Raw genomic sequence first — 144,179 nt, 5'->3', positions numbered from 1 at the left:
TCAGTCCTAGCTGCTGCCTTTGTCCCATGGGACAGAGAAGCGATGTGTTCAGAGCAACATTGCTGGGCTGTATTTCTGGATTCATCTGCATGCTAGGGATGATTTCCCCAGTGGTTTTCTTCTCCCATGCTGGTGAATCATTTTCCAGCTGAGATGATGTATCCCAATAGCTTCTAAACATGCTTTGAAAGAGCATATATTCTGTCTTTGGATTGTGCCAGATGGCATCAACTGATTAGTAGGTTTAATATAAGAAGCTTCCCAGGGGAAGAAACTCCTAGATTGCACTAAAAGTTCTTCACCACCCTTATGGTTCTTCCCCCTCAGATTTCAAATTACGGTAGCTGAGCCCCTGCTGCAGAACCGAGTCCTCTGCTACTCTATCAATACCCTTTGAACATTTTTCAGGAAGCAAGTGGAATGCATTTCCAGCAAATGCTTTTAATGTCACTTTGTTTGCCAAGAGATGCTGACTCCTGCTTTGGTTATCATTACATGAAAGCATCTTTGGTTAAACAGGAAAACAAGCGATGATTTTTCTCTGAGTCACTCATCTCTGTCTAAGCAGTTTCTGTGCTCCATGAGAAAGGGACACGGCTTGTGCTGAATGGAAGAAAATACTAGGAGCTCCCTTTTTAAAAAGCACCACTTCAGACAAAATCTGTTGTCAAACATTTGTCTCCCCTCTCTCATATGAGGTTGGATAGACTGTCTGATGGTATATTTTGGACTGTAATTCATGATAACATGCTGTGCTCCTTGCCTCTCTCTTGTGCCTAGATGCCACCCATGAACATATTATAGCCTCATATTTCAAGTGAGTAATTCTGGATATTTTTCAAGCAAGAGGTACTGAGGGAAAGTACAGCTCCCTACCTAAGTTTACAGCAGATAGTCAATAATCCTAGTACCTTTCAAAAAGAGGGTTCCATTGCCTCCAGGAGCAGTTTGAAAAGGTGATGTACTTCAGTTTCCCTTCAGTGTCCCATAGCCCGCTGCATTCTCACCTATGATACAAGGCACTACAGCATGATGGGTTTCTTCAGATTTTCTATTCCTGGCAGTTTTCTGAGCAGCTTTTTACTTCAGAGTAGTCTCTCCACTCAAGTAGCAGCTGCTCACACCTTTCAGTTTTTGTTACTCTTATCTTGAGGAAACATTTAAGCAAGGGCAAACACCTTTCTTGTAAAGGAGCAGAGTAAGGACCTCACCTGCATTAAGCAACATTGTCACGCCAAATGGCATTTCCCATAACGTTGACATTCAACAGCCATGTACCTTTTCCTCACTGGGGATTTTAGAGCTTGTGACAAATGAAAATTGTGACTTCTTCTGTTAAACAGAGTGATAGCACCATTCCTGTCTCTCTCACATTTTGTCTTTAGTGGTCAACTGCAAACTGCCTGAGTGGGCAGCCCATTCCCCCATATGGAACCCAGGAACAGAGATTCTGAACATTGCCATAACACAGAAGCCAAGTGATCACAAATTCAGATTTATGGTACATCTGCAGACACTTTCTCTTTTACTGCCACACTAGCAGCTCTTTACAGGTTGAGCCAATATCATTTAAGAAGATAGCAGTTCCTGCTGTTTGTTACAGCCCTTCATGGGAGAAGACTACCCTCATGTTGAGACCTAAAAACATTATCTAAGTATGCCTAAAGAGTTGTAGCCTTTTATGCTGTTCCAGCAAGGTCTGCCAAAGACATCTGTCTGTGCTTCCACTACTACTTCTGTCATGTGTAACTGGTGCCAATCAAGGATTTAATCATTGCAACACCTCACCTTTCCTTCCCTTGCCAAGCTACGATTCAAAATCTTCATGCAAGTGATTTGCCCTCTGCAGCATAAATGGAGAATGTGGCATCTAAAATGGCTTCCAAAATGCCCATCACACTGAGCAAAGACAAAAAATGAACATTGTATATAATAACATTGAAGGACAGAAGATCATCTCTGAAATAAAATGATCCTGAAGACACAGACCATAATCTATATACTGAAAGACAGAACAAGGATATATGCTCTACAACTTCTCCTTTCACATATCTCTATGTCATTTAAGCATCTACACTAGTCTGAACATACCATGACACTGTACATCTAAACATCACATGTCTGCTTAGTCAAGGAGCCATGAGGACGCCACAAAGAGGAGCGTGGGCTCATGCAGTGGGAAGGGGGACAGCACATAACAGGGAAAAGGGGTATGTGTCATATCCCTTTTTGAGAAGTTCAAGAGGGAGAAAACACAGAGGTGTGAATGCTGAGCGCAGTCCCTGGTGTGCATGCCATTGAGGTCACTCCTCCTTGTCCCAGAGAAACACTGTATCTGCCTTTAACTATGCTTGTTCGTTGTACCCTCTCTGCCTTCCAGAGTGTAGCTTCTCTAAACAGAGTTTCAATCTCTAAAAATCAAGGTGGTCGTACTTCCCAAACACTGAATCCTGTGTAACAGCCGCATTTTCTACAGGACAATATCCTGACAGCAATATCACAGGGAAGATCATGTACTAACATAACAGCTCTTGTGTAAAACATATTTGTTAATACTGCACATCACTTTTGACTTAAAACTGAATCTTGTCTGTGTTTGTGCAGCCTCCCTTTATGTGGTCACCTTTTTCAGAGCAAGCTGTTGTTCTCATTGCCACTTTGCTCCTGTTCTCTCTTTTCCCCTGCTGCTTCCTCAAAACAGGTTTGTACCAAGTCCAGTGACAAACATGCATAATGGGGTGTATTCTTCATCACCCGGAACTACAGTGGTTCTCCAGGGTTGGGAATTAGCTGAAGAAACACTGAGCCTCTTAACTTATCACTCAGGATGCCTCTCTTTTTGCTTCATCTTTTATGGCTCTTCCTCCTCCTTGCACTCAACTCTTTCATCTCTGCCTAAGGAAAAGTAATCCACTCTGCAATGCTACTTAATCACAATTCCAGTCAAAACATACATGAAGTTAAGTCCTGGCCTGAGGGCAGATGCATGACTGAGGCTGGGACTAGATCTTAAGGCCTTTGCTCTTATTTTTACTGTTTGGTAAAAGCCGTAGCAGTACAAAAATATTATTGCTGAGTGTCATGGCCAAACTGGTCCCCAGTGACTTTCTTAGTCCTTATCTCTATTCCAAACTTTCCTTCTTCCCTGACCAACTTTCTTGATGTTACCTGTAACTATCTTCTCTCACACCTGGCTCTTAATCACCCACGCTTTTGTGCTTACCCTCCTTTTCCCCACTGCTTTCATGTCTCACATAGGTGCACTGTGCAACCACTTCACCTCTCACCAACCTACTTCCAGCCTGCTATGGAGACTAGCAGACATCAGACACAGGCCATGTTCTGTGAGTACCTACAGAGGGAAAGATGTGAGAATGTCCCTCCTATTCAGGTGGCATCACTGTTCAGGCAGGTGGTACTCTGCACTTTGCCTAAGCCATCAGACTGTGGGTATTTGCTTGTATCCTAGGGTATCTACTGGCATATGGGTGGCTTCAGAACTAATAAAAATTCAATAACATATGGATTTTAGCAGCTGCAAGAGCTGGACAGCAGCTGTGACCACATGGGAAAGTGACTACATCCCAAATATAAGACCAGAACTTCACATTAGTCCTGTTCAGACATCAGACAATGTTGGCTATAACACGTCTCTGAATAGCTCACTGAAGAAAGCTGTCTCCCCTGACTCTAAAACGAGCCAAACCCCTGACACAGAAAGATGTTTGTAGGATTCAGCCTGACACTTTACAGCCTCACATCCATTGGCACATATTTGCCCTATCTCTGCCACTGGCTGATGATGCCTCTCCAGCCAGGCAGATGCGTATCAGCCTTTATAGGATGCCTGTAGTAAGTAGGCTTGGAGTCAGTTCCCTACAGCTGGGCAGCCAGCAGTGTTTGCTCAACATATCTGGCAAAGGAGAGTTACTGAGATCTCAGCTGCTTTGTCTTTTCCTTCAGGTCTCATCCATGAGGTATCCACACTCTATGCACTGGCACCAGGAATCAGCTCATTGGCAGGAATCTGCTACCTTGTGCCCTCTGTGGTATCCTACTTCAGTCCAAGTAACTGCCTGGAGAACAAGGCTCTTATCTCAGTGCTTTGCAGCTTGATTAAGGTGAAATTTGATCTGCTGTTCTGAGGCCAAGAGATGCCAGGATGGCAGATGGCAGGGAAGAAAGTTGAGCAGAGTTCTTTGCTGGCATCCAATATCATGGGAGAAACCAAACTGCTCCTGTAGGGGTCAATTACCAGGGAGAGTAAAGACAAAAGGTTGTCAAGAACTGTTGCAATTTTGTTAGAAAAGTCAACAGTGAAATATTATAGTGAGATTAAAACACAATATAATTTCTGAATTTATTGAGAATTAATGTCATGGTCCCTCATTGACATGGAAGAACCAGAGCGAGGTGAAATTGTTAAGCAAAATTGCCCCCAGCCTGAGCTGAAGCTGTCCTCCTTCCTTTGAGACTTTCACAGCTCAGAGGGACATGAGCCACACAGCAGAGACGGACACCAGTGAACACAAAGGCATCTCTGCTGGTGAGTGGGTGTGCGAGGGAGGTTGGGCAGGGCTCTGCTTGAGAACCTGACCTTCTTTCCCAATGCCCACCACTCCTCTAGGCAGCAATAACAGCTGTAGAGTTTAGTGTTTCTCCTATGTTTACACACATAGATCTCCAAGCATTTCACAGGAGAGGGAATTATTGTTGTCTCACTTCATCCAATGAGAAAGGCTTCAAAAGCAACTGAGACCACCCAGCAGTTTAAGGAGACAGACAATCATAGTCACAGAATGCCATTAGCTCAGTGCTACCTCCTTCCCTAGATTGCCTCTCTTTTGGTAAAAAAAAAGGGCAAATATGAAGCCTTACAGCTCATCAAAAGCCCAGAGATGAATGGGAACCAATATGAAATACCAGCACCTGTACAGATTCAGAGAAGAGCAGTAAACATGATTAAAGGGCTGGGGAAATTGATTCCTAGGGAGGGAAAGAGAGCTAAATATGTATAGCTGCCTACCTATACCCGGAGGAGAACACTTAACCTGCTACAAGTATTTGATGGAAGAATAATTGTCCTGGGAGGAATAAAGGTCTTACAGCTATGAAGAATAGGGTGAAATTAAAAGGGTGGAGATTTAGCCTCTGATGGGCACACTCGATAATGGAGATGCTGGCCTGTCTCCCTGAGGAAAGCCTGTTGCTTCGCTCATGCAGAGTTGTCTGGGAGACAATCATTCTCTGGCACAGCTGCGGACTCTGGAGGCTTTCCCAACCCTATTTACCTGGTTTCTGTGAACCAACAGAGGTTTCCTGTCTTGGTAGCCTGTCACTAGGGGTCAGGTGGGTCTTTGCTTTATAAATTCTGATGACAGCTAAGGGATTCCTGGCAAATCTGTATCACTGGAGAGTCGAACCAAACAGCCACCTCCAAAAACACAAAGCTCCGGTAATAATATACAGTGCCTCCAGCCCTCTGCGTTGGAGGAAGAAACATTGTTATTCTTGTCAGAAAACTGATGGTCTGAAATCTAGCATTTCTTGTCATTAAGAGAATATTGCAGATGGGTGTTTGCTGTTAAATGTCATGATGGCAGAGCTCAGAACAATGCCAACTGAAAGCAGGAGAAAATATAGCTGCTGTGAGAAGAGGGCACTGCAGTATATAAAAGAAGCTTCACTACCCAGAGCAGGTGTGCATAGGTTTTAGCCCACTACAGTGGGTCAAACCAAGAGTACTTTCTGCAAACACTGTCAAGGGCTGTCATGATAACCTTCTGTCTCCTCTGAAGTGCTCACTCTCTCCTATTGGAATAGTTACTTTTCCACCCATATCTAACCCTCAGTCTCCTCTGTTTAGCACCAAGGCAAAGGAACACAATAGTTTAAGGAGAGACCTGTCCGTTTTCTACACCTACTTTCCTCTCGTTTGGGTCTTGTTCTCATACTGAGAGGAAATCTACCCTAAGGCCATATCTGTTATTTATTTGCTTTATGTACAGCTTCCTGACACAGAGTGCACACTGCTTGTCAAGGCTGACTTCACTGTATGTGTGGAGCTCCACATTCATTAATCTTCAAGCATTTTTAGGGAATAGTGGTACAAGATTCTGCTTTGCTCTGCTCTGTACTCCTTGGCCTAATACATACTGAGTTTCACACCAGACACACAAGAAATATGGGGCTGGAGCAGAGATTGAACTGACAAACTTCCAGTTCTCATCTCCTATGACAACATGAATGTTTCCAGCACTATTTTTGAAATATTGTCTGATAAAATAAAGGCCATGCAGATAGGTGATGCCATTAGAAAACACAAAATAAGGCTGTGATGGCATGTAAGTATGAGAAACCATGAAGTGAGAAAATTTGGATTTAGGTTTTCCTTAGGCTTTCAATATGTAGTAGTATGAGTGAGAAACAAGAAATTCCATTTATTTACTTTGGCTAGACACTTACTGGGATCATATTTTCTTGGCAGAGCACTGCTTCTCAGCTGAAATAATCATGACTAAAGCAGTAAGATGGCCTCTACAGGGCCTGGATGACCAGCCCTATTTCTTCAGGAAGCAAGTGGAAATTTCCCTTCAGAGCTCCCTGTGGGAAGAAGGACAACATGTCTCACCTAGGCTGTTGATAGCTTTGCACAGAAGATGTTTGCAGACCGTGTAGAGACAGGCTAATGATTCTCTATCCTTATTTTCTGTCCCTCACGTATCAGGCAAAATATTGGACACATTTACAACAATATAAAGACTCACAACTCTTTTTGCCTGGGTTTGGTGACACACTGTCACAAATATCAGGGCTGGATGCGATGGCCTCTTCCAGCTGCAGCCAAGAAGACATTATTGCTTGGTCAGATCTCCTGACTGAGATGCTCCTGAAACCAATCCCTTCCCCATTTCAAGCAGAAGGACCTGGCTTAGCTTTAATAACAGGCCATTGCTAACCTTGGTCAGGTGGCTAGAACAATTTGATGGGCCCTGACAACAAAAACACCTCAGGAGGTAGGTATCAAAAGAACCTTACCCCAGGCAGGGGCACAATGCCAGAAAGCTGAAGTCAGTGAGCTCTTCACCTGGTACAGCAGCAGTCAGGAAAGCATGTGTGTTTGTGCTTTAGAGCGAGAAGCTCTGGAAATCAAGGCTCATGATTTCAGGAACATTGGGAACAGAGGCTGATCTGCTGTAACAAGCTTCCACAAACTACTTGATTTCTTCCTTCCTTTTTTCTTCCTTCTCTCCTTTAAAATTCTTCCTTCAAGTGCAGAAAAGCCAGCCCACCTGGTTTACAGAGACTGTCACCAGGTCTTTAAACTGGAGGAACAAGCATTTCCTTGTCGAATGTCAGCAGCACATGTTTCTGGGAGACTGAAGGGCAGGTGGTACTGCCTTATAAATCATCTAAACATGCCTGGTGTGATAAATGCCTGCTGTATTTTGCATAACATCTGGGACAGCACAGGAGAGACCTTGGGGGTTGGGAAGGAGCAGAAAGTGAATGTTTTCTGAGCATTATGAATTGACAAAGACAGAGATGGTGTCACCATATGGTCAAAGAAACAGTCAGAGATGTCCAGTCCTCCTCCTCTGAGGGGAAAGGCAACGACTGGGGCATGAACACACAGCAACCAAAGAGTATTCATTCTGCTTGGTTTTGTCAGGATTTGACAGCATTAAGAATAGTGGGGTCTCTGTGGGGCAGGCTGAAAAGATAGAAGAAGAGTGAAAGAGGAGGAGGAACTGTGCAGCATTCAGATGGACTGGTTGTTTAATTCCTCTGGGGTTAAAAGGAGAAAGATCAGGAACAGCATAAACCAGCATGGGCAAAAGAACTTCCAGAAATTGCTAAAACAATAACAGAGGGCAGGACAAAGAAGGTTTAAAGAAAAAATCTGAAAAGCAGTTTGAAGCCCAAGTGTGATTTTAACACCTTAGTTTGACCAACTATCTTGAACCATTTCCATTTACTCTTGAAAAATAAATGTGATAAGACATCTCTTGTCACAGAGGACATGTCTTGTTTCAACTGTTCACGATTCCAGACCTCCCCCTAGCATCGAGCTCCTACTGCAACTGGAAGAGAACCCACTGGAGTGTATTTTCAACAGGCATTTGAGAATATCACTTAGCACAGCCTAAGGGAGCACTGAATCAATCTTCTTAGCACACTCTGTGTGAGTGGATCTTTCTTCTTGCCTTTGATAGCAGTGCTCCAACCCACATCCGGAGCTGATTGAATCCCAGGCAAATCTGGAACAACAAATTAAAAAAGTATGGAGGAATCTCATGAAACTATCTAGTTTATTCCTTGCCATGAAGTAAGATGAGAACTAGAACTAAAGCACATATGGTAAATGGCCACTTAATCTGCTCTTAAAAAGCTTTCTAGTGATGGAATCTTTAGACTCTACCCATGCAATGTTTCGGGTTTTCACTGTCATGGCCATTTTATTTCTACCCTGAATCTTCCTTGCTGTGATTTAGGCCCATTATTTCTTGTCCTATCCACCATGGATGAGAAGAACAGTTTATTGCCTTTTTCCTTGCAGCAGCCTTTTATAGACTACTACCTCCTTCCCCTTCCAGCTTTCTTTTCTGTAGGCTAATTTCCCAAAATTCACTCAACATTTTTCATATGTCATACTTGTCAGAACACTGATTACTCTCACTACTGCACTCTGAACTGTCTGTCCAGGCTCCTGCTTTCTTTAAGGAATAGTACTGGGGGAAAAATAAAAAATAGCCATGCCCACATATTTCTGTAAATGGGCCTTCGAGTTCACTACATTTCTGTGGATCCTAAGTCAGCACCATGTTTTCACTGAATTATTCTCTCTCGATTTCTCTTCTATTACTCTTTTGTCCCTTCCCAAAGAGGTTCACAGTAATTCTTGTCTCTTTACAATGCAATAGCCCCTACTGTAGGAGCCTACCAAGGCCCTGCCCTGTGTAACAAAGATGAACTTACTTATGACTTTACAGTGCCACACACAGGGCAGTGGGTGAATGAAGGGTTTGTCAGCCCAAGCTTATATAAAGGCAAAGCAGCCCAAAAAGATTGTAGTGTCTGAATGTGTGTCTTGTTATTGAGAAATTTGCTTGATTACCAGGTAGGATTTAAGGATAAAAAAATTCATTCACTTAAAAACATTGATTTGCAATAATGAAAGGGAGTTGTAAGAAGGTAGAACAGTGTTATTAAGATCATTCTTAACTTAAGAATCCTCCATTATGGCTTCAGATTAGTTTTATCCATTCCCTGTTCCTCTAGATGAGTCAGAATTGAAAGAAAGTGTTTTGCAAGATGGACACTTCCAGGAAAGTTGCTTTGCTATGCATTGTTTGTACCAAAATAGAGTACTATCATTGCTGTAAGTTCTCTTTTTTGACATCTGAATCATGCTATGAAATTAATAGACTTCAACAGTAATTGTACTAGAGTCAAATGCCTTGTAATTCTTTAAAACCTTCATGCATTTGGAAATGTCTTCAGTCAAATCTGGGCCATTTATTTCCTGAACCATGAACATTACTAAAAGCAAAGAAGAGCAAGAGTATGAGCCAGTGTACATTTGCTTTCACTGTCTCTGTTTCTATTTCTATTGCTGTCATAAACAAGCCTGCTGGATTAGTTAACCCCTGCATGAAGCCAGTATCTGTAGCAGGCCAGGAAGGAAATAGGGCAACTGAGACACAGAGGGTAGATGAAGGGGTAGAAGAGGGAGCAGGGAGCACCAATGGAACTGGGACACAGAGCAACTACAGCCAGTGATTGTAAGGGAAGCAAGGGTGAGATCCATCTTTGATAATACTGTGAGAAACAGAGGAGCAGCACAAATCATCCATACATGCAGTTTGTTTCCTGCAGACACTTGTAATTAAATGGCACACCATATTTGTTATTAATCACCAACGGAATCACATTGCTGCCCCTGTAATTTTGCTTCACACGATGTCTGCGCCTCATGTATCTCCTCCCAGGCAGACTCACTTTAGAAGCTTTCAGAGCATTTAGGGAAAAAGAACAGAAGTAGGACGGACTTAGCAAAAAGCTGTTCATTGCACCACTTGAAAGTACTTGCAGAAGTGCTGTCCAGATTTCCAGCACAAAATGGGAACATTTTTGGTTTTGTCCTTGGTCAACATGTTCTGAGTTACTTTGGATTCATTGTTAGAAAAATTTCAAAAGTCAGCTGGACTTCTAGATTTGCCAAAGTGAAACCAGTTTCTGCTTCTGCAAAGGAGTGGTGTGGAGCAGATTCTGTTGCCTGTGTCATATAGAAGCACTGAGCTGCTCCCACTCCATACTACTCTCCAGGGAAATCAGGCACTGAAGGTTGCTAGTAAGCATTTGGATATGTGGATAGGAGCCAGTCAGAAGGGCCCTGCAGTAGGAGAGGTCATGCACAGTAGGACCAAGCTGGTCTCAAAATGGGGCAAAACATCATCTGGAGGACCAGCAGAAACAGGACAGTTAGGAATACCTCCACAGGAACCTGAAAGCATATTCATTCAAGGTGTAGTTACTGTTTTCCCAGCAGGACTCGTTAGTATTTGCATCATGTAAATGCAATGGAATAAAGGCATAAAGTAATGCTGTACCTAGCTGCAAGGAACTTACAGGCAGATGAACATTTAGTACCTTGAATTTTTAAATATCCTTGTTATATAACAATGTTTGAGTTATGTTTCTTACAGCTTTAGAGAAAAAAATCAATCACAGCTCACTCTCAGTGAATATCATTGCAGAAGCAAAATTACTTTCTTATATGGCTGCCATGCATAAGCCCTTCACCCCTTTTGTTCTTAGTTACATCAATCAGCAAGAATGGCTGACTTTAAGCTTTAACTTCTGCTCTGAGGAGACCAGGGATGCTGCTGGAATCCAGCTCCCGTTTTCCAAGCACGAGCCTTTTTCCAGGCTCCCTCTGCAGCAGGTGACATTAACAATTTTCAATATATTTGTTCTGAAGGGAATGTTTTTTTCACAGACTATTCATTGACATATAGCTCCCACAGCTAATCCTAAGGTGCTTTCTAATACCATAAACTATACATGTTACAGAGATTAGAGCTGCACAAAAATTTCACTATAAATCATTTATTCAATGTTTCATATTTTCTTAAATTTATTTGTGAATTGTCTTCAAAGTGCAATCCAAATTTCCAAATTCATTCATTAGTCAAAATTGCCCATGAATTTCTCCTGTAGATAGTTTTTGCCCTGCAGGCCACTCATGGACAGTTTGTTATGAATAGCCTCAATTCAATGCTTGGTTAGTTTAGCTGCAGCAGTCATGTGGATGCATGTCTGTTCTGAATGAAAATTCACTTTCAAATATGAACCAATATTCACAGTGAATTTCTCCCTCTGTTCACTCAGCTCTAGGAGGAATCAGCTTAGTCAATACGACAGGTTGGGTTGAGCTGTCCACATCAGCACAGTGGACCAGGAAAGGAGCAGAGTGATGTCCAGTTGAAACAGTTCTGCATAAAGTCAGGATGGGAATACTTCACTGGACAGTTGTGAAGTGTCAGAAATAATATCCTCACTCTTTCCTAAGGGGTGACCACCAGACATAATTAGGAAGATGTCTACATCTACAGCGCAGCATCTCCTTGTGTAGCACAAGGATGTATGTTCAACTGTTGTTCAAGAAAGGTGGATGCTTTCTCCTTACTCAGCATTCTCATAATGAAGTAACATGGGTGAGTTCTGAGTTATAGTCAGACTTAGTTTCCTCTTGTCAATATGCTTTCCTGGGGGTTAATGCATATAGCATGTTTCCAGGGTGTTTGTAAGCATCCTTCACTGCTCTGGAGAAGAAGGTAATGTGCTGCAAACACTAGGTTGAAGTTTGAGTTACCATTCAAGAAGTCTGCAGGCCTCTCTTGTCCTGTTATTTCTCTCCAGCAGATGTTCTTCTCATCAAATCACCATGTTGCAGAGTGCTGCTGCCAGTACCGACAAATTCAGCTACTACTCACACAGAGGCTCTAAACAGCCACCCACCTACACCTGCTGGTCCTGCTTCTTCATCATCCGCATGCCACGACAGTGACACCCTAAAAATCTCAGACAGCTAACAGGGTTTATGTGTGTCTCTCAGTACCATGGTTGTGCCTTTCAGAAGAATTTCACAGACTGGTACAACATTGTGAGTCTTCTTTTCTTATTTCTGAGTTTTGAATTGCTCCATGTAGCTATTTTCATAATGGACAAGCAAATCCAAAAGCCTTCTTAGTTGAGATTTCAGATAAATACATCCACAGTTAGCAGAGAATAGCAAAAGTCTCCAGCTGGAGAAAATGTTGACTTTATGTTGAGAAACTCAAAGGCAGAAGAAATTAAACAAGGCGATGGGGAGAATGGAAAAAAAATAGCCAAACCCAGTGAACAAATGCAAAACCTGAAAGCTTTTCATTTTATGAAGCAAAATGTTTGTATTCTTTTCCAAAAAAAAGCATACATTTGCTGTGAAAATATTGCATGAAAATATGATCTTTTTACCATCTTTCTTTTTTTGCCAAACAGTTTCAAAGTAGGTCTGCTACAGGCTGAAGATGTTTAAATATTTTCAAGCTGTCTTTTTTAAGACATCTGCATTCATTGCACTAGAAAATCCCCGATAAAAACCCCTCAGAAAGTATACAGTATAACATAAGCATGTCTAGATCTGTATTACCTTGAGCTTTGACCATTAAACACACTTAGCCCCAAACTATCCAAGGTACTGCTGCCATTATCCTCTCCAACATCTTTTGCTCAAAATGCCTCCAAACCCATCCTTCACCAGTTCCCCTTTCCAGTCCATTTGAAGCATTTTGCCCTTGCCTTTACAACCCATCTTCCACCCACGTTTACATCTGTGTCTTCACTCAGCTTTCTATTAGTACCTTTGCCAAAGCCCTTTGAGTAGATGGTCTCTCACCTATTCCAAAAGGGTCCTGTGACTAAAGATGCATTCCTGATTCTTTCTGTGAAGCCATCCTTGCCATTCTACAAGTCTCTCCCTTGACGAGATTTGATGTTCCAAGGCCTTTCCTCAGACACCTTCTCTCAGACACCTGCGAGCATTCCTTTGCTCTTCTAAACACACAGACGTTACTGGATAGGAAACTACAAAGGCACACATGAAATGTGCCCTCTCATTCTTCTTCCTGTCAGTCTTCTTGCATCCTTCAGAAAAGCAGACTCTAAACTCCTTGGAACAGCTGCCATGGCCTTTTTCTACCTTTAAAAGTTCCTACCACTTTTATCATGATAAGAAACAAACAAAAAAATCCAACAAACAAAACAAAAATAACCACTTCACCTAGAATGAAAATTAAACACCCCTTTGGATTGCAGTAGCAGCTGTTAAACAGTGAACAGCAAAGCTGCATCTCAGCAGGGAAGAATGAGAGGGAAAAGCCTGTAGCTGGTTAAAATTACTTTGGTGGGAATTTATGGAAGTAAAATATTTTGCATTTCTAACTGTAAAATTTAATCAAATTTATGGGCTTTACTTGCTGGGACAGCATGATACTCACCATGGACATAGCTGTGAGTCTTGTAAAAAACAAACAAAACTAGTCTGCAACCAAACACATGGCATTTTTTAATAACTTGGAAGAAATTGTGTATTCCTCCAAATCCCACTGCTTCCTTTTTTGTAGTGCCTGATGCCACTCCAGTCTTGGAGCAGCTCAGCACAGCCTTCACCTAGGCAGGCCCTTCTCCCTACCAAAGCAGGAGTGATGTATCCCAGTTGGAAGTGCACCTGCTACTCAGACTCCTTCACCGTTTCCCAGGAAATCTAGAGGACTTTTTCTCTCTGACACTGGCCTTGGAAGAAAGGAAGGTTGCACCCAAGGGTGCCAGGCCTTCCTACGCAGCCAGTGAATGATTACAAAGCTAATGTACTAGAAGGGGAAGGGGGGAAAGTGCATTGCCGGCACATCCCTTATTTGATTTTATTTTTCCCCTCCAACCCTTTCCTTTGGAGCTATGTGAAACGGTAAGACTAGGGAGAGATTTCGCTTAAATTAGGTTTACAAATAACCCAGTGCATAGGGAAATGAGATGCATATGCTGTATGTTAAAGTGTCACCGCCACGCAGCCCGATGCGACCGGAGTTTGGAACGCAGCCGGGGCCGCGGAGATCAGGTGCAGCTCCCTGTCAATCAAGAGGACGCCGGAAGGTTTCCGAGCAGGGCTGCGAAGCGCTGGGTGCTGCTGCCCCCCGACGGTCCCTCCCCGCAAGCGGCGCCCGGTCCCGGCTCCGGCGGCTCAGACCGGGCTGGGAGCGACTCCTCTGCCTCCAGCGCCGGGGCCGAGGGGCACCGCGGCCAGGCCAGGGGAACCACCACGGTGCAGAGGCGACCCCCAGAAAAATTGTCATTTCCAATCGTTCCAAGTCCAGTCATGGTCTATTAAAAATGACAGGTCGATGCTCTGCATTTATTCCCTGTCACTGAGATTTATTTTCTGTCCAAAGATTTTATTTTCTTCTTTCCTCCCAGACTTCATCTCGCAGCTGAGCATCAAGTTCTGGTTTTGATACCTTGCAATAAGAATATGTGTTGATAGTTGAAGCTGCTATCTTGGCAGCCCCAGAGACCAAAGCTCTCTGTCCACAAGGTACCCACATAGTATAGGCTATCCACAGAGTATCATGGCTAGCTTCTTCCAAACACTGGCTCCTGCCCACTCAGTCCACACTCCAAGTAGCAACAAGACTATACCAGCTCACAAGGACAACTAGTCTACACATCCTGCCTGGTCTCCTCGCTAAGTCTGCTGACAGGGGAGGTCACAAACTGGGCTAGATGTTTTCATTTCTCCTTTTATTACTGTCCTTGATGAACTACAGGTGACAAGAAGGCTATGTATATCTCATGCGCATCCCTTCAAAGGAGGGGATATTTGGCTGTGGATATCATCCTTTGTGACTTGTTATCAGTGTTTGGTCAAGAGATGTGATTCTGCCTCTCTACTCTGCTCTTGTGAGGCCCCACCTGGACTAGTGCACCCAGCTCTGGGACCTCCAACATGGGAAGGATGTGGACCTGTTGCATGAATCCAGAGGAAAACCACAAAGATGATCAGAGGGCTGGTGCACCTCTGCTATGAAGGCAGGCTGAAAGAATTGGCATTGTTCAGCCTGGAGAAGAGAAAGCTCCAGGGAGATTTTACAGCAGCCTTCCAGTACTTAAAGGGGACCTACAGGAAAGATGGAGAGGGTCTGTTTTCAAGTGAATGATAGGATGAGAGGGAATGGCTATAAACTGGAGAAGGGTAGAATTAGATTATATATTAGAAGGAAATTCTTCACTATGAGTGTGGTGAGACACTAAAACAGATTGCCCAGAGAAATTGTGAATGCCCCATCTCTGGCAGTGTTCAAGCCAGGCTGGATAGGGCTTTGAGCAACCTGGTCTAGTAGAAGGTGTCCCTGTCCATAGTAGAGGATTTTGAACTAGATCATCTTTAAGGTCTCTTCCAACCCAAACCATTCTATGATTCTGTGATTCATACAGAAGCTCTGCACCTTGGAGGTAGGGCAAACCCCAAGAGATAAGACTCTTGCATGGACACCACTTTCACTATAAGGGGTGCTGCCATCACAATTCAGTTACAGAGGTGTGGACAAGACTAAGTTGTCCTCTTAAGAGATGGTAGCACAAGGCCATTGAGTTCTGGTGAAATTACTGGGCTCACCATCCTTATAACCGGACAGACAGCCACCTCAGTTCCCTCAAAAACTCACACTGGGGCTAACTGGTCCTCAACATGAAAGTGGGAAAACTGGGAGAGATGGAGATAATTGATAGGAGACAGATGGTGGATGAACATAGGAAGGATGGGTGACGTAAAGCCCACAGAACTGAAAGTCAGAGTGATGAAAAGGAAACTGGACAAGAGGCTTCTTGGACTAGAAGGGACAGGGCTAAAGATGGTGAGGGAAGGGGAGAAAAAAAAGGAAGACTCCACAAAGAGGGAACATGCTTGTCAGCAGTAGGAGAGGCAAAGCAGAGATGGGGGATAAGATAAAGGTCCTCTCTTAGGCAAACATCAAGAGAGGAAATAGCTCAGAGAGGATAAATAGATGGAAGAAGGGAAGAGATGGAGGAAAGGCAGAGAGGCCTGAGAGCAGGAGGATAAGGGAGTAGGACACTGTGCCTTTGGGACCTGACTTGAAAAAAACAGCTGTCTTGGGAATGAAGCATATGAGGAAGGACAGCACACAGGAAGCTGCAGCTGCCCCTGTTTGTGCTGTGGCTGTCACTGTGCAAAGGAACTGTATTCACTGTGAAGGCTCTCAATAGCTGTTTTCAGCAGCTCACTTCTGAACACACGCCGTAAGTGAAAGTAACCCACATGATGGGAAGCTGTTTGTGCAGCAGCCACCCTGTAAGGAGCAGGCCAGGCAAGAGGGCTGATGCTTCTACCTGGTATCCTGAAAGAAAGCTGAACCACCAGTGCAGCATTGACAGTCTTGACATCAGTTTAGAGAGAAGGCTGGTTTTTGTGCTATTCCATAGAGCAGCAATGGTTCTTCACTCAGTGGGGCAAGTCTTAAAACCCACATGCTGCTCCTTAAACCCATTTGATGATCCGTATTTCAGGGTCATGTAACATGGCAACCAAAGCTCTTTATTTTCTACAGGGAGCACCGGAAACACGAAACTCAAAGCTCCTCTTTTTCTCCAATTGTCAAAAAAAGTTTTGTCTTTCCATTCTGCCTTGAGGAGCACTCTGGGGTTAGCTGGGAGCCCATAGCTCCCGGCTATACCTGGGAGTGATAAGACTCCTAGACAGGTGTACACTAACCACAGCTCTGACTGTGGAGGTAATACACAGCTCTCCTGTGCTTAGGTAACACACCTGGGACAGAGCTGGCTTGATGATAAACAAAACCAGCCTCCCATGGCTTTCCTGTCCCCTGGAAGAAGCCAACAGGTTTGCAAGGGTTATTGGAACTGAATTAAATCCCTTCTCATTTTTCATAAGAGCAACTTTGAATGTGGCTGGTCTCCTACTTTGAAGAGCTGCAATGCCAACAGACAGGAAGTGAACAAACTAGTTCAGTTCCTTGAAAATATAGGCTAGGACTAAGGAAAATCCTAGTCTCTGGTTAATAGTCAATGAAAAGTATAGAGTTCTGTATATTCCTAGCATACCCTCTCTGCAGCATCTGGCAAAGTTAACACTCAGGACTGGCAATGTGCATATGAAGAAATATGTAGAATAGTCTTAAAATATAAAATTCTTACAAGGCAATCAGTCAAATCCAACGTTGGAAGCATTCAATTTTATCCCTGTGCCTAGTAAGACTGTGGACTCTGAGAGCAAAGATCTTTAAGAGCCAGCTAATAATCTTTCAGTAAGGGATTAAATATAGTTGGACCTCTTAGGTCAGACCTGTGGGGGTTGTGTGTACACATGTGCATGTGCATGTGCATGTGCCTGTAGATTAGATGAGGGTTTTTTTAAGTCATCCTCAAACCTGCTCTTTATGATTACATCAGTTTTCCAGGTAGGAAGCAGAAGTCTCAGTGAGACTAAAGCTAATATTTTCACTCTCAGGCTCCTACGTTCAGATTAACCACCAAATCTGTCTCTGACATGCACTCCAAGCATCCAGCTGTGGCCCCCCAGGATGAGTGTCTGCATCCCTACTTACCTTAGGTAATGCAGCAAGTCAATGACAAGCTGAGAGTGAAACCCAGGTCTGACTAGGACCCCAGCAGCACATTTGCTGGATCACAAGCACCTGATGTATTTGTCTTCATTCAGTGTGCTATTTTTTCTATCCTCTTGAGTAATTTCCCTCCCTTAAAGGATATAAATCACATACCTACAAAGTAAAGAATTATTTAAAGAACATTTATATTTAGTTTCAAAAAGGCATTTCGATTTAACTCCCTAGTGGCTGAGATGTGACTGGCTGGTGAATATAACTTGGCTTCACTATATGAAGATGTTTTATGGCTTCAATACCAGCTGGCCTGCATACCAGTGTTCCATACACTGGGGTGCTACTGTGGGTGAATATCCTTGCTGCAAGTTAACTTAATACTGCCTTCATTCATTTCCCCTAAATCAAGCTCTGCTGCTCTCAGCCCCAAATGTGCACACATGCACATGTCAGGCTTTTCCCCAAGTTAACTCAATCAGTTAAACAGCTCCATTTCATTGTGTGCCACACTCAGGTGAAGACAAGGTAACAGAGGTTACTTTTTACTTCTCTAAGTCACACCACAATGTAGTTTTGTCCCTGATCTTATTGCTGATAAAGACTAGGGGGAAGAAATGCAGGAGTGGAGCCATTCCCAATGGAAGAGCATTGACTTCAAAAGTATTGACAGTAGCAAGTGTTAAAGGTAATCTGTAAGTGTGAAAAGGAATACTCTTCCTGCTTATTAAGTAGAGCTTAGCAGCAGAAACACCACCAGAAGCTTTAAATGAATACTGAAAAGGACATGAAAGAAATTAATACATTGGGAAGAATCATAGCGACCATGTTCTAAACAACTTAGCAACTATTTTCTCGCACTACTACCTTGTGCAGCAGTTGCATTTGTGTGAGGGCTATTCCCTTTCTTCTGTGCTTCACTCTAACAGGCAACAGATTTTCTCTGAATAATACAAGTCTAATGTTGAGACTTCAGTTTATGAGAACTGAAATATGATGCAAAGATGCATGGGCATTATATCTACAAGACAGACAGTCACTGATAACATACAAAACCCTTTGGAAAAGAAAAGAAAACGTAAATCTACAGCCCAAAAATCCTTTGTGGCTAACAAAAATAATTTAAAACTGGAAGAGCCTGATTTGATCAATTTTAATGCAGACCTCGAACTCCAAGCTCAGAAATATGATGCAGACGTCAGGCACTGCAGCTCCCTCCCAGCCAGAGGACAAGGAACTTCACATCACTTGAAAGAAAGGTTAGACATACTGTGTATTTGGTGTGTGCTGGAGAGAGATGGGGGCACAATGTTTATAATAAAACTCAACTGAGAGGCTACCAGAAAAGCCCCATGGGCTGTATGTTCTTGATTTGACTGACAAGAATAGAAATGAGGGCATGACATAGAAATTCTGATTATGAGCTGCATTTCAAAGGAAAACAGTATTTGCTGAGTAGCTGAACTTTGAACTATGGTTTGGGCCATTTCATACATCATCTTTAGTAAACACAAATCTGGAACCAAGCTCTTACTTCTAATATCCCAGGAGTCCACTTCCTGGGGCTGGAGATGGCTCTTTGAAAAGTGAAAAGCTTTGGAGTCTTAGTGACATCCAAAATCTATTAGGGTCATGTTTCCTACTTCCCATCAACATGTAGCTGAAAAGAAAATCAAACTTGGGAGGTTTGCATGTAGTCACCTTGCCTTTTGAACTAAAACCTTGCCAGACTTGCGTGAGCAAGTACTTTGCTCTCGTATCTGACCCCAAACTCTGGATGTCCATGGAGTTGCAACAAATCTGGGCCCATTAATGAGCATGGACATGGTTGCTGGTCTCACAAGGTCAGTGCAGCCTTGAATCCCCAGAGCTGTCTGGCAGGCACATAAGAGTTAGTTTGCAGTGGCTCTTGTGTTGGGTGCTATTCTAAGCTATGAAGCATTGCCCCAGTGTGGAGAAGCTAGAAAAATCACCCAGGCAGCTCCTCTCAGGCTCCTCAGGGCAGTAGAACAAATTTAAATCAGTTGTGAGCCCAGGAGAAACCAGTTCCACTGGTGGATTCAGTTAAATAAGGAGGCAGCAGCTCTTTACGCTATTTTTGTCCCATCTGTTCCCCAGCATTGCCCATGTACCAGCCCATTCCCCAAGCCTTTGAACCACAGACCATCATAACAAGAGGAGGAGCAGGGAAGCTAAAGGCAGGTTCTTTTGGGACACAGACAAAGTACTCAAGCCCCTTCACCACAGCATAGCAGATACCACAGTACTGAGGGCAAATCCTAAGTAACAATCGTAGAATGAAAAAAAGGAAGAGGTGTTCATACCCGAGGATCAGAGCACTTCATTCTTTGCAGGACCACAAGGGAAGAAACCAATCTATGAACTAGTAAGAAGGTGCAGCCTGGTGCAGCCAAACTGAGCAAGTGAACGGGAGTCGCTGTAGTTCTTCATCCCTCCAGAGGATGTCATCATAGAGCTACCAAAAGAGGCGATCTTTGTGACCCAAATCTGGCGTGAGAGCGAATGAATGACTATCGTGCAGCCGCTCTTCGGACAATAGCTTCAAACCTCCCTGCTTACTTTCCCAGAAGTAACCAATTTTCTCTAGCCAGTCTGCATCTGGCGGAAGGACATGAGGAGCGGCGAAACCCACCGTAATTCGGGAGATAATGCAACAGGTTCGCTGGAAAACAAACGGCATGCTTACTCCACGTGACTGGGCTGAGCAAAGGCGTGGGGCTTTCACACGCTTCACAGTCTTGCTTTCAGCCTGCTTCGGTGTCCCCGAGCACGGCTGGGCATGTGGAGGATGCATTCACAGACAAGGAAGGTGAGCAAACCAAACCAGGGACATGGAGACTGTGTTCACAGATAGCAGGGACACACCTCATTCTGCAGCCATGGAGCAAGTGCACCCAAGAAAGCACTGGTGGGAGATCTATGCACTTTGTCACCTTGTTCATCCATTCCTGTTATTTGTGTCACAGAAAGTTAGCATTTGATTTTGTACATATTTGGCCCAACAGCAAACCATAGCCAAAAGAAAGAGGTACTGATGACGTTCATGCCACATTTCTGTAATAGTTTTGGTCCCTATTTATTATATGTTTTAACTTGAAAGTCTAAAATCACACTGGCTTTTCTACTGAGCTAATTCTAGCACCTGCTGCCTTTAGCCCTTTGTGTAGGGCACAGGGGCATACCTGCCTTTGCCACAAGCCTCAGTCTAAGCAAAGAGGAGAGGACACCAAATGGAAAGGCTGTACCAATGATGCCAAGTACTAAAGAAAAGTCTCTAGGCTACTGTGCAACCTTAGAAACTGCCACAATTTAACTGCTGCTACAATCCAAATCACACACCTTTTCTTCATCTCAGATGTCCACACAGACAACAGCCTGGTGATTGCTTGCCAAAGGGTCTTGAGATGCTTCAAGAAAAATAGCTACCTGAGAGAAATTCTGCAGATGTTGAGATTATCCAGGAGGGCAGACTGTGCATATCAGCCCCAATAACAAACATACTGTATTTAAATACAAGCAAGGTAAACTACAGTGCCTCTGATCTTTACTATATCAGGTCAATGTTTCTCTTCATGCATCGACCACATGTTTTCCTATTAAAGTGTATCGGCTGGATGCAAGTCATCATCCCTTCCCAAGTATGATTTAATAAGTCTAAATCCAGAACCTGACCCAGACTGCATCCAGTCCTAAAGAATCACTTGCCAGCCAGCCATGCATGCTGCATCCTAATCTCTCTTCTTTGCTACTATTTGTTTCAGGGGAGTGGGTTTTTTCGCTTGTTTTTTATACAAATAGATTAAATTTCCTGCCAACCCACTTTCTCATTCAAACATGTTACAGAGGAAGTGGGAGGAAGGAGGAAATCAGGAACAAACAACAACCAGAAAATGGCATTAGGAGGCTTAGGGAGGGGTCTGATCCTTAGCCATGTGCACTGCCCCATTCCTGCACATCAGCAGGGAGAAGAAAAATGCTTTTTTAGCTGTCACTGTCTATGGAAACACATCAAAGGAAATATGTCAGAGCCCTGGAGTCAGTAAGTCTCAAGACTACCACGTTTCTCCTTCTAAAAAACTACATTCACAATCCATGCCAGAAGCTCTTGCCACATATTATCTCTCACTCCCTTGCCGTGGCTGTGCAGGTGACCTAAGGAAACCTTTCTCTCCCTGCCCACCAACTGACAAAAACTCAGAGCTAGTGCCAAAGCTCAGGAAATGCCTGGCATGTGCTCTCCCTTGCTTAGGAGGTCGTAGACCTGGTAATTCTCAGTAACATCCTCCAGGCACCTGCATTGCACAGAGACAGACACGGAAGAAAGCAATGTGAAAAAAGAGCCTTTCACTTTCCTGGCTTTCAAGACTTGCTTTGTCCATGAGGTTCACCTACTCCCCAGCCAAGGAGAGACAGCTCAGTTAGCTCAGTGACATGGCATTCTCTTTGTCAACACCCATACTCATAATCCTCTTCAGCACATCTTGCCTTTCTTGTAGCAAGAGCAGAACTGTAACAAGGGCAAGGTGAGGAAACCTCAGCTTTGCTGGCATCAGGAGAACAAGCTGCAGGCAGGATGGCCAGCAGCACTTGTAAAAAGCACAGGGAGATCAAGATACTTGACAGATATCTTATACTTGCTCTGGGCCTCCCTTTAAGTTATGAGTTAATGTGAGGGCCTTCTGGATTTGCTCAGAAATGAATTTGTAAAAGACATGTGCATCCTTAGGTTTCCTCGTCTTGTAAATGTTCAAGACCCTCATATGAGAATCTGCTGAACCATTTTGGATTCACTTGGTATTGGCAGACACACAAACAGGCTCATCCACTTGCTCACAAACCAGCAGTGCCACGGCTGGGAAGATCCTGGTTGGAGAGCAGACACAGAAAGGTGATTGCATGCCTGCAGCAGATGGGGCTGGAACACAAAATGTTGCTTCTAAGAAAAATACAGTAACCTGCAGAAATCTACCAATATACTTGACGAAAACGTGATTATCATGAATATTTCTCCAATATAAAAACCATTTTTTTCAGTTTCCTCTGCCCAGTACCAAATTGATCACCCAGTTATCTCTGTACCAGGTGTCATCTCAGGCTACTCTTCACAAGGGCCTAAACCATGATGTAAGGAGGACTGACCTCCTGATCATCCCTCATCCTCATGGAGAAACCAGGCAGTCTTGGACAGGACACGATCTGTTAGGCTGTCTTCCGTTGGAAACTCATCTGTGTACCAGCAAGACTCCGTTGAAGTGCATGCATCTGAGTAATTTTATTTTTTTTAGTTCAGATGAATCAGCAGATATAAGTCCAAAAGCTGTGTAAATTAAAAAAACTTCTGGCAGCCTACAGACCACATTTCCCAAACATTTTAAATTGATCTTTCATCTACAACAACTTCTACAAAGATGTCCTCTTCTAAAGTGTGAAGCATCCTCTCATGGTTATTTCTGTCTCAGCACTCAAATGTGCAGTTAACCTTTGGGTTAGAACAAGTTCCCCTCTGATCTTCTTTGGTGGAAGCTGATATAACCAACAGGTACCAACATATAAAGTAACATCCATGGCACCCACTGTGGTGGACAATTTCTTCTACACAGCTGGGGTTGAAGACTGACAGCAAATTCAAGCATTTCAGCAGTGACTTCCACTTACAGCTGTAAGAGCTTGAACCTTTGTTTGATTTTTAATGATAAATTAATACTCTGGAGCACTAACAAGTTATCTAACTTGTGTTATTTTTTTGCTAGATAATTGTATTGCAGCAATGCCTCACTAGGTACAATTTACAGATCAAAAGTCCAGCATATCCGGTGCTGCACTATCCTGCATCTTAGGAAATTCTGCTTTAGATCAACAGAGACATGCAGAAGAAAGATGTAAGGGGCAAAACAATGGCAAGGAATGGATAGTATAGCAAACTACTGACAGGGCTATCATGGGAATAAAATATAAATATGCTATTAGTGTAACATCAAGATTGCACAATCAAAGGATGAACAATGGAAACACTAAGATTCCTCTGACAACTTTCAGAAAATGGCAATGCATTCATCTTATTTCCAGTAAGGTCTAGAGCTGAAAACACATTTACAAGAGTATTTCAAAGCAGCTGTTAAAAAATACCAAGGAATGAGAACATGATGCCTGTGCAGCAGGGCTGAATTACCAGTGCTGTTGGATCTGAAGGTTTCTTACTTTAATAATCACACTCTGAATACCTGGGGGATTTTAGAGAAGCAGGGAAATGATACACAGACAGAAAAATGCTAAATCTTGGGCAAAACATCAGGTTGCTCTAACTAATAATAACCTTCTGGTAGCAGCTGTTGATAGAGACTAAGAAATGTGTGCTTCCCAGTCCCCTTATGCCCTGGAAGTGTGAATGCTCAGACACTGAAACCTCCCATGCTCTGTCTATGGAGATTAGCACTTCTGTTAAACTCCTGGCAGTTCCTCCCAACAAACTCATTCAAAAGCCCAAGAAAGTCAGGAAATGCCTTAGATTTTGAATCTGGGATGGACATGCTGTGTTTTAGATTGGAAAACCAATATATGAGCAGAATTAGGCAATTTTAAAAAACAATTTCCAACATCACTCAAAGCAGTGAAGGTTCTCCCCTGCCAAATGACAGAAAATAAAACTCACCTTTGTCTAGAGAAGTAGAGACATTCTGAGCCTGGGAAATTTTACCTTCAAGGGCAATGTGTCAGACTGTTATGAATGAGAAAATGAAGTCCATAGTGCCAAGGCTCACTACCAAACTAGCTGGCCCAATAACATGCAGCTCTTGGTTGCATGGTCACTTCTTATTGCCAGTTAAATCAAGATGAGTATCAACAGCCATATTCATTGTAGTTATGGAATTAGGTAGGGGGAGGGAAAAAGCAGCAGCAGGCAGTCAGAAATCCTTTTTTTTATATGAATAAAGTTTTATTGAATTTTATACAATTAGAAAGAACAAAGAAAGAGGAGCAAACAGTCTCATGGAGGGTAGGAACCAGGAGAGCTTTCCCAGTAGAGGAGGGCACCTGCTGAGGGCAGTGTTCCTGTAAATGTCACACAGGGGTTGTTACAAAAGCAGAGAGAATGTGTCTGAGCTTTTCTCTGATTTTTTTTTAGGGTTTCTAAAGCCACTCTTCCCCCATCAGTCCTACCACCCAGCCACTAAATGAGCAGATAGGCAGAAAAGAGGACTGCTCCAGTGAAATGTATGCACACACACAGAGCAACTGCCTGCCTGTCCCACCATGAGGGTTTGCACCCATTCTGGATGGAGTTCTGTAGAGGGGGAAGGAAGGGAAGTTGGATTTTTTTTCTTTTCTTTTTTTTTTTTTTTTAAGCAAAGAAGGCACAAAATCTCAGCCAAGTTTCAAACCTAGTGCTGCTTGGGAGCTCCCAATCTCCCAAAAAGTTAGTGTGTCCATGTGGGAACCCAGCCCTCACCTCTCCCTCTTCTTCCTCAGAGTCTGTGCTTTCATTTGAAAGGTACTGCTCAGGTAGAAGGCCCTGCCCAAGGTTTGTGCACTGCTAGGGAAAGTAAAGCCGTGCTGAGACAAGGAAAGTAGGTATAAGGAAGAATCTGTTGGCTTAAACAGACCCTTTTTCCAATGTGAGAACTATCAAAAGTCACCTGTGACTCCCCACATTGTTTGTCCAAGAGCAGATCTGTGAGGGCTATGGTGCTTTTGGAGGTGATCACTGCATTTGCCTGTGCAAGGGTTGGTGTTATGCAGGAGGGTCAAGACATCCACCCAAACCTGGCCTCTTTGAGCCAATGCTCTCTAGGAGGGGAAATGGAAACCCCAGTCCTCAGCCCTCCAAATGGCATCAGATTCCGTCAGAGGTTTCAACTCTTGGCTTTGATTAAGGCTATTTAGTTGCAATAGAAAAAAGTAGAGGTGCCAGCCACAACCACCTGCCCAACTTCAAGGAGATGGCAGAGCCACTGGCAGATGCCACCAGTACCCAGTCCCAGGATGCTGAGGGAAGAAGGGGAGGCAGAGATAGAGCATGTGGGCCTCCATTAAGCCTCTGGTTTCTCAAGAAAGGTATTTGGAAACTATTCCTGCCAACCTGTCTGTGCACATGGGAGAGCAGAAATGAAAACTCTGATGCCTCTGTGTGAAGACCCCAAGGTCGACATGTGCCCTGCCATGCTCGTTAGCCCTAGATACCCTGATGAGCAAAACTCACCCATCAAAGCTTTGGGGTTTGAAGTCCCTTGCTTTAAAGGAGAGCAGCCCAGGGAAGCAGATGCCTCATGAACCTGCCTGGTGCTTTACTACACCACCCTGCTCATCTCTGCCTCCTGAATAACCCCAGCAACACCCCAAGAAAAGAAAAAAAAGGAGATGCGAGCCCTACAGCAGCAGCAGCAGCAGCAATGCATAGAGTGTCTCCAGGAAAGATGCTCAGATGGCTTCATCCTCCATAGCTGTAAACAGGGCTCTGGTGGCACCCCAACATAGTGCAGGAAAAACACCCAGTCTGAAAAGGAGCTGCATGTATCTGTGTGTGTGTGTGTGTGTCCGTGTGTGTCTGTGTGTATGCTGAGGTGGAAGAAGAACTGCAAAAAGGAAAGACAAATTCTCCTCAATCCACTCTCTCACCCAGCCACCCCCCTGGCCAGGCTGATGGGCTCTGCCTTCATCTCACCCGTCCAGCCAGTCCGTTGTCCCCTCAAATCTGACCCCAGTGCACTGTTCTTCCTCATCTGACAAGCAGAGCCAGGGCCATGGAGAGGAAGTTGGGACTGCTCTGCCTTCCCTGCCGCAATGCAGGTTGTTGTCCTCTTGGAAACAAAATAGCAACAACAACAGAAAAAAATTAATATATATATGTCTCCCCAAACCTACCTGAAAGACCCAAATGGATGAAATGTCCCCAACAAAACCAACAGGAAATAAAAGCAAAAGTTCCCCCCAAGGTCAGTACCAGGTGCATGTCCCAGCTGGGGTCCAGCAGCCAGGGAGCATGTCCCGACCTCCCTGGTCCTCTGGCCTTGGCACATCTGTGGTGTCCATAAGCACAAGGAACTCCAACAGTTGTGGGGAAAGCGGCTTGGACAGGACTGTCCCACCAGCTGGCAGCGGCCTCGAGAGGGGACCATGGGATAGAGAGGTAAGTGTGTGTCCCCCTGCTGCCTCACTGCCTTTCAGGAAGGAGTAGGGTCTCTTCGCCCCACCAGGTATGAGAGGCTTCTTGCTCAGGTCTCAGCTGCTGACACGGTCCTACACAAGGGAGCCAGCCCGGCTCTGGGCGGGCACCATGACAGGAACAGCCCCAATCCGCTCCAGTGTGGCCTGACTGACTGCATAGGAACGGGTGTGCGGCAGCCGTGGCTTCCTGCTGACTGAACCATTGCTCCGGATCACCTCCTGAGGGGATGGCGCCGTACTGGCCGTCACCACCAGTGTCTTAGGGGGAGCCGGGGATGGGTGGCCACCATTGGCATAGACAGGGCGGGCACTCGTGCTCCCTGAGCGGGAGAAGGGGGGCTGGTGAGCATCGTTGCTGTTGCTGAAGCGGGTGAAGGAGTCTGTGGCATGGTTGGCTTTGGGATCATTCCAGTAACGGCTGTTGTAGGTGTTGGAGGAGGTGAGGGTGTCATTCTCTGATGAGGATGCATCAGCATGGAACGTCTTTGCAGCAGAGGAGCATTTGGGCGGTAGGTCGTCCTCCCTGGGAAGGAGAATGTGTGAGAGCACATGGAGGATGCTGTCTTGCTTGCCTAACACCTCCAACACCACCACCACCATGCTGGGCGGAAGGATAGCACCAGTGAGAAACAGCATTGCTCCTTGGCCTGTTCACTCATCCCTGTTTGCAGGACCCACCTCTATCCACATTAATTGCTGCTCCATGTGCCTGTCACTGAGGTAAATGACCCATGATTTTGTTCCCCAGACACATGATCATGTCACAGCCACTGGTACTTTTCAGGCATGCAGTATGACTGTAAAATCAATGAAGCTGTTCTTCAAGGGAGTGACAGGAAGCTACCAGAAGGAAACCCTGTGACTGTAACACCAGAGAATATCACAGCTGTATCTTCAGAGCTTTTCAGCTATCACTGTCTGGTGTTGTGGGTCAGGATTTCAACCATGTCACTCTCCTATGGAGCTAACAACATCAAGTCCTCTCCCTCTTGCTGGCAGAGGGTTTAGAATTAGATGATTTTTAAGGTCCCTTCCAACACAAAACATTCTGTGATTCTATGAAGCCAAAGCTCTCATTAAAGGCAATACTGGAAACAAAATCTGTTGTTATCGTTCTTTATTTTCTCCCTGAATTATCTGGACATATATGGACATTTTCTCCTGACCCAAGGGAACATGCCCAGAATTAGCAAGAGTGAGATTTCAAATTCCCGTCCTGTCAGACGCAGCTTTTGCTGCATGATCAGAGGTCTTTCACCACCAGATTTCCCTGACCCTTACCTTATCTCATTGGGAATTTCCTCCTCTTCTTCTTCTTTGTGTTTATTTTTCCAGTAGAACAGTGCCACGGCCACTAACACAACACAAACAACGAGCACAACGGCACCTGTGGCCACCACTCCTGCAATCAGGCCGATACTCCGTGGGTGGGCTGTGGAGATGATTGAACAGAGCATGGAGAAGGAATCAGGGAGGGGCTGTGGCCATCTATGAATATTTGAAGCTATTGTGGCTTGGGAGGGGAAAAGGCAAGGTTCCCATTCCAGGGCACAATTATCTTCTGATAGAGAGGCACGTGGTGGCTCACAGCAAACATGGTTACACGCTTTACTGTCACAAGACAAAAGCTGGTAGCCAAGCCTCCCCTGGCACAATACTTACGTGCAATGACTTGCAGGTCCAGAAGGCAAGTGCTGGTTCCAATGGCATTTGAAGCCACACATTGGTAAAGACCTGAGGACATAGTGCTGATATTTCGCAGAGTGACAGTGCCCTGGACTTGGTCTAGTCAGAGAGAAAAGAAGGATTTAAATCCCTCCCCCCTTGAGGAAAACCATGAAAAGGCAAAGCCAGCAAATAGAGAATTTTGGTGTGAGACTCTTAAGAGAGAAATAAATTAGGAAATAACTTTGAGATGGAAGCATTGTGCGTGCAGAGACACACACAGAGACAAGATTAGGTCTTAAGGAGCTTACACTAGATGTTTCTTTTTCTTTTTGTAGATGAATTTCTGAGTGTGAAACTTGGGACTCTCAGTATTGTGTAAGAATAGGGAAGAAGGAGATGTGAAATATACATATATATATATACACCCAGATCTACCTCCTTAATCCAGTCTTGCTCTGCAGAACCCCTGCTCTCCCATCCCTAGTTTCCCCACCTGCTGCTCTGCTAATTTTTCTAATTCCTGAATTACATAAAATTGAAAGCTTGCAAGTTCTTGAAATACAGCAAAATCAAGGGCAAAAGTACAGCTATCACTTTACCAGGATACCTAGGCTAAGAAATTTTATGGGTGGGACTTGAGGCTGGGAAATACTAGTTTGATCAGAGCCTTGCTTTTACACACACCTGAAAAGCAGCTCTAGCAGTAATTTATTGGAGAAGAGTGACCTCAGTGTAAGAAGCTGGTAGTATTTTCCTGGGATGATTCTCCCTCTCTATTTGCACTCTATGAATCTTTCAGTTGTTTTAAAATGCAGGTGGGTTGGCAGCTGAAATCTCCAACCACATCCCAACATCTAGCAACCACTTTCTCTCTCTCCCATTCAACCCAGTCTTTGTTCTTCAATGGGGAACATGTTTCTGTACAAAAACCCCCCTATGATTGTTTAAATGGCGTTTGAAGGTTACCTAGTCCACCATGGGCTTTAGGAATCTTCATTCCATTAAAAAGACCGTGCAAATGATGGCACACACTCAATGAGCCATGCCACCTCTGTCAGCAAAGACAAAGGAAAGCCCAGGGCTGTCACCTGGGAAACAAGAGGATAATCAACAGAATGAGCACCTTGTGTGGCAGTTGGGGGCAACTTGGGAACATTGTCCAGTTTCTCCCAGAGGTATGTTGGCCGGGGAATGCCTTCTTCTGAGCTGCAGGTCAGTGTGATATCGCTGCCCACGTCCAGGGACCCCTGGATTCTGCAAAGTGGGGCAGAAGGAGGAACTGCGAGAGAAGAGGGGAAGGTGATAGCGTATCAGGAAATGAGACCAAACAGTGGAGTGCAGGCTTGCTCTGGACACATGCTGCTGGGGAAAGCAAGGACACTGGCATGAGCTGACAAGGGACAAGACTGAGGCAGCAGACAAGAATTCATTAAGGTTTGGGGGGTGACAATTCATACAAAGATTCCTGATCCACCAGCCCATCAAGGTTACAGACCGCTGACTTTCATAGGACCCAGCTTTCTTAGGTCTCTCCCTTGAGAAAAAGGTGAACATTCAGTCTCTGAGACAACAAGGATGATGAGAGCTCACAGAGCTTTAGACAAAATTTACTGTGGTTGGGTTTTGCCTTCATGTCCCTAAAAAGGCACACACTTTGGGATACTTAAAATCAAAGGAAGCATCCAGAATTAACTGCTTTCATGGAAAGGAAGCAAAGATCTAAAGTAATCCTCTTCTCCTGTTGCTATGCACAAAACTCTTACAGTCCCCTCAGCTACCCTCGTTCATTAGTCATGCTCCTTTGCAACTCCATATTACAATACCACCACAAAAACTTTCTCTCCACTATATTTTAAAACTTTATTATATGCTGCCTTCATATTAAGTCTATCTGCCCTACAAAGTCCCAAAGTACCCACAAGGCAGCCTGTTCCTCAATACAGTGTGGGCTCCAATGCATACACTACCATATTGCTCTCCTATGATGGACTATCATGCACAGAGGATCCCCTTGTTCCTGTTCCTCCCCTCTCCCCCATAATACCAATAAACACACCCAGGACAGTAAGTCCAATGACTCCAATATTCCTGACGCCTCGGTCGGGAAGATTGTTGACCAAACACTGGTATGTGCCAGTATCCGATAGCTGAGTGTTGTTGATGAAGATGGAGGCACTGGTGGTTGGCATTGTCACAGCAAACCCCACTCGCCCATAGAACTGAGGTGCACCACCAAAGATCTGACCCCCTTGGTAGAGAATAACCTGGAAAAGAAAGGAAGGCTCAAACAACACTCTGTAGGAGCTGAGCAAGGAGGAAGAACAGTGTTTTCTCCAAAACAGGAACACACTCTGTAGCCCATTTTATGTCAATAAAAATGTTTGCAAAGGTAACAACAGACCAGAAAGATACTCAAATCTTCTGATATATCTGGATTGGTAATACCAGCCTACTTCATATAATATAGTCACTACCCATCTGGTCAGGATTAATGTGCAGAAACAGAGACTCTGCAGGTCAGTGAGTACTTTGCTGAAAAGCATCTGCACAGTGAACAGTATCATTTTGAGCCTCAGTCAGTAAGATCCTGCCATGATTTGACATTGCTTACTGAAGATCTTTGGGATGAACTGAATGACAGGCATCGCAACCTTTGAACCTGCACAGCCTCTACAAGTCAGACTGTACTCAGACCAAATCCCTGAGGAGCAAGTACTCTTCAATGCAGGTTCTCGCACTGAATACAAAATGTAATGAGGGCAGTGTGACTCAAGACAGATGTATTTCAAAGCATTTGCATTCTTCTGTTGTCAGAGTATGTAGGCAAAAAACAGGCCAGCAGATCTCAGGTTATGATTCTTGTGCCCACCATGATATACTCTCATTGCTGATGTTCATAAGAATGGACTTGCATAAGCAACAGAGTGAAAAAAATAAGAAGGGAAGTAAAGGGATGATGAGTCTAGGAGAGGTTATGTGTTATGGGACATTCTACACAGATTTCATAGGATTAAGCTGCAGCTGTTCTCAGCCCCTCCAAAAATCTGCATAACATCTCCTGTGCCATTTTGAAGACACAAAGTAGGAGTCCAGGGCAGAAATACAGTATCACATGCACCTGTCCCAGTTGCACAGCCAGCCAAGGCAGCCAAGGACACAATGTGCATCTGTTAACAAAGCATTGAAGAAATCAGATTCATGTTAAGATCCACAGGGCATGTTCAGCAATGAAGGGATAATGAAGTTCTGGGACAACCAGAGACACGGCATTGTAAAGGGTCTACATCAAGAAAAGGGTAGGGAACAGGAAAGCCCCAAAGAAACACATGCTTCAGTAAGTAAGGACCTACCTGTTGAGGTTGGTTGGCATTAGAAAGGGGAATGACCATCCAGATGACATTAAGGTTAGTGAGAGCAGCGTTAGTGGTGAAGGTGCAGGGCAATACTGCTGTCTGGCCTCGGGCAACCTGGATACTCCCTGAACTGACTGACACCTCCAGAGGACACACCAGACCTGGAAAGAAAAAGACACACAGTTCAAAGCACTGCAGGTGGCCCCATACACTTGTAGGTCATGATATCAGCATTCTGTTCATACACAACTGTACCTTACCGCCTACTTTAGACTAAGAATATTTACATTCCTTTCTCACAGATCAGGCTGCTCTCATGCAGACTTTTTTCACAGGCAAATGCAGATAAGTGACCCTTTTAAGGGACAGCACTCTAGTTTCAAAGTATCTGAAAACAACTCGGTTTGTTTTGGCGACAGGGAAAGAGCCAGAAGAGCAGCCAAGCTGTGTCTAAGAGATAATGAAATATATTTTCAAACCCATCAGCATCAGTGAAACACAAAAGGAAACTGCAATCTTCACCAAGGGGTAAGAAGAAACACAGTTCTGCCCCCAGTTCTATGCCTCCTGAAGTCCAGCAAGACCAGAAACATTTTATATTATTTTCAATGTAAAGGGTTAAAAGCCAAAATACTTTTCAGTCCAGGCATTTCTATTTAGCTGGTGAAAAATGACTACTGATCATGGAGGTTCTCATCAAATCCCATTTATTTTCCAACATTTCCACCATTCTTGGCTTTCCACAAAATCTGGACAGAGCTCAAAACCTGACAAAACCCAGCTTCCCAGTACAACAGCTCAAGGCTGCAGTTTTAAGACTGCAAGATACAGAAGGAAGTATCTCTGTTCCTACCACCAAAATCTTCTCAAATGAAACTAACCAAGGAGTTTCCACCACCATTTTGGGTAGCACTAAAATTCTTTAAACCATTTTTCCCCACAAAATCAAAATGTTGACTACAAAAATGATGTCTCTATCTGACAGGTCACCATCTTCTTGTTCAAAGCATGTGAGAGGTTACCAGAGGAGATGGCAAGGGGTTTTCAAGCTCTGAGGCAATAACAGAGTACTGCTATCACCCAGGTGCAGTCTGTGGACCACCCTATTCTTGCTGACTCCAGGAAGGACTGCCAGCAAAGTTTCTATTTTCTGCAAAGAGACACTAGTTTGCTGAAGGTGAAATGCTTCATGAGAATAGTGTTCTGTCTGAACTAGAAAGAAATCAAGCAGGCTAATGTCTGAAAAAAAGGTGAGTGGTGTCCCACATGCTTGTCTGCTGAGATCCTTCCCACACTCCCTAATAAAGAGATGGGGTGCTGAGACTGAAAGTACTGACCTTCAGATGCTACAAATACAAATCTAGCACCTGAACAGCTTATAATGTATTCCAGGGTTTAAACTGACTGCTCTGGAGCTGCAATACCCCAGGACTTTGCAAATACTCCACCACCTCCTCTGAACTCCTATTCATTCTTCCATATCTATCACCTCCAAAGCCCCGGGTAGTTCAGGAAGGCTGAAAAAGGCTTCAGAACAGAGACAGAAAAAATTTCACTGAAATCTCTCCAAGTAAAGTTCACAAGTTATTTACTTTGTGGAAAAAAACCCAACTAAATCTGACTTTCCTCACAGTCTTGGGACATATTTAACAATATGGAACATTCTGAAAATTCCTAAGGAAACAGTTCATCGCCAGTACCAACATCTCAGAATTAGGTGACTGGATGAGGAACTGTTGGTGAAAGCTTAATCCATGAATCTCCTGAGCAAGGCTCTCAGCAACAAGTGGAAGTAAATAACTTGAAGAGCCAGTAATAAGCATCCCCTTTACTACAAAGCACCTACTTTGCAGTTGCATCTGTGGGCAACATTCTGGGAATTAATTTGGTCTCCTCATTTTCTTATGGCTGGCCAGGCAGTGGCAGTAGCCGAAAGCCCAGAAGGGATCCATGCCAACTTTGTAGATGTGTCTTATTGAATATGACCTTGACAAGGAATTGTCTTTGGCAGACCTGAATTTGAAGGATGTACAGTCATGACTACACCATCCATGTGCTAAACAGTGTGTAGGGATTCACAACATTTTGAACAATTATTGGATTCACCTCTCTCTCCAACATGATGCAGCAAGTTCTTCTGCCATAGATTTAATGAGATGCTCTTCACGAGAGGAAAACAAACTACTCATCTGATTTGGAACAGCAATATGTGTTCTTCAGCCCCATCCCTTATCCCTTCCACTTTCCCCTCCAAGAAAAACCCACACATTCAAATTCTTGTCATTCAGAGAAAGTAATACTCAAATCAGAATATTCACTAGGGAGAAATTTACTGGAAAAGTTAGACTTCACAGTTTGATTTGCAGGGTTAGTTACATCAATCACTCAATCATCTAGATGATGAGATTTTCATACCTAATCATCCTCTTGCTACTCCTAATATTTATTATTAGTTGATTGTAAACATCCTGCAGAATAATAAAAACACTAAAATAGAACATGCATCATTTATTCTCTGTAAAAATAATTTTCAATATGTTTGAGAACTTCCCAGTCTACTTATGAAAAATTAAATTTAAAAAAAAAAAGAAAGGAAAACACATATTCCCTTGGCTCTGCCAGTCTCCCACTCTCATCCTGCAATACCCTATAGCCCCAAAATCTCCTCCTCCTTTCCAGACACCACAGCATCCCTTTTAGTTTTAATGCAATGTAGCAAGGAAGCATTAAGGAAGAGCTGAGGTCTCTGTTCATTTCTCTTGCTAAAGGGAACTGCTTTGAACCTGGCTTGCAAGATGATCACACCCCCCCCCCCACACACACACACACACACACCGTGCTGTCCTGCCTCTGTCTTGTTAAACCACCAGGCAAGCCAGCTCCTCACACTTACCTTTGCCTCATGCATCCCAAGGCCTGTCAGCTGCTCTTTGGTTTGGGATGTATAGAAGGCAGGCAGCACTTAGAGACAAGGACTCATTTTGTTAAGCTAAGTGGCACCTGCAAGGCTACAGCTGGGAAAAATACGCACAACCACTTCTGACAAGCTTAGACAAGGTGACGGGAGAGTCAAGAGACCAAATGTAGACAAAGTCTTCTTCCACCAGCATAAACAGGGAGGTAGGTTGGTGCATTAACCACACTGGATGCGGGGGGTACAGTGCTGCAACATGACTCCTCTCCCAGGGAGACAACTGAATCCGTGAAGATCAAATCCTCTTCAGAACCTACAGCATCTCAAATGTAACACCTTTACTCGTGCACTTGTCCATCTATCCACTAGGTATCTATGTGACTGCATCCTTCCACACCAATACTCATGGCCCAAAACACAGACGGATGCACACAAAGTCATATACATTTATAGACCTGTATGCCTGGGGAGACACCTAGTAGAAGACCTCAATCAAATGATACATGTTTAAACATTTCAAAATTAGGAGTTGCAAGAATGTGGTTTTGCATTAATGCAAGAGGAGTGAAGCAGGGCAGAGAAGGAGGAAGATATTTCAAATTTAGCATATCTATTGGGATAAGGATTTTTCAATGCAGCCTAAGGAATGAGGACTTGAATTCCCTTGAGTAGATATAAATGCAAATATAGATATATGCACACATTCGGCCCAGTCTACTGAGTCAGATTACACATAAGAGGTCAGAAAAAATCAAGCAATGAATGTTGTAAAGGGTTTCCTTTTGCAACGTTATGCAATCCAGATATTTTTTAAGCATTCAGAAGTTTAATGACTTCTGAGAGACAAGGAATCGATCACCACCAAATCGTCTCTCAGCATTGGATTACAATGGCCATTACACCCTCTCTTGTATATGCAGTCTCCTTCTTAGTTAGTAATTAAGCATCCCTGTAAGCATCATGCCTGGAGGAAGAGCAGAGTACACCACTGTCAGCAGAAAGAGGAATGGGCCCATCCTGTAGGTAGGACACTTTGATCTTAGCTTGATTCAGCAAATGGTTTTCTCCTTTGATCCTGAGGCAGCAAGCTCCCATCACTAATTAGAATGGATGCTCCATTTTTCTGTCCCCTATCAGAGAACCAGTCAGCAGAACAATGTTTTGGCTACAGAGGCTCTTTCAGAAGCTCTTCATATTCCCAGAATTGAGTAATTATTTGGGCAACAGGTCACTCTGATTTCATTTTTGATGGTTCACTTCTGCTTTTCTTTTTTCACACTCAGCTCCCTCCCCTACATCCATGAAGGGGTCCCTGTAGATAATGCATACAGCATGACACAAGCACGTAGGACACAGTCACACAACAAGCATGCTGGGTTTAAGAAGTCAGATGCTGCCACATGTTTGTTAGCTGTCCTACAAGGGTTGCAAGCCTCAGAATCTTCAGAATATACCAGATACAGTAAAGCTAAAAGACATGGGCACATCTTAGTACTTTGACTCATTCTAAGTTGGCTGAAAATAGTCCCAGCTCCCACTCAGTGCCACATCTGTCTGACAGAGATCACCAGCAAGACCAGTAAATTACCTTGGCTGGCAGCCCCATGAGTGAAATGAGGACTTCCATTGCCATCCCTTCACATCACTAGGCCAGACTCTAACATGAACAGCCGATGTACAATCACCAGTCTGTATCACCATGATGTTAGAGGGTCACAGATCACAAGGTCCACAAGGCTGAGACTGTGCCTTCAGGAATCACTGTGGCTACTTTACCCTGTTGAACATGTGCTAAGGGCAAATCCTCCTCTACTGTTGGATCACACCAAGCACCTAGTTTTCAGAGGCAACCATGCTCAGCAAGCTATCTGAGAATCACTGGCTGAGTTGCTGTGTAGTGCACAGAGATTGTCTTAATCCACTGTATTTATCTTCAAAGTGTTCATCTCCCAGGACCTCAGAAAAAACAGAAGGTGTTTTGGAGGATCATTCATATCATGAAAGTCAAGTTCCTGCCTTGCCTCATCTTCTGGAGGACACTCTCTACTTTGCAAGTACCTGCAAGGATTGTTGGTAAGTCAGCAGCTTTTGGCACCTGACAGCAGCAAACTCCTTACACTGAAAGGCAGAGTCCAGGGCACGGGTTCATTCTGCAGTGCTGGCAAGCCAGGGAAGCAAATGTCCAGAGGAACAAGGCAGGAAGAAGGTGTGAAAGGGATGAAAAAACCCATCAGCTATGTTCATTCTGCCTCTCCAGACCTCAAGGGGAAATATGCAGAAATGTGTGTGGATGTGGGAAAAATGAGAATAAAGCTTTAAGCTCTATCAGTTTGCATCTGAAACCCAGGGAATGACTGGAATGGCTCTCCCCCATCCCAGTGCAATTAGCAATCCTGTTGCCACATGCTGGGGAAGATACCTTTGGCAGTATGACATTTTAGGTCCCTCATTAGAGAGGCAAAGATGAGGTTACACAAAGTTTCAAGAAAAGGGTAGAAACACAATGTTCCATCTGGCAACCGCGGGCAATAGAAGAAGAAGCTGCAGAGCAGTCTTTTTTCCTGAGATGAAAAGAAAACACAAGTAGCTGTGCCTTTGGCCTGCCTCACATCTTTGAGTCTGGGACCAAAGATACCTCCTGTGTTAAAGAAGAGGAGTATGCCCCCCACAAATGAGTTGAGGGACATTGCCAACTCAACACACTGAGCAGCAGCAAAACCTCCAGCCCAGAAAGGAGAGGTGCACAGCTGGAGAAAACAGTAAGAGATGCAGGCAGTACTACTGTCACAGGACCTGCTTGTGCAGCAACTATTCCAAAGACCACAAAGAGCCTGGCTTGCAGTTGCAAGCACTGATAACATTGAAGTTACCCAGCATGATATGACAGCATCCAAGCTGGCTGCTCAACAAGCTGCTTGAATACTGGTCTTACCCATTCTCACCAGGGACTGAGCATACTTCTTCAGTCCAGATGTGCTACACTTCCCAGTTCAATGCAGTGTTTACTCAGTCTAGTATTTGGAGGCAGCTTGCAGTAGACTCTACCCTGCTTGTGGTACAGGCATCACCAAGCACTCCAATGAAGCACAGATCTGAGTTTATGCCCAGCTAGGCTGATTTTTTTCCAGTTCACTAAGGGAATTCTACCATGGAAAAACTGCCAGCATCCAAAGTCATTCTGCAGGGCAGGTACCTGGGACAGAGGCACACTATCATAACAGACTGCATCCTGGGGACAATGTAACATACCACTAAATTTCCTGGAAAGGATGCTTGATTGAAACCTCCTTAGAACAATTGTAATGGAAGCCATGAGGATAGGAAGAAAGGGCTGCAGCACACTATAGTCTATAGTCCTCCTGCCACATCACAGCAAGGAGAAGGCAAACTCTGGTACAAAGACATTTGTAGGGTGATTGCTTCCATGTCCCATTTTAAGGGCATAGGTTACACAGGTAGCTCACCACTCTAGCAGTAGGATATTAACCTATGGGATCAATGAAACAGTGTATAAGGCAAAAAAAAATTTCCTGCTCTTTTCTTTCTATCTTTGCTGGCTCTTTAGGACAGACTGGAACAAACGGCAGGAAAACTATCACATCTAAAATGGCTTTGGCAGCCAGGTCTCTCTACCACAGGTGTTAAAACTGTACCGACACTAACTTTTCTTCTGAGGTGTATGCAGTGTTAGTACCCCTGTTAAATGCAGGTCAAAAGCCAAGTTAACCTCTAAGCACCTTTATCCCTGGAGAAACCACCAGACACAAGTGCTAATATCTAGTCATTCCTCCAGCTTGGAGCCTCCCACGTGAATACATCCATTTTATCACAGTAAGAGCAATCTCAGGATTGCTGCCCAACCTGCAGGATACACAGAATAACAAACATTAATCCAGGAAGAAAACACAATGCCAGGGTCTTGAACTTCAGCCTGCAGCATTTCTTGCCAAAAACTAGACTGACTGATCAGGGACACGGGCTATATGTAAAACTGTGCTGTTAACACTGAACCTTCTTCCTTGCCATTTATAACTTCATCTGAAATAGACAGAAAACTAGCAGGGAAACTTCCTGCTGACCACTCCACTTTGACCTCAGCTGTTGACCTGGTGAGCAGCAGTCACTACCATCCCCACCATCCTCCCTTTTAGAAATAGGTCTTTCTCTGCAGGCCAGCTGAGAGGAGGATTTCAAACAACTGACTGACTGAGATGACATCGACCATATCTCCCTGTGCTGACCTCCCCAATCTGCAGCCATAAGCAGGAGGAAAATTGTATTTTCAGGCCAAAAAAAAGGCAGGAAATCTTTCAGTTGTACATAATTTAAGAATGGTGTCAGTTCCCTTCCATGTCCTTGTCAGACAAGCTGGACTAGCTCTCGCAGGGGTAGAAAATGGGCTGCCATGACACATTGAGGAATTTGATTCCTTTCCCATTTCTGGCACAGGCTGACTGGGTGCTGCTGAACAAGCCAATCAGCTTCAGGTATGCTCAGAGGGTCCCTATTAGTGGGAGATCCTCATGTGCTCAGGTTTAGACCTCAAGAGTTTGATTTGCTTGAACTGCTGAGCATTCAAACCTGCTAGAGAGATCGAGAGAGCTTGTGCTCTACAGGTAGCAGAGATCACATGATGTTAAGCTCTCTGAGCACCTGAATGGTGCTTTTCCAACGGATCTTAATGCTTCTGGTTAATTAGTCACAGTCTTTAAATGCAAAAGAATTTTTGGAAATGTGAGAAGAACATAGTGTTAGAGCAGCTTGCTAATAGGTGCTAAGTGGGAACAAGAACCTAAAGCTGGTTTATAGATGTAGTGTCAGGGAGCCAATGACCCAAATGATCCTTTCCAGTTCTGGACTCCTGCTGTGCTCCCAGTACAGGCTTCTCTTGTGTGTTTCTATCAAGCCTTGCTGAAGCTGCCAGCAGAGCTGCCTTCTTCATAGCTCCTGCTTGCTGAGATGGATGCCTTGGATCTTTGCTGCCCTGAATGCAGTATGTATGCAAGTTAGAGACAGAAAAACAATTGCATTGTATTATAGCAAGATTATAAAACTACAAAGGGACATTGATAGTAACAAAAATAGCATTTACAATGACATTAGCTAGGATAAAATTAATCAATCTCTGTGCTCTGGGCATGCGTTAATCCCCTTTCCATGGTTTAGTGTTGCACAATTAAGTACATTATGGTAAGTTTAACACTTCCTTCCGATGCATGCGGCACTGGCTGGAAACAGAAACTGCTGTGATCTGAGCTGGCAGTCCTTGAATTCACAGCATTTGCAGAGCAGCTCTCAAGGAGCTGCTGCACTACTGAGAGTTAGGGATTTTTTTGCTTTAGTAGATGAGCAAGGCCAGAGGGGACCCAAGGGGGAACAGGAATTCAAGGATTCACTTATTGCCTCTCTGAATTGAGAGTGGAGGGATGGGTAAGCCTAATTCAGCCCACTCTGTGGGACCATTTGGTGTCAATTTTGTCTCTTTCTGGCTGTGCCTAGAATCAGAGTCATCAATGACTCATACACCTGGGACTCAGGTAGGCAAATCAGGAGCATGCAATCTGTCTACAGAAGATGGCTGAAGGCTACAATGAGGCAGCATACCTAAGGTACAAACAGAATGGTGCATCCTTGCAACAGGGTACCAATCATTTCCTTCCCTACTCAGGTCCTCCAGAGAAGACTGAAGCAGCATTTTTCACATCACAGTCACAGACAAGGGGAAAAGCAAATGTTTAGCTGGGCACAGAAAAGTATCTTCCTATTCTTCATCTTCTAAAAAAGCTGAGACTGGCAAACACAGTTCCTTCTCCTTCTCTCCTAGTCCTGTCATAGATCACTTCTGAGCAATCCTGATGAGGTAACCTAAGATGTTTTCATCCTCTGCTGTTTGCCTTGTTGCTCAGCACAAGGTTATTTTGCCCCAAAGCCAGCAAAACCAGAAAGGAAGCTGTGCCTCCATCTCATAGTCAGGCATGAAGTAACATAACCTGCTGAGGAAGGGAAGGTGTAGAGACAGGATAACTTACTTTGCTGTATAAGGGAAAGCTGCATTGCAGACATGCTGTCCTGTTCTGCTCACTGCTATAATGGAGGCATCATCCAACAGTAATGAATGCCGAGGGATAGAAGCATTTTAAATGACCATAGGCAGTTACTTTAGCTGAAGTAACTTGGGGATGAAAGCTTATCAAATGTTCATATAAGCACATTTAAGGTGAGAAGCTCAGCTTGAGTTTGCAAAAAGCCTGCAGCAACAGCTCAGAGCTACAGACTTTATCATTCATCTAGCTCAAATGCCAACATAAACCTCCCACATCCCTCCTCTTAATTATCTTACTGCTTGTCACAGCATACCAGAAAGGAAAATGGACCTTTTACACAAAGATTTGTACCTATGTTTTCTAAAAGAGGGAAAACGCTCAGAATTGACTCAGAGCAGCAAAGGCACACATTGGTTTCATTTTCCTGAAGCAGGTTACAAAACCTCACAAGAGCCAGCTCTTAACATTTGGAAAGCACCTTCATGGCCAGTCATTGTCTCTGAAAGCATCCTCAAGCATACCCATAGGTATCTTGCAACCACACCTGAGGCCAGCTGAGCCCCATACATGAAAAGTACAGCATGAGGATGCATGGGATGAATTAAGAGCCGCATGTAACTTGCTTACCCTAAAGTAGGAGCCTAATTAGAGCTCTTCTCAGGTTCTAAAAGCAAAAATAGGCTCGAATTCCCCCCTCCCTGATCCCATTTCTTTGCTAGCATTCTCCCAGCACAGCACAGTCAGCAGAGATGTGTCACGCTGCGGATCAGTGCCAAGTGCTGGCAACAGCACGTGACATGGCTGACACAGCAAAGTTATCTCCTTTGGGAGAAGGTATCCACTGGTGCCTCTGCAAGAGAAATGTATCTGCTCCCAAGACTGGGGAACAGAGTCAGGGTTAGGAAGCTGAAATTAAAACAGGTCGGCAAAGCTCTACTAACACACTCACTTCTATTTTCTATTTGTCAAGACATAAAAAATACATTAACAGCCCAGCAGCTTTGTAAATGATTTATGGTCAAAAGAATAAATTTCTTCCTTTTCTCCTAGCTAAAAAAAAAAAAATATTGTAACAGTGATAAACTGCTTAATAAGGGAAAACAACTCAAGGTTTAAGTATGTTCAATGGTGTATTGCATGGGAAGGACAGAGCCCATAAGGAATAAGATTAAAGTCCAGAGAGGGGAGCTGGCACAGGGGAAGGCAGGATGAATGGGTGGGCAGGCTGGAGTATGCAACATTTGCATCCATTTTAATAACAAAACTCCTGTGGCCCACTGGTAGGAGAGAGAGCTTTTAAGTGAGTATGCAAAATCACAGTGAAACTTCCCTATGTCATACATGATGTTCCAAACAAGACCGAAAAAGCAATCCAAGTGTCCAGAAGCAGTCAAAGTGAAACTAGGTTTCATGGGCATATTCAAAGATATTAGACTTCCATATCTTAAACTTCATTAATCCCAAACTACTTTGGACTTAAAATTATTAAAATTATTAAAAACAAGCAAATAGAAAGGAAACAAAAGAGAAGGCAAGACCTTTTTTCATTTAAATTGTAAAGAAACAAAAACCCAAATTTGTCTTTTGCTCTGGCAAATGTCAGGTCAGTAATTGAATGTTTGAGATTATGAGTTGAGTTGTCTGAAAGAGGCTGTAAAAGGACAATTTTCCACTGGGAAAAGAAGAGTTTTCATTAAAATCAAAATAGGTTGTGAGAATATCAACTTTGATGACATTTTCAGTGAGTGAAGACAAAATGAATTGCTTTGACTTCCCCATTTAATTATGGTAATATTGGCACACTTCAGTTCAATAAGGTAAAACCACTTTATTTCAATCCATTTAAACTTTTGCCATGTATTTAGACACTACATAAATTCCAACTTTCCATAATTTTATGCAGTAACAGTACAGTGTATACACACAGGCATACTTAATACGCTTAGACCTTTCAGCATATTGTGAATAGCATCTTCTCCTGGAGGAAATTTTCCCTGATTTTTGGTCCTTCCATTACAAGGTGTGGACTCTCACTGTGATGTGAAACAAAACAGGTACAATACATTAGGACTTCTCTGGAATACATGTCCAGTTCCTTACCAGCTTTACTCTCTCACAATCTTCTCATGGGAACTTCCAGAGTTCTGGAGCTGTAGATGTTTCCATGTGAAATTTGGTCCTTATGTTGCTCAAGTGGCCAGTGTCAAGCGCAGAGACTTCCACACATAAGCCACAGGAACACATCTATTTAAGCACTTTGCAGTCCTTTCCCAGAATGAGATTTACTCCATGCTCCCTGTCCTCTGGAAGTGCCATCTTCCCACCTCCCTATTCCAAAACCCAAAGCTTTGGTGCAAGTGTTGCTGACTATAAATCAGGTCCCAATTCTTCAGCCATTTGTGATATTCATTCCCACATTGTACGGTGGAAGCAGGACAAATAGATGAAATGTACACAGTCAGATTAATACAAATCTGCTGTCCATCTGCTGTGTGTCCTTTTGGCATGTGGGTAAGTGTCAGCACAGGGCACAAAAGGAAACAAATACCAAAGCTGGGCAGCCCTTGCTGCTCACAGTGTACCCAGGCTTGAAGCATCTACAGCTCTAAGCATCCAAGCTAAGATCACTGAGCCTGACTTTTCACTAATGCCATGCATTTTCACCTCCAGCCAGGGCCAGCCCTCCAGCACTCCAGTTGGGTACCCGGCATCATGCTGAAAAAACACAAGTGCAGAAAGTTGCACTGGTAGCTCTAAAATATGTCAGGAGGTAAGGCACTGGAGCAATGCAGAGTATCCATCTTGCAATGAGGAAAACCAAGATGAAGAGAGGGTATAACTCACCTAAACACCATGCAGCAGGTCAATGGTGAGACAGGAACAGGACTTCAGCATCTGATTCATAGGCCCTGCTCTGCCTATTAATCACTCTTTCTACCAAGTATTAGTATTGATTTCAAATTAACACACACACATCTTATCAAGGAGAAAACAACCAAGAAGTTTCACTATGTTCAGCTTTATTGGAGACCAACATGATTCTAGGAGCAAACATTTTCTGCAAGCAACCCTGCCCCAAAGCTCTCCAGGCTGGGAGGCATAAAGCAGACATCCTCAAGGAAATGTTAAATGCTTATCCAAACTTCTTAAGTAGCTTTTCAAAAAATATAGAGTACCCTCACAACATGCTTGAAATGCAGAAAAGAGACTCTGCAAATACAGATACTACTGTTGCTGTGCAGGACAATGTGCCTCCCTCCTTACTACCTTATTTTCTGGTGCCAGGACCTGAGAGTTAACCTCAGGTGACCAAGTCTCACAATGCTGTCTGATTTTATGCTTGCCCTTGCTTCTTCCCTTCCCATGATGTCCTAAATTCCCTTTTACAACAGCTGCTAATTTTTGCAAACATAAAACTGCTACAAGCTTCCCTTGTCTTTTAGAGTTAAAGTCTCAGGAAAACACCTTGCAAATTTTCTCTAAGTAACAGATGCAAGAAGTTGCTTATGCCCAAGTAGCAAAGTACACAACTGCTCTGAACTAACATTTTTTTTCTGCACAGCTGGCTCAGTTTTTCACACAGATGTTGTTTCTATTGCCAAGTCTGAGAGCACACAGAACAGCATTAATATGAAAGAGCCCACTTGGACATTGGTTTAACAAGTTGAAAATTCCCCAAGCACAACCTGTATGTTGGATTTTTCACTTTCCTTTGGGTTTTTTTGTTTGTTTTTCATGGGGTTTTGGGTTTTGTTTTGTTTTGGTTTGGGGTTTTTTTGGGTGGGGTGGTGGTTTTGCCTGATTTGGGTTTTTTTGGTTGGTTGGTTGGTTGGTTGGTTTTGTTTTGCTTTTATGCATACAGGGGGTGGTTAAAAAAAAAGAAAAAGGTAAAATAGAACAAAACAAATGAAAGCCACTGAAGGAAACCTTATCCTTTTGGGGGTAAATTCCCTTTCTGAAATTTGAAACACACATGTTAATCTTCAATGTTAAACCACGGATTAAAAATTAATTCGAAAATCTCACAGTTTGGAACACTTACAAGTCCACTGCATTATTAAAAGCTCAGATCAGTGCTACTCTGCATAAAAAAGTCTCCCCAAACTCTTTGTTTTCTCTTGAAGCCCAGAGCAGGTACTCACTGCTCTCCCCATGTATCCATAAAGCTCATAGAAACCTTGCTGTTGTTCCCAACAGCTGGGAAAGGTTCATGCTGGGCACTTTTGGGTCCCTTTTCAGAGTACTACCACTCCATCTGTGGTCCTGGGGAGCAAACCCAGAGCCAGTGGGAACAAGTGGGAAAATTACAAACAGCATTTCCTTATCTAGCAGGGCTTAACAGTGGGGTAGAGTCACAGCTTGGCTTAACTTGATTTAGTATCTTTTTGAAACCAAATCCTATCCATAAGCATCAAAAGTATCACTGGCCTCAACCTTCATCCAAATGTCTTGGCAATGCTAGCAAAGTCTGACACCAAATCTGCAGGTCACCCCCATTGTTGAGCTCGTTTGTGCCTGCAAACACCCCCACTTTTAACAGTGATGTGGGATGCACAGCCCCAAGGAAAGAATAGTCTGTGTTTGACATGGTCTAGGCTGCCACAATTCACTGTAGGAGGGCAACTATTTCATAGGACTTACCAAAATATTTTGCATCATGGAAGGAAAATTTTTTACCACATTGCCAAGTGCCACCTTGCTACAAAGGTTCTCATTTAGAAATACAGAGCATGTGACTGAGCCCTTAATTTTTTGTGCTCCCTTTTTGTTTGCCTGGAGGGGGAACCAAGGGACCAGGCAGCATTTGCAGAGGTGTTGCAGTTTTTACAAGTATTTTTGGAACCATTTGTTCTCTTGCCAGCTGTTGTCTTAGAGCTCTGCAGTAGGCTGAGCAGGAGGTTTCTGTCTCTAGAGTCTGTGGTACCATGTTGTTTATCATAAAGGGTAAAACCTTCTTTTTGAGCATCACTGTTTTTAACAGCTGCCTCAGTATAGTTACGTTAGCAGTTACCATCACAAAGCAGCCTCTCTCCTGCCCCCTTTTCTGCACTCTCAGGCTCATTTCCTTCCAAATTCTCCACCTGAGACTATCCTCAGGAGGTTGCCTTCACCTGCAGCCAGCTGGGTCCATGCCAGATGAACTATTGTGCCAGCCGAGGTGAGTGCTGCCCACGCACCTCCTGGGTGAGAAGGATGCATGGGCAGCCAGCACAGCTCTTGAAGGAGGTGTCCCCCTCAGGGAGATGCTGATGCATCTCTGACCCTCTAGATGCCGTCAGAGGAGAAGGCATCTCACCCGCAGTCAAGACTGCTACCTGCCGTGTGATACATACCCTGTGAGAATGAATATGCTGTGCTGCCCCACACAGTGGGGCAACTCTGGCATTACCAGAATCTGGGCCAAAATGAAGCAATCTGTCCCTGGCTTTAAAGCAATACTTGTATTCAGGGTGAAAAATAAATAAAAAGGAAAAAAGTGCACAGCAGAGTTTAAACATGTACAAATCACAGTTATCTCTCCCTTGTTTATCATAACTTTTTCTGCCGTATCTACTAATGGAAATAATAATAATCATTGTACTAGAATCACAATTTGTTTTTTTCCCCAGATTCTCTTCTTGTTCACCAAGCAGTGAAGTCATTGTATCGCAAAAACTTCACAGAGACCTGGTTTTGCAGGAGAAGCATCACCAAGAAAGGGTTTGACAGCTTCTAAAGGAAGCTGAGAAAACAGAAGACGTATGGAGGAGAGCCCTTGAACTGGGGACAGGGCAGTGACAGGCAGAAGGATAAAAAGGTGGCAAATCTCCACTATATTTCCAAGAATGGAAAGCAAAGAAAACAACAATTATGAATGAACATGGAATTCAGCACACAAACAGTCCTGCTCAGGAGGCAGATGTGTTCTGCCATCAGGATCTGATCACCCCTGGGACCCAAGAGAGGCAAAGAGCAATAAATCCTGGTGACTTGCCCACGCTTGTGCAGAACCAGACGTGAACCCTCACTCTTCAGAGCCCAGCTTGATAGTTCATCTCCCAAATCATCTCTCCTTCCATAAATTCAGTTTTCTACTTTTAAACTCATGTGCCCATCAAGTCAGATTACAATTGAGACTCTGCAAATATGGCAAAATATATTCATGAACATCTGTTTGAATAATAAATCTGAATTTGCTTCGACAGTATTCATCCAACCCAGTTTCCTTGCCTTCTGCAAGTGCTCACACCAGCTCTCCCCTGTTCAAAAATGACGACATGAGGGAGAAGCTGCTGCATCCACTTACATAAACATGAAGATGGTTTTGCCTGGTGAAGGAGGGGTTTCCAGCCTCTGAGGCAACCTTTCAAGGATTGCCGGTTGCTTCTCAGACCAGCTAAGATAAACCAACCTAAAGTGAGAAAGCTAAAACTTACTCCATCAAAGTCTAGTCTGCCTCCGAAAAATCTGTATGTGGGTTTGAATCCTGGGCTCTGCAGTTTGGACCTGCTGGGAGAAGAGGGGTATTAGCTTATGCTGAGGCCATACCTGCTCCTGTGGCTGGTTATGCCCAGCGGTAAAGGTAAGCATCTCTCCCACTCCTCATCCCACTGTCTCTCCATCAGACCTGCCAGCATAACTGCTGGAGTAATAGCTCTCCCACACAGCTCTGGCAAAAAGATCCTTGTTTGTGGGTAAGAGGAAATTTTTTTATACTGTAGGTCACACTGAGAGAATCAGGCTAAAGGGCAAGAAGCCAGGTGGCCATGCTGACAACCTGAACTTCTAACCTCTGGCAGGGAAAGGGGAGCAGGGACAATCTGACCTCTCCAACCACATCAGCGACAGTCCGGGCAGTACATCTACTGCCACCTTACTCCTTGCCTTCATTTTCCTGGCTGGGAACTGGGGCAGTGCCCCTCACTCCATGATTACTTTGTGCTGCTTGGGCATGCAGTATCAAGGGAAAGCAGGTGAACAAGCCAAGAGACCAATGGAAGGAACAGAAACCATACCCTGAGCTCTAGATGCCATTTGAAAGCAATAAATACTCAAAGCAATAGATTGTAAACTAGAATATGACTCTGGGGAAAATATCTCTTGAAAAGCAGAGAGCAATAAATGCAACAATGTACACTTGATGGCTACTCAGAGAGAGATTGTGGAGTTGAATCAGCATGGCTTAAAACACACACCCCATAGAGAGAGGTGGAAAGGCTGCCCACTGGATGCCTCTGCTAGAGCCCCAAATGTTCACAGCTAATTTGGTTATCCCTAAACAGGATGTGGAATGGCTAAAGGACAATACAGCAGGACAAGAGTAGTCTCTGAGTAGGAGGAGCCAAGAGTTAGAGAAAGACCAACACTAAACTGGATAAATCCTAGAACCACAGGAGCTCAGAATGAATTGTATTTTGATGATGCCACAGAGATGCTAGATATGTTCACAGTAAACACAGTCCACAGGGAAGGAATTCAGCTCTAATGACAAGGTGGTACTGTGGGAAGCTGTGCCGTACTGAGACTGGCACAAGGTTGCTGCCCACCAAGGGATGACTTTCATCAAAGGAACAGCTTTTTAGAATGGTTTGCCCAGCTCTCATTATAGTAGGAACTACTGATATGTATTTCTGTACTCATGACACAAAACATTAAAGTCTTTTCAAGGCTCTAGGAAGCAATGCAACAATGGAGTAAAGCATTTCTGTTTGGCTAGAAGACAGCATTTCTTCAGATAGTACATGCAGCAAGGATCCATAACCACAGAGGACAGATGAAGATAATACAGCTACCTTTGAAAAGTGGAAATCTATCAAAGGAAACCAAGATTCTATTAGCTTTTTGGCAAGAATATCCCTTGCTTTACATAATTAAATGGGTTTGGTTCATAGTTTTTCTTTTAATCAATCCAAAGGAATAGTGGTGCTCTTTCCACATCCCCATTACATCTAAAATTAGACACCAAATGCAGAGGTGTGGGATCAGGGGTGGCAGCATGCAAGCTTCCGGCTATGACAGTACCTTCCTCCCCAGTGCAATGGAGTCAGGGTGCTCACGGGAGCTGACAGGGCCATGCAGCACCAATTTGGTGGTTTGCATCCTCTGAGAAGTGAAAAACAGGAGGTGGCAGAGTGGTTTTTCACCTGCTTTCTGGATCCTTGGGTTTCTGACAGATTTCTCTGCAAAGGGCTACCCAAAAGCTCCATGGAGCTGGAGTGTCAAATGTGAACACTCAGCTCTTAATTTGTGGTGCAAATCCTGTCAAACCCAATTGCATCTCTTTGCCCCTCCAAGGCATCCCAGGCTCTCTCCAGTTCTGCAGGGGGATGAGGCTTTAAGGAATGACCAACTGCTAAAGCGAGCCTGCAAACCGGCAGGATGCACAGCGTATGCTCCAGAGCCAGGCATGCCCTCTCCTCCCCTCTGCCAGCTCCATACACATACACAGAGTGGGCAGCAGGGAATACACCCCAGGAGGCCTAATTAATGAACATATTTGAAAGCTCCAGGCATTGCCACGCTAGAAGAAATGAGTGATAACATTAGCATCTGCGCACAAGATTTTTGGGTTAAGAGAGGAAGGAGATGAGGCTGGAGGCACTGGTTGGGAAGCATCCCAAAAGCAGAAGATGCTCTGCAGGGTTCTGTCATACTCATCTGTATCAGACACAGAGGTACAAGAAGGAAAGGAGCCTTCTAACAATGGGAGATCAGGTAGGATTAAGTAGGAACCCGGAAAGCACAGCAGTCGCTTCTTTCTGCTCCCTGTGAAAGGAGAAAGGGATCATCGTGGAAGAAGGAATGTAGGAAATGAGACAGAGATAGGGAGATACGTCAAAGGGACAGAAAAGAAACAGAAGAAAAATAGATGGAAAAAGCTAGAAGATAAATGTAGTACGCTTTTAATTTGCATGAGAAAAATAGTTCTCTTTTCCCCACCAATCATCTTTATTAGCAGCAAAATTTGCAGTGTGGTCTCAGACTAGCTATCTAGCTGTGACAGCAACAAAGCTCTGAAACAAAGTGCTCCAGGAGCAGCTTTTAAATGCAGGGCATAGAGCTTACTGAGACTGAACCAGGTACTTTGTCTGAGCAGCACACAGACCAGATTGGTGGTGCCTGAACTCTTGGCCACACAATCAACTCTGCGATGTTTGGAGAGTAGTTTCGTGAAATCACTGATTTTTCAAAGTTGCTATTTAATAATACAATTTACTTACATGCTGCTCACCTCAGTCTCTCAGATGCGGTCCATGTATCACTGGCCTAAAAGATGCCCCAAGAACTCAAGCTTCTGCAGCAATATGTGATTCAACTGCAGGGACAGACTCCAGGAGATGTGAAGGAGGTCACAGGATAAAGACAGTTGTGCAGGAAGCCCATTGCCCTACAAGGACCTACAACTTCCTCAGGTATAGTGCATCTGCTGTATGTAGTCATGCCAGGAGAGGCAATCTCCCCAGTGCTTCCAAACCCCTTTCTCAGTCCAACAACAGACTGTCCATTATCCACACCAACATACAACACTGAGCCTGAAACGGAGTATATCAGGCTGTGAACTGTGTCTTTCAGGTCTTGGCTAGGAGCAAGGAAGCCAGTGGCAACATCTTGGGCAGGGGAAGAGGCTGTTAGGAAGCAGCTCTTCTTTCATACCTCCTTCCTGACACTCCAGGGAGAAGGTACATGGGAAAAGAAGCCTCCTTGAAGGTCTTCTTTATCTGAAAATATGTTGCAATACAAATTCTAACCAGTAGCCCAATTATGGGGCCTGGGAAAAAGCCACTGCTATTAAAAGGATGGAAAAAGTAGTGGCTGACCTCAGACAGAGAACAAGCATGGCTAAGAAAGCACCTGCTAAGTAAAAACATGGATCAGCTCCACACAACAGGGTAGCCCCAAAGCCACAGGTATCTGTCTTCAGCAAAATTCAGCACATGTGTCTATACTAGGTTTAATCCAGCTAGCAGAAACATCATGCTGGAAAGGACATTGTGTACTTCCCTGATAGCAGCTCACAGCAAGGCCTGTGCTACCATATCATACCTCTGACTCTTACTCATGCTGAATACAATGGAAGCAGCAATGCTATCACACCCGCCTTTGCCCAGACAGACAAAATCCCTGAATACACTGATTCAGTGCTATAATCTCAACCAGCAGGTATCAAAGCCCCAGCTCCCAGTCTGGAGCAATAGAGCAGTTCATGTGTATGGGGCTGCTGTCAAAGACACATGTCTCTAAGAGGTTTATTGACTCCCTATCTCCCACTTGCTGGGAGGAAGCCAAGACACAGGAATTTGTGAAGGTGTTAACTCAGCATTTCTGCCTTGCTGGCCCAAGGTCTGGACACAAACTTCAGGAAAGTCTTATGACCCCTTCTTTTTTGTAAGCCCAACACTCAAACACAGATCTTGTGAAGATGTAGCTCCAGAGTATCAAGGGTTCGCCCCATAGTGCAGGTAATGAGTTCTGCACTACAAATAATTCCTTAGGACAAAAAGGCCTCTGAAGGAGTTGCAGGGCACAGCCAGCAGACACCACCACTCACCCTGACAGCCACACTTAGAGAGCAGCCAGCTGGGTCACAGTGCATCTCAGTGGGTGGGGGAATACAGGAGGCAGGCCAAGCAGAGATGGGGTGCACCAACTTTAAAGGTGCCCACATGTCCTCAAATAGCTGTGTGCATCTGCTCTAGTGTATGCATAAACAGGAGAATGGCACTGTTTCCTGTGGATCTTCCTCTAAAGCAGATTGAGGACAACTAGAGGTAGGCTCTCCCTTTTTATTCAGTGCAGTGTTCCAGCATAAAGGAACCTGGGACAAGCAGGGAAACTGGCACAAGGACATATCATCCCATGAAGGGATGAAGGACTGAGAACTCTCTGGCTAAAGCACTCTGTTGTTCTCATTTGGGGTAAGTACTGCTCCACACTTAGGCAGTGGCCTTGTGTTCTCCTCTTGTCTCCTGATCTCTCAAAAAAAAACCCCTGTAATTCTCTTGTAAAAACTTTTACCACCTCAGTTTCTTTCTTAAATAGCCTTTGCTTCACTCAAGAAAGCAAAAAAAGAAATTGAGCTTTGCTATACCACTGCATCCTTCCCTTTGTTCTCATCCCTCCCTCCGCACAATTTAAAGAGCAATGACCTGAACCAACCCCAGCTTAAGACAATGGGTGTCTGTGTACTGACTTCAATGGAATTTGGATTAACATGGGATTGCAAAATCTCCAAAATTAATGCAACTGTAATGCTGTTAAAACAGTGGCTCAAAGGTCAGGAGATCCCCAAACTTAAAGGTTTTCCCTGAAATTAAGGAAGCTACACCACATATCCTGCATTGTCTATGATCATACCTTCATACAGAGAATGAAACAGAATGCTGCACATCTAAGAACAAAACCCAGGAATATTAAAGACCATGTCTGCAAAGCAAATATTAAGAGTAGATAGCCATAGCTCTCTACCTCTTTCTTTATCCCCCAGTTGGTACTGATAGCTTGTTCACTGCAATGCTTTTTGTTCTTGTGCTTTTCTTGAAAAATTCATAAAACAAAAATGTTAGAAGACAGTGCATGTTAAACAAAAGCTCCTCTGACAACAGCTATTCTACAACAACAGAGGTCAGAGAGCAGCAAACTCAGGCTCAACCTTGACTCCATGTAGCGCCAGGATTCCACCTTTGAGCTTCCTTTCCAATTCACCAGAGGCCAGGCAGCAAAGTGATAAGATGTTGATGAATGTGCCATTAACAGTGACACCTTCTTTCAGAGCTTCTCTCCCCACACAGGTGATGTCTTTATGTATATTATTATGCCAACTGCCCAAAAGAGAAACTGAACTGCCTGGCTCCAGTTTCAATCCCAGCACCCACTAAATTTTTGACTGCTGACAATTATGGATGCCCACCTTTAGACAAGAGATGATAGCAAGAAGCTGAGTACCTGCAGTTCCTGAAGGCAACGAGGGTTTGCAGTTTGGAGTAATCCTTTCTCCAGCCACTGTGAAAATGCCATGATAATGTCATATCTCAGTGTGCCCCCACAGCTTCTCCTGCACACTCCAGTGGAAGTGGGGGTAGGTAGATGGAGTCACAGGGGAAAGCAGACAGACACTATTTCCACTAGTTGCTCATCTTTTGGGACTTGACTATTTTCCCCAGAACTTTCCAGGGAAATTCTGCCTGCATTTATTTTGGCTGGGGTACAAGGCTATTTTTAGAGAAAAAAATAAACAGCTGAAGATCCATTTTTAATTTTCATTTAGATCTAGGATTTATATTTTATTTGTTAATTTTGCTTTAATCTCCTTGTCCTTCATTACTCCCTGGCTTTCACAGCAGGGGAGAGAAAAGACAGAGGGAGGAGGGTGCAGAGTAGGACCCAGTCAGAGCACTGATGAGGAAGGTACTAAAAGCGGGAAGAGAGTGAGGGGAAAGAGTATTGTTGACAGCATCTGATCCTCCGATTAATGTATTTCTAAGCAGATTAACCAAATCCCAACTGCTCTGTGCCAGGTTTCGTCTTTAAGCTTCTCTCTCCCCCACATAAACAAAAAGACATTTCCTCTGGACAAACAACCAACATACTGAACAGAACTCCAGCAGAATCCCTGTCCTCATGTAGCCCAACACTATGGGGCACAGAAAGGGTAAAGTTTGGGTCTATGGATGCGACCTCTATTTTCAAACTTATTTTGTGTGTGGCTTTTTTTTTTCACTTCTTCTGCTTAACTCCTGACTTGTCCGTCCTCAAGAAGTGTGTGAAGGATGCCAGAAATGAATGTGGGAAGATAAAGACCCAATGGCTTCTGGTCCCAGAGTCACATGAGAACTCATGATCTTGTTATGTTTTGCTTATCCATAGCTGCTCTCCCTGGCACCCACACAGGGAGGAAGGAAGGGAGAAAGGTGGGTAAGAGATGGTGGGAACCACTAAGTACAACCCACTTCTTCCTGCCCCACACCACCAAAACCTTCACTCTGACTCCCTTGCAAGAAGAAAACATTTCCATTTTAACTCAGTTTCTTGTAGCATTTCACAGTCAGGAGTTGGCCAAATTCCTGCAACACAGTATCATTGTCCTTACTTTATAGATGGGGAAACTGTACACAGAAGAAACTTCTCAGAGGTTATAAGGCAAGTCAGTGGCACAGTCCCATTCACATGAGCTGAGTACAGGCATTTTTCCAGGCCATATGATCAGCTTTGACTGAATGGTTTTTCTCTAATGAGCCTCTAAATTTAGCCTCCAGGTTTATTTTTTTCCAGACCTTGTGAAGCAACTCCTCCACCAGACATTCTCCAGCCTTGCTCCCTAAGGGCAGGATTACCATCTCTGGCAGCAACAACCACAGTGGTCATGGGACATTTCTGCTTGCCTAACATGCTGATGGAGCTCAGAGACCCTACCTGTCTTCATGCATGGTTCTGTTGCCAACCTGTCTTAAAGCAGAGCCGTTCTCCCCTCTTACAAGCCACTCAGTGGTGCAGTCTGGGTTTCCTCTTGGCTCTCTGCCTTCTCCAGAGCAACAAGTGGCTGCAACACTCAAGGATCCCCACTGTCCCCTTTGGGCTAGAAAAACTCCCCTTAGAATGTTTTTCATATCTCCTACTAGGAAAGGAGCAGCTCTTAAATGTACAGTCAACACAGCACAGTGGATGAAACTACTCAGAAAGCACAGGAATTCCCATTTGCTCAGCTGACTGCTCAAGACATGGTGAGAGCTTTAAAAATTAAGCAAAAGATGTTCTAAAACTAAAACACTGGTTTTGCTATGCAGTCACTGTTCCTAACATCAACTGATCCCGAGAAAGCTCCACAACACATAACTTTTAAATTAAACATTTCAGATCTTATAGTAATGTACAGCATGGTGTTGTCCTACTGGTGCCTTTTCATTAAGAAAATCACAAGAAAAGTCCTGTGCTGCAAATGAAAGTGGAGATTGTGACTAAACAAGAGTATACAGAGTCAGTTAAGGATGTAGAGAAAAGATAAGGGCAAGGGGAAAAAAAAGCAAATGAATTTATGTTGCCTAAGGCACTGAAGGGAATAAGAAGGGATTTACAAATTCATCAGGAAGAAAAGCAGCACCAGAAAAAAGGTGGGTTCATTAATAAATGAGGATGAGGATGAAATTAATAGTTCAGAAATGGCTGAACAGCATTTTAAAATCTGTTTCTTGCCAGAAAAATAAAGACAGGAAGTTTGGACTAGAAATGAGGGAAAAAAGCAAGTTTAAAAAAAGGCAGAAGCAAAAGAATTGAAGAATTATATGTCCACAAATGAAATAAAGCAAGCAACATCCTAGAACTTAATTCAGAAAAGACAGAGGCATTTTTTAAAAGTATTTTTCACTTCAACAAAACTAATACAGGGCTAAACGTTAAGCAATCTATACATATAAATACCTGCATAAATGTATGCAGGATCAGGAGCCTAATTTGTTATAGTGAGGCATTGACAAACGTATTATCTCAGTGACAAATAATCTGGGAATTTACATTGAACTAGGGAGGTTCCAAAAAACCAACCCAAAAGCAAACATAATAAAGATTTTCAATAAGGAATAGAGCTGGCAATATTTAATTCTGAGTCAATATCTATGTCTACTGAAATAATGAAACAGATATGAAGGGTCATTAAGAATCTAAAGAATAAAATCACATGAAATACACAAATGAAAGTCTTTTGCTTTTTAATACACATGAACAGTTAACACGCAGAGGAAAGGTAGCAAAGGGAATTTGAAGCTTTAGGAATTTGAAGGATTTGACATTGCCCCACTGCATCAGTTTGACTAGAACCAACAGCCCATGGATCAAAAAACTGTCCAGAGGTACCAAAAGAAAATGTGTTTTGTTGGACTGGGAAATGACAAATGATGTGCCAAAGAGTTTGCATCAATATTGGCCTTATTAAACCAGTGTCACAGGAAAATAACACTAACTGTCTATGAAATTTGCTTCTGCCACCCTACAGAGAAATTGCAAATATAATGGAAGACAGAGGCCCTTGACAAACACAGAGCTCCTTAAAAGTAAGCATGCAAGGGCAATGGCCTGAAAGTTAAAGCAGAGACTAGCATGAGTGGGACAGGGGAAGATTGAATCTAGACTCATCAGAGCCACTAGCTGAACTCAACAACACAGGAAAAAAACAGGTAGTGTCCCTGAAGAGCAATAATCCAAAAGATGGATACTCAGCAAGAGGGAGATGGCAGAGAAACTGTTTTGTTCTTTGAGACTTGAGGTTGCATAAAAAAAGCAAATAAAAATTCGTGATGTGCTGTATTAGCAAAACAGGCCTTCACAATTTGGGGTGATGAACAGAGGGGCACCTCAACACAGCAAAGGGGAGGAGGAAGGGAAGAGTTTCTGCACCATTTCAATGCAAAAAGTTCAAGGATTAAATTTTATTAATTCCATCAGTTTTAACTCATCAGCAATAGATGAACAGCAAACTAGAAAAAATCAGAGATAGTTGATAAACAGTCATGGGAGAATATATAAAGAAAATCAAGAAGGGTTAAATGTATACAGCTTATTAAGGAACAAACCTAAGGAAGTAAACTCTAAAATATATTTGATGCATGTGAACACTACAGAGTGATAGGAGGTAATAACTAGGAGTTATGAGATTAAACTAAAAGGAAAAATAAAAATAGACCTTATACCAGGAAATGAGGGGAAGCAGAGGGGAAAGTACGAATCTCTTTACTCTAGTGACCAGTGACATGACTGGAGGAAGCAGCATGAAAGTGGACTGGGAGAGGTTTAGGTTGGATATTAGGAAAAAGTTCTTCACCTCGAGAGTGGTTGAGCACTGGAATAGGCTGCCCAGGAAGTGGTCACAGCACCAAGCTTGTCCAAGTTCAAGAAGCATTTGGACAATGCTCTCAGAGATATGGTGTGATTCTTGAGGTGTCCTGCACAGGGTCAGGAGCTGGACTTGATGATCCAGTTGAAGCCTTTCAAACTCAGATGTTCTATGATTCTATGAAATAAGTTGGCCTGGTTCTGCTTCTAGATGAGTGAAAATTAGAAGAAACTCAACAAACATGAAAGAAAGGACACAGAAAACAGGTATTACAAGCACATCCAGAGAGAGCATTTTGGAGATCCTTTCCCTGTCTTAGATCCCAGCTCCCAAGCTCCTGCAGCACTCTTGGTTGCATTAATTTGCTCCTTCCATTAAGGAAAACAAGACACTTTACCCAGTACACAAGCACTGGGCAGAATTTCAACCACTGCTGAGGGAAAACAGTATTGCTGGGTGTTTCAGCATCTCTGGTTACTTTAATGCCCTTTAGCAACGTGTGGCTACGTAAAAGAGATACTAAGGCTCTAAGTCCACTACTCATCACCATTATCAATACAGTGACATACAAATACATAGCAAAGACCTCCTGCCCCTAGGGAGTTCATGTTCCCAGATGCCTGCTGACCATAAGAAGGGCAAGGAGGGGGAACAGTTCCTGAATTTCTCTAAGCACTAACATGCTACATAAATAGACCTAACCTCTTCTCCTAGACAGTGACAAAAATGAACATTTTTATCTCTCATAGAAATTTAAGTCAGCTCAAACTGCAGGTATGCCCACAGCACACTAAATCCAGGGAGAAACATCCTTGGGTCATACATATTTTCAAAAAGACAAATCAAACCCCCATGTCAGGAGATGTCCATACTTAAGAGCAAATAAAGGTGAAAAAAAGAATAATAGTGTTCCTTCATCTAAGTTGCTGTGAAAGGTCTGCACTGCTGGAGGCACAGAGAAGGACAGAGCACACTGGAGAGAAACGTGCTACCTGGTGGCCACTTGTGACAAATTTGACCACCCATTACACCCATTACTACAGGATGGAGTGCTATGATAGAGACTTTGGGAGTCTGTCCACTTACTCTAATAAATAGGCATTGCCTGCCTGAGGGGCATTTTCTGGAGGTTAATACACTCAACATCCTTATTAAATTTATTCCTCATTTTCTGATGGTTAAATCCTGGCTTGCCCTGCCTTCATATTCTGTAGTGTGAAGCAGATGGGATGCACACGTGCATTTGCCACCATGTATTTTGGATAGGGCCAGCATAACACTGCTTCCAGGTCACACAGTGGTAATTGCACCCCATAGCCCCAGAGAAGCAAATTCAGCTGTTGGGAGGCTAGGACTGTAGACCTGCCTTCCCCTTAATGCCTGGCAGAAGCACTTCAGGAACTGCAATGCTTTTATTCAGCTAGCAGAAAAACTTCTATTCAGCTCACTTGCCCCACCCAGAGGCATTTTGCTCAGTGTCCTGCAACTACCAACGTTCTGCAGCCTACAAGTTCCAGAACAGAGGGGGTAGGTAACAGCCATATCACTGAATTAAACCCAAGCAGCAGCAATGACAGTAGTGAGGGACTCCTACAGGTCTTGACAATTACCAAATTCAGGCCCTCTGGAGCCTTCTTTCAGTCTTTCAGACTTGTGGAATTGATCTGGAAACCACTTTAATAATGTTCTTTCTTTTCCTCCCCTTCTCCCCAAGCAGCATCATCATTTATTAATTTATGATTAAATGAATTATTGATTCTCACTGCACCTGCAGTATTCGGTATTGTCCTTCTTCCCCTGAGACATCTTTGACTGACGTGAGAATGGCAAGATGTCAGAGAGACAAAAAAGGGGAAGAAACTCAGTGTTTGGGGAGACCCCAGACAAGCATGTTCCCCACTGCAGTGCCGAGGTGCAGAGGATGAACACAACACCTCAGGGCCCAGAGATGGTGCCACCTTCTCAGACAGTAGTGCAAAAATCCAGAAAGCGCAAAGCCAAATCACTTCTGATAAGGAGGGAATGAGTAGCTGAGCTATTCATAGGCATTCAGCATGTGGAGAGGTATTAAAAAAAGAAAAAAAAAGGTCTGACCCAAAGCAGAAGCTTTTGTTTTTATTCACAAAAGTCAAGCTGTAGTTCTTTGAATACATCATTGAAAAACCCTTCCAGGCTTTTGGCTTTTGCCTTGCAATTACAATCAACAGATGGTGATTATTTCACAGGCTGGGGCATCTGGTCAGCTCCCAGCCAAACATAAATAAAAGACCTTTGCGTGATTGCATCGGCCATTCTAGTTCAGAAATAAAATCAAGATTGGGAACAAAAGAAAAAAAGGTGAAACAGAACAGGTATTTAAAGTTTCTTGAATTTGGATATATCTTCTTTCCAAGAAAAAGACATGGGAGGGAAACAAATACAGATTTTTTGCAGAAATGTGCCCCTTACTTGGATGACCAGAGTTCAGCAATCCTGAGACCAATGGTAATTTCTAAGACAGAATTTCTTTGTCATGAATTAAACCTAAGTCTTGATCCTTTATCTGTGCTCTGCAGGCCAGATAAAGGTGTTTTATAGTATCTTTTACACAAACATTGCAATGTGCCTCCCCCTAAATAGCCAGGCAAGTTTTACGCCATCTGAGAATGGGAGGAATGCATCAAGGTACAGTTTCTGCTTTTCCTCAGGGAAAAAGGACAACAAAGCTACCATAGGAAAACATCCTTTCCCCACACATCTTTCCTGGATAAAAGAGCTGCAGTATTGTCCTGAAATAACCGCACAGAGAACATGTATCCCAATTTTCGTCCTTCCTGCAGCATTCACCTCCATGAGGATTGCTGCTGACCCAACACCAAGCGGTGCAGGCTGGCTTTGCATGCTTGCCCACTGCACAACAAGAGGGTGAACCCACAACAGCAGGGAAAACCTAATTGCAGCCAATTACCCCCTTAGGTGGGAGGTGCAGGGCTATGTTTTGGTGAAACAAATTCCAGGATGACAGAGGTATTGTGCATGGATGTGTGGAAACACCCCCAGAAGAAATGCAATTACCACATCTGTTGTTCCCACACCCCGATTTTGTTGCTCTGTTAGCCCATGACTCTGCTTCATCCTAAGCAGACATGAAAGAATGGCAGGTTTTATCCCTAAGCAGTAGGAACTACAAACTTCAGGGAAGGAAGAGATTGCTTATTACCTAAATCTCACCCTGCACCCTGACAGTCTCTCACTGTTTTGCTGCATATGAAAGCAGCTTTTTGCTACCTCCCTGCTATCACCTTTGCTCTTGGTGGCACTGCAGGCCTGCCTCACCTGATCTGCAGAGCAGCTTTAGACCACTTATAGTTATTTTGAACTGCAGAATGATGGCTGAAAATCTGAAAGGCACACAGTCAGAGCGCAATTTTGTCAGGAGAACAAGGCAAACACTTTCTGTTCCTGCCTTACACATGCCTCTGGGTTACTCAGCCATTATCTGCTAAATTAAGGTTGGCCGTGCCAGCCAGAGCCTGTCCTGTACCAAAGCCATGGCCAACCATGACTTCCTAGTCATCACTGTGGGGCACAGGAGGCTGTTTTGAACTCAGGCAGCTTGTGCAGAATCCTCGCCCATCACTGGTGAACATGTAAGCCCTGCTCTCACAGGCAGCGCAAAGAAAGAGGTGAGGATTCCCTCCATGTTCCTGGTCACACAGTTTGCATCAGGACATACCACTGAACTCCCTCCCAGGGAGAATCTGCAGAATTTCGCCACTTCATTACATGCTCAGCAGGACTACAAGCAAGAGTAGAATTAGATATCTGCTCTCTGGCTGAGGAGGAATGAGAGGGACATATTCCAGTGCAATTTATACAGCAGCATCAGAAGGCAATGGCAAAACTGGCCCAAGGTGGGGCAGGGGGCACGGATGGGTAATAGAGGAAAGAAATCTCTGCAGAGAACATACATACATCATGGGATGAAGGAAGAAAATTACATTACACCCTATATGTGCAGAGAAGAAGCTTGGGTCTGAACGAAAAGAGTAGCATGCCACCCCACCTCCTCCTATTAAATTGATGGACTACATGGCTGTGCCTAGGGCTTCTTAAGATAAAAACATTCATTTCCTTAGAGAAGAAGGTTTTGATCTTCAAGACCTTACTGGGCCTGTGCACATTTACCCATTTTAATTTCAGATTAGCATCTCTCATTTTCAGTACCTAGAGGATTACTGTTTTTGCCTGTGCAGCAACTGCAGTTCATAAAAGTATCGGTTACCCTCCCGCTTGTTCAGAAAATCAAGTCAGATCTGACCAGATGGCACATGCTCCTGCGCTCTGTGTCAGGCTGCATTAATTCAGGGGAAATGAATTCTACTCCAAAACTATATTTATTTCAGACACCGTGATGCCCAGTTGCTGGGCTGTCCTCAGGAAAACCTAGAGCCAGCTATTTTCCATGAGCTTAGCAGAGGGAAAAGCACAGCAAAGGCCTTGCTAGAAGTCCCAGATGCCAGGAAGAAGGAATACTCACAGGCTTCCAGGCAGTTGGAAGTATTTCACTGGCCTGCCCTCTCCAGGCTTTGAAGCAGTAGTTGCTTCCCTAATACTCAAAACATCATAAAGCAGAAGGTGCTTCCACACCTCACTGGACCAGCCCAGTAACATCTTAAAACTGGAACAGCTCAGCCTTTTTGGGAAGGTCGCTTTACACTTGCTTGGATCAGGAATGAGATTTATCTGAGCAACAGGGAAAAGTGAAAGCTGTTCTGGTATGGTGGATGGAGAGCAACTTGAGTTACTATCTAGATCTATCTCTTTGAAAAGCCCACTCCTGCGGTGTGTAAACAAGGCATTTCACCTATTTATAGCTCTGCCCATGCTGCCTGTTGATGCCCCATTTCCTCCACCTTCTGCCAGAATAATTCTGCCCATTGCTGGAGACAATATAGCATGAGTGCTGGAAAGAGAGTCTGACTGGGCGAGAAACACCCTTTGGTCCTCTCTGTGAAATGTTATTTACCTTCTTATATAGCACATATAACAACACCTAAGTGCTATACTATAATTAGTAAAATCATGCAGAGAAACTGTTCATGTGGATAATGATACTTTTCATCCTCCCATGTGGGTAGTTTAAGGTTGAATTAATTCATGTTTGCCCAGCTTTGCAAGATCTATGGAAGAAGGGCGGTTGTTATGCAAATAATTATTAATAATGACTGCTCCTGTGTTGCTCCCCATTAAATGTGCTCAATTAAGTCAAAGGGTGTTTTTCTTCTTGCTTCAAGACTAACTGGGGTCCACAAAAGGAAATGTTCATGTCAATGTACTTGTTAATGGAGGATAACTAAAATTATGCTGGTTTTTTGAGATTAAAGGCTGATCCTCTGGTTCCTGCTTTGTATGCTACAAGCAATAAGTGTGACCCTGGAAGTCACCTGGAAGGGCACTCACACTGCCTACCCAAGGCCACAAACGCAGGCACAGTTCAGAGTATCTCAATGCAGAGGCGAGCCCATGCAGAGTGAAATCCAGATTACCATATAATACTGCATAATTTGCCCAGAGGTGAATAATCTTCATTTCACAGACTGAAGGACAAAGAGTTTGGACAATAAAGCATCTCTTAGGGATGCAGTGAGTATAAATGCACCATACATATAATACTCAAATACTACACTAAATAAGAAGAGGTGTCTAACAAAGGCAATTTTTAAGAATGCTGGTTTCTCCATACAATTCAAGCAGGAGAAGTTTGATATCCCAACCATAGTTACTTGAAACAGACATATAAAAGCTCCACAGTAGCTGCTGAAGCGCTTGAGAATTCTCCCACTGTGGAGATTAAGTCAGGACCACACAGAGTCTGTAGATAGGGAATTTCATATTGAATAAGGATTTTCTGAATTTCCAGAATATATCATAAGCCACACATGGATCACACCAACACAATACCCATAGGGCTGCTGCATGATCAGGTGTCTCTCAACAAATTATTTTTTCTTTTAATCTAGAAAAACTGGGAAGGCAGAAAAGGAGAAATTTCTCTATTACCACAGTCTTTTTAGAGCTTCATCAGCCCTGTGCAGACATAGTCTGATGATGTACAAAAAAGAACAATTTTGTCCACAGCCTATGCAAGGCTGCTTGCAGCTACGACACATCAGTTTTACTGTGCTATTTCCACACAGAAAACAGCCATCAACACAGCCCATGTGATACACCCCAAGCCCTCACAGACTCTTACTTTGGTGAGATACTACTCACACAGAAACAAGGAGAAGGAAGAATTAAGTTACACCTTTGGTTCCCAAGGCAGTAGCTTGTGGGCACAGGGTTTCTGGTAGGATGGGCTCTGACAGAGGTTAATGGGACTCCCCCAAAGTCATCACCCTCCACCACTGACAAACATTTTGCAGGGTTCCCACTGCAACAAAGTTAGCAGATGCCTTAGGTAAGACACAAAGTAGTAAGATTTGAGATGGATGCCTTCCTGCATCTTCAGCAGCTGTAGACACTAGACAATCTGCAGTCAAAACTTAGCTCAAGGAGCATTTGGGGACCACAAGAGACAGAAATTATGTCTTCTCATCTCCCTGTAATTTTGCAGATGCAGTCCAGCTAAGCATCAAGGAAAACTGATTTGTGCCACATGAATGAGCAAGTATGAGGTAAAGGCACTCCTGGAACTGATGTGGTAGAAAGAAGGTCCTTCTCCATTTTATTTAACTGCTACCCTGCTTTCACAGTAGCTGTGATAAACAGATACCAATCATTTCCACAGACAGTCCAGTGTTCAGATGTGTGCCCTTCCCTGAGGCTCCTGGAAGAGTGCATGCTCTTTGCATGAGAAGCACAGCCAACCCCACTGCTTGCATAGGCCCTGAAGATTTGCTTGTTCAGTCATCAGTCCAAGGCATGAACACTTTCAGTGCACTCACAGTGACCAAAAATCTTCAAGAAACAGACCAAGATATTGCAGTGTATGGATGCTGGTGTAACTGCCACAAAGAAAAGTGTGTGCTTTGCAGAATAGTCTGTCAGAGATCTGATGCTTGAGGAATTCCCTAGTGATTTCTGCAAGCTGATAAAAACATCCTAGAACAATTCTTTTTTGAGCTGTAGTGAATTTAACCTATGAGATCTCATACTTGTTGTCTTGTTTTCAGTTGATAGCAAGTCAGATCTCAGGGTGAGGTTTCCAGCCACCAGCAGTGATGAGTTCATGAGCTGACACACATGAATCCCTTCAATATTGACACCAGAAGCACCAGTAAGCAGGGTGGGCAGTGAGGACATCTATTGTTGACATTTTACATTGGCCTCAGTAGTTCAATCACATATGGATTTTTATTCCAGCCTGAACAGCTTTTTCTTAGGCTATTTCCCACAAACAAGTTTGCATCACTGGGGTTTGCTGTAGTAGCCCACTTTGGCTAGGATAAGACATCTCAGATTGTGGAGGATTTCTATAAATGAACTGCTCTAAGGACTGACATCAGTCTTTTAAACATCACACCTGGTCTATCCCACAGAAAGTAAAGATTCTAGGGCACTTTCTGTTGGCAAACCAGTGTCCTATGACTGGATGAGGAATCCAACTAAAAACTTTTAGAAATCCAAACTTGTTCTACATGTGAGAAAAGTGTTCTGTTACTTACACAGACAGGAATCTTTCTAGCCACGTAGCCAGAACCTTGTATCTCTCAGAGGCTTTAGCATGTCTTTAGGCCTATTTTTGAGAAGAAAACATGGGACTAGCACATGAGAGAACACAAGGGTGATAAACCCAAGCAGGTCACAAAAATAAGAATTTACTTTTTTTTTCCCCTCTCTTAGACACACTTGTCTAAAGCAGCAAAGAGAATATTTATGGGCAAGAAATGCACTTAACTTTTTGAAGTGACAGAAAAGATGCCAAAACTCAGGTGCAATTATCCTACAGATAAAGCTCAAGGTTTTCAGAGTACCATTCCAAATAAGGGTGCTACTAAATGATCATGCATTCTGCTGGTAAAGCACAGAAACCATGCAATTGCAAGGTTCACAACAGGACAGCTACTTTCTGAATGCTCTGGTTAAACTTATTCCTTCAAAGATTAACCAAAAGCTTCTTGAGCAGAATATGTGAAGCCTGATTTCCTATGACTGTCTGATACGAGGTTTCCCACATGTTCAGGAATCCATCAGAGTTTCCACTGCAGCCATTGCAGAACTGAGTAATCCCTTCCTACCCATCTCCAATAACCACAAGCTCCCTGCCCTTCTTCAACAACTTATTCATAAATGACTGATCCTCAGTGACTTTTTGTGTAGCTCTTGCTCCTCCTGGAGAAAGTATCTCTTCTGCAGAGGCTTGTTTTGCCACTAGAACATATTTGCTACCCAGAGACTGTAGGTTTCACAGGTAGGAAAGAGATGTGCATGTGTGGCTTCCACCGAAGCACAGTTCCGAACAGAAGCATTCAAGAAACAGAGCAGCAGGCTCTTTCTTGGACACGGTTAGCTCTCTGATTGCTGTCTTGTAACACTGGCCCTGGGGGACAGTTGTGACATATGACTGCAGTGCAAACATTGCAGGTATTCCCTAAGCTGGGAGTTACTCAGGATCTAGCACAACTTCCATGTTACTGGTAATATATGAGCAGCATCAGAAGAAGAAACACTAATTAGATGAATTATGATCCCTGAAAAGACCAGGAAGAAGTGAAAGAAGACTGTTTTTCAGCCATGAAGACCAATCACTGACAAGTGAACTGACATCCACCTTGGCAGTTGTGTCTGTCAGCTTCACACGATGCAGCTTAAGATTGACAATGAACCACTTCATGTAACAGACACCTCCAGAACATATGAAGGCCAAAAATTGCCCATTACCAAGTCTGCCAGGCCATGAGAAATGCCAACACTTTGTGCTGTAGCAGAGGCACAGCCAAGAAGAGGAAATCAGTTTCCAAATTTTACAGTTCAGTGAACCCTTAGACCTGCTGAGGCAGAACATCTCTGCTCTTGCAAGTTTTTATGGAAAAGAGGAAAGACGTAAAATATCCTCTGTTAGTCCATCTGTGGAGGAGATCCCACCACAGCCTGGTTACAGCACAGATCAGAAAGGCAGGACTTAAATGTATGGCAAGATGCTTTTCCAGGGAAGAAATATGCCATTTCATTTATTTACAGCAAAGCTCCACACTCTTTTCCTCCTCTCCTGGCAGCTTGAAAGATGCACAGCCAGCATGAGACAGCTGTTCCGGGACCGGCCTTTGTCGCAGAAAAGATGCTATGAATAAATCATGGTGTCATGTACATTACTCTGGCCAATAGGATATCCCAGTATAATTAACCGCCCCCATTTTATAGACTGTTAAATTGAGACACAAAGCATTGACTTGACCTGCCATGATCCCACAGGCCATGAACAACCAAGGCAGGACAGCAGCCCTTCCTAGCCTCCAAAGAAGGTACATGGACAAGCAGGAATGAAGAAGGCACATTTGCTTTTTTTGCTGCTCTGTATCATCTTTCTGAAATCCCTCCTTCTGACTGCAGTCTTGCAATGCACTCTTGGCACTTGTGTCAGCCCTCCACATAGAAAATTGATCATGGACCAGGCTTCAATGAATGCTTCTTGCTTGTTTATTTTCCAATTCATATAATTTTTAAAAACTAAGATATGTGGGGAGGAAGGATGAGGGAACCCAGAGTGAAAGCTGCCACTGTGCTCAGTCTCTATGGAAATAATCCACAATGCTAATACGTCCTAAAATGGTAATAAAGCCTGTGTTCTCTTATGTAATCCCATAGTAAGAAAGAGCTCTGTCAGCTTGCCTGACAAATGATATCTCTGTAACCTTGGAGGGGATTATTACTAAAAAACACAGGGTGGAAAAACAAAGCAACACACACAGAGGCACGCAAATCCATCGGATTCAGAAAAACGACAAACAGCTCCAGCTGGGTTTCTGTGCATTGGCCCTGTAATATTATGTGTCTGCCATCAAATGGGTAAAGGACCTCCTGGCGAAGAAGCAGCCCTGCCCTGGCTCCTCCTCTGCTCAAGCCTTCACTCCCTCCCCAGGCACCTCAACACCAGAAGCAGGCAGAGGGCAGGTTTTCCGCTTTTCTGTCCTCCTTCCCTCCCTCCCTCCCTTCCCCAAAATGAACATTCAAAGCTCCGGCAGCTGGCCAAATCCAGTTTGCCTGCGTCACCAATGCACGTGGATTCACATCTGTCCTGCCCAGCGGTGATGGAGCCAGGGCTACGTGCATCCCCGAATAGGATTCATGCCCCCAAATCCATTAAGTTGTGTGTCAGCAAGGGTGGGGACTGCACTGTTTTCTGGACACAGTTGAACGACACAGTAAGGTCTCAGACCTACAGGGACAAGGGAACTTTGGAGGCAGGAATATGCTCATTTTAGTGTTGTCTCTAAATTTGGCTGGTGAACCATAAACCAAAGCCAGGAAGTTCTTTGCTCTTGTGCCTCAGGTGCAGAACAGAAATAGGGCAGTGCCAGATTAAAGCCATGCTTCACAAGGTGAACCACAGAGCACAGGTAGCTCTCTCACTGTCTCCCTCTACTCCTCTTTTCCTCTGGAGGCTGTGCTCCTCTGTGAACACCAGGCCACCCTGAAAACTATCAGAAGTGCAGGTCTAACGCAGTAATTGCTTGAGCAGGCACTCCAGTCATCATGTGAACCAGCCAGCCCCAAGCTCTGTCCTCCAGGACATGGCAACCAGACAGTCAGGAGGCTGACCCCAGAAGAAAACTCATGCAACAATATGCACAGCAAGCTCTTATCTCAGTGCCAGCAAAAGATGGTGACTACTCTAGTATCTCTTTCCCACAGATCAAAGCATGGGAACACTTAGTGGAATGCCAGAAACTTTCTTGGGAACAAGAGATGACATCAGGCGAGTTTCCATGCCTGATTGAACATTTACCCTTTCATGATGGGCTGCATTTAAGAGAACTTCTACGTTTTCTCAGACAGCAGAAGTTGCATGAATAGGGAATCTCAATCCACAGAAGATTCCTGATGGCTGAAGAAAGACAATTCTGAAGCAAAAAATATCAGTCCTAATAATTAAAATTACATTATTTTGACATTTAAAAGACATATTTAATGGAGCACAGCCTTTACCAGTCAGTGCATGTAGAGAGCTCTAATTCATACTAGATATATGCAATGTGACTATCTGGAAAACAGAGGGTTACAATCATTATTCACAGCAGTCACATTTTTTTAATTAATAACCTTGTAATTGGTATCGACTTAAACCAACTGATGACAGTCTTATGATGAGCCATTCCTGGCCAAGCTTCATACCCAATTGCCCTCAGGTCAGGAAAACAGTGAACTCCACTATTGGCAGGAGCTTTCTGCCCCACACCAGTCTCCCTGGGCCACAAAGAGGTCATCCCAAGCATGAGACACAGCAGCTACTCACCTCCTCAGCCTTCCTCCAGCACTTCCTTACTGGCACCACGGCTGCATTGAGCCTCTACTGTGCTGCAGCCTGGTTTCCACAGGCCAGCACCTAAAACATCAGTACATTAATTTCCCTATGGGGATCTGTGATTAAGAAAGGTGAACCCACTGTCAGGGCCACTCGAGCCCCTTTCCAAAGGCAACCTGGCAAAAAAAGTAAAGGCTGACCCACCTCCAGGCATTCACTTCTAGGAGGGAGAAGGAGCAAATCTTACTCCTCTCTTAAGACACTGGCTCGTGGGATGAAAATTCCCCCCCACAAGATCTGCAAGGTATGGTAATTTTGGACATCTCTGATATAACTGCAATGCGCAGCTTGGAAGCACAGGGAAAAGAAAAAGGGCAGCGCTGACAAAGGGCAGAATTGTCTCCACAGCAGCTCAAGCCACAACCCCACCTAAGATAGGTCACAGCTAAAAATAAAGCCCTGGGGCAACATTTCTGACCTGAAGCTCATTTACAGCGACCTGTGGAAGTTTACCTACAAAAAGAAACGCCCAAGTCAAGTGAGTACAGAAGGCACCATAGCAGCTCCTCTGTAAGGCTGGAGCACCTGTAGCGCTGTAGCACCAGGCACACCAAGGGATGGAAAGGCAAAACTGCGGGTCTAACATCTATGTTGGGCTCGCGGCGTCCTCCCCGAACATGCCCCACTTCTCGCCCTCCTCAACGGGACCAGAAAAAAACACTTTTCTCCCCTAAGCCTCGACAGGGCGCCGCGGGGCTTCCTTCAGCTTGCACCCTTCGGAGGGCTTCCCTCCTCCACTACCAAGGAGCAGCATTAGAGGGCAGTGCGCTGCCTTGGAAGCGGGATGCGTGTGTGTCCCCCACCTCCGGGCCAAGGCCACGCGCACCCCCTCGGGCAGGGTGTCTCCCCGGCAGTCCCTCATCATCGTCGCCGAAGGAGAAAGCCAACTGTAATGCCCGGGACAGCTTCCCCCGAGCACTGCCCGCCGCATTCCACTCCCCCCACCACAGGCGGCAAGCAGGAAATTCTGCAGGGGCTGCGTTTTAATTAGAAAATGCCAGAGTTTAATTAAATAAATGTGAAGCTGAATAACACAATCAAGAGAATTGCCTGTGTGCTTTTATTTTGCAATTCAATTTATTTTGTGCTGTCCCCACACTTTTAGTTTTCTTATGCCAAAGTCTTTTGCATTGATCACTGGGAGCTGCATTGCAGAGTTTGCCAGGGACAAAGCTGGAAGCGCTGGCTGTTGAATAAAGGGTAGCTGGAACTTTTCACAGCTGGGGATGCATTGGAGGCAGCCTGTGTCTGCAGCAGAGGAACGGATTCTTCCAGATTTTTGAGCACCAAAGTGCCTACTGACTGTTGCTCCCAAAAATCAGGTGCAAAAGAAGAGAACAAGCACATCATCCCATCTATAACCAAGAAGGGTAAGCAAGTAAGCATGTACTCACACAAGCATGCAAGCAAGCACATAAACCAACAAGGTATCTTTGTTCTGCAACCCTGCAAACACTTCACTGATTTCCTGAGCATGCAATTGTTCATGTTAAGGCTCCAGAAACCAAAATTACAAAATAAAAGCAACGGTTTTGCTTTCAAAAAGCCAGTTCTGGTTGCTAAGTGACTACAACATACTTCTCTATCACATCATTTGAAAAACCCACGCACTAAGAGCAAGGAAATTGCTAAGTTAGGACATTAGGAATGTGCGCTAGCAAGTTGATGAATTTTAAATATGTCTGTGCTACAGTAGTACTTAAGGACCCCATGAAACCATTGTCTTTGGCAACATTAAGAGTATAATATGACTCCATGAAGGTTTTAAGCTAAAATGGGGCACAACAAATTAGTGTAAGACACTGGAGCACAGACCTGGAAAAAAGAGGAGGGCAAGAAAACAGCTCTATTAAGACTGAAAAGAAAACCCACTGTGAACAGAAGAAACTGTAAAGGGAGATATCTGCAGGGAGAACTAGTGACTGAGGCTGTAATAAAAGACTTGGGGGAAAGAACACAAAAAAGTAAAAACATGAATGAGGGTTTAAGTAGCCAAGCTTTAAAACCCAGGATAGAAGTTTGAGACAACAGGGAACAGCAGAGTAGCATCAGAAAAAAAAAAAAAAGTGATCACAGTGAGGGCACACATATAAAGTTATAGGTGAAAATCTGGAGGAAAAAATATGAAAGTTTGATAGATTGCAGGCAAACATGCAGTAAAAGCTGAACCCATCAGTTGAAACAGCACAAGCAATAGCTTCAAGACAGCAGGCACTAGTTCTGGTTACTGTGGCGATATATGCAAAAAATGCTCAGACTAAGAGAATACGATTCCTTGTGCTTTATCAAGCATCACATAATGAAAAGTATGAAGCAACTTTACTTCCCTTCCCTAATAGCTCTGGAATTCTTAAAAAGGACTATTGATTTTATTTCCTAAATACTATTTTCCAGAGTGCTTGTCCATAAAAATCAGTGTTAGTCAATAAATTAATCAGCCGACTATGCCTGTGAATAGTCTTTCTGCTTTCTGATTCTTAGGAATGCTGGCATCCCTGTCTCGTGTAAAGTCTGCATGTAGCCATAACAAACCCCGTTGTTTTGTAAATACCCCTTTATTCATGCAGCAATGCTGTGCTTTCCCGTAGGGGTCTCCTACATCCCTCTCAAATGGGAATTTCACATGCAGTGCCAAGCAGGGAACAAAGACCAACAGGCTCATATATTTTGCCATGGGCTTCAGAGGGCTATATGTCTGGGAAATGGGTAGGGAGCTGGCCCACTGGGACTCTAGTTATGTAAAGATATGATGTCTGGGGTCTTCAAGCCAGAGGATCACAGCAGCACTGAGACCTGGACTCTGGTCCAAGCACAACTGCCTACTAAATATCCACCATGGAGAAGCTCAGAAAAGACCGAGAGAGTTTGCACAGATAATTCAGAAGGAAAAATGACAAAACTTGATTGGTAATGAAATTAGAGATGTGGACTTGGTTTTAAGCCAAAGAGCTATGATTACTGTCTATATATACAACACTTATGTCATTTTTTGAGATCACACCATGAGTCTGCATGGGTGTACGTCAGTATTTTGTCACCCACGCAGTTTTCAAACCTGCTGGTCAGAAAATTTAACAAAGCAGTAGACACCTCCAAGTTGTAAGTTCCTGTAATTTTTGTGACATTGAGGAGATGGGTAAATTTCTGTTGTGACAAACTCTCGTAACAACTCAACAGACAGCTGTCCAATTTCTCCTGCCAGGCAGTCAATCACCACACGTAGATCCCAAAGTCAAGTATTTAGCAGGCCAATACCTGGTCAAGTAAATAGGAAGGAGAGGATAAAGTAAAGGATATTTCCAAAGGTCAAAAGAGATGTAGGAAGATGCTCAGTGTTATCAGTTTGGGCCAGGGCTGCGGGTAGTGGTGTGGAAAGCTTTGGCAGGGCATGAAGTGCCTGAAGATGTGTGGACTCTCCGCAAATGTTGAGGTGCTTGATCCTGGGGACATCAGCAGCAGACGATTGCTTTGCAGGAGTGTGGCGATGTAGACAGGAACCTGCAGTCAGCAAAGTTTCCCAAATGAGCTTCTCTTTTTGTATCAGGAGGTGAAAATACCATTTTCTTTAGTGGTCTGTAAAAGAGGGGCAAATACCAAGTACCAGGTGGGTACAGATGCAAATCAGTGTAAGCAAGCTCCTTCTAGGCATGACCACACACTGCACAGTGACATCAGCTACACATCTATGTGCAGCATTGTCCTCATTCACCCATATGTCACCAGCAAGCACAGAGAAATCAGAGCAAGCCAAGCTGAGTAAACTTACTCATCACATCTCTGACTCATGCCCTGCTCCTAAGTCTTTGTCTCTATTTCCAAACTGAGCTTCTGTAACTCAGGGACTTATAAAATATGCTGAACAGCACTTTACATGTGAGTGATACCTAATCACTATCTGTGGATATTCAGAAAAACTTTATATCTATAATCAGTCTCTGCAATGCTCATTACCATCTAACAGATAAGTTACAGATCTACCAGGCCATCTGTGACCCTGGCTTTGGTCATCCCTCCACATAGCTCCCTTCACCATGGCTATTCATGCAAAAACCAGACCTGTATCCTCTTCCCCATTGCTAAGAAGGCACAGTAGTGGGGAGTTCAAGAGGAGCAATAATTTAAGGTTAATAAATTAACTTCTCTATGCTCTTTCAGTGCCACCAGTTCCTGCTCTCTGACACATTTTATCTCTGCAATTATCTGGGTAAAAAGACCTAGATCATGAAGTCTTGAAGGTCCTTGGCCATCTTCTCCTACTCCCATCTCGCAGCTCCTGCCCCCCTGCCCCAGTACCACACAGCTCCTTGCCAGCGATACTCAAGCATCTCTGGCATGCCAAGAGTTCGTAGTGGTAACCAAACACGGCTCCTCAGAATAGACACACTCCCTCCATGGCTCCCACCCACCTGCATCTTCAGTAACCCTACCCCAACAGGGCAGGAGCTGAAGATAGGAAACCAGGCAGGCTAGCAAAACAGGAGATGCTCAAGACTTGAGAGATTAACTCCATCCACCAGATGCAACTGCAGCCTAACTCCTTATCCCCCCCTATCCCTGAATTGTTGTAACAGGTGGAGAAGGAGGGGGTGGCAACCACCCTCGCAAGAATCTCCACATGAATGCCTAAGGGATAGATATAACCAGGTACAGCCAGAGTCATGCTGGCAGAGGGACAGAGACGGCGAGCCAAATAAAGACATGGAATTCAGCACTGAAGTGGAGATAAAAATACATGGACTTCACCCCTGCTCTGAGCAGAAGAAAGGGCCAGGAAAGCCTGTTGCCAAACCCAACAGATTTTATTCTGCCCTCCCAGAAAGATAAAAAACACAGGAAATACAGACTCAACTACTACATGCAAGTAAAGCCAAGCATGCCAGGAGCCCTTTAGCAGTGCTGGTGGGCACTGCTCACATGTGTTGCCTGTTGTGTGCTCATGGGGTGGGCAGCCTGGATCTGTCATAGGGGCTCCAGGCCAGCAAAGTCAGCATTACTCCTGGAACACAGCTCACAAAGAGTAGGGCTGGTGCCACATCACAGGTAAAGTGAAGCTCTGCCATGTTCACACGGACTCAGTGGCTGGATATGTTCACGGCACCCAAGGAACCGCTGCTGGGAGGGAAGAGTTGTTCAGGGTTCATGGAGAGTGAGGAGGCAAGGGCCAGGAGGCCCAGGCAGATGAACATGACAAAGACTGGGAGATAGCCAGTCTTCTTGGACAAGAATGGCTGAAAAATGAGCCACTGTCCTCAAGCATGCTGCCCCAGACACTGGGCAAGGATACATGACCAAGAGAACAGTGTGTCTGTATGTAAGCCCAAGGAGCAGCATGGAGAAAAGTGGTGGAAGAAGTGCAGGAGCAAGTGTAAGACTCCCTGTGCATGGATTGGAGTAAGAGGAATTGGGAGACTGGGGTGAACACAGGGAAAGAATGAGTCTCAGAGAAGACTAAAAACAAGCAACAGCCACTAGACAGAAAACACAGAGTCCATTTTTCTGCACCACTGAACTGAGTCACTTAGTATTTTATGAGACCAATGATGTACTAGAAAAAACCAAAAATCTTCCCTCTGCCTGAGCAGATGAGGCATTTCTAGAGCAGAGCACAAAAGAACAGGTTAGAGGGCTAGTCCACCTGTGCAGCTCTTGCAGCATGGCACAGCACCATGGTGAGCAAGGCACACAGCACAGGCATGATGGTAGAACAGGGTGCAAGGCAGTGGGACTGCAGAGGTGATGAGACCTAACAGATCCAGCACACTGGGAAGGGCTGGTGAAGGGCCCAGTTTGGTGATCTGGGGCCCTCAGTCGAGGAGCCTTGGGGGTGGGTCAGCCTCAGGTCTGGGCTTTGGTTCTTCACCTTTCATGGGTAGCTCTGATGACAGCACAATACTCCATCGTCATTCAGACCAGAATCCCATGTTACATTTGCTCTCCAAGAAACAGAGCCACCTGTGGTTGCAGCCCTTTTCAGACAGCTGCTCTGCATTACTTTGGGAGAGACCACTGATACAGAAAAACCTGATAAGACCATGAACAGGAAACGCTCCCAGCTTAAAAAAAAAAAAAAAAAAAAAAAAACAAACACCAAAAAACCCCAAAAAACCAAAAAGATACAAAACTCTAAGGAGGTAAGTCTAAATATAATTTGTGTGTGATGTACCAGACTCAGCAGAGAAGTGGATCTGCTCCACTACCCAGTGGCTGGTGCAAGTCTAATATAACAGAATGCACTTTCACATATGTAACAGAGCAATCAAGAAATATGGTGGAATAGGAGAAGGGGAAAGCCTGCCAATAATCTGGAAGAGCACAATCAAGGTGTCACTTGTGCAACGCATCTCAGAGAATAAGACATGCATCACTTGGTAGAAGGTGGTGTACACTTAGGTAGAGCTATTCAGGAAAAAAACAACCAACCTTTGCCAATGTGGCAATAAGTGCAATCAATACAGATTGCTGGAGAAATCAAATTGTCCAGATAAACAAATACCTGTAGATATTACAATCAATAATGCAGGATTCTCTAAACACCTCAAGAACAAGAAATTTTAGTGCCTAGACTTAGCATCCTGGTTTGCTGGCACTACCTTACTTTGGAGAAATACTGTCCTTTTCTTAGACAGGTTTACAGGAAGCAGGATTTTGTCTAGATTTCACCAGACACTCTCCACAGACAGCTTTCCTTCCAAAGCAGCTTCAAAGCTTCGCCAGTCTCATAGCTTAGAGATACCAAACCAGCTCAGGTAGATCCAGTGTACTCTCCAGCAAGTGAGAGCCATGAGAGCATCCTAACATGGGCAGCAGTCATGCTACTTAAATGCAAGTTTTAAGCAAATGGAATGCAGTGTGAATAGCACACTCAGTGATGCAGTATCTATGTTAACTGCTTTTATATAAAATGTGCTTTAATTTGGCTTCTTCCTGTATTCTTCCCACACACACTGTGACTATGAATGACTTTACAAGAAGTCTCTGAAGCAGAGGAGCTGTCAGGATGCTGTAGCAGCAGAGCATGAGACAAGAGGGCTCTTCACACTTCTGCAATATGTTAGAGGCAGTTAATACTTGTGGTATTCACATATTTGCTGGATATCATCAATCAGTGATTAAGGCGTTAACTCCATCAGCAGTTACATTTTGAGGTTTAGGTCACCCCTGTCTGGACTAACTAGTCTTTGTGCCATTCTGGCAGTAATCATTGCAAACACCTTTAGCAATTAATTGCAGAAAATTTGCTGCAAACTTGGAGCCCCTACCACATCTTCAACCATACAGCTCTGTCTCTGAGGTGTACTTTTGCCTCCTCTGTCTCCTGTGACATGCAGGCAAGTGAGCTGGCAGTGGGGTCTTCCTACAAAGTATGGGGCATTAAGCCATTTGCTTGCAGCAGGATGTCCAATGCTTTCACATAAAGGAGCACAAGCCCTTGCTTCTACCTAGTTCTACCCATGAACTCCACCAGGACAGGAGACAATCATCCCTTTTTCTTAGGAATGAATACTGATAACCTTTGTGCAAAGCAGAAGGCCTGAGGATATCAATTCAAGAGGCTGAAGTGCAAGGAAGAAACTCTGTAAAAGAACAGCAGCACAGAGTAAGAGGCTGTTACAAATACCAACATGGAGGGCTGCATGTTGGACTGCTCGGCGTCAGTGCCTCAGACTCAGTAACACAGCTGCTTAGGAGAGCCCAGAGCTCCTTACTTCACTCCCAGGCAAGTGTGTTCACTGCAGGATTATCCTTAACTCTTCCATGACTGTTGCTCCAACTCACACCCATTTTGGACCTGGTATGTGAGCCCAGCCATTGCCAGAGGCTGAGGTTAAACCCCACATGCTGATTTCTCTTCTGCAGACAACCCTACATATTCAGCAGTGTGGGTAAGGGATCCTCCTGAGCCTGCCCATAACTCTACTGACATGACAACTTCCTGCCTTGTCTATACACTCCCGTCACACCCATTATCCCCTCCAAGTCTGTCTTCCCCAGACCTGCCTCAAAGACCACATTTTGCAATGCTGATCCCTGCATTAACACTTCACTTCCAGAGCAGCAGGCAAAGGAAGCTGATGGGAAACCATTCTCTTCCTCTGCCACCATCTTACCATGTGAAGGAGCCAGGGACATGCTGGACACCCAGCCTATGGCCAGAAGGGTCTTGGTTCAGAGATTTGCACTTGAATCTGCCACTGTATGATGGCCTTATGCAAGCCAGGTTTCCAGGAAAATTTCAGGCCAGGAAAAATTCAAAGCCCTTAGGCTATGTATCAAAAAGATGAAAGACCCTATCCTTCATCCTCAGCGTTTACAAAAACTTGTAGCACACTCAGCAGCAACTTCCAGCTGAGAGACTGACCGATGACCTGCAATGATGACAAAGGCACCTGAGAAATCACCCAGAGCACAAGTCACAACAGGCAGCTATCTCTCAACTGCTGCTGATCCAGGAAAACCATCATTTAGGGTATGTAAGCCTCACTTAAGTAAACTCTCCTGTACTATGGGAAATCTCCACAGCAGGATCCCAGCAGGTACTGATTTATACAAGTTTTCACTGATGTTTTTTTGCAGTGAAATCCCAGTCTGCCATTCAGATCAACTGTCTATAAGGCTCTTCAGGGGTGTGTACATTGCACTGAGTGTATAGTATGCACTGTGTGTAGACAGGAGCTGTAAATGTAACCTCTTTTATTGTTCATACTTCTCCCAAGACAACACACAGCCTCCATGCTGCCCATGATGCTGACAGACACTGGCAAAACCAGCTGGCTAGTGGTCCTCCAAGTCCAAGCATCTCTATACTCTGCAGCACAGAATATAAGAAGTGTTGCACTGAAGGACAGGTTGTGAGGTCACCAAGCACAGCTGGAAAAAGGCATACATCCCATTGCAAAGGAGCAGCAAGCTGCAAGGTATGGACAAGGCAAGAACTGCGCTTCTGAGGCTCAGCCTCTATCAGAGCCCCAGTCCCTGCAGCACATGGCCACTGGGTTCGAGTTGTACAGGTGTTTTCCTCTGGCAATGGCTTTGAAGACTGCCCATTCATCTGATTTGTGAGTTATGTAATCACCACATGAAAATAGGTTTTGTTTGTTTGCTTTTTGCTTTAATAGAAGTCATGTAATCACTTTAGGTTTAAGCTCCTGTCCAAATCGGACTATTTTTACATTTCAGGCTTGATCTCTCTGGAAAGAGGATGAGTCCTTTTGCCTGGCTTACAAAGAATGGAATGAGCTGTGATAACACAGTGACTGCTGGAGGACTATATGGAGAGCACTTCCCTTCTCATCCTGAGTCCCAGCATTCACTCACTGGTTACTCACCCCACAGCTCTCAAGTAGAGATCCCTGGGAGATGGTGTTGGAAGCTGAACTACATCACCTGGACAAACCTTGAATAATTTCCTAATTCTTGTTCTAACTTTCTTGGACCTATACATCCCACTGTCCCTTCTCCCCAGAAGCAATTAATTCTCTATTTCATCCCAGGGTTTGAGCTCACCACATTGTTAAGCACTTTTCTCGGTAATACAGCAGCCCTTTCTTTTATGATACTTTCCTTGACATTAGCTGTCACTGTTCATGTTACCTACCAACTAAACACTGAGGTGAAGCTTCATCCAAAAGAACCAGCAAAAGATTTGCACACTTTAACAAATCACACCTTCATTACATGGGTGCTACTCCACACATAGATCAAGTCTTAATCATCTGGAATAAAGCAGGCTTCCCCATCACACTGTTCCTGTTCCCCACTACCACCCCATTTCTCCCCATTTGCAGCAGACAGTCCACACTGTTGAACAGTCCACACTTCAGAGGTGTTTAGACCTTGGCCCAAGACATCATAGAAACAAAATGTGTGTATAACCCTTCCTCAAATGGTAGAATGTTTACAACCTGATTTACTGCCCCAGGCCCCATCAGTAGTTGTTTTTGCTCCTTGTCAAACGATTTGGATTTCACTCAGCACTTCTTCTCAGGCAGAAACGCCCCCATCATGTTGGCAGCAGGATTAAAATGGCATGTGAGCCAGCCAGGGTGAAAATGTCCCCATTAATTTTTCATCTTTCCTCAGGCAACTCTGCCTATAGATCTACACAGGTATTAAGACAGCCTTGTCAACGAAAACTGTTAGCTCACCTTCCTCCCGTGTCCCTGGTGCGTAGCCAGCAGAGCTGCCGGCACAGCAGTAGAAGACAGTGACTCTTTCAGAGTAGCTGTGCCCGTGACATACCATGGGGGTCTGAGGCACCTGCCGAGGCTGAGGGCAGGTCCCCATGGATAGAAGGAATGACTTTAATCAACCTCCTTCCACAAAACCCCTAGGAATAACTGAGCCAGTGGTGGCCAGAGAGCACTTTTTATGGGAAGTCTGAGGCCAGGTAGTGCTTTTTGTGCTAGCTTCCACAGGGCAACCATTGCTTTGAATCAAAAGTGCTTACACAGGCTAGAACATCCCTCCACTTCATACCCTCAGCCTTCTTCAGCAGGGTCCACAAAGGTCAGACCATGACAGGAAATAGTCTGTCTGTATATGGGCACCTCACTGAGATACACAAAGATGCTGCAACTGAAATCAACCTCTTCTCTGCCTCAAAGCTCTTAACAACATCAACAAGGGTGACACCGCCTTTGAGTTCACAGAGCTGCTTTGCTCCTACCCATACTCAGTCCCATCTTCTCTGACATCCTGTCTCCTTTCAGTCCTCCCCAAGCAGAGATGCACTGAAAGAGACATCAAAAACAATCATCCCTGTAAACACGAGGAACCTGTAACCACCCTTTCTTAGTAGCCTGGACAAAGCCAGGCTCCCACTGGCTCTGCTCCCAAACTCATTGAACCTGAACAGTCAAAAGCCTGTAACAAAGCAAGAACATTTTCATGGGGGAAAAAATGAAATGCTGTCCAAGGTGAGTTGTCAGCACATTGTTCTCTCAGGTTGGGAGAGCAAGCTCTCACACAGAAGAGCCATGCTATTGAAAACCTGGGCTTTCAGGCCAGAGATAAAGCTGAAGACCAGATCACTTCTAGCCACTAGAGATCCTGTGCTTCTATCACTTAGTAATATTAAAAGTGATAAGCCAGTGTCAAGGCTAAATTCCAGTTCAGGTGATTACATTCACCCAATCTTAATAGCCCCACTGCCCCTCCCCAGGTCTGACTGGATGGAGTAATACTAAGCCAGTACTTGCTCAATAGCCTATATTCATTTTATAGAGAAGGCACAGAAAAAACAGCAAGTCAAGCTCAGGGAAGACTATGTTCAGATGTATTGGAAGCCAAAGAGACTTTGACAAATGCAGATAAGCAGAAAAAGTATTTGAGCTGTCTACCAGGCCGGATACTCTCTTAAAAAGCTGATGAGAAATTTAGAGATTTGTATGCATTTGATTGCATGTCTGATCATATATCCTATTGCTATAGATCCAGTCTTAAAATATTGCTAAAGATGCAGCCTTACAATACATGTTTGATGTGAGGACCATTAACAATGAGAACTATGTAAGTACTAGGCTTGACCAGATGGCAGAAAGACTTTTTGCATTTTCTCATTGTACAGTTACCAATGGCTCTGCAACATCATCATAATAGCTTTGTCCTCCAGCTGTATAGTCATAATTGCATTTTATTTTTGTATTTCTTTGCAATGTAATGCTAAGCACAGCTTTCAAAATGGCTGCTTTTGTTCCACATAGGACTCTTTCCCCTCTGTGATGGCTGGCTTTAATGTCTGTTGTGACAATATGTTTATCTTCTCTGATATTTGTTTACCTTCTATTATTCTATCTATTTTCTTTGACATACATTTTTAATTAGATGTACTCCTCTGCTTTCATTGCCTGCTAACACATTCATTTAGAAAGTGCAGTGCTCACTGCTGCTGCAAATCTCAGTTGTATATAAAAGGTCAAGTCTATTTCTTGCAATAACCTTTGTTTGGCCAAGTTATCAGTCATACATCATAGATTAGACGGTCCCTAAGGAGACAACTTTTATTCAAAATGTATTGCAGTCTTTTTCCTTTGGCAATGAGGATTTGTAAACATGAGGGGTAATTATCACACCAATGAAGTAATAAGTGTTTTTTACTTTTAGAGATAATATACCTTTCCAAACAGACTCTTCCTTCTAGACTCATAAAACTTGAAATCTGTAGAGATTTTCTTCAATGTGTTGTCTTTCTCACCCATTGCTGAGCCTTGGAGCCTCCAAGCCTCCCACCGGTAGCAAGACTGCTCACCCTCTGTACATTTCTCTGAAATTTCTCAGAAAACTGGGAAGTGCTGGAGCCACCTCATTCAATGCTTCACCACAGGCACTAAGCTGTTAGTTTTTCCCAAGGTGATGCCTGGGGTGAAGGGCAAGAGAGAGACCAGCAGTGCTGAGAGATGAGTTCTGGAGTGCTCCTCCTCTTTCTCCAGCCTTTTGAGTGGGACAGGGCACCACAGCATGGCTGGGGCACTCCAGAGACAGCTTCAGCTTTGCAAAACAAGGCAGGTATCATATTTGGGCAGATAACTGGAAAGCCTCTGGAGACACTTAAGCAGTGGGCAGTATTGACCAGAACAGCAGTTTGTCCCCCTGACACAGCATGGAGAGGTGACCTGCCTTCACTCAGGTCAGTGGCAAAGCTAGAACCAGGACTTGAGCTGGGAACAGGAATCAAAGCAGACTGAAATCCTGCTTTGCTTATGTCCCAACTCTGCCCACGCCTTGCCACTGCTTTCACATCAGTCTCAGCAACTGTGCAGCTATCTAAAGAGTCAGTTCTGGAGTGCAATTTAAAGTGCCAGTCCAGGGCAACTGGTAGGAAGTCGTGGATGGGCAGGCAGAGGCTTGCAGTGTGGTCTGAAACAGCTTACACCGATGACTACAAATTACCATGCCTTGTGCAGCCCTGACCCTCAGCCTCGTGCATTTGTTACCTCCTCAGGTGTACAACAGTTGGATACCTATCTCAAGCCAAGTAACTGAACCACTTCCAACATAAGCCAAGGCTCCCTCAGCACTGCTTCAGCACTGCAATTAATTCACAAGCCTTTCCCTTTTCCCTCTCTGTGCCAGGTCAGCAATTTCACTGTTATGCCAGTTACTAAAACTGTATCTCACTTTCTCTGGCAATTTATCAGTTTTATTGGCATGTTTTTCCCAGATAGTCTACTGAAGTAAAAGTATGGTAGAACAAATGACTGAAAGGTGTGCAGGACAGACAGAGTGAAAAGCTTGCATGATACATGGGGCAGGAGGCTGGGAGTGTGATGGTGAGCCTGTGTGTGAGGTGGAGAAGAAAGATGCCTGAGCAGAAGAGAGAAGCTGCCTGTACACAAAGAAGCTGCGAGACTGCTCATCCGGAATTAGGGATGGGCAAGACTGGTATTGCTTGTGCTCATAGCCACACGGTGGTGAGCCGTGCAACCCAGGGCTGGTTTCAGCTATCCTCTGCAATGCCTCTCACAGCACTTACTTTTGCAGCAAGATATTTCTGTTTTCTGGGATGCCACAGGAAGCCTATCCAGGCTGCCTGTGAGATATCACGTACAAGTAGCACTCCTCTAAGATGGAAAACAAGTTGCTAAAATAAAGATATCAGCTCTCCAGCTGTGTAACCAGGGGTCCTCACTATGAAAGCACATGTATACCAGCCTGCTCTGCTGTCAAAATGCTTCTCAGATTTCATCGTCATCTCAAAGCTGATTATATTTACCCTCCAGGTATTGCTTCCATTGTATTTTAATAATCTGTCCACCTGTTATTATTTTCTCTCTCAAATCTGTAGCTCTTTAACAGTGCTGTAATTTAAATCCAGCTGAAGGGTGCTTGGGTTTGGATGACAACATTTTCTCCATTAGTATCTGCCAGACACAAAGCTGAAGCCTATCAAATGATAAATGATCATAACCACCTTCTGCTGTATGAGATTTATTCAGACCATGATGCAGAGGGGGGAAAAAAAAGCCATTTTGCTTTCATAGCACAACTGTGGGCAAATATTGGTCCCCAGTAATAAGACCCATCAGCCAGTGATGCCTGCTGGCCTCAAAGGCTTCCTAAGGACAGTTTCTGGCACCAGTATATATGTCCAGTGTGTTTTTTTCTCCTGTCTCTTCTCTTCCCTCTCAGGGGAAAGTGAAAATCAATACCAGATGCTGTTTCTCTCTCAGTAAGGTAAAAAGAAAAAGCGAGATGGTCACCACATGGTCTACCACATCTCCATGACATCCAGGTTGTATTAAAGGAGGGCAATATCCTACTTCGTTATATCAAAATCAGTCTGATCCTGGTGAAAACTCAACACACAGACCTCTCCAACATCAAACATAAATTTACATGGAAGGAGGGGACAGCAAAAACTTCTTCTTGGACTTTGTAGCTGACTAGCAGAAGCCCCAAAGTACTTGGGTCCCTTTTGCAAAATTAAGAGAAATCTAAAACAGGCTGATTCTGTAAAGCCAAGGCTCTGCTATCCTGAAAACCCAGGTTCAAGTTAGCTCTTCTGTGCAGGCCTCATATTTGACTTAGGCAGAAACACCTTCAACTGTGCAACATGACTTTTTACATACTCAGCAATAGCACCTCCTCACTGAGAGAAAAGCAGAGGAAAAAAAATAATGTATCATTGCATTAAAGTAATTCTGATCTGGCCTGGGGGTATATTCTGATGAGGCTTCACTCCCTGGTATACTTCCAGATGTTTCTGTTTCCTCACTGTCACTTCCTTTTGCCTAAGTGTGCCCGCATTTTGTGCCCAGCTGTCAAGTACTCTGGAGATGCCAGGAGACTGACAGCCACTTGCACAAGTGCACCATCCTGCAACACAACTCTCCTATCTGGCCCCACATGCCTGCCAGCACTGCCACCTCCCTCCAGCACATCAGCCACCAACCTGCTCCCTGCATCTGAAGCTGCCTACAAGAAGGACCCCGTCAAGGAGTTGCCTCATCTCCTGGCAGCAAGCAGGTGAAAAGAAGAGCAGGACTGTCTCTGTGCACAGGTTTGTTCCCTGGTGCAGAGTCAGTCCAAGGCTACTCTCTGCAGGCACACGTCCTCACCACTGTATGGCCACCCTGACCAGCCTCACCAAAGAAGGCACCCAATGGCTCCCTGAGCTGACAAGGGACTGGATAGAGAGAAAAGACTGCTCTTGTTCTATACCATCTGTCAGTTGACAAGCTGTTGTCTCACATTGTCCCACAAGATCTTGTGGGTTTGGGATGCCTTCAAGAAACAGTCTCAACCTTTGCCTGAGTAAGAAGTTTAGATTTTTGCAGGGTTCCAGAATCCTTTGCTCTTTAGGCAGTCATCTGCCTTCTTCCATAGAAATGGGATGACCACGATGCAATGGCAAGCCAGAAGCTTTTCTCTAGACCTTGTCTGACTAGGAAGGGAAGACCCAGTAATAAAACCCAGCCAAATTTTACTCAGTTGATTGAGAGGTTCATTAAGCATTCCTGGAACCAGGACCAGCAGCTCAAATCACGTGTTCTGAAGTAGGCTAAGACGAGTCTGCAGCAGCAGTGGGCCACAGCATGGAGAGAGGGAGCCTTCCAGCTCAACAGGCTCAATCCAAGTCAGCAAACATTGCAGCATGTAGCCGGTACGTATTGGCTATGAAATAGCTGATCCAACTTTGCTTGAGAGAAGGATGCCTTCAGTTTATCAAGACACCAGATCTCAAAATTTGGTTTCCTGTGTCAATATAATGTCAACATAATCAGGGTCTGTAGACCCTAATTTTCTGCATATTGCCATAGAGTGTAGCTATTCAGAATTGCCTGCCTGAAGGGAGGAGGCAAGGGATCAGTCCTGCCGTTGTCATCAGTTGCACTATCTGGTTCTATGGTCAGAGTCTGCCAGTGACAGGATTTTCCTCCCTAGAGGTGTCTTGAAATTTTCCAGGAGGAAAGCTTCTATCTGTGAGCTGGTGCCATTACTCCCCTGGAAAGACAACGATGCACCCCTTTGTTAGTGGTTCCTGAGGTGACAGCTGCTGTCAGACCTTAACAGAGAAAGTGGACTTAACAGCTGAAAGAAACTTGCTATTATTCTGTCAGGTAAAGTGTCTGTGTGAATGCTGAAACATCTTGACTGCTCTCCTGTCAGTCTTGTTAGGAGCTCATTTTGTTATGCTTTGTTATTGGTAGGGTGAGTTCATTTTGAGGGCTCTTAATTACAATCCAGTCTGGTTTGGAAATAAAGCTTGCAATGGTGTCTACAAGCAGTCATAGAGAATTATAATGAGTAAGCTAAAAAAAAATATTAGAGGTAAACCTACAGCTGTTAAAGGTCTCTAATTTATGGCCAGGCAGGTTACTGCAGGGGCATTCACGCTAAATCACTCTGTGTTCAGATGATGAAGATGGGGAGCAGCCGCCCCAGGTAAGAACCACAGCAGAGCGTGGGCACTTTGTCACAGCGTTTGCTGTGATAGTACCTGGTGTCACAGCCTTTGGGCAGCTGGTATGTAAAACAGGAATGCATTTAGGGGCATGTCTTGCAGGTTTGGAAAGAAAGGCAGAAAGAAGCTGGGGAACACATGAGGTACAAGATGAGGAATTTTTGTTCATTACAGGTAGGCTCCCACAGGCAGCTCTAAGCTTGGTAAACACATTGTTTTGGAGATTATTGAGGTGAAATGCTTGCAATTGGAACCATTCTAAGCAATGGTTCCTGCCAGCCAAAACTCTGTAAACTCTATGGAAAATGTGCAGACAGGTGCAGAGGTGGGGCAGATGTGTAAGCATATGGATCAGCTATACATGGCAAGCAATCCCTAGCCACTGTACAGGCAGGTTTAATACTGGGAGGGGTGGTGGAGTATAATTAACTAGTAAGAAGTCTGCAGCACAACCATCACGAGAATCACTCAAGTAGATGTTTCTCCTGTCTGTCATGAGAGTGGAACTGCCTTTTCTGCATGGGCACAATCATGGGACAACAAAGGACTATATGACTATCACTGTGCTTCACCTGCAGGTCCTCTGAATGCTTCCAAGAGCACAGACTGGGTATACAATGCCTTCATAAGGAAGCTCAGATCTTTTCTGTCAAAATAAGGGAGAACCTACCTACACTATGACTGGGGCTCTGCCACCCAAAAGGACAGATCTACAGTTTTTAAACCTTACTGAAAAGCAGAGTGTAAGCCCAACAGCATGATGGGCACACTGATTTGGCAGTGCACACCAAGCAGTACATACAAAATCAACACAGCCATAGTCTGAGGCTTTTCTATCTCCAAGCAGCTCAGCACCACCAGGAGTCCCCCCATTTCACTGAGGACAGCTGCTCTCATTAGAGTCTGGGGGCGTTCTGGTGCTGCTAATGTCCGCTATATCCTTCCCAGACCTTATCAAAGTGACATGAGTACTGACACCCCACTACAATTTGACAGCAGACAGATTTAACAGTGACAATGTGGGGTAAAGTGTTACTGGAAAACATAACATTTACAACATGTCTCCACTGAAAATCACAAGTAGTGCTAGTTCTGTTTATTTCCTCACATATATATATGTAAAAAAAAAAAGATGTGGAAAAGGGGACAAAACATATGTTGTCTCAGGCAGTCAAGCCCTGGCTGTACATAACAATTTACTACCACGGGATCTGTCTTCCACTATTTTTCTGTCTGTTTATATGCATCCCAAAAAATTATGTTTTTACCATTGTCACTCACAAGCCAGACCAAAAAATGTCTATTAGGAATGATATTCTACCTACATTTATTTCCCTGAGCTATATCACATCATTCCTAGTTGTACACCTCCTGTTACCCTTCTAAGCATCTCCTCTACTTCAAGTTCACACCCTTCAAATTACAGGAAGACAGTTAGGTTTGCCCTCTTAATCACCAATTACCCATGATAAACACACTTAGTTGCTTTAATCTTTCCTCATACCTCGGCTCCTCTCCAGCACCCTAATCATTGTTGTTATTCTTTGAACTCCTCCTAACTTGCCTGCCTCTGTGACAATGAGATGTCTGGAGCCAAGCACCGAGGTGTGGGTGGGATCTGACCAAAGCTGCATGCTAATGTCATCATTAGGAAGATTAGGTGTCTCTGGCAGGATGCGGGCGATTGTTCTCATTGCTCCTGGTGCGGCTGTCCTACAGCCGGCTGCAGTTTCCTACTCCCACTATCATTTGTTGCTTTTATTTAACCAAGGGATTAAAAGCTTTCAGGACGGTAATTACAATGATCGTTTGAGTGGCATGTCCTCTGGCACGGGAAGTGCCTGCAGGGATCGGTCAGACCGGGCTCACACACTCACAGCCTCTGCAAGAGATGTCCACTCACAGCAAGCTGAATACAAGTGCAAAAGCACGTGGCCTGAATGCTGTGACCACAGACAGAAGAGCCTCAGGGAGTATGGAGGAACTTGATGCCCTCTGAAACTTGGGGCACTGCCCTGCCAAGGAAAATTGCCTGTGTACAAGTCCAATAGCACTATTCACAAACACAGCCTGAATCTTGAATCTAGGGCAGGAAAGGCAGCTAGGGATGCTCTCAAGTGGCAACTGCAATCTTTTCCTGTCAAGGAAGAAGCAGCATAAAAGCCACCCACATGTGGCTGTAGAGTCACATTAGCTCTAGCACACTAAGCCAGAATGAAAAGAGTATCTGGTGATACATGACTACAGTGTTGAGCAATAGCCTGTCACTGAACCACTGGTACCCAGAGCACAGGCTGGGAAGTGTCTGCGGGTTGACTACGATAGCTGTCTGGACAGAAACAGAGGGATGTCACATTTTCAATTTGTTGACTTTCTGCATACATTCCAGTAACAAATTTCCATAAAACAGAGCTAACAAGTCTTGCTTGGTTTGAGACACAGACCTGAAAAGTCCTCCACATAAGGAACAGGCACTATTAATAATATATTTGATTTCTCTGCAATACTCTTTTCACAGCTGAAAACATACATGGCCCTGCACAAGCTTTGTTGTCTCTCATCTCTGTGCCTTGGGGGCTTCCAGGTAATTTCAAACTTTGAAAGTCTTTTGCTCTGTTTGCTCCAGTTTCTGTTGTTCCTCGAGAGCTGTCTGAATTTCGCTACATCACCTGAGCAGTAGATAAGTAAAAATTGCCTCAGCCGTAGAGGAGAAATCTAGGTTAATTATGTTGATAACTTAACCCCCAGGCTAATCTCTAGTCCATTAAGGTAAGCAGATGGTCAGCTCACTGCAGGGAAGAGGAAGGGAGGATGGAGTAGCATCTCTCATTCACAACACGCAGGACCAGACATGTCCCCGAGAGGATGGGCATTCCCAACCTGCTCCCTTCCCCCACAGACAGGTTTTGTTTGCACTGTGACTGGCAAGGATATACGGAAAGGGGAGCACAGAGTCACCAAGCAATAAACAAAAGCCCACACAAGGAGAGAGTTTTTGTGACTCAAGTAAGCAGTGCACTGGTATAGATTGAAAGCAAGGAGGGGTAGGGAATGGCAAGCACATACAGATGGGTCTTGCAGGCTGGCATACCTAAAATAGGGTGGTTAAATAAGATATCTGTAAGAAACACAGTTCAGACACAATGTCATTGCAATAATGGAGAAGACACACTTGCAAAATAGTCTTCTGACCAAAGCAGGCACTGAGAGGCCTCCTGGGAGTGCTGCAGTGTGGGCTGTGTCCCTTCCAAGGTAACAGAGAGGAAGGACCTTGTGGTCAGTGCTATGAATAGGTGTTCCAACTTCTGTCCCCTATTCTTTCAGTAATGAATGGATCAAGAAACAGCAACAAGGCATTTTGTCTCAGTTTCTCCATCTCTAAAGAATTCCTCCTACATCTTGCAGTGGAGGTTTGTAAAGCTTAAATGTCTGTAAAGTGCTTTTCATTCTTGGATGAAAAGGGACAGGGACACCAAACATCCCTGTTAGCAGTCACCCCATTTCTTCAGCAGAGAAACAGGCCAGTAGCTGCTCTGCCTTCCTAAAAGCTCCCTGACTTCCACTGAAATTGCAGAAGAATCTTTATTTGGTTTCCTCCATAGCAAATCCCAGGAGGAGAATAGATGACAGGTTTGTGTGCAAATAACTGCAGTGTATAGAAGGGACTTTCCAAACCAGCAATTTTGGGGATCATTCCTCAGGGTAAAACCGCCACTTCCCAACGTAATTCTCCAACCACTGAAGCAAGTGACTTCCCAAAAATTGGCACTCTGAAGGCCATCTGCTAGGACACAAAAGGTGTCCACAGCATGGGAATATTCAATGTCACAGAGAAAGAGAAACTGGGACCTTTAGACTAACTGGCTTTTTCAAAGGTGCTGTTCAAGACTAATGGTGATGTTGTAGTGTTGCATTGTGATATTTGGGATCCTTTTTTTGAAGCACAACATGCCTGTCATGTTGCTGTGTACATTAAACAATTACATTTAAAGGAGATGGGACCAGCTGGTGCACATTAGAGCCATTTTACTTATTTAGGGGACAGTCTGAGCAGCCTTCCCTTAAACATGCCCTTGGAAGCAGGCTGCACTTTGGAAGAAGCAGGGGTTATAAGAAGATGGCATCTGCAAAGCCACAGGTACATTTACCTGGTTTATTGCAGGCAGAAGCAAGTGAGGATAAAGCTTCAAAGCTGTGGTTAGTGTGCTGAGATGAAAGGTGCATTAGCTTATAACCAGTGCTGCATTGAAGCAATCTCATGGCTTTCAGACCAGGGCTGGCTTGCATCCCCTGGCTCAGGTAGAAGGTAAAGTGAGCTTACTTCTGACTGCAATATATCACATAGGCATTGTCCACATCACCTCCCTGTGAGGCTATAAACCCCCTGCTTCTCGTCTTCCCTTTTCCCCCTCTCTGTTCTTTTTCTCTAATGCAGGTTCTTTTGGGAGGCAGGGACAGATGACACTGAGTGGCAACTCGTCACCAATAGCATGCACACACACAGAGGGATGGTTCACAAAGGAAACTGCTGCTTCCCTGAGGGAACTGCACAGAGCTTTACCTCCCAGAAGCACCCTCCAGGCAGTCATCCTTTCTCCACTGCACCTCATGGAGCAGTAACAAAATGCAGCTTCTGTCAGAAAAATAACTGTTACCAAAGGACCCCTTCTCACTGCTGAGACCTGCTGCCTCTGTGTGCACCCACGCACCCAGCTTTGCTCACCCAGATACATTTTAAAGGCTCCTTATTTATTCTGGTACTGCACAACCAACTAAGCTCTTCCTCTTCTGGTTCAAATTTCAACATTAATAAAACACATCCTAAAACAACCTGCTTACAACCAGCGGCACCAGGCAGCCCATATACACAACTGCTGGGTCATGCCCTGGCATGAGGAACCTGGTCCTCCAAAAGAGATGGCTCAGTGCCTTCTTCACCACCATCCCAGCCAGCACACTGACTGTTTCAGACTGAGGTACCCCGGCCACATGTTGTGCCCCTTGGCATGGCAGCACTTCTGTGGGTAGACCAGTGTCATAACCTCAGTGTCACTGACAGATGCTTAAGCCACAGGTCCCTAAATCCTCTTCCAGATAACAACTGGGAAACACCAAGAAAAAGCTGGCAGCACAGTCTGCTAAAACTGGCATTACCAGCACTGGGGTAAGAGCAGGAAAGATGCCTTCTTGTGTCTCAAAGCCCTGTGTGTGTTGGTGGCCCAAAGGCACTTGAGTCTGTTCCAGTGGCTGAGTGACACCATCATGCACCTGTCACTCCACACTGAACCTTGCCCTCTCATTTTGCATCCCAGTGCGGGAAGAGGGAATGAAATTTTTTAAGTAGCAAGGAAACATCTGACAAATGTAGCCATGCAACAGTGATAATGTGGATGTGGGAAACAGTGCATGGGAAGTAAGCATTCTGTCTGACTCCTCAAAATATTCTGTCTTGCAAAAATGCACAGGAAAGATCAATTTCTCCTTGAATTCCAGAGAGTCAGACTGATAATGAGCAAGTTCAGGACCCAGAACTTCTCCCCCATACACACCAGTATTGAACATGTTGTTTAGCAAATACAAGACTAGAGGAGAGACAACCTTGCTAAGTCATGAGTGCCATCCCTTGTACACGTCAACATAGCACGAGAAGAAGACAAAAAAGATGCAAAGCAGAAATCCAGCTCTACCACTCCAGGATGCCCCAAGCTAAGCAGGTGGTGACCCTGTAGGGCCCTGAGAAAGAGGGGAAAGACATCATGTTTCAATGAGGCTTTCCTCTCCTGAGTCACTCAAAAAAGGAAGCCTGCTTTGGATTCAGCCCAGCACTGCATGGTGATAATTTCTAATCCAGTAGCTGAAGGATTACAGAAAGTTTGAGGAGACAGATGGTGTTGCAAAGATGGAGAAATCTTATTGCTTGGCTGCAGCCTGTACTTCCCAAGGTTTACATCCAGGATTTCAGAAAGCTCCACCCTCTGTGTAAGCTGCCACTTACTCAAGGCCAGTCAGTCCCACCATACCAGTGAGATGCTGGCCCAGTGTACAAGCAGCAGAGGCTGTTGGCAGAGGCTTGTGAATGGTCTGCAAAGAACAGGGATCCCTCCTCTGCACAGCCTCAGAGGGCTTTTGGTTTCTGACCAGGCTAGGAATAAAGACATTCTACATCAATCCAGCACTTTGCAGATATAGGAGCACAATTTCTTTAATTTTCACACTTCCTCCCCTCTCTACAAGCAACTGTCTCCCCTCCCAGTTTACCTGCTCGAAAAGGAGGCATTCAAATTTTGTACCAAGTCAGCGTTGGAACCTGGGACAGTGTGATGGTGGCTTCCTCTGCTCCCTGCAGCTTCTTCTGCACTCCTCCAGGGGTACCCAAACCCCTCTCACTCTGCCCCTGCCCAGAGCCCAGATAAGGCACAGCAGTGGCACAGAGAAAGCTCATGTGCCAGGTAACACCAGCCCTGCTCCCAGCAGGGCTGCAAGAGAAGGATGCTTTGATCTTTGGATTTTTGTTTTCATGGGTTTGCAATAGACTGAGGCTTAGGTGAAAATTTATATATGGGTGAGTTTTTTATATCTGCTCTTTAAATTGTTTTTAAGACACCTTAGAAATATTAGGTCCCAGCCTTCTATTTTTTGCCAAAGACATCTCCAGTGAGCTAATGAAATAATCACGTCACAAGGAAGCTTGAGCCAGGAAACTGTAAGAACCATTGAAAATTCACCCTCTGCTCTATGTTAACACTTAATTAAACCAGTTGCCTGGCAAATGCTGAGAGAAAAACTGTTGTCCTGAAAGCCAATTTTCAAATTTTCAAAGCCAATTTTCAAAGATGAAGAAAATTCCACCTTCCCAATCTTCTAGAAACCTTCCATGAAAACCTGGGAGATGGCTTCCTGATATTTCTCATGTGAATAACAAGGTGAGAAGAAAAAATACACCAGGAGATTTTGGACACCCATGGATAATGGCACAGGCATCAGCAGCACTGCAGTAACCTCTACCAACCAGCAATGGATCAGTGAAACATGCAGAAGTCTGACAAAAGAAACATCTCTGCTTCTAACAGCACTATATTTCTCTTTTTATGGGACACCTTTTAAACAAGGCAAAGTGAATAAACCTTAGTCATGACACCTAGTTCTGCTCTTGGCTCTCTTCAACCTGCAAGAACCTGAGCAAAACCTTTCCCTTTCCTACTCTCTAGTCTTGCCTGCTGCCAAAGAAAGATTTGGGGGACATTTTTGGTACCTACAGATGAAAATGTATTTTGACAGGTCCAGAAGGAATAAGGGCCACCCCCTAATTTTGTACTGGCATAGCCAGGACACAAGTCCTTCTTCCTGCCCACTCCATGGTACTACCAGTAACATCCAGGACAAGGGTGACACAGGCTTGTGGTACAACTCCAACATTTGCAAACTGAATATGCCTCCATGCCCTTGATTTAATAAACAAAACACTAAACCCTCATAGTGCTCATTGCCCCTCATTAAAAGAAAACAAAAAATGCAACCCAAACCAAAAAAAACCAAACCCAAACCAAAACCAAACTCCTAAACAAAACAAAAAACAAAACAAAAAACCCCTTAAAGTTCAGTGGACCAAAGTCCAAGTGGTAAATATAAGTGTGGTCTGAGGGCAGACAGCACTTTATACCTCTGTCTTCTGCTTCAGTGGAATGTGCTGAGGGCGTTATTTACAACAGAGGCATTGTTGCACACCAGTTACTCTTTCTTTGGGAGTTGTGGAGGCTGTAGGAATAATGAGATCATTATCCCCATTATTCCCAGCAATGGTGGGAATGAGACCGCCTTTGTCCCCTGCTCCAGACTGCACCAACTGGGATGGTTTTGTTCTACCAGTAGAGCCACCTTTGAGGGGAGTCCCAGCACATTTTGGCTGAGGCAGCACCCGATTGTTCATGTGGGGGCACAAAGACCACAACAAACCCTGCATATCTCCACAGAGCAGAAATCCTTTGCCTGGTAAATTTCAGCCTACAGAGAGCCCAGCATGTCCCTGCTCCCCTCAAAATGCTCGCTGTGCCCTACTTGGGTGAGGATCGTCGGGAAATGCAGACAGCAGATGGGAGGGAATTAAATTGTGATTGAGCAGAGACTCGGGCCCCCCAGAATTGAGACTTATTCCTGGCAACATAGAGCTGAAAAGCACTTAGATATCAGCAGTCCTTGTTAATTCACCAGAGGGTTTTATCCAAGCTTGTTACAAGATTGATGTTCACTGTGGTACAATCATTAATAGTTACCCTCAGCTCTTGGCCTGGATAGGGATGCGAAATCTAGTAGCCAGAAGTTGTTTCTCTTCCTTGCTTGATCATTTTGCTGATCCTTTGGCCTGAGCATAATGATCAGATTAAAAGGCTTTCTTGTTTTTTTTTTCTTTTGGCTTCTTAGTCTCCTTAAACTAGACTCACAGTCCTGTGGGCCACTTGTCATTGCTGCCAGGACCATTAATCAGAGCCAATGAGAACCTGCATGACCTGCTATGGCACAAAAATACCATCACAGAGGAGCAGATTGAACCAGAAGCTTGATAGAGCAGCCATTCTCCCCTGATTGCCCAACACATACAATGACCCCACGCACACTGAGGCAATCTAGAGATCACTGGAAAGCAAGAGGAAGGTAGAGCAGTCACCAAACCTGACAGCAAAAATGCAGCTGAAAGTCCTTAATGTAAAGTTACATGCTGCACGGCTCCGCCTGCGGGTGGACTAGATGTACCCTTCCACCTTAATTCTTTTCACCATCCTGAATTTCAGGGAAGACCCAGGACTGCAGGCTCCATAGACTGCAAAGCCACCATCATTAGGCAACACCTTGATGCAATATTCCTTTTGTTTCAGGTAGCACTGCAAGCACAATGGCTCACTGCTCTCAAATGGCTGAAAAGCTCAGCAGCAGCAGCTGCACCTCAGTCCTAGCAAACCGCTCCACTGCAAGGTTATTTGCAAAGAAAGACAGATCACCATCCTTGTGACAGTCCCTTCCCAGCACCACATCTTGTGGCTTTCACCAAGCCCCAGCTCAGAGTAGCCCCTGTGGGCCTGATGTCTGCCTGGGGACAAGCACAACAGTGCCAGTCATCCCGGGGCCGCACACAGCAGTGGTATTTACAGGGATAGTGCCCGTGACTTGTTGAGGCTATTTCAGCTGGGAAACAGAAAGCCTTTTTTTGTCTCTCCTTGTTTTTAAATGGGCATCAGGCACATGAGAATGATGCTGGATTTGCACACAGCCGGAGCACCCGAGCACCCGTACCCTGTACCACTGGCAGCAGGAAAACCACTCACTGCAGGACCCACTGAGGCAGACACTTAGCTATGGAAACACACACCCCATTTACATGCTCAGCTGTCCATAAAACGGTCACTATGCTCGAGGGCCCCAGCCTGCTCACTGGGGAAAGCTACCAGGCTTCAGGGTTCCACATCTCCCATTTCTTGGGCAGCAGAGGGAGGGAGATGAGGAGGGACTTTTCAGGGCAATGAAAGGGAAGCAGAAGCTAAATGTTTTTGGCAAATAGAGAACAAAAGCGTAAAGAAAAATGGACAAAATGTGTAGATGATTCTATGGAACTGATTTTAAAAGAAAAGGCAGGTCTGCTAGGACTGATTCATTTCCCTCAATACACCCAGGTTTCTCTCTTCCTCTCTTCCAAAATAACTGAGGAAGAAAATAAAATCAGTTCGTTATGATATCCATGTGGTAATTAGTTCATGAAGGGAAGAGACATAGAGGTTATGGATGCCAGGAACAAAACAGGACTTGAAACTCAGAACTTTGTTTCCATTCCAGTTTTCATCTCTCTGTCAGCATCCAATGCCTAGGTAAAGTAACACATCTGCTCCTTGCTGTAAAGCAAGAGCCCACACATCCCTTTTTGGGCCTGCCTTGCATCTCTTTCAAAGTAGGTGAGAGTCATCAGCCTTTCAGCTTCATTCCAGCAGGAAAATTCAGCCCTCATGCCAGGAGAGGGTTGGCTGGGACATCTCTTCCCCACAGAACCCCTTAGCTGCCCCAACCCACAGCTGTTCTAGCCATGTCAAGCTGGGCTGCTGACCTTTTCCTGGCAGAAGCCTCAAGACATGTTTTATGAGGGGATTGCTGTTTTCTTGTTGGTTACACATTTAAGAACATTATATTTGGAGCACGGATAGAAAGGATCTATTTAACCAGATCTTTTATTTCCTCTCTCACCCACGCATACACACTTGCCACTCCCCCGCAGCCAGCTGTCTGTGCACACACACACACACACCCACACACACACACACACACACACCCCACACACATGCCTTTTGGCTGCCTCCCATCACACTGAGTTTAATTAAACACCCTGGAGCCTTGTTTCTAAATGCAGATTATTGATAGATTTTTTTTAATACCGGGATTGCTGCAATTCTGAGCTAAATGAACAACAAAATACAAAGGGGAGAGAGGAGCACAGAAGCCCTCAGATCTGAGCAGCATGAGGACACAGCCTGCACTTGGAGTAGGATGCATGAAAACCTAGTGGTGGTCCCCAAGCAAGCCTGATGCCCACCACAGATTCTGAGCATCCTGCCAGTCTCCTTAGATAAATTCCACTCCAGTCACTGGAAAGAAAGGGCTGGAAACAAGATGCAACTGCTGTCAGTTTGGCAATAAGCATTTTGATACAGAAGGGGCCCACAAAGAGTGACGTAGCCCTCCTCTCCATGTCCTGTGCCCCTGACCCAAAGTAGAAGACTCAAAGCTTAACTGCAGTGCCCAGGGACAAGAAGGCAGATGAAGCACTACACTAACACTCATCAAGGCTCTGCTGTGTGCCTTCAACTTCACAACGAATTTATTGGGCAAAAGTGCCCAGTAATTTGAAAAAGTGAAATATGACCCAAAGTACAGAGAAGAGAAAAAACCCAACCAGATTACAGGAGATCTGCCATGCTGATCAGAGGGAGAAATGCCCTCCTGACCCTACAAATTACCAACAGACAGTTTGAAACATGAGATTAAAGCATGAGCAAGAAAGGCTAAGCTTATGGGTTTTGTCCAGGTAAACTGAGAAAGTCTAAAAGAAAATCCTTCCAGGGATGCCAGCACTCAGGCTGGAAAGATTCTTTCAACTCCAGTTGGTGCAAGTTTTCCTGTCCAACTGAGGCTCTGGTTTCCGAGACACCTAGTGGAAATGGCACAGTGAGATGAACTGAGTGTATTTTTTACTCCAAAAACCTGAGTTTTGTGCTGGCTGCTCACCTTCATGCTGGATCCAAATCCAAAGCCATTGCAGTTGCCAACACTGACACAAGAAAAAGGTTTTACTTTGTGAGAAGGCAAGAAAAATAAAACACAATAAATCACATGCTACTGCTGACTATCTCTAGGAGAGCTCATATCTCACAGAGGAACAAGGATACTGGAGTAGGGGTGAAAGGGAGAAAATCCAGCCTAATTTTGCAGCACTGGATATTTGTGTAGCAGTGAAAGCACTTTATTCCCAATGCAGCAGCTGATGCTGCTACACAGGCCAGAAGAGCAGGTGAGGAAGAAGCTGCAGGTTGGAGCGATCAAGCCAACATGCAATGAATGCTGATAGGTTGACTGCTGAAAAGAAAGGGAGATTGCTGGGAACCTGCCCCACTCTGCCCATCCTGTGACTCCACATGCTCCCGCAGCTTGTAGCACACTTGACCTACCTCCTGGGTTTCTTGCCGGGCTTAACTCAGCCTCTGCAATGGCCCATGATGAAAAGCACTGTCTAAAGCAGTGCAAAGCACTGCACGCACTGGTTTGTAACAACATTTGCCAACTGTTTTGTTGCATCACAAGGCAGACGAAGGCTCACCATACATAGCATTGGAAGTCAGGCTCAGCCCAGTCCAGCATCCATGACAACTAAAGTCCCATGCCTGAGTTGACATTGAGTTCAGTGATGCACCACAAACTCCAGTTTACGCTCTTGTTAGGAAAATGCAAAATTCTCTCAAAGTAGACTGCATCTCATCCTCACACAGTCTTCTAATTCCTCCAGCTCCTCCAGAGAATATACCTCTGACATTCCAAGTTTTATGCCTTGAAATAAGTGGGATGGCTTTGTTGAGCACAGGCCAAGCCAGAAGCAGCACTGACCCATGGTATGGGCTGAGCGGCACCTGCGTGTCCTGTTCTGGGACCAGAGGAAGCATATCAACTTACCCCTCAAGGGAGAGCAGAGGATCTCTCACTGCCATTGCAGGGCTGCCCAGGGGATTAGCCCACAGTTGTTCATTTTTGATGAGAGAGAAGGCAGGCATGTGAGCCCAGCTCAGCATGCACGATACCATCTGTCAATCAAAGGGCTTGAAAGCTGGAGAAATCAAGGCCAGAAAGTGCCTCAGCTGAGCTGAGCTATAACTGGTAACTACAAAACTCAGCAACATTCCTGCTCTGTAGCCCTGTACAAGCTCAGAGACATTAGGCTTTACACATCCACCCCCATCTCAAATACTCAAGGAATCCCCAAGTAGCAGGACTGAAGCCTAGATTCCTGGCCCTGCTGGCCTGGGGTTTCCTATGCCTAAGAAGCTACCTAAACTCATGTTATAGACCTCCTCTCCCTCAGTAGGGCTTCCTTTCTTAATCTGGCTGTATGTTTTGATGACTTCTGCCAAATGCAGCATTCTCGAGACTCCTGTCAATGAGGGCTGAAGTGGCCAAGGAGATACAAAGCTCCACGGGTGAAGTAGACAGTGCAACTTCACAATTCTTTCCTCAGAGTAAAACTGGGCTAAAAATGGATTCTGTGAGTTCACTGCTTAGTTACTGTACCAATAAAAACCCTAGAACCTTAAATCCTGTCTGTAAAGAAAAGTTTGGGCTAAACAGCTTTTCTCATTTTTGGCTTCACTTAAGCAATAGATTTTTCATGACTTTGAAATAGTTACACATTTGAAGTGAGCTGTATAAAATAATATTAATTTTTTTCTTTACCTGACTTAATTCCTGAACCCTTCCTGCCCATTCCAGGATACACACGACCATTAGGAGGTGGGAGTGCATGCAAGAAGTGCTGCAGTGGCAATCCAAAGTACTACGCCCCACCAAAACCCTAGGTACAAGCCAAGGTTTAGGCTGGTGCCTGGGCCATAATCAGGAGGTCTTACTCCACAGGGATAGAGAACAACTTCACATCATGGCACGGGGACACCGCGCTATGGGGTGTCAGTGAGAAGAAAGAAACAACCTCCTGGGAGGGAGCAGGAGTTTCAGCCCAAACTCTCACACTGCCCTTCTCCCCTCTGGAGGTCAGGTATTAAAAGCACAGGCACCACAAACCAGTCGCTGTGTAGACACAGGGGCTGGAGGTGAAGGCAAAGAGCAGAAACTATTTCAGGTTACATGAACCCATCTCCACCTAATAGGATTACCAGACACAATCCAATTGGCCAAGGTGGGTCACAGCGCTGAAAATAGTTTTGTACTCCTGCCCTCTTAGCTGGTAAATAGCCTTCAGCCCCTAAAAGTGCTGAGTTGTGCTATGCATTGGTAGAAACAGCTTGCACAAAAGTGAGACGGCTTGAGGACAAGGAAGGGGAAACCTGGGCACTGGGTGAAATGCTGCTGCGTCATATTCAAGTCAAAAGGACAGAAAGAAGCCATAAACAACTAAAAAATAAACCCCCCAAAAACCCACAAACCAACAGATGACTTTGAAGTTGCAAACCACTCTATTTTATTTATGCTTTCTATTTAGTCGCACCTCATGCACAAATCCTGAATGGTTAATGCAGGACTAGGAACATAGGAAGCAGCACAGATCAGAATCTATTGCCACATAGAGCCTGACCCTCTTAATACAATGACCTTCACAGATAGATTGAGACTCATCTTAAAGCCTGGCTGGGAGTTTTGCTCCTGTTGCTCTGCTTGGAAGCTGCTTCCCAAACTTCCTTGACGAAACAGATTGAAATTGTCTTTTAATTCCTAGACTAGATTACCACAACTGATTTATAGCAGCCTTCTTCCCTTAGCCCTGAAAAAGTCTTCCCCCTTCACACTGTTTACCTGCTGACATGTTTACAGGGCATTCTCATACTCCCCCTACCATTTTCCTCAGGCTAAATCTTCCAAGCTCTTCTAATCTCCCCTTGCAAGACAAGCTTTCCATTGCCTCATCATCCTGACAGGCACTTGCTTCACAAGTGCAGCTTCTGCTTAGCAAGATGAGCTAAGAGCAACTCCCTCTGCTCAAAGGAGAAGCCAAGGTTTTGGAGAGGTTGCTTCTTTGATGTTGTTGGTTGGTTTTTTGTTGGTTGGTTTGTTGTTGTAAACAAATTTTCTCCCTTTGTTTTGGTGACTAGATTTTCCCATGTCAATATTTTGCTCTTCTCTGATCCCAGTGGAGTTCTTTGAGCCCTTTAAAAGCTCCCTGCACTCAGCTATCAGGACAGCCCCATGTACAGCCCATCAGTTGACTGTCCCCACACTGTGGGCATTGCAATGATAGGAAGGAGGGGTCGAGGCTGGAAAAACCTAATTTCTGCTCTCTGGCACAGGCAATCCAAACAGAGATGTCACTCCAACTGTCAGCACAAGGCAGAAGAAAAGCACACTCACAACAATACTGGAGAGAAGCCTTTATCCCACCAAATGCACCAGGATGGAGAAGAGAGTGGGGCTCAGCAGGGCTGTTTTCTTCCTCCTGTCCCTGCTCTGCCTAGCACTTACAGGATGCTCATGGCACACACTCACTCTTTCCTGCTCCGTTTCCATTAGCATGGGATGATGCAACCAGACTTTTACTGCAATTTGCTGAGGAACACTGCTGTCCAAACTGATGAAACAGCAATTCAGCAGAGGACACAGGAGGCACTTTAGAGAAGTGGCAGGGACACCAGACAAGCTTTCACCACATTTATCAAAGTGCCTGTAGTTCCATTTCAAGGCGGTAGCGACACTTATAAATAATGAGAAAAGCTACTCTGCATCTAGAACATTTTAATAAATAAAAATGCAAAAAAGAAGCCTAAACAGCACAGTTAGTTCTGCTTCTGTGACCTTTTAGGTCTTCCAGCAATATATGTCAACGATTTTCTTCCTTGCAGTCCCTGACATCATGACTCTCCCTGGGTCATGCACTTTTAGCACAGACAAGATCTTTCATATGCAGAAGCCACACTACTCCACTGGTACTGACAAATGCAGAGCTCTGTGTTTGTGCACACGTGTATATGATTTCACTCATCAGCTGCTTGCTCAGGCTTCAGGAACAGACTAAACCAGTCCAGGCCCTTTCATACACACTAAGTATTCATACTCTCTGCCTTCCAGTCGCTACTGGTTTTGAGGATGGCATTTTTGGTATATTTGTTTCCTATTGTGTCATCAAATTTTAACTTGCTGTGAAGAATGACAAAGGAAGGAGCAGGAAACTAATTCCTGAGACACAGCTCAGCCAGTGTTCCCTTTTTTTGCCCTGCAGCACCCTCACTGCCCTGCTCACAAGGCAATTTAAAGGACAAGTGACACAATATTTAGCAGTCTTCCAACATGGGTCAGAGGCCAATGTGGAGCCCAATCACAGAATCAAAGCAGTCTTTCCAATACCATATTTCTTTACACACTGTTAAAACACAGCCTGACCTAGTAGGACACCAAGACCACAACACAAGTATACACAGCAGCACAAGCACATACACACTGCCCAAACCACATCCCACTCTGCAAGGATTCTTTGCCAGGGCACTCACATCTCTGGAGGTCCTGTGCAGTTCTGGTAGTGTACCATGTGATCAGGCTCAATCAAGGTGCACCACTATGAATGTTGTGCTTTATTCAGCCTTTGAAAGTCTCAGGGAGTAAAGTCAGGATGGCTCAGTCTCAGCTGCACACCCAGCAGTGCCTGCCCTTTCGTGCCCAGTGTGAGTGACGTCCACCGTATGGCACAGTAAGTATGCCCTCTCTGCTAATGTGATTCACAGCCTAATTAAACCCCTTTGGAAAGAAGACATTTTCTCTGTGACTTGCTGTGAGTTATCTGCACAGAGTTGCTGAGATGTGTGCTCTGCCACAGCATCCTCTTTGCAAAAGATACAGGTGGGGAAGGAAAGAGCTTCTACTGGAATAATTGACTTCGCTGATGAATACTTGGAAGTGCCAATCCACCAGAGCTTCCCATTCCCCGCTCCAAAATGGCAGGCAGAGTGAGTTGGGAACCACCCTGCTGCATCTGCTGCCAGCATCTTGGGTTTGCTGGAGTAATACACTTACTGTGCCAGTGGGAACTCACCTCTCCTTCTCAGGCTGTTGAGACAAACATACCTGGATCTAAACAAGAGGCACACTGTTGCTGAAATCATGAAACCCTAACAAGCATAAGCTGTTTGTTTTCCCCTTACCACCTACTCACAATGGCAGTCACTGCATGGGGAAACTGAAAGAGGGCTGAGAAACAGTTCCAAGGGCCCCATTTCTTTATGGAACCAAAGGGGACCAAAAAACCCCAAAACACCAAACCCCAAAGAATGGTGCAAATCAGCTACAAAGGTCAGGAAAATAATAGTTGAAAAAAATTTTGTTGTTTTTTTTTAAGAAAATAAATTAACATTGAGTCAAAGTGCTCAAAGTATCACTATGCATCTGAAGAGTCTGCTCTTGGTAGGCGTTTCCTTTCTTAGTAAATGTGTCCTGCTGAATTACACAGAGTTGATAGTGAAGTGCTGCTCACTTCCCAGCAGAGGAAGTACAAATTCAAAGTTCTAAGAATTCAGAATGCAGTTGCCAGAGGAAACACTAAGCTGTTTCCAGGAACATATTTATAGCTGGATTTAGAGAGGTTGATATAGCATTTAGAGAAACTGTTGGGTTTGGGGGTTTTTGTGGGGTACCTTCTGCATTTTCTTTTACTTAATTGAGAGTCACCCAGGTGATAACCATGTGTAGATTGATTCATAAAACTAAAATGCAATAAGCTGAACGGAACCATCATCACAGTCTCATAACTAAACACTCCTAATCTGGAAATGAAATGCTGAATACTCTCACAGTAACATCTCAGAATTTTACATACTTAATATCCAGAAAAAGAATCTTAAAAAAAAAAACAACAAAAAACAAACCACACCAAAAATAATACAGTCTTCTTTAAGTGCAGAAAAGACAAGTTATTGTTTCCCAATGTCACAATTTAGAAACCTCTTCATCTGAGACATTAATGTTACAGTAATACAAGCATCTATATTTTTCCCTCCTCGAGTCCACAGCAGTCTCCACTATTAAAAAAATAAAGGTTTGGCTCAGTTATATATCATCACTTACAGATAACCCAAACTTCTCTCTCTGAAGAAGTTCCACAAGCTGCACTAGCATAAACTCTGTAAGAGGGGGTGCAGAATTCAGAAACTCTCTAGTAAGAAGGTCCTCTCCTGTAGAATTTATACATCCTAGAAATACAAATATTTCAACAATTTGTTGGCTGTGTTAAAACTTGCCTGAAGTTTTCATACTGAAAATTGTCAAAGGAACTTAAGAATTCCAGTAGGACTCAAACCTATTATCCTCTTGGCCCCTTACACTTCATCAGTTGGTAACAGTACTATAAGGCCTAATTCTGTGGAGCTCTGAGCATCCATAGTGCTCCCTAGGGAAGTTCACAGAGGTTGTCAGCTATCCTGGCTCCACTGGAGTGCTAACCATATCAGCACACCAGCCTCTATAGCTCAAACAGCACAAAATGCTTGGGGGCTTCAAAGTATGCTGCCACTAACACTAATTTGGAAAACTTTTTTAATCAGAGTTTGCTCTATACCTTTTTTCTTCCTCATGGCAAAGAGCAAGAAGGGCTCTTCTAAGAAAGCAAATGTGACTGAGTTTCTACACACTTCAATTTTCATTCCTTTATGTTACAAATAATTTCTCCGCAAAGTTCAAAATGAAGGCACCATCCTTCACACCTCCACAGCAGCTTCTTCTCAGAGCATAGTGATATCACTCCATCATAAAGACACACAGTGACAAGCCAACAACTGGAAATCCCCTCCTCTAAACTGAGGCCAAACTGGGAGGGAGACTCCATCCAAAAAAGAAAGCTCTTCTTACTAGTCATAGATGCATGAGAGCTGAGAGTGCAATTAGATTCCCAGTGCTGAAATGGGCAGCCAGGAGGCCACTTGCAGGAGGAGGAATCATCCCGTGGTTATTCCACCAAGCTGGGAAAGTGTTGGTACCTCTACCAGGTACTGGCACAATTTGCTCAAAGTCTCCAATTACTGCTTATGTCCATGTGCCAAGAATATTTCAGTACCTAATTCCCAACCAAGTCAGCAGCTAGAAGCCTCCACAACTCTGAAGACTTGTCTCTTATTCTCCCTTCTTTGTCTTTACCCATGGGCACAGGCAGGAAGCCACAACAGCCTGTCCTTCACACAGAGCTGCCTCTGTGGCAAGAGCATTGGGGTAACCAAAGGACATAACTCAGGGCACCTACCCCCCAGGGAAGAAGGAATGCTGGATTTCCAGAGCTTCTGTTGATCTGCTCCAACACCCATCACCAACGTGAATGAGCCCCACTCTACTTGCAGGATTCAGTGCCACACTCCCACCACCAGTCCTATCCTGCTGTCAGAGCTGGGATGGAAGTGGAGAGGGTAAAGGCAAGACTCCCAGAGCCCCGTACATGCTCTGTAATTTGGGTGCCACAGAGGGATGTAGCTCATTTGAACTGATGTATTCATCAAAAACCAGAAATCAGGACTGTGAGAGCGCAGCATCCAAGTGACAAATGAACAGCACTCAGTGGAAAAATCAAGAAAGATAAAAAGAGGTGCAGCTAAATGAAAATTTTATGAAGTTACCAGAAGAAATCATTACCTTTTCTTATGAGAAATTTACCCATATGAACAGAAGAGAAAGGTTTCTCCTTGTCTGCTGGGAACTACTGATTTAACACATTGTAACCGGTTTTAGTGGGCTTTGTTTTCTGCCAGCCCTGGCAGAGGTCTGCCTGGCCTCAGCACTGTCCCCAGGCTCCAGCTGGCTCTCCCTACAGCATCAGAGAGGGAAGCCTGCTCTGCTGCTGCCCCTTCTATGCTTACTCCACTGAATTTAAATGTCATCACTGTGACACTGTTTCGGGAAAAACACAAACAAACCTGGAGTCCTGTACCTATGCCTACGCAGAAAAAAAAAAGGAAACTGGTTCAAAAAAGCAGCACCCATAGTCAGCCTGGCACATCACAATGTTGGGAGCTACTTTGTGACTTGCCATTTGGGGTTTCTCATGCCACCTAGAGCTGCTGGATGCTGAAAGCAGTAGAAGTAGTTAAGTTATTTCACACTTCACTGGAAAGAGAAGCTTCCCTGTGGTGGAGACCAGTCTGTCACGACACCTGCATCAGCATCATCTGGAGGGAAAACTCAAAAAAAATTAGCAGAGAGGGCTGTCAGCCCTCATCCACATCTGACTATAGTAATGAGACTCCAGTGCTTTAAACCCAACCAGTTCACTTCAGGGTCAGCCACAACATGCTCTGAGTGGTGGGATGGGGCAGGAGGTTAGATGTTGCTCCTCTGTCCTGCCCTTAATCTAAAACCTTGAAGGTGGGGACGTGTTCTTCTTTGTCTGGAAGCAAATGCCAATGCAGAAAGCTACTTGCATGCCAGAATGTTTTTAAGAAGGATACTTCAGGGATGAAGCACAGGTCACTTTGATCCGAGGAACCAGCATGAACTAATGAGAGGGTAACCCTGACCACAACACGTGCTCACCCCCATGCAAGCACCCTCTCATCATTCAACCTTTGGCAAAGGACCCTGTCTCATCCCCCATTCCCCGCTACCACTCCAGTTTGACTTATCCCTCCCTATTTTATTATCCTGGTACCGCACGAAAACCAGCTGTGACTCAAACAAGCTCTGATAGACCATAAAGCCCAAAGCGAGAACAGGCTGGGGCTGCTTAAAATGAGTGGCATGTTGCCCAGGGCCGGGAGCCTGTCCCCCACCAGCCCCGGCGCCCCGGGCTTCAGTGGAGGGGCTGAAAAGCCGCATTGAGGACAGCAGGGACGTCAGGGCTGGCTGAACATCCCATCCCTGAACAGTGAGCTCCTTGTTCACTGCCTGGGCTATGGGGAAGCCTCAGCAGAAAGCCTGCTATTCAAATGGAAATCAGGGCCTTGCACCCAGCCAGGAGGAGAAGGAGGAGGAGGATTGCTGTCTGCTTACAAACAAGAAGATTGCTAGGAGACTTTGGATAGGGAAAGGGATACATGGGGAAGGGGATGAAGAAAGGGGAGATGCTCTCCAGCACACACACGGCACAAGTGGATGCTGGAAAGGGAAGAACAAAACCTTTTGGTGGGGAATAAAGGGAAACCAGCCTCCACAGTGAAGGCAAGTGAGGCACCTGGTGAAACTTGTCCTGTGAGAAGAAGATCAGGTAAAGCTGGACAAATAACATTTCCAGGATCCCAAAAGCACATCCCAAACACAAATGGGCCACGTTACACATGGAGAAATAACAGCCTCAAGGGATAAGGGCTTGTGTCCATGGACTTGTAGCAAGCCTGGTGCAGAGACGTGCTCATAACTTCATGCAAAAAGTGGTTATCAAGTCCTAAGAAATTTATTGCTCTTCTTTAAACAGCAGAGCCTGTCAATCCATCTCTTCCTTTTCAATTTTTTTCCCGTGTTGGAGGGGTGGACAAGGCAAGAGAATGTGGAGTACCACAGGAACTTGTCCTGGATTATTACATGATAACATGCCTTTCCAATCTGCAAGAAAATGCAGTAGCTCTTCAGACAAGCCATCTGAGAGAGCAATTCAGCAATGGAATAAATCAAGGCAAACCCTCAATAAATTAAATCTGAATTAAATTAATTAAGAGGAGACATTATTACTTCAATCACAGGAAATTCTACAAGCCAACCTGTGGCTTTATTTTCACAGCTGTGCTTGTGCTACTCTGTGGTGCTATCAACTGAAATAAATTCTAGGTAGAATCACAGAATGGTTTGTGTTGGAAGAGACCCTAAAAATGATCTAGTTCCAGTTCTCCTGTCATGGGCATGGACACCTTCCACTAGACCAGGTTGCTCAGAGTTCCATCCAAGCTGGCCTCAAACACTTCAGGAATGGGGCATCAACAACTTCTCTGGACAACGTTTTGCAGTGACTCACCACCCTCACAGTGAAGAATTGCTTCTCAATATCTAATCTAAATCTACCCTCTTTCAATTTGAAGCCATCACCCTTTGTGCTGTCACTATGACCCCTGGAAAAAGTACCTTTCCAGTTCTTTTGTAGCCCCCTTCAGGTATTCGAAGGTGCTAGAAGGTCTCCCTGAAACCTTTTCTTCTCCAGGCTGAAAAACTTCACCAAGAGCTTGGAATACAGTAGATGCCCTACAGAGCCCAGCAACTGAGGTCCCGTTCTCTCTCCTCATCCCAGTCTTCAACCTGGATTAGGCTTGACAAGGAAGGGAAACATCTCTTCCCCCAGTCTTAATGGCATCCCTTTCCCATGCATGATTTTTGTCTAGGCAGGGCACTGAAAAATACAGAACATAAAAACAACTTTAGTTGGCATATTCCTTTCTCAGGCAGGAGGAAATCCAAAAAGATGGGGATTGGTTTTGGGTTTTGTCTTTGGTGTTGCTAATGGGATAACAGAGATGCAGTTTCAGAGTAATTCACTGGGACTTACTCCAAAATTTAATTATTACAAGACAAGATCATGGGCAACAAGAAAAAAGAAATTATACACTGGACTCTGATTTTTACCTGGGCTTGCCAGGAACCTCCTGAGTCATCCACAGGAAAGATATTCAAAAGGAAAGTGTAAAATGCAAGGATCAAAAGTACAAATGAAATGAGTGTGTCCTGCCCATCTTCACTCTTCACTTTAGAAAGTAATCGCTCACAATATTTCTCATTTGCTCTGTTTCTTAACTATCTAATAGACAACAGAAATATATTTGAAACAAAACTATGGAGAAGCACAGGGAAGGCTTCATTTACCCAGAAACCTGACAGCCTCCATACTGCCCCAGTTGTAAGAAAACCTTTACCTAAACCATTAAGATAAAGCACAGAGTGCTATGGATGGACAGAACAAAAGTACATCTCAAGGCTCACCAATGTGGGAGGGATATTGCTTTAATTAAAATCTATGCTTCCACACTGGGAAAAAGTAATATATTCTGCAGAGAAATGAACCCTCTCTCCAGATGTGTCTCACCCCTAGGAATTAAGAGCCACTAGCTGTAGGTTTCTCACAACACCACCCATATATTTCAGTAGATACTCATGTGCAGGTAAAACAGCTGCAAACCACAGGGCAGTGAAGGGGAGGAGGCTCTCTTGTTACCACTGATTTTTGCAGGGGAATGCAGTTCAGTTACTCTCCAGGCAATGCCTGTTCTCCATTTTAGCCCTCTACCTTACTGTTATTGCTTCACAACACAGGGTTAAAAAAATTATTTACTCTCAACTCATGATCCATTTGAAAATCATTTACTCTCAATTAAGAATCCCTTGGTGAATGATTCAAGGAAAAAAAACCCTTTCCATTTGAGAGAGCTTCTCTGCATCAACTCTTCATGTGGCTGGTAACTTTGACCACAGGGTTCTGTGTATTGTGACAGTCTGAGAGACAAGAAACCAGAAAAGCTACATAGAAAATTTTCCTACTTGGTCCCAGGAATGCCCATGCTGCAAAGAGCCATCACCCAAACCTTTATGCAACTGAGTGTGCCTACATAAAGACTTAGGAGCGAGCAGATGAGGACAGTCTCCCTGCACAATAAGGAGTATTTACAAAGCCTAGTCAGCAGCAGGACCCAGCTCACTGGAGCTGATAAGGTATGGTGATCTTGGCACAAGTTTCATGGGCTTTTTCTTCACAATGGAGAAGTGTAAGTGGGAAGGGAGGGAGAATGCTATGCCATCAACTGTTATTAGCACCATGTTTGATCAGCTTCACCTCTTGCTTGCACTATTTTCCCCAAAGCATCTTTTGATCGCTGCCACCGTAAACAGTCTCTACCTCACTCAGTGGCTCCTCTTCCCCTGATGCTTCCATACTGGGGGAGAGACCAGATGTGCAGGTAACATGGCATATGGGAGCTCACTTATCACTCTTGGCAATCTTTGCTGCCAGAAATCCCAGCTATGATTCCCCAACTTGGGTAACAAATGTTTGATGTTCAGCACATGCAGCTCCCAGAGAAATCCCTGACCTATCCCTTTTGTCTTCACCAGACTCTCTGCATTTTAAATCATTAACTGAAGCCATTTACTTTACACTAGAGTCATCTCTCTCCTTTTCCTTCCCATTTTTCTTGCCAAAGGAAGAAACATACTATGTCCATGCTTCCACCAATGATGATGAAATACTTATAGTGCAGAAGTCGCACACCATGTTTTCTTGGATGTTCCCTGCACTGAAACACTTCTCCTCAACAGTGGAACAGCAGGAAATATCAAACAGGCAATGAATGGCCACCACACCAATGAGTTGTCAACACAGGAGTGATAGGAGAAATTTCAGAAATACAGTATAACTGCAAGGAGAGGAGAAAGGGGCAATCTACTTTACAGGAATTTAGACTATCCAGCTTTTAAAAATTAATTGCTGCTTATTAATAATAATATAGCAATTATTAAGATTTAAAACCTTCTTATGTTGTTAATTCATCTCCCCTTTAATTCCTATTGTGAAAGTACCAGCCTTCGTCAAGGTAGTTTATAAGCAAACTTCTAATCACTCAAGTATCAACACAGCTCAGGTATTCAGCCTAGATATGCCAGAAAAGCAACAGATGCCATATCCACTGGCACTGCTAAAATATAGCTGACCATACACTAAAACAAACAAATAAATTTTAAAAAAATCACATACTTTCATTTGTTTCTGTTTCTTTCAACTCCACAGACAGATAGGATAGACAGAAACTTAGTATGTATTTAATCCTCTGGTTTACTGACTTTACACTAAATGTGTGACTGCAGGTTGTATTTGTGGTACACCTTCAAGTCCCAGCCAGAAAACAGAAAGTCTGAGTCCCTGGGGAAGTTTTTAGGGTGCTCAGTTCTTCTAGTTTTTCAGTTCCTCTGGGATGGAACACTGGTCTTCATGGCCAGCCAGTCCCAGCCTTTTCATGCCCCTGTGGTCCAAGCCTCACCAACCCAAAGGGTCCCTCATATAGAAGAGCCCCACTCCCAGTCTTATTCCCTCTGTATGACCCTTATCTCCCACAGGGGAGGCTGAGAGAGCTGGTGCAGCCTACAGAAGAGAAGGCTTGGGGACAGCCCATTAATGTGACTCACTCTCAGTAAGTCCGTCTCCATCCAGTCCCATATGGCTCTGCTTCCTCTCCTGTCCCTGCCCCCAGTCCTTGGGTGCATTCCCACTCTCACCATGGTCCTTTGTCCCCAGGCATCCCTGCCTTGGTCACTTCCCTGACCCTGAGCATGAGCAAGGTGGCTTGCTTCTCCATCACCTCCAAGTATGAAAAAGGAAACCCCTTGAGCAGATAAGAGACACAGACTCATACCCTGCCCCTACTGACAGAGGTCAGCCCTAGCTCAGCTCATGGTGTCTGTAGGGCAGCTCTGGGTTTGTCCCAGTACCTTCTCAGTGTGGCCTGCATGCTGGGGGGTAGCATAATGCACACCCCTATCACACAAAGAAGCTGCAAGAGGTGAAAACTCACAGGCTGCTTCTTTACTGAATTCTCTCTTGCCTCTGCTGAGCACATGGACAATCAGATTTTATTTTTCAAAGGCTCTTTATCTAGTCTAATTCAGGTAGATTTTCTCAAAGGTGACAGAAAGTGCACCTGTGTCACACAGACCACCCTTCTGCTGCATTTTGAGGTCTGGCTGCACAACATGGTAGGACAGCATTCAAAAGAAAATACTTTCCTTTTCACACATGCAGGAACCCAACTGCTCCCACAGTCTTATTCTCAAAAAATAGGAGGGACGAGGGAAAAATTTTCCATCCAAATTCAGTCTGAGCTAGAATCCAGGGTAGAAAAGTTCCAGGTCAACTCTTTGAAATCTGGCAACATAGTTAAGTGTCTCAAAGCAAAGACAGGATAACAATAATAATCATCACAGTTACTCTGGAGGACAACGACTGTAATCAGAGGGATTGTTAAACCCATTTACTGAGAGTGAAACTGAGGCAAGGAAAAGTGAAAAGTATAACCAAAAATACCAGCTATCCTTAAAAACAGGAGCAGGACAACTAGCCTCTGATTGCAGCATAATTATTCTTTTAAATCCGAGAAGTACTTTTAGGGTCTCCAGAGAGGATCTAAGCAGGTTGTCAATTAGACATGCCATTGGTGCAGAAACACGACAAAGGCCCCTGTCAGCGTTCCCCAGGTCCGGCTGGCCAATGAGCCCTGGCTCTGTGCAGCATGAATGAGATGAAGCTGCTGCAAGAGACAGATCAGGCACGCAGTGGCTCGAAGCCTGAGCAAGGCAGCTCTACCAAGCAGGCAGAGTGCAAAGGAGGCAGCATGGGTGTGCCTGCACCCGTGAGCTGCTGCTTGTCAGGAGTACTCAAGTGCACAGCACAGAGACGCTCGAGTGACCCTGCTCTGTGCCAGCCAGGTTTGATACAGCCACTCATGAATCAGTGAATAAACCGTGCCAAAGCTCCTCTCCTGAAAAGCCCATTAGGTGCCTCTCCACTGCGATCCCTTCTATGCAGTATCTGTGGAGCTTACCCTGAGTCCTAACATGGAAGATAGCACAGGTATGATATTGCATCCAGGCTGCAAAGCCGCCTCCTGATCCAGGCTCTGGGGAACCCAGCGCAAATACAAGCATAGCATCAGGAGGGCTTATTATCAGAATGACCCCTACCATGCCAAACACAGACTGTTTCCAAAGGAAACTTCCAGATGTATTTGTTTTCGCCTCACTGCCCAGTATCTATAGCATCTGTGTGCTTCATGGTCCAGACAACGCTACTCTGCATGACCTCAGTGTAACAACAGAAGCACTCTACCCTGAAAAGACCAGGGGTAACAATTCCCTGCACACCAACCCTCAGGAAACCACCAGCTTCATCCTTCTGCCCCAAGGCAGGATTTCCTACAGTTCTGTCACCCTGCCAGCTGCTGGATGACCTTATTCTTAGAGGCCTTCTTCCACAGTGCAAACTCCGCACCTCCCCCAGCCAGTCTCCTCCAAAAGTTGTCGACTCCTGCATGTGGGAGACCTCCAAGGAAGATGCAGATCCCATAGAAGCCAATGGCACATATGGCACACTGGCATCTGGGGTTCAGGTTGAAACGGTTTGTGTTTCTGCAGGAGAGCATGAGCACACAAGCAAAATGAGCCCTGGGAGATTTAATAAACTACACGCATCCTTACATGGAGAGCAGCCCATAAGATAAAGAACCTCCTCACAGAGTCTCTGAAGTCTTATACATGGTCTATTTGTATATCTGCACTGATGGTGGCATAGATACATTCACAGGGCACAACACACCCTTGTACATAATGACAAGGGAAAAACATTGCAGTTCTGCTTGGCTGGGCCCCAAGTCAGTGCAGTTTTTCTCCTAACCTTTATCCCCATTATACGTCTGAGTTCTTCGTTACAGTTGTAATAGTAATACAGCACCCACATAATCCTTTTCCCAGACCAACCCCTGTCATTCATTCCTTTTCTAGAGGCGGAGAAAGTGAAATCAGGTGTATGCACTATCCACTGTGCAAGCATAAAGGGCAGAGAGAAGACATACAACCTCATACTCCTGTGCCATGGTGTGTGGGCAGTACCACCTCCTACCACCTGCTTCCCAAGGCTGGTCAGGGACCAAAAAGCCTGAGAACAAGTATATGAAATTCAGCCCCCAGGTAAGAAAGAGAAGAAGCTATCTAGAAGATGAATGGAAAACACAGAATTGGTGAGGTGCTGTGATACCCTATTGGAGAAAAACCAAACCATCAGAGTTTTCCTACCCAAACCCTAAGTACAGCAAAAGAAACCAAAACAAACACAAAGCACTGCCCTGCTGCTGCTTTACTGGTGTCAACCACTGCAGAACAAAAAGGATGAGGTTGTTCAGGCACAACCAGCCTACTGCCAGAAGGTATCCCTTCAATCTCTCTGCACACCCCATAAAACCATGACTTGGGACATGATAAAAAACAGACCCTGCACCTTTCTACCCCATATCTCTTAGTGTGCTTGTGCAATGATAACCGAAATAGCTGTGAACTCCTTCAGTAACTTGAGGTACAGCTGCCTCATCTACCTAGCAAACTATCTGCTGCAGGAGGAGAGGAGAACATGTAGTTCTTAACCATTTTCTTTGGTGCTCATTTACTCTGTGTATCTGCATAATCACAGGCAGGATTTGAAATAAAAGCTGCTTCATGCACACATACATATTGCCCTACCCCACAGAAAGGACAGCTTCAGCCCCTACCCATTCCCACACTTCCAGTGGAAAAAATGTGTGTGGGCAGGATGAGGGGATAGTCATGAGCAGAAGCCGTGATCTGACTCTGTCAGCAGATGACTTCTATTTGCACTCGTTAGCACTGCCCTAGCATGAGCTAACACCACCCCCTCGGGTAATTTAAATTTATAAAAAAAAATAGAAGAGAAGAAAAAAAAGCCTGTATTTCTATATTTAGGAGGTTAGGATAATCGGGGTGGAAGAGCCCATCTGTTTGGCATTCACTCCAGCTGCTATGGATGCGGAAATTCATCTATTTTCTTTCCTTTTGCCTGTTTCAACTTGTCCTGGCTGACTGTGAGAGACAGAGATAGAGCCTGAGGTATGGCCACAGCCATTTACATATGAAACTACACCTTCCCATTGGAGTCATGGCAGAACCAGTTGGCTTAAACAGGATCTTTACCACGGTAGTGTAAAATAGTTAATAATAATGATTATATTTTTATTGATACTGTTAATAAGTCTATGTTTATAACACTGGAGATAGAACAACACAGAAAGGCACAAGACAAGATAAGACACATCTTAGACCTCTATAAAAGTCAGTTTTAGGAAGGCAGCCTCCCCTCTGCCACACTTTTGGGAGGTCTCACCAAATAAAGCTGGATTTCTGTGGGATGCTGACTCGTCATCAGTGGCACTAGCCACTGGATGGAGACATAGCCACACTTCTTTGCAAACTAACCTCTTCTGCCATTTTCATCTCAAGGCTCTACAAAAGTGAGCCCAAGCTAAACTCAGTAGCGTCCTTTGATCTCCCATCTTCCTGAGCAGACCAGGCTCTGGTCCCAAAATAATGAGGATGCAATAACCTCAAGCAGTCTCTTGATGCTGTTCCTGTCATAGATAACAGTGCCCTGAGCCCTTGTAGGATATATCATCATTGCCCCTTTAAACCTAATACAGTGCTACTAATTTTGCTACTAAAGGCATCCCTGTAGTGTGAAAGAATACATGGCAGACTGTTGGGACCATTTGTTGTTTTTCTTGTTCGGTGTACGTGATTGCTTTTTAATTTCACAGTGTTCATTGCTGAGGTCATGAAAGGTGCCAGGGATGAGCAATAAGCTTGGATAAATTTTATGTGATTGACATTCAGAAAGCCTTAGAAAGAGGAGAGAAGATTGTTGGTGCAAAATTTAGAATTTCACTGCTAGTTTTTCCTTACAGTATCCTCTCTAACCCTGGGGCTGGAATCATAGGACAGTATGTGGAGGACAACTGTGGGTAAGGAGCATGGGTCAATAAAAATTGATATACATTGGGGAATGGACAGTTCAGGGGCTCTGCAGTCCCCCCTGCAACATACACGGCTAGTCCAGGTCCAGCCTCCTTTCTTCTGCCTGACAAAGTTCCCTCACCTTCTCAACTACACAAAGCTGAAACTCTCTTATTGATTTCTGTGCATGCAAGATTGGGATCTAGGCTATCACCTCAAGGGTAATAAATGTGTACAGAGGCCCCAAACCCTTCCTTTTAGAAAAAGCCTTCCTCTCATGCATATGGTGCAAGTTGTTTGCATACAAGCATTGATAGATACTGATGACCACATTTTGCAGGCTTGTCCTTGTGATATATCTAGTCTGGGATTTTGGTGCAGAGTATGGCTTTGATGCATTTCTGATCACTGGCATAAGAAAACAACTTACTCCTTTGACTCTCTGCTTCAAAGAGGTCATTTTATCTGTTGCAAGTCACCAGGAACAGTCACTGTTTTTCACACAAAACTGACTGCCTATTTCTGCAGTTGCATCCCACACACCATCCATCACCCAGAGATCACTTTTTCTCTTTCCAGCTTCCCAGACCACACTGGCCTGAGCTGTCTGTGGTCTTCTGCTAGCTACTTCCACTCAATGCTCGTAGGCATTGTAGCCCAGAAAAAAACTGTTTCCTTGTGACACAAGGCCCCTGCACCCACCTCTCCTTTGATAGAAAAGTGTGTTACTTTTCTTTCTATAGGGTTTCATGAAGTTAGATGGGCACATACAGGTGAGGTAGTCACTGCCACGCTCAACCCTCTGCTAGACATGAGGCCCCACACACCAGCCTGAAGGCACAAATGGGAAGAACATGAGGTCTCAGAGCTTCACAAACCCACAAAACCAACTATTTAACTGTGCCTTTCAGGTAGGCCAATGAAACACTACCTGTGTTACAGAGTGAAGGGTGTATCACACAACTTCAGAAGCTACTTTCACAATGTGTCGCCCCAAAAGTTGTAGAGAAAAATGTAGACCTATGGCAGATTACACTGTTATGGCAGCTCTTTAAGATGCTAAAGTAACTCATACCTATTCCTCGCTGACCTAGAAAATGTTATCCTTTCTGTGATGGTCACTTTTGTCAAGCAATATTAAATATTTCCAAATGAACTTTTGTAGAGGTATGATAAGCCAATAAAAGAACATGAAAAATATTCTGAAATATTCTGAAAAATCTTTAAAAATGAAGATATAAATAAAATAGTGACTGAAATATTTGGCTGAGAGTTTTTTGGGAGGGTTTTTCTGTTTAGTTTTTTTTTCCAATTCTTCATGTTATTCCCTTGATATTTAAGGAAAGAAAGCACAGAATGACACTGTGAGAAACTTCATATTAACTGCCTTGTGTTTGATGAAATCAGAAATACTGAAAGTTAATGCAATATTTGTATCATTGCTTCCCTGCATTGAATAGATGCAATGCCCTATAATTGTAGATGAGAAAACAAAATTCTCTTGCGTGTTCACTTTCTTGAGAGATAAATTTGCTTTGTTTTCTATTTTGGTCCCTACTTCAGAAAATCACTTAAACATATGCTGAAGTTCATAATTTGCCACTCTACCACTTATGCATCTACTCGGGAATATGCCTGAAGTCAGGCATATGCATAGCTCGCTGTGGACCTTACAGCGTTCTATTCATTTCTGCAACTATTCTGATTCAGTGACGTGAATGTACAAGGAAGTAACACATTTGGAGCAATTTTAGCACTTGCTGACAGAAGTGAATTTTGAACTTGCCTATCTACACAGTCTGAATAATTATTAAAAAGTAATAGCTAATTCTTGATACCTTTCAGAAACTGCTGAATTCTAACAACTACTTTGAGCTGTCAGGATAGTGAAATACTATGGCATGAACTTTTGCTCTGTATCACTGCTGACCAGCCAAACGTGGAGCTGAAACGCTGCTCCCTCTCCTATGAAACAGTAAAAAAAACCCAAACAAACCTGCTCATAAGCATGCGGTATGTCAAATATTATTTGTAGAAGCTATTCAGTAAGTAATTTCAAATAAGTAAAATGCAAAGAAACCACAGGATGTTCACAAACAACTTGCAAATAGAAATGGAAGAGGAATTCATTAAATAAATTATTTGCTATAAATTATTCACCTACCTCTAATCTTACTACCACTTACACTATAAAATTCATGACATAAAAGATACAGGATTCATGCCATAAATGATACAGGATACATAACAAGGCATCATTAACTTATGCCTTTCCCAGTGCTGCTTTATTTTGACTGTCCAGTTATATATGCATTATTATATATTATATATATACACACGCATTAAGACAGCCTTTTGACTTTAATGGACTTTGAGTGTAATACATTTCTGTTTTAAAAGCTGAGCTAAGGAGACCTGGTCTGATTTTAGACTGCGATTTGATTTGAGCTCCAAGGCTGAATAACTCTTCAAGTCTCAGAGAATAACCCAAGCTGTTCTCTGAGCAAAGACAAAATAAATGGAAGTCTTAAACAGTGGGCTAATTTAATGAGATTTACACAACTTGGGCCCATGTCACATAAATTCACAGTGAGGGCTAGACATTTCTTTGTGTCCACCAAGCCACATAGTGAACTTTTTCTTAAAGGTGAAAGATGGAGGAGACATACATCAGAGAGCCAAGGGAAGCAATTAACTGGCAAGGGACAACAGTGACTTTCTGGGACCTGCTGGCTCTGCACTGGCTCACAGGGTCAGCAGCATCCCCACCTGAATTGTTTTTCCCCTCCTGAAGCTGCAAGACAATCTGCCAGCTGTGCCCTGGCTATATGGCTGTAGCAACAAATTCCAGAAAGAAACCTACAATACCTTATGAAATTCATTTTAGCCATGAAAACAAAATCCCAGAAAGAGCTCTCACTCCTAACCAAGAATTAAGGCAGCTTTTTCATCTTGTTTGTGTCCTGCTTTGCTCTAAATGACAGCTGTACTCCACTACTTGTTTGGTCTCCAGCAGTTTTTTTTTTATTTTTTAATATCATAGCTATTCACTTTTAAATAAAAGTGTGATGATTGTCACTGTATTTCTCCATCTGTGGAAAACTGATGCAAGCTGTCATTCTTTGGTTGTGGAGGAAGAGAATTAAAAAAAGATTCCTGCAGTTGTCAAAAGAATCTCTCAACTATCTCTAATGCAAATTCTATTGCTGCTATTGGCAGTGAGTTGAAATTAAATGCTACACCTCACCATCCATACACGTTTTTACTCCTTGGAAATAAAAGAAGAGTTGGTTTTGCAGAGTTTCATCATTCTGGACTGACTCATAGCAGACTCAGTCCTTGGCCCAGGGGATGTCAGGTGCATTTGTCAAGCCAAGCACAGCACAGAGGCCCTACATACAGTGTTATCACACACCAGTATTTCCACAATACTTATGTGTGCTTTAAAATACCCTCAGCTCAGGGCCAGAGGAGGTAAGGGCATAGGGTCCACTCACATCAGACACCTCTTGAAGACTCCAGTCCTAGGTCCTGACCCAGAAACCTTAAAAGCTAAATAAGCTTTACCATGGTAGCTGCTACATCAAACACAGGGAGAAGAGCTGTGGCTCTGCTGACAAGACTGATTCCACTTCTTGCTTATTTTCAACATAAATTCACATCAGCTAGGCTGTTTAAAAGGAACCTGAGGGAATTGAGTGCTTAATTCCCATAGGTACCTTATAAAAACCCAATTGTAACAGACAATGCTCTGTTTTTTTTTCATTTCCAGAGTGAAGCCACACCATGGGTAGAGAGTGGATACAGAGGGAAGACTGCATTAGACCAGATGGAGACTAAGGTTCCCTTGAACAATGATGACAATACTTCAAAATGCATGAGGACCAGATCCACTCTTCTCTGTAAGAGTGCCCTGGCTAGCACATCTCCTCTATCCATGTCAAAGCTTACACAGAAACACAAATTGAAGGCAGGCCAGTCATGTGGCAAAGCATCCTGGGCCTCCCAAACCAGCCCTGAGTTCTAAACTACACCCGGTTGATTTCACAGCAGAGCCCAGTGGGCAAAGATTTCCTTCAAACTGTCTTCAAGGGACAGATGGTTTAAGATCACCACCAGCATCACAGACTGCACCCAGTATGTGAACAGGCAGCAAGCCGGAGGCAAGAGCTGAGACGTCACGTACACACAATTCCCTCCCCAATGACGCCAGGGCTACCCCTCTGGGAGTTCCATGCACAATGTTCATCATGGAGGTGGTCAAGACAAGGATGAGGGAAGAGCCACATTCAGTTCAGTCACTTTTGTCTTTAAAGACCCAAAATCAATAACCATCCAGGAGTCACTGCCATAAAAACTCAGGATGAAAAGTATTCAGCAGACCACTAACTAAATCAGTGGACAGGCAACGTGGTCCCATGGGGAAGGTATGGGCTGGCAGTCAGGAAATGTAGGCTCTAACCCCAGGTTGCCCATGGGAATCCTGCATGACCATGAGAAAGGTACTTCATATCTCTGGGCCTTAGTTTTTCCCATCAGCTGCATGGTGATCTAGATAACATGGCTGTTACCCAAGTCAGTGAAGAGAAAGTTTATACAAAGATTAACATTAAAAACATGGGTGGATGGACTGAAGCATAGATATGAAATATTCTGAAAAATACATGGTCCCCTATCTTCATGCTTCTCATCTCTTTCTACAGAGTGGTTGCTAAAAGCAAAAATAATATGCTCTCCTTACAAAGGCAGCACAACGCAGATACTTATATTTAGATCACTGTGCAAACAAATACCAATTTTTTTCCAAAGCAGGAAAATGGTACCCTGTGTTACAGACAGGGAGAAAGACAAAGACATCTGAAGTCACCCTGAAGGAAGGAAAAAGAAAGGATCCAGATCTCCAGGACAGATTCAGCCGTAGTATAAACACTGATGCTAGCCATACACAGGAAGGTCAGGAATAAATGGCAAAGCTCTCACGAGCCTGACCTGGAGTTCCATCAGGTGCTAGATGTATATAGGACAAGCACTCATCTCCCTGCATGTCAAACAAGTAATTTCAAACTCCTGAATAAATGGTAGGACACTGCAGCAGAAGTAACCCTCAGGAAGGACAGGACAAAACACCTTTTCAGTCATTTTATTTTGCAGGGTTTTTTGGCTTGCACAGCTATCCCCCTTGCCCGGCTGAGGGTGTCACATGCTGCTTTTGCTCTCTCAGGAGAGATCAATCTGGCACTAGGGCCATTCACTTGTCTCTAAACCCAATACATGCTTCCTACCCCTTCTACTTGCTTGAAACATAGAAATGGCAGCACAGAGACCCAGTGGCAGCAGGTGGGAATTGAGCCCGCATCTCCTAATCTCCAGTGCTCACAGCCAAAAAAAAAAAAAAAAAAAAAAAAAAAAGGCAAAAAAAAGGAAAATCGAAAAGAAAAAAATAAAGAGCTCTCCCACCCCCCTTGTTTCTCCCTTACATGCATAGCATCACTGCTGTTGAATTGCAGCCTCAAAGAAAGAGAGGCCCAAAAGGCAGCTAGGAAACCCACCGTCTATTGGCTTCCCTCCATGCGAGGCGAGCAGACTCCTTCTGCTGCAGTGACTTGGCAAGCACACCTCGCTCTGACTCAGCACCTCGCCGGCACCTCCTGTCAATTATTCCCACAAACTGCTGACTCCGGAAGGGCTATTTGCAATTAGGATGCAACACAAGCCGGTGGCGATGGGATGCCTCATCTCCCCTCCTGCAGCAATCCCCTCCTCTTGAGCCCTCTGGCTCACGGCTGGAGCTCCCAGTGAAAGTGAAGTGGTGGGGCCAGGGGACACAGTGCAGGAGGGCTGGAGGTTGGGGACTAAGGGGGTGGGGGAAGCCTGCCTGCGTTGTACCTATTCTGTGGATAAACAGACAACTGCTGTCAATGTGGCAGCTGAAATGCAGTCTTACAAAAGAAAATAGCAACAACAACAAAACACCAACAAAAAAACAACAAACAAACAAGCAAAGCAGCCACTGGGAATAGGGATGAGAGCAGCAAGAACAGATGAAACTATGCAAAAAAGCTGCTGTAGAGCTAACTAACATAACAGAGCATTCCTCAAAGAAAAAGCAAGACACAGCCTTGCTGCAACTCCATGCAGCTCAGAAGCACAAGCCTACTCGGTATCCAAGGCATTTTCAGTGCAAGAGAGGGAGATGCTGATTGCGGATGAGTCCTGTAATAAGGGCCCAGGGCACACCAGCTGTTTCAGGGGCAAAAGGAAGGGCTGCCCTTGACAAGCCAAGGACATCAAGATTTTGCAGACAGACTGAGGCTATTCTGTCCCTCTGCCAAGTAGTCAAGGTCCTCCCAACCTCTCTGAGCCACTAGCTCACAACACCCAGCCCAAAAGCCAACCAGGCTTGCAGCCTAACAGTTCCACAACCAGTGGAGACATTCATACATCAAATCCCATCAAACAGTGAAGATCAAGCACACGCTCAGCTATGGAAGCAGCCAGAAGCCACATAAACCTGGCAGTGCCCTGTAGAAGCCCTCCAGCACTTTTTCTCACACATCTTTACTAAATCAACAGGGTCTTCCACCCATCCCTTCTTCCCCAAGGTTCCTGTCTCCCTTACGGGTGCAGGCAGTGAGAGGCAGCAGAGCAAGTGATGCACAAGAATTAGAGGGACCCAGAACATTCCCTGCTCTCCATGAAGCAGGGCTGTATTTTCTGAGATATCACTTCTAAACCAAACATTTCATACAGTGCAGCTAATTATGGTAGACTTCATGGGAACACAAGTCAGAGCAGGCAGTGGAGCAAAAGGCTCCAAGGAACACTTCAGGTTTGATGCTGAAGTCTGCAGTGAACATGATGCAACATCCACTTTATACAGCCATACCAAACAACAAAGTGTCCAACATGTCTTGCAGTCTGTGTGCCCACAGCTGCAGAATTTATCACAGACTAATGTCCTGCCTGGAAATCCAGAGTGGGTAAAAAGCCAGAGATATCAAACTGCAAGATGGGTGATACACAAATCCCATCTACATAGCCAAGGCTGAAGAGGGAGAAAAGTTAACTAAAAACCAAATCTCACTAAAGCAACCTGGATTTACCAATGGCCTGCTGATCAGGTACGGAATATCTACTGCACCATGTGGATTGAGAACGAAGGAACAAAGTCAAAGTAAACAAAAAAAATAGTGACTTCAGCAACATGGGCAGGACAGCAGGTTACAATTCTGCAGCGCCTTAGAGAGAGTAGGTAGGACTTGGAACAGCCTGTCCCCAGGCAAAACACTGCAATTGATGCAAAGATTCCAAGTAAGGAGGTCTGCAATTGAGGTAAAGACACAAAGTAATAAAGATTGCTACATAATCATATTTAACATCCTGTGGAAAAAACAGTACCAGAACTTTGCATTGTGCCTTTTAAATGTTAGACAATAAACCAATTACAAATGAAATTACAAGTAGAAACAGTCCAAAGGACCTAACTCCAAAACCATCAAAACTGATGTTGTTACACTCTATACAGTGGTGTGTTGAAGCAATCTCAGCATCGTCACTCAAAACATACTGCATGCCCCTAAACAAAAAACTGCCGAGAAGCAAGAGAACACATTTCATGGCCAAACAAAAGGAACAAGAAGGAATTCAGTCTAAACACTTGCTTCATAAAATGGTAGCTAGGACTGAGAGCAAAAGTTAAAAAACAAACAATCATTTCAGTACATTTAAAAGACAAGTTCAGAAGTGCAGAACAGCAGAAGAATGAAATTTCTCAAGTGGCTGTACTGCTAGTAAAGACAAGTAAGCTCTTAGTAAGTCAGGTGGTTCTTGAAGTTAGCAATGTTCTCCCTTAAGAGAGGGTACAGGCTAACCTCGAAGTTGCAACAGGGCTTGATTAAACCAGAACAATACTCTAAGCCCCTAAAAGTACACAACAAGAAACAAACCAGCTTCTCCACTTAGGGGAACTTGTGGACTTTCAGTCTACCTAAATTTTGGAAGGAAAAGGACATGACTAAGTGATTAATTTTCTGTCACTTCAAAATGCACCTGCTAAACTGTTCTGGGCAGTTCAGTGCCAGACTTGTTCCCTGCTTGCCTGCGTGGGAAAGCCCCTTTCTTCACCCCCAGTGGGGTTCAGGCCACCTGGGGTCAGGCTGAGTCCAGAGCTGCTGCCCCACTGCTCAGTGCCCAGGCTCAGAGGCATGGGAGCCCCTCTCCCCCTGTCCTTGCTCTGGCCCTGATTACAAAGGATTACCCCCACGTTTCATACCAGTTCTGGGGTGGTTTAATCTATTCCTTAATATCTGGAAGAGAGACAGGAAGCTGGCAAAATGATTTGGGCTGGCTGAGACAAAAGAAGATTGAGAGAGACTTCCAAGGGATCTGACAAAGCTCAGCCAAGTGGGCAGCATAATGCAAGATGAAATTCAACATTACCAAACAGACAGTAATAAGAACTTGAGAGAATAATCTCTACTACTCATATACCATAGGTCTCTAATTCAAATGTAATCACTTGAGAAAAATATCTTGGTATCACTGTGAACAGCTCAATGAAAACATCTGTTCAACATACAACAGTGGTCAGAGAAGCAAGCAAGCTGTTAGGATGCCTAAATGCAGAGGCTGAAAAGGATGTTGGGAAGTATTCAAACTGCCAGTATGAACACTGACAGTGCACCCTCAGCTGGAATTACTGTGGTTACTTCTGGATAGTACATTTGAAAATGCAGAAGGCAGAGAGAGGTTTCCTCATTCGCTCATCAAAAACACTTACTGGTCAAGCACAGCTAAAACTAAGACAATTTAATTTTGAGATGAGGTAGTAGAAAGAAATTATCAAATAGGAATTAAAAACTGAAAGGTGTGCTTCTTTGTGGTTTTGTTTGTTTTTTCAATAGAAAAAAATGGAAGGTTGTTCAGCAAAACTGAAGAGCAGAAAACATGACCAGTAGTAAAGAAAATACTGTTATTTTCCTTTTCCATTTTTACTTTTTCTGCTTATTCTAAAAATGGCTAAGAATTAACTAGCAGGACTGATTAGCCCATGTTATCAAGTCAAGAACTCAGCAGAAATCATAGAGGCCTAGGCATTTATAAGGATACTGAGAGCTTGAACAGATATGTCAGGTAGAATGAAAAAAAAAATAGAAAGAAAAAAGCATAGCAGGACTAAAACCTCAGGCTTCCAAGCACTAGCCAACTTCTAATTAATAAGGATTAGGCAATAGTCTCCCCAGTGGGCATGCAGAGAGGGTGTACCAACCCATTTGCTCCTGGCAGATGTTGTTAACATGCCAGGCAGAGGAAAAGTTGAGACTGGACAGCCCGCCCCCAGGTGACTCCATGCAGGAGGCTGAAGTGTTTGTGCCCAGTGGGAATTCACACCAACCCTTCTGAACACCAACTGAAAGGCTGCAAAAAGTGGTTCAGTTATCCCAGCTTAACCTGGCTCCTGGCAAGGGGGCAAGTTTTATGTCTGTTGCTTTGCAAGTAGAAGGTCTTCCCTGAGGAAAGGGGAGGGGATGGACATTTTATTAATTCTGCATTGGTAGAAGGAATACATATGACTTAATTCATTTTACTGTAACAAAGTGGAGTGTGGACATGCCCTGGAATTAAGAAAAAATTGGCTTATGTAGACATCTAAATCCAGAGCAATACATATACCAACCTATTCCTATGGTAGACTGTGGCACATGACACCAGATGGTCTTTACTAAATGTTTGATATCAGTTGCTCACTGTGAAAGTTTTGGCATCTCCCATTGAAACATCCAGCTTGGGCCATGCCACCACAGACCAGTGGCCTGACCTGACAGGCTGCTGCAGAAATGTATCACATATTGTAAATACTGTGTCACTGCCTTCCCACAAACGACACTCCTGGCCTCAGCATTCTGAGTAAAACTGAAGCTCAGCTGTAACTATGTGGACTTCAGATATTGGCTTCCTCTCATTGATGCTTGTGGAACACAGGTTCATGTTCTTATAGCTAGGTTGGCTCACAAGTTTCTCTCCCTAAGGAAGCAACCTGATCAGGCTAATACCAAAATTACACTTAAAATTAACTTCATGCAGAGATGTAAATGCACAAGTGCTGCTATGCTGCCAGGAGGAGACCTGTAGCTCTGCACATGAGCAAATAATTAGAGCTGGAGCTCGACCTGCTAGTACTGTTCTGACTTCTCCGGTGACTGTTCCAGAAGTGGAAACAAAGATTAACGAATGGGCTCAATTTCTTAAATAAAAACTTTCCTTAGTTCATATGCCATAAATTGCCTCTTTTGGCACAGTGTTCTACAGCACAATGAATGGGGAAAGGACAATAGCAATGCCACATTGATACTACCAAATGCTGCAAGTTGGTTTTTATCACTGTTCTTTTTAAATACCCTGTAGAAATAAAAAGTAGCAACCACTAAGGCTTTTACTGCAGTTACTTCCACTAAACCAAAACTTATCAAACATGGGACATTTTATAAAATCATAACTGTGTTCCAAAAGACAAACACAGGGAAAAAAGTCAAAGATACAGAAACATCCAACTTCAGCATCTTTGGGATGAAAAGTTTTGACTTTTCACATAAAATGTCTTTTTGCTTAGGGTACTTTCTTGTGTTATAATAATACAATTCCACAAAGAGATACAATATCAGTGTCCTAAGACAGAATTTCTCTCAAAAATTTCCTTTCAAAACCATCAAAGCATTGGCTTCTATTTCCATTTAGAATGAAGACAAATTCCTCAATCCTGATGAAACAGAGCATTTGTTCTCAGCCCAGCTCAAGAAGTGGGAAAAAAAAAAAAAAGGCAGAAGCCATAACAGACACAAGTGACCTCCAAAACCAAAGAGATGAGAACTTATAAGAAAAAAATCCCAAAACCTGGAGAGTTCACTGTGCACAGTTAAAAATGCTGTCCTTTCTCCCTGGTGCACAAGACATGAAACACTTGCAGGAAAAAAGTAGGGAGGCATATGACTAGAACCCCTGCAATTGTGGCTTCTCTAAAGGAGAAACTAAGCAGATGCCCTACCTGACATCAAGAAAATTGGTTCATCTCTGTACACATCAGTTTTCCATGCTATGAATCAAGCTGACTGCCCTCACAAAGTAAGTTTGGACACTCTCTATTAGTTAATGTTCATAAATGACTGTGCAAACACAAGGCAGTATTAACCAGAGAACAGTCTTTGTTACACTACTATTTGTTAAACAACCAGGAGCTAAATTTCTCACTGAACATTTACAAAAGGGAAGGCAACATTAATGCTCCACAAGAAGAAAACCACAAAGAACAGATTTTTCAGTGCATGCACTTCTCCTTGAAATAAACTGTGTTAAAAGCACTCTACTTAAAAAGCACGATGATAGTAGCATCCTGCTAAATATAGATGACTCACCACAATTTAGTAGTGAACATCCCTAAAGAGGACCATTACATTATTGCTTAACCTGCTGCATAAATTTAAGCATTCTCCTGTGGTTACAGTTTGTACCAAGGCACTCAAGACTACTACCAGCATCCGCTGACCTTCAGTGGGTCACGAGGTCTCTCTGAGTCTCGCTTTCTGCATCTGTACTATTAATATAAGAATAAAAACATTACTCCACGATGAAGGCAGGAAAAATTATTTCTAAGTCTGTTGAAGAGTTGTTTATACCACACTTTGTATATCCGTATTACTACCAACAAACTAAATATAGCTGCTCTTGAGGCACTTTGAGACCCCACAAGAATGGAATCTTATAAAAGAAAATTGTGGTTTAGGCAATGCTGAAGAAACAAAGATAGAGAATCAGTTTCCAAGATAAAGGAATGATGCCCACTTCAGAGATGCAAGAAGTAGTTAATGCATCTGTGCTTACCGCTGGGGACCAAGGTCAGATCGTGAGCAAAATGATTTATCTACACGTCACAAAACCACACAGCTTGACACAAATGGCAATCTGTTCCAAAAAAACTGCATAAGAGTGGAAGGGCAAGGGACTGACACAGTATTCCCTTGCTAGGGCTGAGGGCCTCGTGGAGGGCTGGGAAGGATATATGGACTAGCGCAAGGGTGCTGCGAGGCCAACACAGTTTCAGCATGGGAACCTCAGGCTGACAGGAGGGTGACTTCAGGTGAGGACTTGAAAAAGTCATGTGAAAAGTTGTAGACTTGCTGTTGCATTAATACACTATTGCTAGGCAGCCTCACCCCTACAGCCTATCCTGATCTTGCAAGATCCAGCTGTGGCAGACTGTAGCACACTGAAATCTCCCCTATTGCAATACTATGTCACAGGATCCAAACAGCATGCAGCTAAAATAAGAAAAAAAAAGTCAGTTCTGCAGTCTAACTATACCCAATGTGTGATTTCTGCCACATGTGACAATTTGCAGTATGCTATTTCTGGCTACATAACATGATTAATTATCAATAATAGGTTTGGTTTCAAAGCCCTCAACAGAATTCCCTCCTATCTTTTCCTAAACTTCTCCTTAGAGCCTGAAAAGTATTATTTCCATGAAAATTCTTATGTTCGTAATACTTTAGAGAGAAAATATAGATAATGCCCCTGTCCCAGGACCATTAAACATGGATATAACAGGACCAGAAAAAGAAGACATGTAGTGTCAGTTAGAAAGAATCATTGCTATTCTACAAATTGTACAACTACATAAGAAAATGGGACTACAATATTTGATTGAAATTTCACTACTAAATCTGGCTGTATTTGATCATAGGCATAAAGTGTGAGAATTGATGAAATGGCCTTAAAGATCTTTCTTTACCCAAACTTTTAATTTGCTTGGCATTAAGCATTTTGTCTGATTATATACTCTTACAGTTTCTGATCCCTTAACTTTTAAGTCTCTCATTTAGGTATCACTTTTCCTCATTTTTGTTCTCTGTATTAAAAAATACACTCTTCTTTACCAGCCTTGGCAAGCCAGAGCAGAAATGCTTACTAATCTTCTGCAAATGTTGTTTAGAAAAAACTCTCCTAATTTAACTTCAGCTTTCATGAGTGTATGACTGTTCTTTATCCTTTACCAGGGTTTTCTTTTCAAATTCAAGAACCACTGAAAATATGGCCATATTGTGTAACAGAAATAACTGTGTTCCACAGCTATTTTCGTTTACCATCATCTTCTAATGACTTTTCCTAAAACAAAAATCCAAGCTTCAGATGCAGGTGTTTCATTCAGGTAATCTTTAAGTCTTGAAACAAAGTGCAAGGGAGGTATTTCAAGGAAAACTGTGTTTCTGTACCTAGTTGTCTCCAGTGTCATCATTCCCATATGTCCTCAGTCAAAAAAGAAAACTAGATATTGAGTCAATCTTTTGTCTTAAAAAGATAATTAAATATCCCTTTAATTTTAACCTTAAATCTGATTACCATTGTATGTTTTTGCAGAAATATCACATCAACAGAAGCACTTCACCACTTATGTGCCTCTAAATGCAGTAAGCACTGTAAGTTTCTTTTACACCTTTGCAATGTCTGCAGACAAAACTAGCATTGAGAACCTGAAAGTAATTGAACTCTCTTTCCAAACTGGGAAAAGGACAAAAGGCAAACAAATAGCATGAGGTATGAAAGTTGCATGGTTTCTTTCAATTAAATGCTAATGAATTATTTTTTCTCATAATTCATATATTTGAAGTCAGCAGGTGCAATTTCCAGTTAATGCACCCAACTCAGACCACCAAACATTTTCCGAGGACAGGATGCAGGGGGCTTTTGCGGCTGAAGCATTTGTAAAATGTTCATCTTATTCATCACAAGACTTGTTTCTCAGCAGGTCCTGAGCAGAGGGGAATAGCCTGTTGTGCCTTGCAGGGCAGTAACAACTAGGCACAGCTACCCAAGCAGCAGACTCCACCCAGATCCAGACTGTGGAGAGGTTTCATCCAGACTTTGCTGAGACATCTCTGGTCTTCTCATGGGAGACCCTGTCATTTACTGTCCTCCCCCTGTCTCAGGGATCACTTGCTTCACGTTTCCCAGTTTCCCAGTAGGGAAGGTGTCCAGCAGCAGTGCCCAGATGTTTCAAAACTGCGCACTGCTCACTGCTGAACAGACCTCTGCAAAACTACTCAGTTTCTGCCTAAAAGAGCAGACCTTAAGAAAATTGCTCTGTAGACCACAGTAAACCATAAGCGAGCAAGCCTGTTCTAAAGTTTGCATTACTTGAAAGAAGTCATTGCTACCTGATCAACAGATGAGTCTGAACATCTTGTACTGTGTAGTTTCTTATGTTGCCCTCATCTCAGCACCTCCTAGTGCTCTCCGACAATGCACTAAGTGATGTCAGTAGCATCTGTCTCATGCAATTTGTTATCTCTCCACACAGAGACGAGGGTACACACCATTTTTCGGGAGGGCTTTGGGGGCAGGAGGTGATGAAGTGATTTGGGTGTCTCCTCATTCCCAGGGGCAGGCACGTATCTCAGAGCTGAAGCAGTGTGGTGTGGGACTGGAAGGAGGTGGTAGAGGATAGGATTGCCGGGTGACACAGAGGGCTCCGGACAGCCTGTCACCATCTCTACAGAAAGTTCCCTGCTGTCTCAGGGCCTGAGGGATAGACCAGAGTTTTTCACCCAGGTGAGCTTACCAAGGGGTTAGGCCCAGACAATTGAGCCTAACGTGAAGCCCAGCTTAAATAAGCAAGTTTTACAGTACTGTAAAAAATAATATATATATGTGTATAATAATAGTAGGAAGCATGGTGCAGCGGAGGCAGCAAACGGAGCCGAGTGGAGCAGCGCTCCTTCCCCACGTCTGTCTGCAAAAGCACTCGCCCGCCGCCGCATTCCCGAGCATCACCGGCGGGACCGCAATCAAAACTTACCCACGGACAGGGCATCGCCGCGGGACCGGCGCGGGCGACCCCAGGGCCGCCCGGCGATGCCCCGTCCGTGGGTACCGCGCCCCGCTCCACCCGTGCAGCACTCACCTCGCAGGGCCAGGAGCGCGGCCAGGGCTACCGGCACCCACCTCCCGCCGCCGCCGGGGCGCCGCCGCGTCATGCCGGGCCAGGCGAGGGGCGCGGAGCGGGCCGCCGAGCCCTGCCTTTCGCCGCCGCCGCAGGTGCCGCCGCCGGTGGTGCCGCCGCCGCCGCCGTCCCGGGACCGCCCGCTCGCGGCGAGGCTCCGCCGTGCCCCAAGCCCCGGTCGCCCGGGGAGGGCGGCAGGCGCGGCGGCCGGACCGAGAGCGCAGCCTGGCGGCCCCGAGCCGCCCCCACAACCCGCCGGGCTGCGGCTGTCACCCCCCGCACGGCACCGTCCCGGCGCACAGCGGCACGTCCCACCACCCTCCTCCTCTCTCCGCACAAACTAGGGGTTCCCCCCACCTCTTCCCCTTCCTCGCCAACGCGGTGCCGCTGCATCCGTAGGGATGCTACACGGGCCAGGGTGAGGAGGTGCGGTCCAGCTCAGGGATGGAGATTGCACCCCCACTGCTTTTCCCGATCACCGCGGCAGCGTGGGGGCTTCTCTCCAGAGCCTGCCTACAGCTGCATTGAAGACGGCAGCGGCAGCACACAGCAAAATAGTTGGGATGGGCTGCGTGGCACCGGCCGCTGCTGCAGCGCACAGTATAAACACTGCAAAGGTATGAGCCACCCTAGCTGCCATTCAAGAGGTTGGGAACCAGGAGTATTCAGCACTCCTAAAAATCCGACCAAGGTATCTCTAAAGAGAGCAAGGCAGTTCTTGGTGTTGGGGAACTGCAATACTATGTAACACAAAAGTCGACAACAAGTTGTGTCACAAGCTTAAGTAATTGCAGTCCTTAAGGTTACATGGAAAAATTAATCAGTTGAAAATCAGCACATGCCAAGTACGTATGTATGTAGAGGGTGGGAGAGGACGAAAGTGGCCCTTTATGAATTTAGGGTGGTCACCTGGGGAAAGGATCAAAGCAGAAAGCTCGCACAGATTGGCTCCTTGCACATGGACAGCTTCCTGTCCAAGTCTGACCACGGTAGTTTTGCTTTGGGAAGTAAGCGGTTTGACTAGGAAAATCCTCTAGCAATTCTGCCAGATGTCCAATTGCTTCATTCCCCTACACAAAGTTTCCTCCTCACCAAGGCAAAATCACATAGCCTTTGCACCCTGTAGGCAGAAGCTTCTCACTACCTCCTTCCCACTGACCGTCCCTGGGAGCATCTCCATGCCCAGCCTACCTTATTGCTCAGCATTGCCCAGACTTCTGCCTCCTCAGTTGCCTCAAAAGATGCATTGACCCTTTACATGGCTGCAGGACCACTGTGAGGGGGGAGGCAAGAGAGAGAGGCTGCACCTGGGAGCGAAGATCACAATTAAAAGCAGGGGTAGCAGAACAGAAACCACTACAAGCAACACGAAAAAAGTAACCTGGTGCCCATGAAAACAGTACATGGCAAACTAGCTACCATCTCACCAGCCTAGGTTTAGCTTTGCCTTGCCCAGCATAAAGCTTTGGCACACTTTTACCAGAGGACTAGGTAAAAGTGTCACCCCAGCTTTACCAATTATCTTTTTTCTGAAAAAAGCCCTACTAACTCTATTCATAAGAAGCAATGGTTGACCTGTCATCATCGGACAGCAATTGCTGACTTTCACATGGGCTGGGATTTCACTGAGAAAATGGTGGCACAGAGGGGTGAGAAGGCACCACAGGATCATTTGGGGGATGTACCTCTAGTCTCTTTCCAGGTTTGTCAGGTGTCTGCTACATATCCTCAGGCATGAAACCTGACAATGCAGACATCTGACAGTTCTACCATCCTTGCAAAACACCTTCCACTCCAGCCCTGCCATGGGCAGGCAGACTAAGAGTTTTGCTCCATTAAGGAGCCAGCTCTTGGCAAAAGCTCAAGCAGCTGAAGCCTAACACTTCAGTAAAGCATCGAAGGGAGTGTTGTTGCCCAGCTGTTTCCCTCACTCTCTGGCAATATGGGAACTGAAGTCTTCTCATACTTTCTCAGGCTGCTTCTCTTCCCTGCAGGTGACTTGCTGTATTTTTCATCTAGCAAAAGGTCAGAGGAACATGATGATCTTTCTGTTCAGAAGCACTTCCAGGAAACTTCCATCCTTGTGGGTACATACAGTGACCACCTGGAGGAATACAATGGATACATCCACATGTCTACCTGTAACAAAAGCCCGTGAATGTTTTTTACCAAACATAACCTCCCTCACCAAAGTCAAGGGCAGAGAGCACAGAGCATGTTGGGCACAGTGGCCTGCCACTGCCTTTAGTCCTTCAGATAACTTCTGAGACTGAAAAGATGCAAAGACAAACCAAGCGAGAAAAGAAAAATTGTGTATTCTCCTTAGGACTGCCGCACTGCCTTCCTGATCTGCCAAAATTTGGAAGCTGTCTTGACCTAATGGAAATGAGTAGGTTTTTTAGTATAAGGACACACTGCATTTAGCAAATGCCATCCCAGCTCGCTTTGGACTGTTCCTTGCATCCTGCTGTGCATCAGCTGGCAGGTAAACAGCAAAGATCAGTTCACCCTGTAAAGTAGCTGAATTAATGGGCTTCCTAAAAAGTGCAGTGAGCATAATGTGAATCTAGAGCCTTGCGGTCCCAGAAAGCATTTCTGCCCAAAATAAACCCAAATCACTCCCTTTGTTGCAAACTGCTAGGAGCAATGAGTATTTTAATCAGCTTTTGGATCTGGTCACAACAGCAGATACTGTATCATACCTACAAACCACGGTGACACAGCAAGTGACTTTAGCTGCTTCTTGCAGCAATTGAAAGAACAATCTGTGGCCACACTCCAGAAGGATGGAGCAGCCACGGGGAATAATAATCTTCAGATGCACCAGTCAGTCCTCTCACTCTGGCTCCCTCTTCACCTTATCACCACTTCCAAAAATAGCTTGCAGATTGTACAGAAAGGATGTGGACGAGGAGATACTGTTCCTGGAACTCTGAATTTCTACTTCACTTGCCCTTGAGCCTTCCCCAAAATATTAGGCTTATGCCAACCATTTATTCAGTGAGTGCAGCACACTTCAGCTTGTTGGATGCTAGAACTAGGAACAGATATATTTGCTGTTCTAGCAGTCTATTTTCCCACTAGTGAGTGTCTATACCTCTTCCTCGGTACCAATGGAATGGCCCATCATGGATAGAGAAGATGTGCTTTGTAGTATCCCAAGCACAGTATCACATACTGGCAGGTGACCACTGCAAGACTCAGTTGTGTTACATTGCTTGGAAGAACAAACATGGAATCCTTAAAATTAATGGCCAAGATACTTGCAAGGCTGTGCATGCTAGGCTGGGCAAGAACACGGGGGAAAAAAGGGAAAACACTCCTACCCTTTTCTTTTTAAAGAATTATGATAAGTAATGCAATTCTCATGTCTCAAGGAAAAACATCTTTGTGAATCAAATTTGAAAAGAAAGCTTTTCTTCAGGATGATGATGCCTTTCCACACACCCCTACCCCTTTTCCCTTGACATAACTCTAAAAAATTCAGTGGGGATGTAGTTGGGTTCAAGAGCTACAATAGATGCCAAGTCTTACATCACCTTTGCTGTCTCCCAGCTTGTTATGGGTTATCTATTGTCAGATGGGAATTTATTAAAGGTGACATTGCTTACAAATTGATCAAAATCAGCTTCTGTGAGGTGTCCTTCCAAGATATAGAGATGGATAAAATTCACTCAGTTGATCATTAATAACCTCAGTCTGTGGAACTGGTTATCTCCTTTTGACAGAGAAAACAGAGTTTGCAGATTGAACTGTTTTAATCCTATCTGAGAAGAAATATGACAGACGTTCAAAGATACACCCAATTAACTATGTCTGTACCTTTTCAATAAAACAAATTAGAACAAAACTCTATATTTATCTTGCTGAACACCTGTGTATACAAAAGAGAGGTCACTAATCAGAAGAAGAAACAGTGCTACCCCTGTCAACTCATCTGTCGCAGGAGACATTTTTATCCTGGGCAGAGGGTTGGTTATGTGGAAATACTGTCACAAGTGCAAAGGTTTGTGTTTTTTAAAGCCTCCATACTGGAACAAGCAGGAACATCAGCACTGGGAGAGGTGGGTATTTATTATTTTACTCCAACTTGCCTCACTGACCCATCTCAGGTGCAGTCTAATGCAGGTTCTGTGAATACAAAGTGTTGCAAACTTAGGCTTTTGGGTATGTGTCGGTCAGGGCAATCTGATCCCTGTCATAGTAATGACCTACGTTTGCATGTCAGCTACATACTGAGACCTCAGGAATATCTGAGTGAAACCAACCCTGAAACAACAAGCAAATTTCCGCACTCCTTCGATGCCAGATGGCAGGAGCGGATGTGTCCATGGAAACCCGTGAGGATTAGGCGTACTTTCAAACTTCTCGGCACTGAAGTAGGCCACCACATCATTTCTTTTTTCAAGGCCACTTTGACCTATACCTCCAAGGTTGTCTCTCTCTGCTGTCCCCACTTCATGGAAAGGGAGCCATACAGCCAAGTTACACAAGCACCCAGGAGCTAGGCTGAGACACTCCTTCCCTTAGACCTTTCCACCCTCATGGGCACACTGGTTTGTCTGATTTCTTCATCACAGGCCTGTAGTACCTGTGACACACTGATTTTACTTAGTGCACTGCAAAGTGCTCCTTTCTTCAGTAGCATGCAGAATAAATACATTTCTGTGCACCCTCACCCCTGTGATTTCTGTCTATCCTGGACCATCCCAATGTCCTTTGAGCTAATCCATACACTCTTGTCAAATCTCTGCATATTTCTACATCTTCTGGGTTTTCCTTGGCTGCCTCCAGTCAAAGCAAACCTACTCAGCTACAAAATCCTATCCTCTCCCTCTTCCTCCTGCCCAGAGACCCACTGTGTTCTAATGGATGTCTACAAACGCAAAGCTTTTTATTCAGCATTTTGAAATCCTTCATCTCTCCCACTCACTCCCCCAAATCCGGTCCATGCAGATATGTTTGGAACAAATTGCTCACCAAGGTTTTGACTAAATCTTTTCTTTGGACACAGCATTCTTGCTGTGGTTAACAACTGTCTGTTGTACCCTGTCAGAGGCACGCTGCTACCCCCATTAGCAAACAGTAGATGCTGCATCCACATAAAAGCATTTCATAATGCTGCCATTTACATAATAACTTTCTAAATTGTACATCGATAGATTTCCCCAAATCATTACAGTAGGTGAATTAAATCTTTCCCTAAACACCAGAAAATGGTGCTAATGCAAACATTTCTAAGTAGCACACCCCATAAAGCTCAGAAAATGGAAATCAATCAGTCTTACTCTTTTTTTTCCCATAAGTGCTGAAAGAATTTATTACACACAGCTGTGACAGAAAATAAATAGATGACAAAATTGAGAAGAAATACACTAAAGTTAGGACTCATGTGGACATATTCCTCCAGTTGTGATACAAAATGGGTCTTTAAGAATCTTGTTTAGTAGCAGTGTTGCTGTGGCTGTGATGGTGTAAAGATATGTGAGGTGCAATAACTTCTACAGAGAAGCAATAACTTTTACTAGACCAGCTGATGTAGCTGAAAATACCAACATGCTTTTGGGCACATTGACCCAAAGAAGAGCTACCATGCTTGAAAACTAATCTGTTTTTTTCCTTATTGCATCTGCTGGTCTAATAAAAGATGCTGCAGTTTCCCACATTTCTTAACTCTTTGATGTTCATTGGCAACTAATAACCACACATAATGTTTTTCAGCCACTTACTTGCTTTTTCCTATGAGGACTAAAAATAAATAAGGAATCCAAGAAAACAAGAGGCTAAAATCCGGTGGACGTACGGCCACTTTCCTTAATCTTGGTATCCCTAACAGTGCTTAGTATCCCTATCAGTGCCTGTATAGATAACTTTCAAAAATAATTTTTAATTCAATAACTTACATACAAAGGCCAGAGATAGCCAAGGTAATGGTGAAAACAGGACAGGAACTTCCACATTCAGCAAACACCAACTTTGCCAAGCCCAAGAGCAATCTAGGCGCTAACACTTTCATGGATGCTCCCAATCTGGGATGACAGCTTGGCTCAGGGACCATAGTGCAGTGTACCCATGGATGAGATAGGTGCCCCAGGCAATGGTCAGGGAGATACATATTATTGGCCTAAAGGCCAGCCTGGCTAAGGTTTCCCACCTGTAAAGCACAATGCTTCTTACTACCACCACACTGAAGTAGCTGTTAAATTTTTGAGAGGATGGTCCTCAGCCAGTAGTGTTTTCACAGGACAGTGCTTTCATGGGACAAGTGCTCAGCAGCTTCTGAGTTTGACTTGATCCTTCAACATATGGAGCCAACTGCATCTCAAGGGTGATGCCTCCAAAATCTCAACAGCCAAGTGGATTTTGAAGTCTTCCATTCAGAAGCAACATAAGAATGATGTAACATAAGAAAAAAAAACCTAAGTTTTCAATTTGACATGACTTGCTGGCTAACATTTCTAGTTGCCCATACTCCACTGAAGATGCAAGCCTCTCCTAGTTGCATTTACTATGCCACTGTGAATCTGCCCAGAGCTTGTGCCAGCTGATCTCCCTTTTATCTGTTTTGTAAGGAGCCTAAACCATCCTCTAAATCACTGCTGACAGGAATGCAAGTTTCCAAGCTATTATTGACAGTATTGCCTGGTGTTGCTTGGTGCTAGCCATGGGCCACACAATATTTATCAGAGTACATGGCACCCAAAGAGTTAATAGTATCTTGGATGTGCACAAATTTAGCTCTGCTGAGCATACTGCTTGGCACAATATGCCATGGCTGCCTATGAAAGGCAGGGTGTCCGTAATTCACCTTAGCCTAGGCTGGAAAGGATTTGTTTCACAGCAAAAACACAGAGACCAGAACTGTCTTCTCTTAGAGAACCTACCATGCTCTCTACATAATGAAACAATCATCAGGTGAGTTCATCAGAGCCAGAATTTAAGGAGGAAGAGGAAGAAGTCAGCAGAGATGACTTAAGGACAACAGGAAGGATTAAACTCTGCCCTCACCAGACTCCAGAGCCAGGAGGTCCTAAGAGCCTGAATCAACAGCCACTGCTGAAGAGGAGGCGAACAATTCCACATACAATATAAGACAGGTTTGCATTTCCCACCACTGTCAGACAATGACAAAAAGTGTATTTCCAAGATGTGTTCACTAATGCTCTTTTCTAATGCCCATTTAGGGATTATAATTCTAAGGTCAACACCAATTAGCTAACATGGGGCAGAGTACAGCCCCTCTCTCCATTGCACTACAGCTTTTAAGTAAGTTGGCAAGTAGGATTTTTAAGCACCCTTTTGATGCTCATATAGGTAGGCCAGACAATGCAGTGCCAAGTAAAGACAAGTGCCAGAAGGTTTTGTTGCTGAATCTACTCCCAACCAATTTCTGCTTCCCTTTATGTACATAGCAAGATATTTTCTTCTCCCTCCATGCTACAAAATTATAGCCAGCAAATACAGCACCTACACTTTAAACTTAACAAGGTCATAGAAGGTAGTGTCCTCTCAGTCCAAATTTGTTTTCTCCAGGACAACATAGGAATGCAGCTGTAGTCCAACTACTTGCCCTTAATTGTAAATGCAGGACTTTAGTCTCCAGAGCAGAGTTGTCAGCCCTGCACCGTCCCTCACGCCTGACTTTATTTTGCGGCGCTTAAAAAATGTATGCTTAAAAAGCAAAGTTGAGTTGTCTAAGTGCAAAAGAAAGCCTCTTAATTAGCATTCAAATCAAGAGATGGGAAAATGAAGGAAAAGCATAAAGTGATTTACTATTTCCAAGTTAATTTCCTGGATCTTCCCCCCACTACCCCCATCTCTTCCTCCCCCCTCCCCACCCCCAGGTCTATCAAGACAACAGACCCTTTGGGGAAGGTGGACTGAAGAGTGCTGTCTGTAAAGCACTACTTTGGGACTGCCAGTTCATTTCAGCCTGGTGGCACTAATCTATATCAATGCCTGGTCAAGGATTAAGCCCTCTGTGAAACTTTAACAGCCCTTGTCCCTTTAACAGTCAGACTTCAAGCAGGAACCCTTCCTAGACCCTGGATATCTCTATGGTAACACAACAAGATCGTTTTGTTCTAGCTCACAGCATTGTGTGCATATTGAAAAGCAGAGTTAAGATATTTTGAAGTGGAGAGTCCAGATCAGCCAATTCTGAAGCCTTGCAAGAAAAATGATTATGCAAATTAAACTCCTAAAGGTGAATGGCAATGAATGCTTTCAACAACAATGCAGCTACAGTATGAGAAATGAGAGCAGCAGTCTCAGCAAGGTGCCTTGCTCAGCAGTACAAAACCCACTACACCAGTTGCCTTTCTTTTTGCTTATTTTAGCAAAATGATCTGGTACAGAACAGGTCACACCAACAAAAGCATTTCTGGGTTTTGTAGCTGTTGGAGCAGTACAGCCAAGGCTGAGTATAGCCACTGCATGCAGAAATCAAGCCTCCAGGAATCGTAACAGGGTCCCTTTAACATTAAGAGAAAGGAAATAAAGATGCAGTAAGCAGAGCCCTGACTTCAGAACTGGGCTAGCAGAGGCAGTAATTTAAAAGTCTGCTTGATTCCTGCCTTAAAGAAAAATTTCCCATAGTGCCAATTGACTTGTGTCAGTCGTATCTCTCACTTGGTGGCTTCTCCAGAAAACATCACAAAAGGAGCTTGGTCTCATGGACTACAGCAAGTTGGAAGGGCAGGAGAATGTTGCATGCCAGAGGCCTAAGGAAGTTATTATTTTCTCCATTTATTCTTTCTCTTTTATTTTTTCATGGCAATCACTCACCTGCTCTCAAGGCCAAGTGCTGGGTCCTGTCCTTGGGTCACAACAACCCCGTGCAGTGCTACAGGCTGGGGGCAGAGCGGCTGGAAAGCTGCCCAGCGGAAAAGGACTGGTGGGGTGTTGATCAACAGCCGGCCATGAACAGGAGCCAGCAGTGTGCTCAGGTGGACAAGAAAGCCAATGACATCCTGGCTTGTACCAAAAATACTGTGGCCAGCAGGACAAGGAAAGTGATTGTCCCTTTGTACTCAGCACTGGTGAGGCTGCACCTCAAGTTCTTTGTCCCTCAGGACAAGACACTGAGGTGCTGGAGCGTGTCCAGAGAAGGACAATGATACTGGTAGAGAGTCTAGAGAATAAGACATATGAGGAGTGACTGAGGGAGTTGGGGTTGCTTCGCCTGGAGAAAAGGAGTCTCAGAGGGAACCTTACATTCTCTACGACTACCTGAAAGGAGGTTGTAGCCAGGTGGGGCAAAGTCTTTTCTCTTTGGCAACTAGTGATAGTATGAGAGGGCATAACCTCAAGCTGTGCCAGGGGAGGTTGAACATCAGGAAGAACTTCTTCACAGAAATGGTTGTCAAGCATTGGAATGGGCTGCCCAGGGAAGTGGTGAAGTCACTATCCCTGAAGGGGTTCTAGAAATGACTAGACATGGGACTTCGTGCTGTGGTTTAATAGACAATGTGGTCTTCAGGCAAAGGTTGGACTTTATGATCCTGGAGGTCTTTTCCAACCTAAATGTCTCTGTGATTCTACTGAGTGCCACAGTTGCACTCAAATCCTTGCTTACAGACAATACAGAAACAGATCTCATATGCAAACCCAGGAATTTACTGTTAGTGCAATTGAAATCACAGCGGTCGAATCAGGAAATATTATTTTCCTAGACTTAATTATTAGAGATAAAAAAAATAAAGACTATTATCTGGAAAAACTCTGAGTAATAATATAGTTGAAATTGGTTTTCATGCTTGCTGGCAAACATCCCATCTTCTCTTTGCAGTGAGGAATATAATACTGATATATTGTTTCTACTTCATCTAAGACCCATATAGAGGTGGATTTATACCTTTATTTAGCAAAATTTTTTATTTTGCTTCTCTCTCCTTGGTCTGCAAGTCTGAACTGCATCCAGGTTTACTACACAGTGAGAATTTTTACATATATTGATTTGGTTTTTTAATACTTGTTTTGTCCAACTCTCCTGTTCACATTTCTTTATCTTACAACGATAAGTAGTGATCTGCTTATAAAGCCAGGGTCTACATTGGTATCCCACACCTCTTCTCTCATCACCCCATGCCTCTTCTCTGCACTGCATCCTTTGTACCTCCCTTGAAGGCCTCTGTTACTACACCATGCCTGTATTTACCTACCTTGTACCAGTAGGAGGAGCGGGGACTAACTGACTTCCTCTTAGGCTGTTTTTCAGAAAATGGGATCTCCCAAAAGGATACAAAGTAGTAGCAGCTGAGTGTTGGTCAGCCAGAGAGAGCATGTTCTGCTTGGGGAACACAGTACTTCAAACCTAGCTGGAGGACTACTGAGGATCAGAGTTTTAGGAAACCAACTGGATTTTTCAGTTCAGATTCAACTCAATTTTGCTAAATTAAGCCCTTAATAAAAAATTCACTTTTTTCTCCATCCGCATGTTCTTCAAAGGCATGTGAACTGACCTATGGGGGGCTTCATTACCAGTGGGCCCTTGGGTACAACTGGAATATGAATATGAAATAATTCTGAGGCGTTCTAGTTACTGCTCACAGTGTTATTCACTCTGCCTAGACACATCTAAAACTGAGCGTAGACCAGAACCAAGTTTTTCAGGAGTTTTTTCTTCACATTGCATCTTTTGTCAAGTGATTTCAGTTGAGCTTCTGTATTTGAGCTTCTCAAATACAGAAAAAGTTTGAAAAGCTTTTTCTTAAGGTTTTGAATCAAAATTGTTGTCTATGAGGTAACTAACTTTAGTAAAAGAAGTAATTAAAAAGCAAAAACCAAACCAGACCAAACAAAATCAAATCAAACCAAAAAAAGCCACCCTTCACTTCAAAAAATAATCAGCAAATTTTAACAATTTCAGCAGGGTCAACATTCAATTTGGACTAGTTGGTCAGAGTCAACTAGTCAATTGACTAATCAATTCTTCAAAACCTATAAGAACACAAACTCCAAAACGTCTCTGAGCTTTTCCACTGATTAATTATCCTCAGTAAAAAGGGTTTACCTCCATTTTCTTGATGACTTTCACATACACATATTGCAAAACAAGTGTCTTTTCCCCCACCCTTTCTCCTCTCCAGGCCAATTTTCTCACCTTCCCCTTGTTTTCATATGTAGTGGTGAATCAAAGCCTCTACATCACTGCAACAGTATTTCAGCTCAATCCAATTTGATAACTAGAGGATGAAATCAAAGTCATTCTGATAAAAGGGCATGATACCAAAAGCAAGTTTTCTCAGAGTTACACCTGCACTAAAATAGTGTAACAACTTAAAGAGTATTTGGGACAGAAAAAGTCCATACTACCATTTGAAAGATGATGCAAGTACTACTGAATTTGGGCCTGGGTTTACTCTTGTGTGTAAGGTTACATTTGGGCACCTCACATGGACTCCTGATTCTCTCCCTAGTCATTCAAAGCAGCTTTTTTTTTCCCCTGAAGTTATCCTCCCCCATCCAATCAATTCCATGTTTAAGACAGCACACATTTCTTCCATGTATAGCAATATCATCTCCAGTTACCACGGATACTATTTTCTATAATGATTTCTAGAAGGTGTCATCTCCAAGGATGAATCCTTCTCCCAAAAGAGGAAAATGCAGCTGGCTTTCTCTAGGAAATCAAACAGCCACAAACTAGATTTTTCTGAGGCATCTCATAAAATGGATCTTGGTGTTATGAAAGAGACAAGAACACAGTTTGTATCTCATCCATACCTGGAGTCCAGAGCCTACTCAGACAAGCTACTGAGTAGTAGTAGTAGAATGAACTACTGTTGATCCTTATTTGTTAGCCCCATTCTCATTATTGACATGTTGCTAGTAAGAAAACCATATGACTGTATAATAATTCATTCATGTTGTTGGACTGAAAGTTTAAAAGCTTCCCCATTTGATTAAGTAAATGCAGCAGGTAATGTGCAATCAAGGGCCAAAATATGCCTTGGCCTGCAGCCTAATAAATGAATCTTTAAGGAGCTGGCATCTTACATCCACACAAATATAGCTCTCTGCTCATTACCAAACCAATCTGAAATACTGGGGAAGGCTACAGGAAAACAGACACCTGGCAGAGATGCTAAGTTAGTTTCCTGCATTTTGATTTATGCAGCGATACTTTCTAAATCCCTAGCAAGGGTAGCAAAAGCTATGCGGTGAACTGCAGACCCAAGGTGTGACACAGAGGTGCACAGTAGAGCTCCTACAACCACCTTGCAAATCCTACAGACAGACATATGACAGCAAGGTCTTCAGTGCCAGGACAGCAGCATGGGGTTTTGACTGACATGTTCTTCATGATCATTTGGCAGGGGGTCCTTTCCCATGGTGTAAAGGGGCACCAGTTCAGTTTAACCCTGCTCTCCCTAGGCTATTTGATGTTGAGAGATGGGCCCACAGCAAGGCAGCTAATGCCCTTACAGGAACCAGAACCTCCATCCTAGTGAGCTTTCCTCATCACCTTGGTCTACAAAAAGGCACAGTAGCCTCTTCCTGCCTGGAAAAGACCTCTTCCCTTACAGGCAAATTCCCTTTCTCTTCTATAGTCCTGTGTTACAGTTTCAGCTCACCAGAAGGCAGGAACACACACACACATATTCCTCATGAGCAAAACACTGGTAACCCTGGCACCAAAACCCGTCATCTACAGCATCACTGGATATTCACCTTTGCAATGCTTTCCCTGCCCTCTCCTCTTATTTCTCCCTGGAATCAAACTTGGCCTCCCTGAAGGAATGGCTGCAAAGACAGAAACGAGGATATTTATGGAAATAGTGAGGAAGTCACTAAGCATGAAAGCTTCAATAGTCCAATATTTCACTAGTGAGCAGCACTGCCCTCCAAAATAGTCTCAACAATATTCAGGTGTGCTCTTACTCTTTCATATTGTACCTTTAACTCTGTTTGTACAGCACAAAGCATGCTATGGCTGACATTCAGTTATGGTATTCTACAGCTGTAGAAATAAAGAATGTGATATGCCTAATTGAAGGTGTGATCCAGGCTATAAATTATACAGTTCTGTCAAAACTGAATTAATCATGTACCTTTCACCAGCTCAGCTGTACTCTACCCATTAATTCATCCTCACCAGGATTTATTCTAGCATTACAAATAACTCATCAGTTTCAAAGGCATTTCTCCCCAAACTATCCCCACTCAGGACAGACAAGATTCAGATTCAGCCTTGGGCAAATGATGCTTTTCTAGGCATAAAATCCCTGTACAAGAAAAACCCTCTCATCTTTAATGCCTGATGGTCATGAAGGGATAGAAATAGGAGCTTCATGCTATTAGGAAAGGGTAATTCCCAGCTGCACAAAGGGGACACATGTCCTGAAAAGACTCGAGGTTTTAATGCTATGACTTTTTCTGCATAAAAATGCATTTGAGCAATTTTTAAATGGTTGCACAGTGAATTCCCTTTGAATTCTACACAGTTGGATTCATTGAAATGGAGGCAACTTTGTTCACAGTAGTAGTATTGTTGTAGTTGTGAACGCTTTAGGCTGTAGCTTACACAAAGTTTATAGGGAAAGGAATTAATTTTTATTAGATCAGCTAAGGGATGAAAAGGTATATCAGACAATCTCTTAGGCACTCAAAGCCTTCAAGATTTAAAAAAAAAATCTCTGGATCTGAACACTAGGGAGTCAAGGAGGAGAAAACTCTTCCAAAAAGCATTTTAAGCTCACTACGTTATTTCAGTGGGGTTTTTTCCCCCCAGCAGTTGGCATGCAATAGGCTAAAAAGTTATCAAAGATTCTTCAGGATGAGCCCCATAAACAAGTTGTACTTCAGGACACATTAGGAACAACTCCCTTGTCAACTCATTCCAAAAAAAGCTTACCTGGCATGCAACTTGCTTCTGTCCACACATCACACCACAGCAGAGACTTTCCAGCTGACAGCAGGCACCTTCAGGTCACTGTTGGCTGAGAGAACAAATAGTTATATCCAAAGAAAACCTTTGCTGCCAGAGTTGTGTTATTTTCTCTGTTTTTAATTCCCCAACTGTTTAAAAAAAAACCCCAAAAAACATTCATGCAACAAGTGACGACATGAAGAGAAACATTATGTGCTGAGGAAGCTGGGAGGGAAGATAAAGAAGCAGGACGTCAGAGCTTCAGCTTGGAGCAAGCCAGGATTGCCAGCCCTAACTTCCACAGCAGTTGGAAAGTACATAACATATACAATTTCTTGTTTCTCCAAAAGAGAACAAGCTGAGCACTCCCTAACCTTTGGAAGAAGCAAAATGGGTTGCTTTTTAAGGTCAGTAATGGCAAAAAAGCAACACTTGTTACAGAAATAATATGCCTTTAGGAGGAGAAGCAAGAGGAGTTAACTTTCGAAGATCATGTATTAAGTGTACCCACCGGCAACCTGACCCAAGATTTTTGATCTCTTACAAATATGAGATATTAGCAGTCCCTGCTAACTTTATATCCCTTGGGTTTACAGCCATCTTAATATCACAGAGGGGAGGAACACCTTTCACTCAAGATCACCTTTGAGCCAAATTAAAGAGGCCCACTGAAGACAGACAAAAGTAATGGCAAAAAGTTACTTCTCTCAGATCTTTAGACATCAGAAAACTTTTCAGGCTGACTGGGAAAACACTGCCCCAACTTGGGGCTTAGACAGGCCTGCAACAGGTTAGTTCAGATGAGTCACCAGTGAGTGTCAAATAAGCACAATGAAACAAGGCAGAGCAGAGTCCTTACCAGCATGTCCGTGGAGAAAGCACTTACCTATCCTTTCCAGAAGCAAACTGTGTAGTAAAGTTTATCTGGGATGGAAGCACATCAAAACCCCACCACAAGATTCAAGCCTCTCTTCTTCCCTTTTTACTATTTCCCCCTGCTGTTTAAGCAGACCCACTGACACCACAGGATGACCCAACCCAGTATCACAGTTGGCCCTGTTTATATAATAACAACCATTAGAAGGACTGCAAAGAAAGACTTTTGAGGTCCTGTCACTTTTCTCTATTAACAGCATTTCCTCATTTAGCTCTCACAAGTTTCCTAGCAACATCCTTACAAGCACATTAGCACATATATTAGATTTTGCACAAGCACCTGTAGAATAGTCTGAGCTGAAAAACTTTGCTTTTATGTTGACTTGGAGGGGAAATCAATTTGCTTCAAGAAACAAACATACTCAAGGCAGCAAAGGCTACCAACATGCTTATGACATGCTTGGGAAACCATGGTAGAAGGAAGAACCCACTGTATATGATTTCATTATTGGCATTTTCCATGTAAGAAAGCAGCAGGTTATCCTCTCCCTGCAGCTTTCAAAGAAGGCAAATGTCAATACAAAGCATAATGCTCTGAATAACATATAAAGAAGACCGAGCAGCCAGACAGGTAGACAATGGGCAAAGGGTCAACACATTTATTAATTCACTTCTACAAAACCAGTGTCAAACTATCTATGTGTCTAATATCAGCCTGTTCAGGCAGATAGATGCTACCCCTTTTTTCTCTCTGCCCAAGACAGTGGCTTTCTTGCCCACAACAGCTAGTCAATTGGTTCACCTTCCTCAGCACTGCCTCAGTGAATTTATCCTGAGGAAGGACTTGTCCCAGTCTGTCAGGTGGGTTCAAACTTCACACTTTATGCACCAACAGTGTCTGCACACAAGGCAGATAAGGATTCACCAAGTGCCCAGGGCAAAATCTCAGTAACTATCAGGAATGAGAAACTCATCTTTGTTAAATCTCAGTTGCAGCAGTGACATAAGGAAAAATAACATCCTGGGCTGGGGCAGGGCAGAAACTATGCCAAGTTCCTCATACCATTAATGTACACCAGCACCTCCCCGAAGTCACAGCAGCATTTACTTACCACATCTGTGAATAACACAGAGCTGCATAACTAGCTTGGACTGAAATCGCTTGGAGGATCCTAGACAAACAA

General features: G+C 44.1%; 1 protein-coding gene across 2 annotated transcripts; it reads right to left on the bottom strand.

Annotated features, from left to right (window-relative positions):
* Positions 1 to 24,622: 24,622 nt before the first annotated feature.
* Positions 24,623 to 128,541, bottom strand: IGSF11 (immunoglobulin superfamily member 11). 2 transcript variants are annotated; one of them, XM_071560474.1, is made up of 7 exons: positions 128,208 to 128,541; positions 31,895 to 32,058; positions 30,601 to 30,808; positions 29,668 to 29,823; positions 28,539 to 28,661; positions 28,158 to 28,308; positions 24,623 to 27,399 (listed from the first exon to the last, which is right to left on the bottom strand). In XM_071560474.1, exons 1-7 carry the CDS (start codon positions 128,278 to 128,280, stop codon positions 26,949 to 26,951), a joined length of 1,326 nt encoding a protein of 441 aa, XP_071416575.1. In that variant the 5' UTR covers positions 128,281 to 128,541; the 3' UTR covers positions 24,623 to 26,948. The 2 variants fall into 2 exon arrangements, with proteins under 2 accessions (XP_071416575.1, XP_071416580.1); XM_071560479.1 differs by lacking the exon at positions 128,208 to 128,541 and adding an exon at positions 105,830 to 105,905.
* Between the last annotated feature and the right edge of the window lie 15,638 nt (positions 128,542 to 144,179).

The sequence above is a fragment of the Pithys albifrons genome, chromosome 1, assembly GCF_047495875.1.
Source record: "Pithys albifrons albifrons isolate INPA30051 chromosome 1, PitAlb_v1, whole genome shotgun sequence".
Lineage (NCBI taxonomy): Eukaryota > Metazoa > Chordata > Aves > Passeriformes > Thamnophilidae > Pithys > Pithys albifrons.
Note: the sequence above shows the minus strand (reverse complement) of the source record. Positions and strands in the feature narration are given on the sequence as shown.

Bases quoted from the DNA above. Each gene is read 5' to 3' on its own strand.
- IGSF11 (XM_071560474.1), bottom strand. From the start codon at position 128,280: ATGACGCGGCGGCGCCCCGGCGGCGGCGGGAGGTGGGTGCCGGTAGCC. The intron at 30,809-31,894 runs GTAGGTCCTTAC...TTTCTTTTCCAG, and splicing joins ATGCCAACCAACCTCAACAG to GTTATTCTCTACCAAGGGGG. The intron at 27,400-28,157 runs GTAAGGGTCAGG...TCTCCTTCCCAG, and splicing joins GAAATTCCCAATGAGATAAG to GGAGGACGACCTACCGCCCA.